The sequence below is a fragment of the Cornus florida genome, unplaced genomic scaffold, assembly GCF_030987335.1.
Source record: "Cornus florida cultivar Cherokee Brave unplaced genomic scaffold, ASM3098733v1 CherokeeBrave_3.0.0_Hap2_Chr09, whole genome shotgun sequence".
In the NCBI taxonomy this organism is placed as follows: domain Eukaryota; kingdom Viridiplantae; phylum Streptophyta; class Magnoliopsida; order Cornales; family Cornaceae; genus Cornus; species Cornus florida.
In genome coordinates, this window is record NW_026775579.1 from 86,287,247 (window position 1) to 86,431,425 (window position 144,179).

The following is a 144,179-nucleotide window of genomic DNA, read 5'->3' on the forward strand; positions in this document are numbered from 1 at the left end:
AGAGCCGCCTCCAAGTGACTTGGAGCCGCCTCCAAGTCCAAAGGAGCCAGCTCCCATAAAAAAAAAGAGCTGGCTCTCTCCAAAAAGAGCCGGCTCTCTCTCCCTCCTCTTCTCCGTGTTCTCTTTTCCGGCTTCGTCTGCACCTCCGGCGCTTCACTGTGTAAGTTCCTAGAAACTGTACATAGATCCTAGTATGTTTCAATCCTTGTTTAGGTCCCTATTACATTGCTAAGGTGGGTTTAAACAAAGAACTATACAGGCAAGTTTCAAGGTTATACAATTTAGCAGGAAAACACATATTGTCACAATTAAAATTCGAACCATGAACAGGTAATGTTTTTTATTTTATTTTATTAGAACATGTAATTCATCCTGGAACTATTAAGTATACAAAGAACACGAAGCCTAAGAGAGAGAGCAAGGATAGAACTTGCCTTTGAGACCTTTGTTTAAAAAATCTCTACGTCTTCTTCTAAGCTTTCCGGCGATTCCTACTGCAAAAGTTCCTCTGTTCCTCCTCTGCCTCCACAGACGTATACTTGGTTTTGTTATTTTTTCCTAAAACCCTAACCAAACATCTCACATATATTTATAGGATTTTACTAAACCCTAGCTTAATGCAAGACCCAACTGTAATCCTAACCGGCCCATCCAACTTACTTAGATTCCTATGACGGCTATAACATGACTTTTTTTAAAAAAAACACAACCCTAATTAAAACAACAATTAAATGAAAATAATTAACACTTAAATTCAAATAATTAACCATTATATTAAATTAGATTAAATCACCTAAATAGTTAAATTAAATCAATTAAAGCATTTAATCCTAATTAAAATAACTAATTTAACCCACTTAAAGGAAAACTACAATTAAATCTATTAAATAACTAAATGCAATTAAACCACAGCAATAAACAATTAAATTAAAATAAGACATACACATAAAACAAAATAAACTCACATTGAAATATAAACAAATTTTCAATTAAAACAAATCAATTCATAGTTAAATAAATAAAAATATAATGTAAACAATAAAATAAATTCCAAACCTATCCTTTTAAATTAGGGTATTACAAGTGGGGACCTTGAATATCCATCGCCGACGTGATCCTCTTACCATCCTTCAATGGTGCTCGGCGTGCCTCGTTACGCGCCACTCTCGTGAACCTCTTTGCTATCAATGACTCATTTTCCGGTGAGCCCTTTTCAGGTGGCCGGTGTGTGGGTTGTGGTGGTAAGTGGATGTAATAATAAGGGGTATAATGGTCATTTAAGTAATATGATATTTGAGAATAAATAAAATTAAAAAATTAGTGGCAAAATTGTCTTTTTATATATTTTTAATTTTTAATGAAAATTGTGACAGAAAAGTAATAATGGACTTGAGTGATAGTTATTTTTGAAAAATATTTTAGAGTGAAAAATGGCCAAATCAGATGATTAACCCTACATTTTAATATGAAGTCTAAATATGTGCACACATCATGGAGTCATGATTATATGAAAAACCAAAACAAATTAAGACCAGACCTTATGTAGCTCCCTTAAATCAAAGGTTCCATCCCATGTTATGTCATCACATTGGGCTCCATGCATGTGCACCAAAATATCCCCTAAACTACCTTTCAAAAAACACTTAATTAGAAGGGATTCACTTCTATTTCTCGGTCACCATGCTATCCTCATAATCTCTCTTTAAAATCAGGGACAAACACAGAAATTGATATTTGAGCAACAAAATTAGTGATATGAAAATAACCTATGTCATTGACTCATTACTACTATCAAACAAATTTTCTAATTATTTACTACGGTCAAATATAGTTTTGAGAATAACCTTACTTGAAAGTATCAATGTCAAAATACCAATATGGTCAAGTAACTTTAAACGAAAACAAAGGCAAAAAAAATGAAGACAAACTGCTAGTGCATTTTCACAACGTCATTACTGCAAAATATAGAAATAAATGTCTTATGAAACATAAACCTAACCCAAAACTTATCATTTCTTTGCAAAATCCTGAGATCTCTGTGTTGGAAATAGTGGCCTAGTTACACACACAACACTATACTATTTGGAAGAGAATAGAAATGGAGGAAAACACTTTTTATTTCACTTGATCGAAAATGAGTACAATGCATGGGTTTATATAGGCTTCAAAATATAAATGTAAATGAAAATTAACACCCCATTAACATATGATTTAGTAGGCAAAACTCCCACTAACCCACTAACATGACCATTTAGTAGGCAAAACTCCTACTAACCCACTAACATGACCATTTACTAGTTGTAACTCTCATGCCCCACACTAACTCCAGGGAAAAAACTCAAATAAATATAAAATACCAAATAAAAAAACACCCATGACCTTCAAAGACATTTTAAAAATAAAATCAAGTTTAATTTCTAACACCCCCCCTTAAACTTGATTTTTTTTCAACTCCAAGCAAACTCCTTAACTTATGAAAATCCTGAGGGGCTTGGTGAAAATATCCGCAACTTGATCATGTGACTTGATGAACTTGAGCTCCACCTCCTTCTTGGTTATGCATTCTTTAATGAAATGAAATCTTGTATCAATATGTTTGCTTCGTTCATGAAACACCGGATTCTTGGCCAAAGCAATTGCTGATTTTTTGTCCACAAAAATCTCCGTTGACTCTTCTTGTAATATGTGTAATTCCTTCAACAAATTCCTCAACCAAATTACTTGACAAACACATGAAGTGGCTGCAACATATTCTGTTTCACAAGTTGAGAGGGTGACAATGGGTTGCTTCTTTGAACACCATGTAAAAGCAACATTTCCCATAAAAAAAAAACAATAGCCAGAAGTATTTTTTCTATCATCCAAATCTCCAGCCCAATCACTATCAGAATAACCCACAAGCTTGAAATCATTAGCAAATGAATAGAATAACCCAAAATCAAGGGTACCTTTGATGTAACGAAGAATCCTCTTAGCCGCCTTGAAATGAGTTATGGTGGGTCTTTCCATAAACCGACTAATAAGCCCAACCGCAAATAATATGTCCGGCCTTGTGCATGTTAAGTATCTCAAGCTTTCAACAAGACTTTTGAAAAATGTTGGATCCACCGTCTCTCCATCTTCATCTTTTGACAATTTAATTCAAACTTACATAGGCGTGTTCACCAATTTACAATCTTCCATCTTGAATTTCTTGAGAATTTCCTTAGCATAGCCTTCTTGGTGAATGAAAATTCCATCTTTCATTTGCTTAACCTCAATGCCAAGATAATAAACCATGATGCCAATATCTGTCATCTCGAACTCTCGAGCCATAACCTTCTTGAAATCTTCAAATATTTTTGGATTGCTACCTGTGAAGATTAAATTATCCACATACAAGCAAACAAAAAATACATCTCCATTCTCACTTACTTTGGAGTAAAGAGCATGTTCATATGGGCACTTCGAAAAATTATTGTCTTGAAAATATTTGTCAATCCACTTATTCCACGCCCTTGGTGCTTGCTTCAAGCCATATAAAACCTTCTTCAATTTCAAGTCTTTGTTTTCTTGCCCCTTTATAACATAGCCCATGGGTTGTTGAACATACACCTCTTCTTCAAGAAACCCATTTAAGAAAGCCGATTTCACATCCATTTGGTGGATTCTCCAATTATTTTGGGTTGCCAAAGAAATTAACAATCTAATTGTTTCCAAATGAGCTACAGGTGCAAATACCTCATCATAGTCAATTCCGGGCTTTTGGTTGTACCCCTTAGCGACCAATCTTGCTTTATATTTTTTAACTTCACCATTTGCATTCTTCTTTGCTTTATACACCCACTTGACACCAATTGCCTTTTGCTCTTTTGGAAGTGTAGCAAGCTCCCATGTGTCATTCTTCTCTATGGATTTAATTTCTTCATCCATAGCATTTCTCCATTTTTTGTCTTATGCTGCCTCTTCAAATTCTACGGGTCCACAATCCGCAAAGAGATAAAAAAGGGTTAGATCACCTAACATTTCCGTTACCTCATCTGTTTCGTCATATATGTCACGAAGACTCCTCATGCGAAATGGTGGTGTGTCACTTGAACTTGATGATGATGGAGTTGACTGATCTTGAATTGATGGTGGTGGAGGTGATGTTGGTGGAGAAATGGGCTGCTCCATGCCTTCATTTTCTTGCTCCTCATCAGAAATTGGAAAAAAATTATAATCTTCATTTGGAGTGTTCCAATCCCATGTGGCTCCCTCTTCGAATTCAACATCTCTACTAATGACAATCTTCCCATTGCTTGGATTGTACAACTTGTAGCCTTTGGAATTTGCATCATAGCCAATGAACACCATTTTGTCACTTTTGTTGTCTAACTTGGTCCTCCTTTCATCCGGCACGTGCACATGGGCAATGCTCCCAAAAACCCGCAAATGAGAGACACTTGGCTTTCTTCCGCTCCATGTTTCTTGTGGTGTTTTGTTTTGCACACTTATAGTAGGACACCGATTGGACAAGTACACCGCACAATCAACCGCTTCAGCCCAAAATTCTTTGGGCATTTCCTTGCTTTTCAACATGCTTCGAGCCATATTGAGAATGGTTCTGTTCTTCCTTTCTGCAACTCCATTTTGTTGGGGCGATCTCGGAACCATTAAAGGATGGTGAATTCCATTTTCTTCACAAAATTTTTTGAAATTATTTGATGTGAATTCACCACCTCTATCAGATCGAAGAGCCTTTACATCATAGCCACTTTGTTTTTCAACAAGTGCTTTAAATTTCTTAAAATTTTCTTACACCTCTGATTTTTGTTTAAGAAAATACACCCATATTTTTCGGCTAAAATCATCAATGAATAATAAAAAATAATTATTCTTACCAAATAATGATGGAGAAATTAGACCACAAACATCCGAATGAATAAGTTGGAGTGGCACCGTAGCTCTTGTGGTAGCTTCTTTAGGAAAACTTTTCCTTGATTGCTTTCCAACGAGACATCCTTCACATAATTGATTTGGATTGCTAATGAAAGGCAATCCCTTCACCATCTTCTTTTTGGCCAACAACTCTAATCCTCCAAAATTCAAGTGCCCAAGTCTCAAGTGCCGAAGCCAAGTTAAATCATTAACACAAGCCTTCAAACATTTAGCCTCGTCGACTTGAATATTTAGCAAAAACATCCGGTTCTTTGTCATTGGAACCTTGGCAATCAAATTACCCAATGGGTCTCTTATCGAAAGACTACAATCCTTCATGGAAATATTGTAGCCTTTTTCTAAGAGTTGTCCCAAACTCAAAATATTGTTCTTCATATTAGGCACATAATGAACATTAGAGATAAATTGATGATGCCCATTCCTCAAACGAATTAATATTTTACCTTTCCCTCTTATCAGAATTTGTGATAAGTCTCCAAATGTCACCTTGCCATTTATTGATTCATCAATATCAACAAACTTCTCTTTGCTACCACACATATGGTTGCTAGCACCGATGTCAAGATACCACACATCTTCTTGATCACTCCTTTCACCTTTATATGCCAACAACAAAGTTGGCTCCACATTTTCATCAACAAAATTAGCCTTTTTTTCAACATCGTTAGCAACATTTCTACATTCTGAAGCATAATGACCATACTTTTGACAATTGCAACATTGAATTTGAGACTTATCATACCTCCTTCCATATAACCTTGAGTAATTTCCTCTACCATAACCTCTTATTTGTTGTGAGTCATGGACTTTTTCTTTATTATTGGTTGCGTGTTGATCACTTCTTTCTCCTCTTCCACGGCATCTTCCTCTTCCACGGCCTCTTCCTCTTCCTCAGCCACGTGCATTTTCACGTCCTCGGCCCCTTTGATTTCCTCAATGTTTTTCGTCTCTTTCGTTCAACGAAAACTTTATTTGTAGCACTTGCTCCAAAGCTTCTTGTTTCTTCACCACCTTTTCTTCATGAGCTTGCAACAAACCCATGAGTTGATCAACAGTCATGGAATCCAAATCCTTTGACTCTTCAATGGCTACAAGAATGTAGTTGAATTTGGAATCCAACGACCGAATGATCTTTTCAACGACCCTTGTATCAGTAATGGTGGTTTCGTCATATCTTCTTAGTTGATTTACAATAGCCAGGACCCTCGAAAAATAATTTGAAATTGATTCAGATTCCTTCATATGCAATGCTTCAAATTCGCCCTGTAACATTTGGAGGCAAACCTTCTTCACTTTATCAACTCCTTAGAAGGAATTTTGAAGAATCTCCCATAGTTGCTTTGCATTTTCTGCACTAGCAACTCTTTGTAGCATTCCATCATCCAAACATTGATGGATGGTCATCACCACCTTTTGGTCTTTTTTTCTCATGACTTGTAAAACATCTTTTTCGGCTTGAGACAAAATTGCCTCATCTTCTGGCTCATCATAACCTTTGGAAACAACTTCCCACACATCTTATGCTCCCAAAATTGCCTTCATATGGATACACCAATTTTCATAGTTATCTTTGGTGAATCGAGACATTTGAAATGGAACCGAATTGTTTGCCATTTCTTCTCTCTCTCACAAACTAACTCTGATACCACTTTGTTGGAAATAGTAGCCTAGTTACACACACAACACTATACTATTTGGTAGAGAATAAAAATGGAGGAAAACACTTTTTATTTCACTTGATTGAAAATGAGTACAATGCATGGGTTTATATAGGCTTCAAAATATAAATGTAAATGAAAATTAACACCCCACTAACATATCATTTAGTAGGCAAAACTCCCACTAACCCACTAACATGACAATTTACTAGTTGTAACTCTTATACCCCCCACTAACTCCAATAAAAAACTCAAATAAATATAAAATACCAAATAAAAAAACACGCATGATCTTCAAAGACATTTTAAAAATAAAATAAAGTTTAACTTCTAACACTCTGATATTCAAGCAAAGCATAAATGCCTTATGAAACATAAAAATAAACCTAAACTTATCGTTTCTTTGCATAGTATTTGTCATTCAAGCAAAGCTAGCCTATAAACCTTGTGTGTCCATACCAAGTATATTGAATTGTTTTCTCTGCCTGAAGATAAGAGAAAAATAAAAAATAAGCTTCACCAAGTATATATAGAGAGAAAAGGCAATAAAAACAATACATGAATTAATTTAGAAATTGAAGAGATGTTAGAAAAATAGAGATTATTGGATTTACCTCCTTATAATTCTTTTTTCCTTACTTGAGGTGTTCGAATGGGCAAAACGAAACTATCCACATATAAAACCACATCTGAATTCTGAAGCTCTGTTCGTCCAAGACTCCTGCAGCTGTTATCTTTAGGATTATAGATGACTATCCTCACTTTATCAAGTATCATCACAATTTCACCTTTCTTCGTAGCACACAATGGTGTCAAATGAACTATGTCTTGTTTCTAGCCAATGTGGGATGACAATGAACTTAGTCCAAGAATCTTGCTCACCATATTGCTTCATATTCCACACCTCAACATATTTCCTATCAATGGTACTAAAATATAAACTAAGGCATCCGCTCATAACCATCAAACCAAACTCATCTACTTCATGTATACAATTTGGTAATGGCATCTCCTTGAACTTCTCATCCACCATATCAAAGTAAACAATCACATACTCATAAAGAAAGAGGTCTCGTGGAGAACTATCAGGGGTAGAATTTTCGAAGGGCTTAAGAGTAACCAAGTGTAACACCCCATTCGTGATGACTGAATCACCAATAACTTTTGAATAAGGGAACTCCTTAGCCTCTGTCCAACATTGACCTCTGAAACTAAAAACCACAAACAGTTTATTATAGAAAAACAGCACTTTGTAATCATCTATGAAGGAATCATAGCAAAGTCCACGTGGTACGTAATTGGGATGTATATGAGATGGACATGAGAACTTCTTGTATTCTCTAGTGGATGGATTCCACAGTACACACATGTAGTCCTTTTCAAGAGACAACAGTACTAAACGATTGCAAAAACACTTCACCCTAGCCCTCCTATACTTCTTATATGGCAAGCATACTTTTTCCTCTAAACCATCACCACTTTCATAGTCTACGGAGTAAAATATCTGGAATTGGGTCTGGGGATGCTCCAGTAGTGGAAGATTCTTTGACGGTCCAACTTAATTGATTCATTGAGATTTGATCTTCGAAATTGGGGTTCAGAAATTGTATCACGCCATAATTTACAAACGCATCTGAATTGTAACAGAGACTTGACGGGGAGTTTTAAGAGAATTCTGTATATGATTTCACATGGAAGACTTGATGTGTCACCTTCAATTCCTGGATTTCTTCGTTTCTCATCCCTCCCATGGCAGAGGCAGAGGCAGAGGCAGAGGGTTTAGGCTATCAGCGGAAGAAGGATTTATGCAGAAAAGGGTTTTAGGCTACATGTACATATAAGTATGTACCCGACAATCCGGGGTACCCAATACTTCCTAAAAAAAAAAATGAATGCAAATCAAGGAAATGTGCTTAAATAAAAAATAAAACTTTACATATATATGTTAGGAAAACAGTCCTTCCCAGAGACGAGAGGCAATTACATTCCAATTCTATGTCTCAAAAAGATTCCCATAGTGTGTGTGTGATTGTAATTCATAAGCCCTCTCTCTCTTTCTTTTCTACAATTTTTCGTTTCTTTCAATATCACACTCCAAATTCTACACACTCTTATATATGGAATTATATGGAATTATAAAAGAGTATTATTTTGGATCCATGACCCACAAACAAAAACGGGTCTCTTATATATGAAATTACAAAAGAGTATTAATTTGGATTTATGACCCACAAACAAAAACGGGTCAAAAAATATTTTCGGAAACTTCAGGGTCACGACCCGGCACCTAATTGGGTCACAACATCACACTTTTTATAAAATATATTTGTACGAGAAATACATAATTTTTAATTATAAATTGGTTAATCCATACCCTTAAAAATTCCCATGTTACTCAAACTGCTCCGAGTTGTGTTTTGCACATTGTCCATTTGATAATCAGCATAATTGGGCAGTGCAAAATTTTAAAAGCAACTCTTGCTTTCGAAAAAGAATCCCCTACTGGATCACGTAGGGCTCAATCATGGGTCCAAATTGTTAGCAGTAGAGTTGAATAAAGAAGATGAGTGCATCTGTACGACAGAATTAAGCCTTATATTGTCACCCTACATAAGGGTGAGATAATCATTAAGGTGAATCATCAATCACCTTAAATAATTCTCATCCTTCAAAAAAACCTAGATAAATAAATTAGTTAATTCGTCCCAAGGGCATGGACATAACGACGTTAGCAGGAATTCAGGAGGTAAGTCATGTAGTCTCGTTTTCGAATCGCACTCCTAATTTGAATGGTGCGTGTGTTGTGAGGCCGATACACGTGCTCTAAAAAAAATAAATAAACTAGCTAATTCTAAACTAATAATCAAAAGTCTCTTCATTGTCCGACATTTAACACAACACTTAATACATACATGGTATTATAGTCCATAGCCTACACATAATACCAAAAGTCCCAAAATACAAGTCACAAAATGGGAGCTACAAAAGTCTCCAAGCCATGCTGCATCAATACTTGCATAACCCAAACTAAACACAGCAACCTGTATAAAAGTAGACTGTAGCTCCACCTGAACGCCAAGTCTCTCAAAAAGCTATAATCCTGATAGGACCTGAAAATGGTTTTAGAAAATAAATAAATAAATAGTGAGCTCAAAAGAGTGCAGTAGGTTTCCGGGTTTTATAAAAAAGTGAAGAGATTTTTATCAAACAAGTTTCAGGTAAATCTTCTTTAATAGTTGTAGTAAAAAGAGAACTATAACAATGTTTGAAATTTTAACTCGAAACTTTTGTAGGCCATCGACTATTACCAAACTAAAATTATGTAGTATTTGAATTCAACGGAAAATTCAACATTAGTTCCCAAAATTCAACTCATATCAAACTCTATGTCTCAACATAATTCAAGAAGTCAAATAGCTCATCAAAGATAGCAAATTCTGGAAGAAAATATTAACCAAGCTCAGTCCAACATTGTGTACCCTCAAGTGTCTTCTAGGACCTTCCCCCGGGACCGCCGCCTCCATCCTTCGGATTAAGGGATTCTCACCCGGGAATGTGAACACCCCTCGTTCAACCTAAAGGAAACTCTTACCCTACCTATTTGATTCCGAGGCATACACACACTTAGAAAACACAACCAAATACCACGTGTAGTAACCATATAACAAATCCGATATGCAAATCATTCTCCTTCCATAGTCAATAAGTCATTGGAAATTTATTAGATATCAAATACTCCAAAATATATAGACAAATACAACTCTAGAGATTCATCAAAAAAAAAATTTAACTACGAATGTACAAGAAAATCACCTGAAAATAAAACTACCACAAAAATTTCCAGCAAGTATAACCAAAAAAAAAAAAAAAAAATTTTACAGAAAATAGAAAACGAATGCAATTTGTATGAAACTAAAGCCAATTGAACCTAAATAACAGTACCTTTAAAGTAAATATATAGCTCCCATAAAAGCTTGATCAATTAGATTAGATGTAATACCCCCTAATTTCGGAACACGGGTTGATCAAGTCTGCGCACAAAACTAGAGGATATCAAAATAATTAAAGTATTTCAAACAAGTATAGAGTTCAAAAAGAAATAAAATAAATAAATAATTCACAGAAGGAAATTCTATTAAATAAAAATTCCTTTAATAATTCTTCAAAAGTTACAACTCGGGAATCTCGTAAATCAAGGACCCCCGATAACATAATCCAATAATCTCTAAATAAAAATTCCATTATCTAACAATAAGAAAATATCCTACAATGAAATAAGAAGAAATAATGGATAAGTCCTTCGGCTGCGGATCCTCAACCTTTAGACTTGAACTTCTAACAACCTGAAAAATAAATCGCGCGTTAAACCCTACGAGCAAGTTCTCTCTACCGGACCTCTGAAAACCAATAAATAGATCATCTCTGATTAAAACCAAACCTAATAAATTCTTTATCTTTAAGGTACATAATTATATATAATATAACTATCACAACTATTACTAAGTTCATTAATTCCATAACCATTATCAATGATTAATTAATAATTATACCTAGTCCAATCCACAATTTCTTTTAAAGAAACTCCTCTAACCTTAACTCCATCCCAGACAGCAATTTAATAATTTAAACCATAAAATATAATTAAAAGAACATTATATTTAATTCCAAAACCAATAATAATTTTAAGTATTTAAATCACACAGTCAATATCTAGACTTTGACAAATCATTCATGTCACTACCAGTATTATTTTATTAATTTGTATAAAATAATACACTAACTTGTAAATACTAGACTATTCGACTTTAAGAATATCTAATCTTAATCCAACTTACACAAACAGTAATCATAGATGATATATTTTAATCATCTAACACACAATAATATAATTATACTTTGGCAAATCAATCATGCCATTATAAATATATTTATTTATATATCGGCAACTTAACCATACCTCCTTAAGTATGTTTAGTTATACTTTGGCAAATCAATCATGCCATTATAAATATATTTATTTATATATCGGCAACTTAACCATACCTCCTTAAGTATGTTTAGTTATACATTGGCAATTCAACCATGCCTCCACAAGTATTCATGTATACTTTTAATTAGCAACTCATCCATACTTCTCATGTATGTATTTTATTTATACAAATTTTTAGGCAATATATTTACGCCCATGAAAACTCATCCATGCCTACAATTCCACCATGTATTAACTTTCAACTTGACAACAAGCTAATTCATACATAGCCATCTTATACATATTATACACATATCGTTAATTTAATAACGAGCCAATCAAAAGATAGCAAAATAAGAATGGTAATATAACCATCTTACCTAATATATACATATACACATATATTATTTAATATATATATGTAAAACACCTTCCTTAATAATATTTGATTATTTAAAATCATATATATTCATACACCTCCTTCCAAGGCAAAATATTCAATTAATTATATTTCCGCCAATCAAACGCTACTAAACATCTTAGTAACACTCTAAGGCTCTCCGAATACCAAGAACACACCCTCTAATGGTTAATTTCAACCCTAACAAGCTTAAAATTGATTCTGGGACATCACCGGACTGCACAGGAACTTTCCAGGACCCTGCACGCTTCTCCACGCACCTCCATAAGCACCCAATTTATTTGCACACGCTTCCACGCGCTTCCCTATACTGGCAGGTGGCTTCACGCGCTCACACGTGCTGTACTCGCGCTACCACGCGCCAACTTCTCCTTCTTGCTGATGTGGCACACTCTGGTTGGCTACCCTCCTCTCTGCTGTATGAGCTCACCTGCACCGGATCAGCCGCTCCCCATCAGCGCATCTCAGCCATTCAATTCTTGCGCGTACTATATCCCTGTGATCCGCGCCACAGTAGATCCCTTTCTTTGATCAAACCTCATCCAATGGTCTCTGACCTGAGGTGCACTAAAACTCCATGCGCCGCACTACATTGAATCAATCCATTTTGTTAACGGCTTTGATTGACAACCACACCAACCTATGCTATGCTGCGCTACACTAAATCAGAAGCCCCTTCTAATCCGCCGAAACACACCCTCCCAGTATATATAAATACAGAATACATATATATATATATATAATTTACCAAACAAATAATTGGAAAATAAATCCTAATAAATTCCTAAAAATGCCATAAAAATTCCAGAAAATTACAGGAACATTCCAAAAAAATAATGAAACCCTAATAAACCCTCCTGGATCACAGATCCACCTATAGATTAATTCTAAAATATATAAACAACACCTATATACACAATTAAAATCCGATAAATCAATAAATCAAATATAATAATTTATGTTTTTTTTTTTTAATTATTCCTATCTAATTATGATTTAATTAATAAATTTAATTTAAAATTCTGATACTCAAGGTGATAAACTTATGGGTCCTAAGAGGAGAGTTAGAAATGAACTTGCCTGAAGGTTTCGAAACGAAACCGACGGTTCAAGCTTTGATCGTCTCTTCCAATCTCAACGTCCTCCTTCGCAGATTCGGCCTCCTCTTTGTCGGCCTTTTCCTTATCTCTCTCTCTCTCTCTTATTTTTCTAACGTGTGTAAACCTTTAACCCTAAATCCTTATGTGTATATTTATACACATTAAAACCTAAATCATATTCCTAGTAGGACTACCAAAAATAATAAAATAATAAAAATTAATACTCTTTAAATAATATAATATATATAAACACATATTATATTACAAATACATATATATATCTCCCATAATTAACCATTGGTTAATTAAATCATATATCATATATATATATCCTTCCGTAAAACTTATTAATTAATTATATTTTTATATATAATTAAATATATATATTTATAATTATACCAAAACTGATCATTTAAATAATAAAATAACTATGGGCCTTTAATAATTAACCTAATAAGGTTTCATTCCAGCCCAAAACCATATCCTTTGTTCCAACTTCCCTTAAGCCCAAACCAATTAATCTAAATAAATAAAATAATTAAATAAACACTTATATTAAAATAACTAATTACATGAAACACATAAACAAACAAGAATTTACACCATACTAATAAAATTAACACGTCAATAATTAAATCAATAATTACGCACACAAACAATCAATCATCATACATAATCATGAAATATAAATTAATACAAACAAGACCATTAAATCATAACACTCAATTAACTGAAACAAATCATTTAAAAATAAAAATAAAAGCGATTAATTCTAAATAAATCAAACAAATTATTTTAAATAAAAAATAAAATCATTAATCCCAATAAATAATACCTTTAAAATATTGGGGTATTACATTCTTCCCCCCTAACAAAAGAAATTCCGTTCTTGGAATTCACGAATCCATGACATAAAACTCTGGTTATTTAATCCAAATATTCATTCTTCCTTTTATCCGTGTGGAAATTAACCTATCCCCACATACTCATAATTAGCAGACACATCTCGTAATTAGCTAATTCCATATTTATATAATTGATAAATATAAGTACACACTAGAGACTCTTACTGGTCTAAAGCAGTCTCAACCGGATAGTGGGTATCTCATGTAAAACGCACACAAAGGTGGTCACGAGTCCTCCTTCTACCAGGGCCCACACATCCTTAAATCCAGCTGCCCATCTCAATCGGCAATATACGCCTTCATCCTAACCATTGATCCTGAGACTCAAGCTCATATCGTGGCACATATATATATATAATTCATTATATCCGAACATAAAAGTAAACTATCCAACCATATTATTTCAATAGCATGCCATCTAACTATTCCGTTGACCTGACAGGAATAAGTAGGATACTCTATGGTTAATCCGTTCCCTTATAAATATATAGGTAGGACTTAACTTCTTTGGTTAATTCGTCCCTGAAATGCCACCGTCCCATACCAGTGCATTAAACCATACAATCTATAAATAAATAGGTAGGACTTAACTATTCCGTTAATCCGTCCCTAAAATACCTCCATATTATTTTAATGGTGCATAAATCCATAAAACCCATACTTCATGCAATATATATAATTATACATCAAATAATCCAAAAGTAATTATAATAAAAATTCGATAAATACACGATTATATTATATGACAATATATGATTAAAATCATATAAATAGACATTGAAATTTCTAGGATAATGTTAAGCAACTAAATCCTTCATTCACAACATGTAAGTTAATTAAAATTCCATATTGTTCAAGTCCTTAGCATATTAATATATATTATGCATTCTGAGATTTTAACCAGGCTATTTCAACCATTTAAATCACCTAATTTGATCTAAATAACCTTGGAACATCCCAACCCTCAAAACAGAACTTAAAAACCAATTCTGCAACAACATTCATCCGCCCTGAACAATACTGAGTGTAGAAGTACTAACATCCCACAATTTAGTTAGCTACTCTATCTCGCACATGTGTTTACTATATGAACATAAATTATCAACCTTCGTAGTCTATGCCATTCAATCAGTTTTCATAATAAATATTGTCTTCCTGTATACTGATTTAGCAAACAATCCTAGCACCTACGCTCTTGCCTTCTCCAATACCTTCCAAATCAGTGTCCTACCATTTGCTGACAAGACTAAACGATTTAACCTTAGGACACACTAACGGACTAAATGCAGAATACAATGAATCCTAAATTTAAGCTCTAAGTAAAAGAGTATAGAACGCGGAAGTCACACAACGAAAGACACTCTAAGGACACTTGAACCTGGAGTGCTCTGATACCAACTGTGATACCCCCTAATTTCGGAACACGGGTTGATCAAGTCCGCGCACAAAACTAGAGGATATCAAAACAATTAAAGTATTTCAAACAAGCACAGAGTACAAAAAAAAAAAAAAAAAAAAAAAAGAATAAATAATTCGCAGAAGGAAATTCTGTTAAATAAAAATTCCATTAATAATTCTCCAAAAGTTACAACTCGGGAATCCCGTAAATCAAGGACCCCTGATAACATAATCCAATAATCTCTAAATAAAAATTCCATTATCTAACAATAAGAAATTATCCTACATTGAAATAAGAAGAAAGAATGGATAAGTCCTCCAGCTGCGGATCCTCAACCTTTAGAATTGAACTTCTAACAACCTGAAAAATAAATCGCGGGTTAAACCCTACGAGCAAGTTCTCTCTACCGGACCTCTGAAAACCAATAAATAGATCATATCTGATCAAAACCAAACCTAATAAATTCTTTACCTTTAATGTATATAATTATATATAATATAACTATCACAACTATTACCAAGTTCATTAATTCCGGAACCATTACCAATGATTAATTAATAATCATACCTAGTCCAATTCACAATTTCTTTTAAAGAAACTCCTCTAACCTTAACTCCATCCCAGACAGCAATTTAATAATTTAAACCATAAAATATAATTAAAAGAACATTATATTTAATTCCAAAACCAATAATAATTTTAAGTATTTGAATCACACAGTCAATATCTAAACTTTGACAAATCATCCATGTCACTACCAGTATTATTTTATTAATTTGTATAAAATAATACACTAACCTGTAAGTACTAGACTATTCGACTTTAAGAATATCTAATCCTAATCCAACTTACACAAATAGTAATCATAGATGATATATTTTAATCATCTAACACACAACAATATAATTAAACTTTGACAAATCAGCCATGCCATTATAAATATATTTATTTATATATCGGCAACTTAACCATGCCTCCTTAAGTATGTTTAGTTATACATTAGCAATTCAACCATATCTCCACAAGTATTCATTTATACTTTTAATTAGCAACTCATCCATGCTTCCCATGTATGTATTTTATTTATACAAATACTTAGGCAATATATTTACGCCTATGACAACTTATCCATGCCTACAATTCCACCATGTATTAACTTTCAATTTGACAACAAGCTAATTCATACATAGCCATCTTATGCATATTATACGCATATCGTTAATTTAATAACGAGCCAATCAAAAAACAGCAAAACAAGAATGGTAATACTAACCATCTTACCTAATATATACATATACACATATTTATTTAATATATATATATATGTATAACACATTCCTTAATAATATTTGATTATTTAAAATCATATATATACGTATATATAAATATATATATATGTGTGTGTGTGTGTGTGTGTGTGTGTGCGCGTGTGTGTATATATACATACACCTCCTTCCAAGGCAAAATATTCAATTAATTATATTTCCGCCAATCAAACGCTACTAAACATCTTAGTAACACTCTAAGGCTCTCCGAATACCAAGAACACACCCTCTAATGGTTAATTTCAACCCTAACAAGCTTAAAATTGATTCTGGGACATCACCGGACTGCACAGGAACTTTTCAGGACCCTGCACGCTTCTCCACGCACCTCCATAAGCACCCAATTTATTTGCACACGCTTCCACGCGCTTCCCTATACTGATAGGTGGCTTCACGCACTCACACGCGCTGTACACGCGCTAGCTTCTCCTTCTTGCTGATGTGGCGCACTCTGGTTAGCTACCCTCCTCTCTGCTGTATGAGCTCACCTGCACCGGATCAGCCACTCCCCATCAGCGCATCTCAGCCATTCAATTCTTGCACGTACCATATCCCTGTGATCCGCACCACACTAGATCCCTTTCTTTGATCAAACCTCATCCAATGGTCTCTGACCTGAGGCGCACCAAAACTCCATGCGCCGCACTACATTGAATCAATCCATTTTGTTAATGGCTTTGATTGACACGCACACCAACCTATGCTACGCCACGCTACACTAAATCAGAAGCCCCTTCTAATCCGCCGAAACACACCCTCCCAGTATATATAAATATAGAATACATATATACATACATATATATATATATATATATATATATATATATATAATTTACCAAACAAATAATTGGAAAATAAATTCTAATAAATTCCTAAAAATGTCATAAAAATTCCAGGAACATTACAAAAAAATAATGAAACCCTAATAAACCCTCGTGGATCACAGATCCACCTATAGATCAACAAATCAAATATAATAATTTATGTTTTTTTTTAAATTATTCCTATCTAATTATGATTTAATTAATAAATTTAATTTAAAATTCTGATACTCAAGGTGATAAACTTATGGGTCCTAAGAGGAGAGTTAGAAATGAACTTGCCTGAAGGTTTCGAAACGAAACCGACGGTTCAAGCTTTGATTGTCTCTTCCAATCTCAACGTCCTCCTTCGCAGATTCGGCCTCCTCTTTGTCGGCCTTTTCCTTATCTCTCTCTCTCTCTCTTATTTTTCTAACGTATGTAAACCTTTAACCTTAAATCCTTATGTGTATATTTATACACATTAAAACCTAAATCATATTCCTAGTAGGACTACCAAAAATAATAAAATAATAAAAATTAATACTCTTTAAATAATATAATATATATAAACACATATTATATCACAAATACATATATATATCTCCCATAATTAACCATTGGTTAATTAAATCATATATCATATATATATATCCTTCCGTAAAACTTATTAATTAATTATATTTTTATATATAATTAAATATATATATTTATAATTATACCAAAACTGATCATTTAAATAATAAAATAACTATGGGCCTTTAATAATTAACCTAATAAGGTTTCATTCCAGCCCAAAACCATATCCTTTGTTCCAACTTCCCTTAAGCCCAAACCAATTAATCTAAATAAATAAAATAATTAAATAAACACTTATATTAAAATAACTAATTACATGAAACACATAAACAAACAAGAATTTACACCATACTAATAAAATTAACACGTCAATAATTAAATCAATAATTACGCACACAAACAATCAATCATCATACATAATCATGAAATATAAATTAATACAAACAAGACCATTAAATCATAACACTCAATTAACTGAAACAAATCATTTAAAAATAAAAATAAAAGCGATTAATTCTAAATAAATCAAACAAACTATTTTAAATAAAAAATAAAATCATTAATCCCAATAAATAATACCTTTAAAATATTGGGGTATTACATTCGATTCTTCTAAAAACAGTAGCAATGAACAGTAAATACATATCAACTATAAAAATTTGCCAAAAATAGGATTTTAACCCAATTCTCATGAATCAAAGCTAATCGGAAACTTGCTGAATATACTGTAGTACTAGCAATCAAAATTACAAGAAACACACATGAATCAAGTCAAAAAGTATCAAGAAGCAGTGGATAAATTCTGCCCTAACAGTTTACAAAACAGATAGTGTTCCTATCTTCAAAAATTTGTAGAAAATAGGATACTAACTCAAATGGGGTGAATCAAAATTCTATAGAATCCTCTATAGGTCTATTTTCATATAATCAAATAATATCCTAAAAAATCCAACAAGTAACAGGTCAGAAAATTTACTAAAGTGCAGCTGTCCAAACAAACTTTCAGCAAAACTAGTTTTCATTCAAAAATTCATATAAAATCCAATATTAACTCAAATTGAGCAAAACCAAAGCCAAAATATAACCAACACATAGAAAGTAATGTCAGCCATGAAATCTCCATAGAAGTGGCATAAACTCATTTATTACTGCCATACAAACGAAATGATTTCTACTGTGAAAATGGAAATTTCATAGCTCTGCTACACCAATATAAAAACTTATAACTCACTCAAAGCTTAACAAAATTCAATGGTTTTGATTTTCAGTGTAGTTTAATATCCCAAAATCTCATAACCAAATAAAAACAAGAAGTTACAGAAAACGTAATCCGAAAGCCATAGTGTTCGGCCCCTTTCCCCTCACAAAGCTATGTCCAATTTAAGAAAAAAAAAAATATTAAACAAAATTTTCAGGGTTTTGGCCACAAAATTTTATAACTACAACAATGTTTTTCTCAAACATAAACCCTCTAAAAAAAAATTCAATTCTTGAAAACATAAGATAATTCATTGAAGGACATGTAGGGTTTGGGATCCTACACCATGAATTTCCCTTTTTCCTTTTTCTTTTTCTTTCTCTCCTTTGTCTCCCTCTTCTCCTTCGGCTACTGCTGCTTCTTCTTCTTTCACTCTATTCTCGTTCTATCTCTCCGTTCGTTCTCTCTCTGTTCTCTGGCCAAGTCTTAGGTGATGCGGTGTGTTTATGAGATTTTTTTTTTTTTTTTTTTTTTCTCTTTTCCTTTTGGTCTCTTACCCACAGAACATTAGCTAGTCAAAGCTTCCTTTTGGTCTCTTACCCACCTGCTTTATCTTTATTTCAAAGGCAAAACCCAACGAACCACTAAACCCTTGCCTTAACTCATTTCATTTATCCTATTATCCTTTTTCATTACCACCTTAATTATCTATAATCAAACTCTCGTGTACGAAATAATCTAAATTAGACAATCATAAACTAATGGTGACAATTAACGGGAGAAATAAAATCTAGAAACTAGGATATCACAAATAATGCATTAAACCAGCAACTGAATGAATTTAACCAATTCAAGATAATGAATGGAAGAATCAGAAAATGAGTTTATAAAGATAATAAGAACTTGCTACAGCATAATTGAAAACCATATACTCTAAAAATTGTGTGAGAGAAATGCAAAAGGGGGGAGATGCAACAATAGCAATAAATCATTGCATCAAGGACACTCTTATACAATTATTGTTGTGTTCAACTTGAACTAACAACCAAGAATGATATAATGACTGTTTATGAAATACAGCATAAGTTAAAACCCCAAAATACTCTTCTTAATAATCAGTGTTTTATGAAATCAGATTTTTTTTTTTTTTTGTCTTAAGGATATTTTAGGTATTTTAATCTTCAAATTGACAAAATGCCCTTATTTGCTCAATTTGAAAAATGTAAGGTGGTCTTTGAACACCAGGGAGGTATTTGCACTTTACCCTAAAGATAATCAAAACTTGTTACAGCATAATTGAAAACCGTGTACAGTAAAGAATCATGTGAGAAATATGCAGATGGCGGGAGATGCAACGATGAGAATAAATCATTGCATCAAAGACACTCTTATACCATTCCCCTTTTGGTCAAATTGAACTAACAACCAGGAATGAAATAACAATAAGAGTATTGAGGAAACAACCAAGAAGGAAAAAAACCGAGAAGTCAGAGGAAATCCTTCGCTAAGGAGAAATAGCAGCGCGTGCCTAGATTGAATTCCGAAACATAATGTTTTTTCTTTGCTTAACATTAGACGATGAAATCATCAAAAATCACACCCAAGAAGAAATGGTCATCTATAACCTTAGAAATCTAAGTTTTATACCATTCCACTTGTATTGCTTCCTGCTCCAGTAGATGTAGTAGGTTTGAAACCAGATCAATACCCATTTATTCCGTCTTTCTGATCAAGAATCCCCACGATGGTCCCATACAACCATAGAACTCTCTTCCAATTAGCTTGGTTACTTTTTAGCCTAGCAATTGTTATATTACTTAATTCTTGAAGCTTTTACACCCAACATTTCTCATAGTTATAGGATGTAATGCATGAGATACTCGTATTTCAAAAGTTAAATGGCAACTTCATTTGAAGATAAACAGAAGTGTAAAGAATCACAATGATAAAAAAGAAATGCTAGTTGACACTGCAAGGTTCATCCACAGAAAGTAAAATTGAGGACTTCATCAAGATGCAATTAATTAGAGACAAAATGTGCCAACCCTGATTCCATTTGGACATGCAATTATCATAACCTTCCGAAATGTGGTGAAAATAATTTCTAACAAATCCACACATACAATTAGACACCAACTAGAAATGAGAAAAATTGAACAAAGAACAGAGTTTATGATTTCCTCTTCTACCCGTTCCTGCATACTCTATTTGCATTCACTTTCCTGTGTCACACCTTAGTAGTGTCATCGCCATTATTCAGTAAAACTAGACTCTCCACATACGGAACCGCTCCCAACCTATGAAAGTCCCAAAAGCACTTTGTAGACTTGAACATACATTCTTTTGGATCGTATGCTGCTATTTTCTTGTCTAGTTTCCTGTTGCCAATTTCCACCAAAACTTCACCTGTTTTCGTCAAACACAAAGGCTTCAAGGAGGGTAAAAAGAGGCCTCCTATCATAGCCGTGAAGGTAATCAATTTACTCCATGATTGCTTCTTCCCATATTCTCTCATTGCCCATACTTCAACTTGGGTTTGATCAGTCACTCCATATACCCCAAGCCATCCTTTCAAATCCACCAAACTGATTTTATTGCTCGCATAATCCGGACTCGGCACCTCCTTAAACTTTTCCTCCATCAAATCAAAATAAACAATCACAGGAGGATAACACTCTTCATAAGTCATAATCCAATGCAGAGCTCCATTCACAAGAACCCCATTCTCACAAGACGAAATTGAAAAAGAAAACTCCCTTATCTCTTTCCAGGAAAGGGTTTTCAAATCAAACACCCACACAAAAATTCCAAAACCTTTCGACAAGATAATCACTTTATAACCATTCGTGGATGAATCAAAACACAGCCCATAAAGGTTGTCATTAGAAACAGAATATATAGAATTATAAGGGCATGAAAACATCACATGCTTTCGAATACTTGGATTCCACAAAACAAAATCCTTGCTACAATCTTCATTGGCTGTGAAATGAAAACACAAAAGAAACAAACCATTGCAAGAACACAATACCTCGGCATAGGAGTACGAGGTCTTCCAAGGCGAATCGACCCTTTTCGATTCATAAAAAGATTTGCAGTCAAGGGAGATAAAGTGGTCATTGGAGGGATGTGTGACCATGAGTCTTTGGCTGTCGAGTGATTCGGTTGATCGGTGGAGATGGGTTTTGATGAAATGGGGATCGGAGATCTTACAATGCCATGGTTTGCATACGCATCTGCATTGCATAAGATTCTGAACGGGAAGTCTTGAGAGTATTTCGTCGAATAAGACATCGTCTGGAAGTCTCTGCGATTTAGCTGTTCGTGAGAGTTTGGTTTCACTTTCCATGGCCCACTTCCAGACGTTTTCTGGGCAAAAGGATTAGGGCTAAAAATAGGTGTCAGGACTTAGGAGTATAAATATGTATTTTTCTCTTTTGTTAGGTTAAATTATATGAACCAAATCTATGATTTGTCATAATTACGTTAACTTCTCTATTGTTTGATAAATTAATTCCACTACCTTTACCTCAGCAACAGTCAAATAAACTCTTGTGGTCGCTGTAATTATTTAGCAAAAGCTCAGCAAATCCAGCCACAATAGTTTTACTATAATTTTTTTTATCCAAGATTCGTGAAATTTTTCACAGACCCAATTTCTTTTTTTACTTTGAACTGTTGAACTATGGTCTCCGATTTTTTTTTTTTTTTTTTTTTTTTTCTTCTAATTAGTACTTACACACACATGCCTACGCAGAAACTTGAATCACTTACTACTATTTAAATAATAAGAGCTTGATATTGTGACCCGTTCATATCGACCCAGTTTCTTTTTTAACTTTGAACTATTAAACCATCAAACTTGGTTGCCAAGCTGTTATCAATCACAATTCATAACACATATATAATTATATATTATATATAATTACGTTCAATATTAAACTTGGGCTCTCGGTTTCTCTCTCTAATTTGTGTATTTATATATATGCGTGTGTGAGTGAGATGGGAATTTGAGGCAAGGTTCATGGGACTGCGATTTTCATACATACAATAATGAACTATATGAGGAAATACGATTTTGTTTCTGAAATTTCTCAACTTGAACTCATTTAACTTGATAACAACAAATTTGAAGGCTCTGTTCTTCCTTCGGTCGTCAGCGCTCGCAACCTAATGCAATTGTTGATCTTTGGCAACAGCTTCTCCGGAGAGTTTCTATCTAAAATTTGCAACTTGGTATTATGTATGAAAATTTCATCTATTCATCAATTTATTTTTAGGGAGGTTTGATTAATTTTTCAAACTATAATAGAGGTTTCTGTAATTATAGCAAACTATACGGGAGGTTCGTATAATTTACCCCTTTTGTTGTGATAAATTGTAATTTGAAGAAAAGGGTAAAATAAAAAGATATAACCTACAAAAACACAACTTGGGTAGGTTGAAAGAGAAATAATAACATGATGTCTTGGAAGTGCACGAATAAGAGAATTTAAAATTAGGGTAAATTGCATCGACTCTAATTGAGGTTTTGGTCAATGTTGCAAGTTGACATTTTTTTTTATTTTATGGTGACACTCATCTCAATTAAAATGTAATAATTGTCTCTGAATTATTAGCTTTGTATATGAGGATTTGAGTGTGGATGATGAAAATTTTAGGTTTCTTGCATTTTCTCATTAACAAAATAGAGCATTAGGTGCCCCGGGGGCTTGGAAGTGATGGTGGGGGTTCGGGGCTGGCATCCAATCGGCCAGTGTTCGACTCCTACCAAGCCTTCCAATTTCTCAGACTTACCTAATGTATCCTTGGGGCGAGGCTATGCACCCCCAGATTTGTAGCCTATGGTGGCTCCCGAAGGGGCCCTGCCTAAGTGAGTTCCTGGTGATTAAAAAAAATATATAATAGAGCATTAGGTTTAGGGAATAATTGAATCTAGCTACCCATAAAGCTGATTATTATGAAGTAGGATAAATTTGTTCTAATTATGCTAATTAATTAACACAATAAAAACAATAACATAACAATTATGCCAATTTTTCCTACCAAAAAAAAAAATTAAAAAAAATACAGTATATTTCTTTCAATAACTAATATCCAACATCTTTCAATAACTAATATCCAACATATTGATAAACAATTTGAAAAATCCATACTATGGGGGTTACCTCAACATATTTCTCTTGTAGTAAAAAAATAAAATTTAAAAAATTAAAAAATTAAAAAAAGCTTATCCATATCTATTTTTTAGTTTATGGAATTAGACCTAAGTTATAAATAATTTAAGTCCAAAACATTTTCAAGGCTGCAATTAAGGTGTGGATTCCACCCCACAAGTCTTATTTTTTTTATAAATAATTTAAAGATAAAGTGATCAAAAAGAAACTTTGTGAATTTGATGCTTTAGCCGAAATCAAAATTCAATTGTGAATGAAAAATATGTATCAAGATATTCAGCATAGCATTTCAAAAGGCAATCACAAGTGCAACAAACAATAAATCTATTTTTTTATGATTATTTATTTTTTCAACCAATGAAGCTATTGCCCATGAAAAAAATTAGCAGACAACAGTTCCCACAGAAAAATCATACTTGTTTGATAATGTGGCATATATGTTCAATTTCATCAAATTTCTAATTAAAACATCCTTAACTTCCTCCACCCACTTTTAATAGTTCCAAACAAACAAGTGCAGGTATTTTGTTAATATAATTCCTAAGAAGCGTGACAAATCCAGACATTTGAAACCTTGAAGAGTACTGCTTTACACTAGCCAGAAATTTTAGAACTGCATACGTTTTTTACTATGTAAAATCCACAAACCGAAACATCATATACCAGCAAACCATTCTATTTCTTCAATCTGAAACAATGAAAATATATATATATATTAGTGTATAAAAAAATTAATAAAAAAACAAGCATAACATTTTCTAAATGCCCGTGGTATGATTATCCACAAGCTTTTATTCAAAAGCAACCCTAATAATCTCCGAAGATTAATTGAAGGCCCATATCCTCCTTGAAAATGTATTACAGTATATAAGTTAAGAAAACATTTTGAACAGAAACAAGGTAATAGGAAAATGTTACAACCCTTCCTAAGAGCACCAAAATATTCAAAGAGATTAAAGGAGTAAAGATAAAAGTGTGAGATCTTTATGAACAAAGTCCATATATATATAATTGTGCATGACTTTCATATAGATGTGTCAATAGATCAGATTATGACTCTAGCTCAAATCCAATTAGACTTGGATCTCCTAACAGTATGTGACATTAAGGTTTTGTTTCGACGTAAAATATTTTTTTTTTTTAGATAAAATATTCTTTTATTTTTACTTTGTCGATATTTGACAAAAATCTATATCGAAGTTGAGGTCGAGTCTATCGGCGGGGTATGTAGAATAACTTTTCGAAAATTGATGAATGAGTTATTTTTGTTAAATTTTATTTTTTTTTTTTTTCTTCGTAAAGATTTTACGATAACCAAACACCAAAAAATAAAAATAAAATATTTTTTAAAAAATATTTTACGTCCAAATAAACATAACCTAAGTTTCTTTTAGGATTGTATGCAACCTCATCAGAGCAGGGTCTCACATCATGATGTGAGTGGAAAACAAGTTCCTTCATTAGACACATAATAGTCATTCACTCATTCAACCTCAACGCTAGCTAATCCAACATGTTTAACCATCATGTTTGGTAAAAAATATTTTACGTCCAAATAAATATAAGCTAAGTTTCTTTTACGATCGTATGTGACGTCATCAGAGCAGCGTTTCACATCATGATGTGAGTGGAAAACAAGTTCCTTCATTAGACACATAATAGTTATTCACTCATTCAACCTCAACACTAGCAAGTCCAACTTGTTCAACCATCATGTTTGGTAGCAAGTCCAATAGAATTGGAAATTAGCTAACAAAAAATATAAAAACAAAAATAAAAATATACTTCGGTTACCATAGAAAAGAGATTCAAATACTTTTGACCTTACATTCTATTATTAAAGAGCAAAAAAGAATAACTTACAACAAATCACTTGGTACCAAAAGTAATATGAGGCCATCATAAGTTGAACGTCTTATAAAAATACATAATATGGTCCCTGAATTGGTGCCAATTAATTGCTCTAATTTTACATATAATATAAAGAAAAAGGAGTAACCTTAAAGACCATAATAAGATTAATACTTCTCACTCAACACATACTGTAAATATTATTTATAATTGCAATTTTATATCAAGAATAATATATATGCACACACGCGGATGCCCGATTAAATAGTATGCTACTTTACTTGTACAGCATGTTGGTCATGGGAATATTAAATGGTGGTAAGTTGATTGTCCAATTTACGGATCATAAATTTTTTTCACGAGTATATTGAGAGAGATATTATTCTGAAAAAAAAAAAAAAAAAAATCTCTCATCTACTTATTATTAAGTATAAAAAATAATAGAATGTCAACTGATCAGCATGAGAAATAAACTACGTCAGGGTCTATGCATTCAGTTACTATATAAACATATATATATATACACACACACACACACATGTATATATGTCTATTAATTGCCATTGCATGCCTTCATTGTCTTCACTAATCCCTCTGAAAGAACATAAAAAATTGCATAATTTAAAACTACAATGCTTTAGTTCAATATCTATGTAATTGAAAATTTAGGCTTGAATGAAGATAATTGAATTATTTAGGCTTTGTTTGGATAAATAGGACAAAAATAAAAAGAAATGATAGTATCAATTATGAGAGAAAAGAAAAAATAACAATCTAACCTAGGTAGAATAAGATAAAAATCTGGCCTATGCTAATTAATTAATACAACAAAAACAATAACATAACAATTACGCCAATTTTTCCCACGAGAGGAAAATTTTAAATTTCTTTCAATAACTAATATCAAACATAACAATCAAAAGACATGAATTAGCTTACAATATAAGTAGAAGCTTAAAAAAGAATAGATATTACAATTGTTTTTTCTTCCTTCCTTAAGGAGTACGAATGGGCAAAACGAAACTATCCACATATGAAACCAAATCTGAATCTAGAAACTTTATTCGTCCAAGACCAGTGCACCTGTTAATTTTAGGATTATAGATGAATATCTTTACATGATCAAACGTCATCACAATCTCACCTTTCTTCGTTACACACAATGGCTTCAAAGAATGAATATGTTTTGTATGTAGCCAACGTGGGATGACAATGAACCTAGTCCAAGAATTATGGTCACCATATTGCTTCATAGTCCACACCTCAATATAGTTCCCATCAGTGGTACTATAATATAAACTTAGGCATCCTCTCATAACCGTCAAACCAAACTCGTATGCAAACTTATCTCGGCTTAAACAATTTGGTGTTGGCATCTCTTTGAACTTCTCATCCACCATATCAAAGTAAATAAGCACAGTCATATATATGAGACGTATTAGCTTGGGGGTGGCTAAGTTTGTAGGCATTAACCGCATCACCATACATACAAATTGGTGGATCATTGTTTTTATTACGACGAGAGTTTCCAACCATTCTCCATGTTAGTAGAACGTGAGGCAACACATTACGGCGCGACTCTACCTTAAAAGCAAATGAGTGTAACACTCCATTAACAATGGTCAAATCACCGTAAAAATTATAAGGGCATTCCTTAACCTCCGTCCAGCATTGACCTCTGAAACTGAAAATCACAAAAAAAATTCCCACGAAGAAACAACACCTTGTAATCATCCATGGAGGAATCATAGCAAAGTCCATGTGGTGTATAATCGCCATATATACTATATGAGAACCTCTTGTATGCTCTAGTGGATGGATTCCACAGTACACACATCTTTTTAAACCACAACAGTACTAAACCATTACAAGAACAGTTCACCGTAGCCCTCCTATACTTCTCACGTGGAAAGCATAGTTTTTTCATTGAATCATCACAGCAGTCATAGCATACATAGTTTAAATCTTCGGACTTGGCTTTGGTTCTGTCCCAGAAAAAGATACTTTGACGCTCCAACTTAATTGATTCATTGAGATGTGATCTCTCAAATTCGGGTTCGGAAATTGCTTCAAGCCATGATTTACAAACGCACCTGACACTACAACAAATTGGGCCTTTTGTGACGATGTTTTAGTGACAAAGCTTCTTTTGTCATTAATAATGGTATTTTTAGTGGCAAACTATTATTTCATCCCAAAAAGATTAGTTTTTATTGACGAAATGATTATTTTGTAGCTAAAAGCTCGGTGGGAAACTCGATTGGCATTCCCGCATTGTCAAAAAAGTTTTCCATGGGATTTTTCTTTAAGAACTCAATGACGAAAAATATTTCGTTGCTATTTTTAGCGCAATACTGTGTCGTTTCTAATAATGTGGTATATTTCAATTTTATAATATAGGAATAAGTAAAAATCAAACCAAACTGCGTTGTATTAGTCTTTTCCCTATTATATGCTTTTCATTCACAAGATTCCTGTAAACCCTAACCCTCACCATCTACCCCAACATAGTCTTCGCTACCACCCATTTCAATGGCTTCCCTTTCAACCACTTTTCACCCACTGAATAAAGTAACCCATATCTGTCACCTGTTCGACAACGTTCGTGATCGCCCAACCTCAAGCTCCCAATCCATGGATAGGCCTTCAATTTTGCTGGCTGAAAACGTGTTCAAGATGGCCGAATTTGAGCTCCATCAATTAGCATGGCCGAATCTGAGTTGCATGTGGACTCTGGAGGTACGTTTTAATTTGTTTTATAGTTGTAAAACCCTAGATTGTCAAAGAAAGCCCCCCTAATTATACATCTTGTCATATATTTAAATCTGCAATTTTGATGTTCTCTATCTCCCTATCTTCCCCCATTACCGAAGCCCTACTTCTCAATACATAGTCTACCTATGGCTGCCCCAAATCTTATGTTTTCAAGTCTTTCTCTTGCCTACGCATTTTAATTGATTCCACTTTTCTCCTCAATCAATCAGCGAACTAGAAAGCGAGGAAATCGTTCACACATAATCGCTTATATAGAAGTCAGAATTTCAACTAGTTACGAATCTCTAAGTTGCCTTTCCCCTCTGTCCATTCTCATTGATTCATTCCATTCAAGAAGAACGGGCAATCCATCAAAGCTAAAATAGCGCACTAGAGCATAGATTAGAGTAGATTTGACTATGAGTAATTTAATATGTATATATATTTTGAGTATAAATCCAATGTGTTCTTTTAAGTATTAAAAGGTTTTTTGCTCAACAAAATTATCCATTATCATTTTTGTTTTAGATTTAGCTAGTGATGAACTAGGCCATAAGTGGAAAATAAATAGTTATCCAATTGGTTAAAGTAGTATTATTAATTGAGCCATTTAGATTGTATGCTCAAGCCAATTTTGTTAGTGGGTATTAAGTCTTTTAATATACAAGAGTGGGAGTGGGAATACCCTCTACCCAAACTTAGTTAAATTATTATTATTATTATATTGAAACTTCTCTCATGTGACCTTACATATAGTTTGTGAAATGTCACATATGGTGTGTGATGATGACTGATACTCACTATGATAAGGTACATTGGTATTTCTTACGCTTCTTAATAGTTTAACTTATTTTTATTGCATTTACTCTCTTCTTCTTTTTTTTCTAGGATGGAGCAAGGGAACACTTTGATGCCTATTGAAGGTCTCAAAATACATTGTTCTAATCTACAGATGTGGTAGCATGGGTTTGGTTTCACAAGTTAGTTCATAATGGTGGTTAACTGTTATTGGGTGAGCTTCCTTGTCTTTTGCTTCTGGCATTGTGTCCTCAAACTAAACTCTCACATAAATTAGAAAACAATGTGATTACGAAACAAAATCTCTAAGTTGACTAAATTTTTTTGTTTTTGGTTTAAGTCTTACCATTCCGGCAAGCATCATAATTGTGGCATTGCATAAGTGCATATCACTTTAAGGAAAACAAAAAATAGGTTAGTGTGGTCAATATATATATATATATGTATATATATATATATATATTGCTTCTTTACTCTCTCTCTCTCTCTCTCTCTCTCATATGTATATATTGTGGGTTTAAATGAATGTGTGTGTAGGAGCGGGTTCTTAAAATTATGCTTTTTTTTTTTTTCTTTTTTTTTTTTTTGTCAGCTGATATTTACAGATGATGTATATTTTATTTTTTGGTTTCAAATCTTTCATCTGATAGTTTGCTTTTTTGTTTCATCTTTGTTGGATTAGTTTAGCCATTTGTATATCTCTCTTGTTTTATTTCCTTCTTATCTTTTTTCTAAGTTATATATTCTTTTTGTTATATATTCCTCTGGTGTTCTATCAATAACTGGCTTATTTAAAGAATTTGGATTAGGACTGCCTTTCATGTGAGCCTATTGTGTGATAAATATTCTTTCCTTTAGTGTTTGTTTTACAGAAGTAATAATTGAGATATTTGATGTTTATCAGGAAATTCAGTTGGTGCTAAGTGAAATTCAATGTGAACAATGGACAGCCCTAACAATGAGGTTACTTCCAAGAACTTGTTGAGATGATGACTTAGATAAATAATTCTTTGTATTTGTTATTTCATTTTTCATGTTGATAATATGCATCTCTTTTAAGGAATTCATTTTAATCAAGATTAATTGCTTAGAAAATACAAAGTATTATTTAATTTTTAAGTTTGACTTTCACAGTCCCCATTATTCCATTTACTAAAAAAAAATCAATTTTGTTGCAGCTTCTGGAGTGACTTGGTGTGGAATTATTGTATTCAAAGGCGAAATGCATAAAGTCATAAACAGTTTGAAGAATGACTACCTTTCATGTAAGCCTATTGTGTGATAAATATTCTTTCCTTTAGTGTTTGTTTTACAGAAGTAATAATTAAGATATTTGATGTTTCTCAGGAAATTCAGTTGGTGCCAAGTAAAATTCAATGCGAGCAATGGACAGCCCTAACAATGAGGTTACTTCCAAGAACTTGTTGAGATGATGACTTAGATAAATAATTCTTTGTATTTGTTATTTCATTTTTCATGTTGATAATATGCATCTCTTTTAAGGAATTCATTTTAATCAAGATTAATTGCTTAGAAAATACAAAGTATTATTTAATTTTTAAGTTTGACTTTCACAGTCCCCATTGTTCCATTTACTAAAAAAAAATCAATTTTGTTGCAGCTTCTGGAGTGACTTGGTGTGGAATTACTGTATTCAAAGGCGAAGTGCATAAAGTCATAAACAGTTTGAAGAATTTTAAGATTTTAGAGGACTAGTATGAAGGCATGAGAGTTCTTTTGTGCGTGTGTGTGTGTGTTTTTTTTTTTTTTTAGGAATGAGAGTTTATTTTTTACTTGTTAGTATGAATTTGTATTGTACAATTGGGTAGTTCTCTTTTGTAATCAAATCGAATATTGTAATACAATTTTGTAATGATATTTGATGTTTTATTCAACACTGTTTCAATTTTTGTGTTGAAATGAATATAATATAGTATAGAAATTTAATTGAACAGTAGATTTGAGTCTTATAAGGCCATCTAACGACTAAACCAAATGGTGCTAATAATATAGAAATTAATCACAAAAAGACTTTAGTGACAAAAGAAGGTCACAACCTAGTCTATATTGACAACAACTGATCGTCACTAATTCATATACGGCATCGTATTTGTCCTCAACCTTGTGACGAACAGTTTCATCACTATAAGTATACCTATCAGTGACAAAACAAGTGTCGTCACTAAAAGCCTAGATTTAGTAACGAAACTACAATTCGTCACTATAGATCAACCGAGACGATTATATAGCAACGACCTAGTGACGAAACTTATTTCGTCACTAAAGAGATATAGTGACGAAAATTTAAGCTTTAGTGACAAATTATTTCGTCATTAAAACCCTTATTTGTTGTAGTGTGAATCGCAAGAGAGACTTGACTGGTAATTTCAAGAATATATTGTATATGATTTTATATGGAAGATTTGACGTGTCACCTTCAATCCCTAACTTTTTTCGTTTTATCGTCCTTCCCATTCTCTTGGGGCTGTATCTGTCTCGGCCAGGTAGGGTTTATGCAGAAGGCAACGGTTTATGCATATGTATATGTATATGTACCAGGCCACTTTCTCCGCAACAGAGTAGGAATACGTCCATTTAGGATCGCTTCTCCACCCCTTAAAAATACTTTTATTTTTAAAAAATTACATTTAGATGTATTTCGTAATCATTAAAAACATTTATAGTGGTTACCAAATATAACTCAGTAAAATTTTTCAATGAAACTATTAGGATTTGGAACTTTTAAAACTCAATACAAGTTGAATATTTTAGATAACTCTTTATTATTTTTTTAATTTTTTATAATTATAAAACAATTATACTCCTTTTTAATAAAATAACTATTATAAAATATGTTAATATTTTATTAAAAGATATTATTATAAAATTAGCAATAGAAGTGTTTTGGAAAATATTGTTACCACTTTTTGTATTCCGAAAATAATTATTTAACACGTGATAAAAATGACCAATCACGTCTTCGGTGATTCCTTTTCGATTTCCCTATCATTACTCTTATAAAAATATATTTTGTACTAGGAATACGTTTTTTTGTTATTATTTATTAAAAGTTATAAATTGGCTAATGCATGCCCTTAAAAACCCTCCAATAATTGCTGAACATGGGCTCCTTAAACTAATGATAATATTAGAGCCCGTAGTTTTAAAAGCTCTTTTTTATTAATGGAGTTGTCAAAAAATTATAATAAGTAATAACATGTTAAATATTTGGTGACATAATATAATAAGTATTTTTCACAATTAAATTATATTTTAATTTATTTGGTAATAATTTTTTAAAAAACACTTTTATTACTAATTTTACAATAATATCATTTAATATGATGTTACCATATTTGATAATATCAACTTTATTAAGGAATGATGTAATTATCTTTATAAAAAATTAAAAGGACAATTATTTAAGGAAAGAAAGTTACCTTAAATATTCAACCTCTACTCATAAACTAGTTTTAAAAGCTGCAAATTTTAACTGAATTCAAACACTCTACTAAACTAAATTTGTTAACCTTTCAAAACACTTATAATTAAACTAAATTTGTTAACCATTCAAAACACTTAAAATGGTTTTTAAGTAGTAGAGAAGCAATTCCAAACTGGCTCTAAAATAAGCCAAAACTACAAACTGTACTTTGTTCCTGTATACTTTATATATATATATATCGGCCACATATATACACTTTTTCTTGCACTAATTCCAAAGCATTAGTTTTATTATATCAAATATATACGAAATTCATTAGAGTAAAGGAAATAGACTTCCTTATAACGTCTCTAGCGATCCATTCATAAATAAAATTATAAAATTAACCATTTAAATTGTGATTGGTCTTCCTACGTCTATTTTCTGAACGAAAAAATTACACAAATACTAAAATGAAATTCTGCTTTTTTCAAGTTTATAAATTGATCATGCTTCCGAATAGTGTTTAAAAAGTTTATCACGTACTCTTATCACCAGCAGTTCTTACCCAATCTTAACATCATCAACATAAAAAGTTTATAACTGATCTTATCACCAGCAGTTCCTTCCTATTCACATCTTTAAAGATGCCATTACAAGGTCTACAATGTCATAGTAATAAAAGGTTATATTGTTTGATGCACATACAATACATACATGTAAGTCAGTCATATTATTTTGAACTCTCATAAGTGCATTCAACATTATGTAATTCATATTCAACTAAAAAAAACATTATCAAACTTCCTGATCCACCACCAATTTCATATATCTGAATGTAAATAATTGGATCAATATATCATTTACTCCTAAGAAGCAAAGAAGTAGATTTTAACAAAAAAACGAAACATTGAACAAGCTAGGGAAGTGACAAATGAATATTATTGAATGGTTAGAACAAATTTATGATTAAAACACATCCTGAACTTCTTCCACCCACTTTTAACAGCAGCATTTTCAACCAAACAAACAAGTGCAGGTATTTTGCTAAATCCAGACATTTGTAACCTTGAAGACTTCTACACTAAGCAAAAATTTTAAAACCGCAAATGTTATTTACTATACAAAAACCACGAGTGAACAAACCGAAACTCCCATATACAAATTATCCAAGAAAAATCAAGAGAAGAACCAGCCAACCATTCTATTTCTTCAATCTGAAACAAGGAAAAAAGAATATATTAGTGTTTTACAAAATAAAAACAAGCATAACATTTTCAAAATGCACAAGCATTCATTCAAAAGCAACCATAATAATCTCCGAAGATTAATTAAAGGTTCATAGCCTCCTTGGAAGTAGTATATTTTTAGGAAGACAAAAACAAGAAGGGGGGAAAATCATTTTGAACAGAAAGAAGGTACTACGAAAATGTTACAATTCCCCCTAAGAGCACCAAAAAGCCAAAGAGATTAAATGAGTAAAGATAAAAGTGTTAGATCTTTATGAACAAAGGCCATATAGATATAGTCACTTTCATAGAGACTTGCAACAAATTAACTGCTCTAATTTGAGGTGTACTTCTTAAAATTATTGAAATCTATTATCTTTAAGCAAGCCTTAAGTTCTTCTATCCTTGAGCACTAGCAGGAAAAAAAGAAGGAAACTCATAAAACAGGGGAAAAAAATAAAAATGGTGTAGTAGCTTGTCGAGGTAGGAGGGGTATGCCCGCCCCCTGTGTATATGTTGGCTTTTAGCCCTTTCAATTAAACAGCTTACGTTGCAAAAAAGAAAAGGTTGCCAGCAGATCAAAGAACTAGAAGACAACTGAATGAACTTAACCAACTCGAAAAAATAAATGGAAGAATCAGAAACTAAGTTTTGTAAAGATAAGGCTAAAGGGCAAAAAACAACTCCAAGAAGTAGAACGCATTAGACCGATGACTAAATGAACTTAACCAACTTGAAAAAATAAATGACTGAATCATAAAATAAGTTTATAAAGGTAAGGGTAAAGTGCAAAACACACCTTGCAATTTAGTATTTGTGCATATAAATCACCAACATTTGAAAATATGTGCTACTTGCCCTTTTACGTCAATTTTGACAAAAAATTTTTTATTAAAACCCCAAAATACCCTTAATAATCAGTGTTTTATGAAATCGATACTTTTTATTTTTACTTTGACTTAAGGGCATTTTAGGTATTTCAATCTTCAAATTAACAAAATGTCTTAATTAGCTTGATGTGGAAAATGTAGGGGGATTTTTTGAACATGAGGGAGGTAATTTCACATTATGTATATAACGGGGGGGTTTTTTGCACTCTACCCTAAAGATGATCAAAACTTGTTACAAAAAAATTTGTACTCTAAAGAATTGTGTGAGAAATATGCAAATGGAGGGAGATGCAACAATGACAATAAATCATTGCATCAAAGACCCTCTCACACCATTCTTCTTGTGTTCAAATTGAACTAACAACCAAGAATGATATAACAATAAGAGTATTGTGGAAACAACCAAGACGTAAAAAACCAAGTGTGAGGAAATTCCTTCACTATGAGAAATCGCAGCGCATGCCTAGATTGAATTCCAGAACATAATGACGAAAAAAAACCAAGAAGTGTGAGGAAATTCCTTCACTATGAGAAATTGCAGCATGCCTAGATTGAATTCCATAACATAATGATGAAAAAAAAAACCAAGAAGTGTGAGGAAATTCCTCCACTAGGACCTCAAGAAGAAATGCTCGTCTATAACCTTAGAAATCTAAGTTAAGTTTCTTAAGGCCTGTAATAAATAAAGTAACAGCAAGCAAGCAGAGTAATCACACTATAACACCCAACAACTAGTATGATTATTGCCACAAAAATACCAAGATTAATTTGGTGAACAAAAAAAGAGGTAGTAAGAGAAAATTCTACAAACTAGAGAGTATCCACAATGCATAACCATGTCATAAAAAATAAATAATAAAAACCCACTAAAAAATGATCCAGGATCCTCTATTTGCTAATAGTACTTAAAGCTCAAAAGAAGACTAAACCAACAGAAATTCCTCAGTAGGGAATTCAATTTCTTGAGTAGGTGCAATAATTCAACTACTTGTTGGCAAAACTCAATATTTTCAGTTCAAAATATTTTAGTTTAGACACATAATCAATAACATTTAACATATAATATAATGAAAAAGGAGAAACCTTAAGACCTTAATAAGGTTACTACTTCTCATTCAACCGAAACTGGAAATATCAATTATAAAATATGCACACACATGGATGCCCAATCACCTACATGATTATATGGAAAACTGAAATAAACAAAGAACTGCAAATGGTATATCAGATCTCATGTGCTTCCATCAGATTAAGGGTCCCATCCTATGTTATGCTATATTGCTACGCGGACAAAAGAAATCCCTGTATGTCGTAATTACTATAGACAAAATACAAGTGCCCCATAGAGAATCCCCACGATGGTCCTATACAAACATAGAACCCTCTTCCAATTAGCTTGGTTCCTTTTCAGCCCAGCAATCGTCTATTACTTAATTCTTGAAGCTTTAGACCCATGATTTCTCATAGCTATAGGCTGTAACGTATGAGATACTCTACTTCAAAAGTTGAATAACAACTTCATTTTAAGATAAACAAAAGCGTAGATGAGGAGGCCCAGGACGACATGGGCCGGATCTGACTTGCAAGCACGACATCCGGTCCGTACAGCTGGGTCGGCCCATAAAAAGACACTGCCATATGGGCCGAACGCGAATAAGCCCATCAAAGGTGACCAGGACTTATGGAGGAACAGGCCCAGATCCAGCAATCCGTCAATATTTGTAAATATCTTGTAAATATCTATAAAGAGGGGAAGGAATGAAAAGAAGGGGGGGATCTTTTGGTTGAAGTGTAAGAATTCTAGAGAGAGAAAGAGGGAATGAATTTCTTGCATCTTCAATTGGTGCCGTCTGTGGGAAGCGCATGGAAGTTTGGTTGATCAATGAGGAATATCGAGTGGATTCAGACCAATTCGGTTGATCGAGACTCGATCTTTGGGATTTGGATCCAGATCTGAGCGATTGTGACCTACTCTGGAGGAATTACAATTCTTGAAGCTTTGGCAGAAGTGGCTTCAGATATACGCAACAACGAGTTGTTCGATTGTGGCGGGATCTGACGGATTTAGAGTTCAGACAATTCAGATCTCGTAAACGGTGAGCATAATTCGGAGAATTCGAAACCAGATCTGAAAAATTCCCACTCACGAAGCTCGGATCTACTCGCGAACTTGAGATTAATGCCTTTACTCCGTTCAGGAATAATGATAGGTGAAAGCTCCAATCCGATGGAGGCTGTCCAGCAAACAAAGCTTGAGGAGTTGATGAACTTGATTGAGGCTCTCAAAAAGGAGAATGCAGAATTGAAAGCTGGAATGCAACATCGGCAAATACCTGCGGTTTCGCATCCACTTCCGGTCGGTGAAGGAGGTGTTCAATCTAATATCGCGCGTCAAGGCGAACAGGACGAGAACAATCAGTCAGCTCACCACCGTGATGAAAGGATGATGGACAATTTGCCGCCAAATGTTCGTCGAGTTGAGGACCACGAAGAATCGACTCACGTTGATCCGCAACATGAGCAGATTAGACGGAATGAAGCCATAACCTTCGATCCGCATCGGGAAAGATTCGACCGAGAGGAAGTGATAGAGGTTGATCGCCGTCGAGTAGCGTCGCCTTGGCAAAGAGAGTTCATAGAGGAACGGTCGTTCGATCCGTCTTACCGGCCCTCCATGGCTACTATCACTCATCGCGGTTCGGAGGGCAGAACCGTAACTCACAGAGCTACCGCTGGACTCCAGAGAGAGAATGAAGCTCTCCGATCCGCAGCTCGGACGGTTGATTCACCATTCACCGACGAGATCTTGAATGCCCCGCATCCAAGGAAGTTTGCTATGCCAGTCTTTATTCTGTTTGACGGAACAACCGATCCGATCGATCATGTGTACCATATCCAGTTGAAAATGGCCCTGAATACGGAAAACGACTCTTTAATGTGCAAATGTTTCCCTACAAGCCTGGCCGGACCGGCGCTCAGCTGGTTCAAAAACTTGCCTAGGAGCTCCATTGGTAGCTTCAGAAACCTGTGCGATCGGTTCATAAGCCAGTACTATGGGAACAAGCGCCGGCCGAAGGACATCTCGAGCCTATTCACGATGAGGCAGCACAAAGATGAACGTCTCCAGGCTTTTCTTACCAGGTTTAATCTCACTAAGAGTATGGTGATCGAATGCCACCCTTCTACAGCAGTTCAAGCCTTCAAGTTAGCCATGACACATGGAACTCCGTTTCACACCAGTCTGGTAGTGAACACGCCGACTACTATGGATGAACTCAATGAAAGAGCCGATGGCTTTGTGCGCCTAGAAGAAGAGGAGGCAGCTAATGCTCGGACAGCGTCGCTCGTGTCGACCGAGGAAAAGTCCAAGGCAAAGATCAGGCAGAAGCAGGCTCAGCCGCAACGTCAGACCTCTTGGAAGGCAGAAAAAAGGTCCAGGGAGGAAGAGCTGATTACTCCGCTGAAGGTCACTCTGGCGAGGCTGTATCAGGAGAACAAAGATAAGTTTCATCCACCACTGCCAATTAGGCAACCCCTCGAACAGAGGGATCAAACTAAACATTGTGCTTTCCATTCCGATTTCGGTCATCAGACTAACGAATGCAGGAACCTGAGGAGGCAGGTGGAGATGTTGATAGCTAGAGGGGAGTTCGCGAGTTATGTTCAAGGCTCGGCGATAGAGCAGAATCGACCGGTGGAACAAATAAAAAGGAGTCATAAACAAAGCTCCCACAATTCACAACCAGTTCGTAAAATCAATGCTACCCATGATCGACCCGAGCCTAGTGAAGAGTCAGATGAGCTACTCCGGGCGCACCTGCGGCAGGCGCAGATGAAGAAAAGGGTCAGCAGTGTGAATACTCTACACCAGCAGAGCCCGTCGATGCAGATAAAGTTCGACTGGACAGACCTGCAGCGTGTTCAACTGCCCCATGAAGACCCGTTGGTAGTCAGTTTAACAGTGGCGGACTGCTTGGTGCGCAGAGTTCTGATCGATCCTGGGAGCAGTGCGAATGTCATGCCGAGGGACACATTTGATAGGCTCGAGATTAAACCAGAGAGGCTCAAGCCCACTGGAAATCCCTTGTTAGGGTTCGATGGGAAGAGGGTGGAGCCCGTTGGGATGGTGGAAGTGGAAGTTCAAGCTGCAGAACGAGCTCTTATGGAAACTTTTGTGGTTGTAGAAATTCACCCCTCGTATAATCTCCTGATGGGAAGAGGATGGATTCACAGAGTCCAAGGTGTACCCTCAACTCTGCATCAGGTCATGAGGTGCCTCGGACCCGATGGAGATAAAGTGATAGACATCCGGGGGGATCAGGTCGCAGCCAAAGAGTGTTATTCCGTCACACTAAAGCATGCTGGGAAAGGGAAGGCGCCCGTCCGTTCGGCAAGCCCCAGATAGCAATTACAGGAACCTCCGCCCGAGCAGAACAGGGTGGAGGAGTCAGTCGACTTGACCGGGGAGCCCCTTCTGGATGTGCAGATCGATCAGTCCAGGCCAGAACGAACTACCAGAGTAGGTATAAGACTGACCAGAGAAGAGCAGCAAGAGCTAGTGGATTTCTTGTCCCACAATGCCGACGTATTTGCATGGAGTCACCTAGACATGCCTGGAATTAGTCCCTCCGTATCCTGTCATTCCCTGAATGTCAATCCCAATTTCAAACCAGTGAAACAGAAGCAACGAAGATTTGCTCCAGAACGTAATCAAATCATAGCGGAAGAAGTCGATAGGCTGCTTGATGCGGGATTTATCAGAGAAGTGCACTACCCTGATTGGTTGTCCAACGTTGTTGTCGTGCAGAAGAAGAATGGGAAATGGCGAGTATGCATTGATTTCACCAATTTGAACAAAGCCTGTCCGAAGGACAGCTTCCCGCTGCCTAAGATTGATCAAATGGTGGATGCCACCACCGGGTATGAGCGTTTAACCTTTCTGGACGCTTATTCAGGTTATAATCAGATCCCTATGGACCCCGCAGATGAAGAAAAAACTTCTTTTGTCATCGAGCGAGGAACATACTGCTACAAAGTTATGCCTTTCGGACTAAAGAATGCGGGAGCAACTTATCAAAGACTTGTTAGCAAAATTTTTAAGAATCAAATGGGAAAGATTGTGGAAGCCTATATTGATGATATGGTGGTAAAGAGTAGGAAGAAGGATGATCATCTGAAGCATCTGCAAGATGTATTTGATGTACTGAAGCGATATGGGATGAGGCTCAATCCAACCAAGTGCTCGTTCGGTGTGAGTTCCGGACAGTTTCTGGGACACGTGGTCAACCGCAGAGGCATCGAAGTTAGCCCCGCTCAAGCAGAGGCTTTGATTAAGAATGCCGAGCCAAAGACGATCAGAGAGGTGCAAGCCCTCACAGGACGAATAGCTGCATTAAGTCGATTTATTTCAAAATTGTCAGATCACTGCAAACCGTTCTTTGACACGATTCGGAGCCATGGAAGGCAGGTCTGGGGGGATGAGCAACGACAAGCATTGACTCATTTGAAGGAATATATGCAGAATCCACCAGTCCTGTCAGCCCCAGATCCGGAAGAAAAGTTATTTCTATATCTTGGAGTATCTGGTGTCGCGACGAGTGCCGTTCTGATTCGTTGCAAGGAAGGGGTGCAATACCCGGTATTTTATGTAAGCAAAACAATGACAGAGGCAGAAAAAAGATACTCAAAGGCCGAAAGGGTGGTACTTGCACTTGTAAATGCAAAAAGAAAGTTGAGGCATTATTTCGAATCCCACCCCATAGCTGTTCTAACAACTTTCCCAATCAGAACGCTTATGCACAAGCCAGAGCTCTAGGGCAGAATGACAAAGTGGGCCATAGAGTTGAGTTCATTTGACATAACGTATGAGCCGAGAACAGCTGTTAAAGGGCAAGCGGTGGCCGATTTCCTGCTAGAATGTGATGCCGAGGATACGGAAGAAGACCTTAGATGCGGCTCTTGGAAACTTTTTGTGGATGGCTCCTCTAACCAGATGGGGGCTGGAATTGGGATCAAACTGCAAACCCCAGAGGGTACTTCCTTGAGCCAAGCACTCAGACTTGAGTTCCGAGCCACCAATAATGAAGCGGAATACGAGGCGTTGCTAAATGGATTAAAGTTGGCCAGAGAGCTACAGATCAAAAGTTTGACTGTGTATAGTGACTCGCAGCTGATTGTTCGGCAGGTAAATGGTGAGTACGCGACCAAGGATGACACGATGGGGGCATATCGTTCTGCCGTTCTGCATAAAGCCAAGGACTTTGCAAAGATTGAATTCATACAGTTGCCGAGGGAACAGAATGCAGATGCGGACCGGTTAGCATGTAATGCTTCGAGTTGCGGTGAAACATTGGCGAGGGTGATTCCAGTAGGAATACTGACCCAGCCATCTATTTTCGAAGAACCCTTGGACTCTGACCCTTGGCAAGTCAACGTCATACCGTATGAACCGAGTTGGATTGACCCCATCATTACCTATATTCGAGATGGCGTTTTGCCTATGCAGAGGGATGAAGCTAGGAGACTCAAAAAGAATGCTGCAAAGTACGCCATCGTGCGTAACCAGCTGTACAGAAGGTCCTACTCTGGCCCATACTTGAAATGTGTCACCCCCGCGGAGTCGCAGCAGGTATTGCGAGCTATTCATGAGGGTGTGTGTGGCAATCATTCTGGGGGGCGATCGTTAGCGCATAAAGCAATGACACAAGGGTATTTCTGGCCAAACATGTCAAGAGATGCGGAGGAGTTCTCTCGAAGGTGCGATAAATGCCAACGATATGGATCATTGATCCACCAACCACCTGAGGAATTGCACGTAATGGCCTCGCCATGGCCTTTCGCGCAATGGGGGATGGATGTAGTCGGTCCTCTGCCAACTGCAAGAGCTCAGAACAAGTATGTGTTACTGGCCACGGATTACTTCACTAAATGGGTGGAAGCAGAACCATATCCTAGCGTGACTCAGACTCATGTGAGACGATTTATTTGGAACAATATTATCTGCCGTTTCGGCGTTCCCAGATCAATAGTCATGGACAATGGCACAAACCTCGACAGCAGGCAAGTAAGAAAGCTGCTGGAGGAGTATGGAATCAACCAGAAGTTGGCTGCAGTAAGTCATCCTCAGGCCAACGGACAAGCAGAAATCACAAACAGAACCATTTTCACCTGCATTAAGAAGAAGCTGGAAGATCATAAAGGGAAGTGGTTGGATGAACTCCCGAACGTTCTATGGGCTTACAGAACCACCCCAAGGCGGCCGACTGGGGAGAGCCCGTTTGCAATGGCGTATGGTACCGAGGCAGTTATACCGGTTGAGCATTTGGTCCCCACTATCAGAAGCTTAGCATGGAGTCGAGATCAGAACGACAAGATGTTAAGATTGAACCTCGATATGATAAACGAAAGGAGGGACACAGCGGCTATAAGGTTAGCATCGTATCAGCAAGTATTGGCGAATAGTCACAACAAAAGGGTAAAACACAGGGATTTTGCCCCTGGCGATCTGGTTCTAAAAAGAAAGGTGGGGATGGTCAAAAAAATGATGCCACCCTGGGAAGGCCCATACAGAATTGCAGAAGTCATAGGCAAGGGGGCATATACGTTGGAAACCATGGCGGGAAGGTTGGTCAGCAAGCCCTGGAACGCCACGTCTCTGAAGAGGTACTACCAATAGAAGCTAAGTTTCGGCTTTAATTGGATGTTGTTTGTTGTCAATCAAATACGTATGAATGTGCAAGTTACTGAAATTTACAAAAAAAAATAACTTTCTTTTCCAACGGCCTACTAAAAAATGAAAAGCCAAGTGGCAAGTGGCATTCTAGCCGAGCGCCAGGCACTTAAGCAAGATAAGTGGCAGCTGGCACTATAAGCCGAACGTCAGACACTTGCTAAAAATTTAAAGCCAAGTGGCAAGTGGCATTCTAGCCGAGCGCCAGGCACTTAAGCAAGATAAGTGGCAGCTGGCACTATAAGCCGAACGCCAGACACTTGCTAAAAATTTAAAGCCAAGTGGCAAGTGGCATTCTAGCCGAGCGCCAGGCACTTAAGCAAGATAAGTGGCAGCTGGCACTATAAGCCGAACGCCAGACACTTGCTAAAAATTTAAAGCCAAGTGGCAAGTGGCATTCTAGCCGAGCGCCAGGCACTTAAGCAAGATAAGTGGCAGCTGGCACCATAAGCCGAACGCCAGACACTTGCTAAAAATTTAAAGCCAAGTGGCAAGTGGCATTCTAGCCGAGCGCCAGGCACTTAAGCAAGATAAGTGGCAGCTGGCACCATAAGCCGAACGCCAGACACTTGCTAAAAATTTTTTAAGCCAAGTGGCAAGTGGCATTCTAGCCGAGTGCCAGGCACTTAAGCAAGATAAGTGGCAGCTGGCACCATAAGCCGAACGCCAGACACTTGCTAAAAATTTAAAGCCAAGTGGCAAGTGGCATTCTAGCCGAGCGCCAGGCACTTGCCATAAGCAAACACACGGCAAAGCTAATATAAAAGAAAAGAGAGAAAAGATATATATGTATTGAAAATAGGTTGAACAGAGCACAACACAAAGGGAAAAAGAGTTCTGTCATTTCATTGATATTAAGCATTGAGTTTACAAAAAGTGAGATGTCCATCGTTACAAAAAGATATGGAATGGAAGAGTCCAAAGAAGCCCTAGCTAGACGCCTCAGTACCAACAGCATCCTGGTTGTGCCGACCCGCCTCTTCGGCCCCATCAGCCGTCTCACCTTCACGAGGTGGGGAATCAAGATGAATGACTGAATCGTTCGGCTGGGGCTCAGCGTCAGCAGTGGCTATGGAAGGTACCACAGTTGGCGATTGAGGAGCGGTCAGAGGCAGAGCGATAGGAGGGGCTGTGATGATCCTTGAGGAAGCAATGTCCTGGCACTCATCGAATATGCGCTCCGCTTCGGTGGGTTCTGGGTCGACGTAGACCCCCAGAGGTTCGATCCCTAGATCCTTGTCGACCTCATCTGGAGTGGAACTGGTCTGTCCCTCATCCGGAACTCGGTTGGCGAAACCTTCCCGGAATCCTTGAGCATATCTAAGAGCACCGACCCTTGAGAACCGAGCGTAAAGAGCCAGCATCCCACCGCTCACTCTGCTGATCGCATCGATCAGAGCGGTACGCTCGTCCAGAGCTCTTTTCTCAAAAGCCATCCGAGCAGACTGTTCGTCAGCCAGAAGGCGCTGGAGTTCTGCCTTTTCGTCTCTGATTGAGTCACGCTCAGTCTGCCAGACGCTCTTTTCAAGCTGGAGGGCATCCTTCTCATCCTGAAGAGAGTCATTCTCCTTCTTCAGGACATCTCTCTCTTGTTCAGTTTTTTCAAGCCGAGCCAGTACCTCGGTATTCTTCATGGCGAGAAGGTCGTTCTCTTTATTAGCCACCTCCAGGCTATCAGAAAACTTACGCGCACTGGCGTTCCCCATCTCCACCTGCTTCTGCATAGCCATCATTCCGAACAATGTCTGCATAGGTGTACATTAAGAACGGTTAAGCCAATAGTCAGGTTGGGCGAAGGCAAGACCAAATAATATGAGAGAATTCATGAGTTGGAAAATAAAAGTCACCTCCATAGCAGATTGGGGAAAGCGGCTGAACACATCCTTCTGGGATAGGCCCTTTGCCGCCTCAAGGTCTTTCGGAGTCCACATGCTCCTATAGTACGCCATGGCAGTCTGGCCATCCTTCAGCATGGTTTCGTTCGGTTCACGAACGTCCCATCCGTTCGGGTGTACCGAGGGGCCCATGGCGGTAAGGTGGGAATAGAAGGGTGGCCTGAAGCAGAAGCGGAGCCACCAGCTGCAGTAGGCCCAGAGGGAGCAGGAGCTCTGATCGCACGGTGCAAGAGAGCACCCGGCCCGGAGACCCGGGTCCTTCTTATGAGAGGCTCCTCCTCAGGATTGACCTCACTGTCAGGATGAGGCCTTTTGCCTCGTTCTTTGTCCCGAACGCCCCCAGCAGCAGCAGGAGCTGTGGTAGTTTGGGGAGACGCGCTCTGGTTGGTAGCAGGGGTGCTGACAACAGAGTTAATAGCCACTGTGCTCGAGATAGTGTCAGAGATGGTGGCTGAGGAAGAGGCTGATGCTGGAGAGGAGGTCGCCCCAGCAGCAGGAGTGGCTGGGGGAGTATTTTTCTTCCTGCCAAAAGAAGGAATCTGAAGCCTGCTCATGTTGTAGCCGAGTGATGAGAGCGCTAAGAGGTTGTCTGAAGTGAGGAGATCTGAGCAGGAAGGAATATCGTTCAGAACGTATTTCTTCAAGTAATTACTCCTATCCCTGCAAACACTGTAGCTCAAGTCATCACAAGGTATTCCTAAGGAACGGCATAAGAAAGTACAAAAACGGGGAACGCATGTTTCGCAGGGGCAATCATGTTTATGAGATTTGAATTTCTTATAGGAGGAGACAGAACAGACACCAAAGGCGCTCGGGATTGGGTAACCCTCTGCAGCCGGCGAAGACCAAGCCCCACTAACGCCCACGATGCTATCCCTCCAACCCTTTTCAGATTTTATTGTGTCCGTACATATGGACATCTTCTCGAACGGGTAGAGGTGGTAGAAGGGTTCGTTAGTACAGATCTTACTGACCTTATAGCACAGAAGAAGGTCTATGAGGTCAAGGTCCAGATTTCTGTCACGCATCAACAGGAGCATAACGGATATGATTCTAAAGAAGTTGGGGTTGACCTGCAGGGGGGATATCCCCAATCTATTGAAGACATAACTAAAGAAAGGGTGCAGAGGGAACCTAACAACATTCAATTGAAGGTTCGTGAATAAGACTTCGCCGGGCAGGAGGCCGGCACCGGTCATAATGTTAACGTCCTGAGGGCAAACCCTAACTTCGATGTTGTCAGGAAGTCTAAGTCTCATACGAAGAACATCCAGATCTACAACCATGGTGGAAGTGCTTGAAGGATCTAAAAGGGGGTAAATAGAAACCTGCCGAAAGTAAAAAGGAACAAAACTAACCTCAGAGGACTGCAAGATCGCTGGAAGAATGACTCTTGAAGGATTTCACCAGAAAAAGCTTAGCACTGTTCTAGAAAGAGAGAGATTTGACTGATGATGGAGACGGTAAAAGGACGTGAAGTGGTATTCTAGAGCTTTATAAAGGCGAGGGGGGCCCGAGGGCCGAAGCGTCGGGAAGGCGAGAAATTCCTCGAGCCCCGGAACATTGATTCTGGATCTGACCGTCCGTTCCCCCACGTGGCTTTCTCGAGCCGTCAACGTCATGATGAGACGCCATTAATAATTACCCCCTTATTAAATAAGGGGCAATTATGGGGGCAGTTGAGGAGGCCCAGGACGACATGGGCCGGATCTGACTTGCAAGCACGACATCCGGTCCGTACAGCTGGGTCGGCCCATAAAAAGACACTGCCATATGGGCCGAACGCGAATAAGCCCATCAAAGGTGACCAGGACTTATGGAGGAACAGGCCCAGATCCAGCAATCCGTCAATATTTGTAAATATCTTGTAAATATATTGTAAATATCTATAAAGAGGGGAAGGAATGAAAAGAAGGGGGGGATCTTTTGGTTGAAGTGTAAGAATTCTAGAGAGAGAAAGAGGGAATGAATTTCTTGCATCTTCAGTAGAGAATCACAATGATAAAAATAAAAAATAAAAAAAATAAAAAAAATAAAAATGGTCAGTTGATACTGCAAGGTTCATTCACAGAAATAAAAAATGAGGACTTCATCAAAATGCAATTATGCAATTAGTTAGAGACAAAAATGTGCCAACCATGTTTCTATTTGGACATGTAATAATGACGAAAAAAATTTCTAACAAATCAACATATTCGAATAGACACCAACTAGAAATGGGAAAAATATAATAAAGAACAAAGTTTGTGATTTCCTCTCCTACCTGTTCCTGTATCCTCTGTTCGGATTCACTTTCCTGTGTCGCACCTTAGTAGTGTCATCGTCATCATATAATAAAACTAGACTCTCCACATACGTGGCCACTGTCAAACTATGAACATTCCAAAAGGACAATGGAATCTTAAATGTACATTCTTTTGGATCGTACACTGCTAGTTCCCTGTTGCCAATTTCCACCAAAACTTCACCTGTGTTCCTCAAACACAAAGGCTTCAAGTAGCATAAAAAGGTGCTTCCTCTTTTAGCTGAAATGGTAATCCATTTAGTCCATGATTCCTTCTTCCCATATTCTTTCATTGCCCATACATCAACCTGTGTAGTATCCATCCATCCATACACACAAAGCCATCCTCTCAAACCAACCAAACCAAACTCAACATTTTTACCCCCAAAATCCGGTTTCGGCACCTCCTTAAACTTTTCCTCCACCAAGTCAAAATAAACAATCACAGAGGAATTACACTTTTTAGAAGTCATAATCCAATGCAGAGCTCCATTCACAAGAACCCCATTCTCACGGCACGAAATTGAAAAAGAAGACTCCCTTATCTCTTTCCAGCAAAGGGTTTTCAAATCAAAGACACATACATAAACTCCAAAACTTTCCGACAACATAATCACTTTATAACCATTCGTGGATGAATCAAAACAAAGTCCATAAAGCATGCTAGAACCAGAATTTATATAATTATAAGGGCACGAAAACATCACATGCTTTCTAATAGTCGGATTCCATAAAACAAATTCATTGTCCCTGTTTCTATTGGGCGACATAAAGGCTTTGTAATTGAAACACAATAGAATCAAACCATCGCAAGTACACAATACCTTGGCATAGGAGTACGAGGTCTTCCAAGGCGAATCGACCCTTTTCGATTCATGAAGAGATTTGCAGTCAAGGGAGATAAAGTGGTCATTGGAGGGATGTGTGACCATGAGTCTTTGGGTGTCGAGGGATTGGGTTGATCGGTGGAGGTGGGTTTTGATGAATTGGGGATCGGAGATCATAGATTGCCATGATTTGCATACGCATCTGTATTGCATAAGATTCTGAACGGGGAGTCTTGAGAGTATGTCGAATAAGATATCGTCCGGAAGTCTCTGCGATTCAGTTGTTTGTGAGGGTTTGGTTAAACTTTCCATGGCTGACTTCCTCACTTTTCTCCTCAAAAGGATTAGAGCTTTAACAAGGGGTTCTTAAATTCTTAAACTCCCTCTTCCGTTCTTAATTAGTAGTAGATAGTGTCTCAAATTAGTTGTAAACATCTTTTCATTATATTTTTAATATTATTCTTTAACTTTTAAAAACAATTTCAAACTTCATAATTATATATATATTTAAATTAATAATAATAATTTAATAATTTTAAAAAAAAACAATACATTAATTACATATCTTTTAAAAATTTTAATTTCTAAATTGAACTTCTATTTAGAAATAGAGGTAATACTTGAAATAGTCTAAGGAGCCCGGATAGTTCTACCATTGAGAAGTACTAGTATCATATACATACTATTCAAATACGTGTTTGATGGAGTACCTTTTAAACATATTTATATTTTTAAATTTTAATAATACTTCTAAATACCTTACAACCAAGTTTTAATAAATTTTTAACATTAAAATGTAAACGTATTTTTAATAAGTATTGAACGTTGAGATATAACTTTTACAACAAAAATAACATAATATAATTTGATCAGAAATAGTCTAACCCCTATATTATGCTAATGATTGTATTTAAATTTATAATATTTAAAAATTATTATTACAAATTTATTATATATATATAATTTATTATTTTTCTATTGTCGTATTTATCGTACTCATATCTTATTATCTTGTATATACATGTGAGCTTCAATCTAATTTTGCCTATTCTAACTCCAAACATGATCGGGATTCAAACTTAAAACATCTTTCAATTTATTTTATTAGCTTAAACATTCATTACCCTTCAGGAGTCTAAAAATTGGACTCTGGGTTCAACCAAACGTGAAAAAAAAAAAAAAAAAATTATGGTTCAGCCAAACGAAGAATAATATATATATTGGAATTAAAAAATAATAATAATATACTAGTATTTTGATTATCTAAAAATTGGACTCTTGGTTCAAATTTTGATTATCTAAAAATTTAACTCATAAAAATTAATATAAAAAATGAAAATGGTTCCTCAACTCCAACCTAAAAATCCGAATACAAGGGGAAAAAAATCATAATTCTTTTCAAGTTTTTAAACTCTATATGCTAGTTACATGAGGTTAAAGTTGAAAAAAAATAATAATAATAAAAATTTCCTTTGTTCGCATTCTAGTTCTAAAACGTGTGATATTTTTAGGTTGAATTGTAATTAGAAAATGCTTGGTCCAAAGTAAAATTTTGGAACAGTAAAGTTGTTCCATTATGAATTTAAAGTTGCTTTATTATTACTTTAAAGTTATGAATTTGAAGCCAAAAAAAAAAAAAACTGTGGTAAGGTAAGTTACATAATTCTGTGACATGGTAAGGTGGTATGACTATTTTTACGAAAGTTGTACTTTAATATTGTTTCAATTAAAGCTTAATACATGACCATTAGTATTTTCTCTTTTGATTTTTTTTTTTTTTCCTTTCCATTTTTAAGTCCATCAATTAAAATGTGAACCCTAAAACTTGAGGAACTTGTAGAATATGGATCATTTGCAGTGTAACATTTACAGTGAAGAAGAAGATGAGGTTAAAGTAACAAACAATTTTATTAACTTTTTTACTTAAAGTTATCCTTTGGCCACCCACAAACTGGTTTAGAGGATGCCAAAGTAATAAACGTTGAACGATTTATCTGTATACCTTAAGGGAAGTCAGTGTAATTTAATCATTAATGCTCATAGCTTCCTTGGAAATGTATTATGTAAGTAGACATAAACAAGAAGGAAAAAATAATAATAATAATAATATAATAAATAAATAAATAAATAAAATCAATCATTTTGAACAGAAAAGGAGGTAATAGAAAAATGTTACAGTTCGTCCTAGCCAACTAGTTAAGAAGTATTAAGAGGCCATCAGAGTATAGACCATCTAAGTTTGAAGATCTAATTAAACATTTTGTAAAAATAAATAAGGTCATCCCAGAATTGGTGCCAATTAACTGCTCTAATTTGAGGTGGTGCACTTTTAAAAATTATTGAAATCTATTCTCTTTAAGCAAGCCTCAACTTAAAAACCCTCAACTTAAAAAGAAGGTTGGCAGCAGATCAAAAGTACAATCATCTAAGAAGTAGAATGCATTTAACGGACAACTGAATGAACTTAACTGACTCGAGAAAATAAATGAAAGAATCAAAAACTAAGTTTATAAAGATATACCTACCAAACAAAAAATTCAATAAAGATAATCAAAACTTGTTACAGCATAACTGAAAACCTTATACTATAAATAATTGTGTGAGAAATATGTAAATGGGGGGAGATGCAACAACGACAATATATCATTGCATTAAAACACTCTTGTATCATTTCTCTTGTATTGTGAAAACCAAGAAGGAAAAAACCAAAAAAAAATCTTAGGAAATTTTCACTAAGGAGAAATCGCAATACTTGCCTAGATTGAATTCCTAAACATAACATTTTATCTTTGCTTAAAATTAGACAAATCATCAAAAATCACACTCCAAGAATTAGTGCTCTTGTCTATAACCGCAGAAATCTAAGTTATGTTTCTTAAGGACAGTAATCAATAAAGTAATAGCAAGCAGAGTAATCAGAGTAACACCCAATAATTAGAATGGTTATTGCCACAAAAATTACCAAGATTAATTTAGTGAACAAGAAAAAAGTAGTAAGAGAAATACCACAAACTAGAGAATATCCACAATGCATAACCACGTCATAAAAAAATAATAATAAATAAATAAAACACCTCACTCAAAAATGATATCCTCTACTTGCTAATAGTACTTAAAGCTCAAAAGAAAACTAAACCAGTAAAAATTGTTCAACAGGACTTCTATCTCTTGAGTAGGTTCAGTAATCCAACTACTTGTTGGCAAAATCCAATAATTTTTGTTCAAAATATTATTTATTGACATACAATCATTAAATTTTATTTATTTTTTTTATAAGCAAGATGATTTTTTATTGATCAAGCAACCGTTACAAGATCAAGGAGGAATAACACCACAATTCAAAGTAAAACCAGGGCATTCTCAGCAAACCTAAGCAAACATCTAAAAGAAGAGAGACAAGAGAATAATTTTTAATGTATAATGATTAAAATTTTACATAAAATATAAGGAAAAATTAGTAATATTTTAGACCATGATTAGAAAAATACTTCTCATTCAACATAAACTTTAAATATTATATTATTTGCATTTTGTTTTATCAAGTATAAATATGCACATACATGGATGCCAGATCACAGACATGATTATATGGAAAATTGAAATAAACAAAGAACTGCAAATAGTATCACAGATCTAATGTGCTTCCCTCAAATTAAGGGTTCCATCCTATGTTATTTTATGCTGACGAAGGAAATCCCTGTTATCTTAATTACTGTAAATAAAATAAAAGTGCCCTATGAAGAATCCCCACGATGGTCCTATATATGAACAGAGAACACTCTTCCAATTAGAGTGTTGTGACAAATAAACAGATTTATTAATTTTTCACACTCAAAGTCATCATCTAACCGCCCACAAACAGGGTTAGAGGAAGTATACGTTAAACGATTTATCTATATATACCTTAAGGGAATTCAGTGTAATTTAATCATTAATGCTCATAACCTCCTTGTAAATGTATTATATAAGTAGACATAAACAAGAAGGAGGTAAAAAAAAAAATCACTTTGAACAGAAAGAATGTAATAGGAAAATGTTACCGTTCTTCCTCCTGGGAGCACCAACAAGTTAAAGATGTTGGATCTTTATGAACGAAGGCCGCAACTCTTTCATATAGAATTGCAACAAATCACTTGGTACAAAAAGTACCAAGTGGCCATCAGAGTATAGACTATCTAAGTTTGAAGGTCTAATTAAACATTTTATAAAAATAAATAAGGTCATCCCAAAATTGGTGCCAATTAACTATTCTAATTTTTTTTAAAAAAAGGGTGCACTTTTAAAAATTATTGAAATCTATTCTCTTTAATTAGCCTCAACTAGAAAAGAAGGTTGATAGTAGATCAAATATACAGTGATCTAAGAAGTAAAATGCATTAAACGGATAACTGAATAAACTTAACCAACTCAAAGAAAATAAATGGAGGAATCAGAATCTAAGTTTATAAAGATATAACTTCCAAACAAAAATATTCGACAAAGATAATCAAAACTTGTTACAACCAGGGCGGAGCTAGAGGGGGGCCAACACGGGCCGTGGCCCCAAACTTTTTTGAAATTTTTTTTTACTACCCCCTAAATATTAATTAATTTGTAAATTTCGTCCCTAACATTATTAAAAATTTTAAGTGGCCCTCAATATGTTTTACACATATATTGACCAGTCAAGTTTTTTTGAAAATTCTATTAATAGCCCCTAAATATTAATTAATTTGTAAATTTGTCCCTAAAATTTATTAAAAATTTCAATTAGCCTCCAATTTTTTTTTCAAAACATATATATTGACCCAAAATAAAGAGTTTGAAAATAAAATTAGTTTGTGTCTCCTTGAAATTTAAATTTTTTTCAACTTGCACTATTTTAACTATACTTCTAAAATTTCAAATATTATGAAACAATTGATAAAAAAATATATATATTATAATTTTCTTCTTCCAAAAATTAGAATTTTGAAAAAATGAAACAATTGATAAAAAAAAATTGATTTTCTAATAATGCTTATTTCTTTAAGTTTCTTCTCCATAATTTTCTTTCTAACATCAATTTTTTTTTTCTACGTTGTATTTTGCTCAATTTTGAATTTTCTCAAGATATATATACTATGGCTAGTATTTAAAAATATATATATTACAATTGATTTATAATTTTTTTATTTATTTTTGTTACATAGTTCAAATCCGGCCCCCAACCTTAAATTTCTGCTGGCTCCGCCCCTACTTACAGCATAATTGAAAACCTTATACTATAGATAATTGTGTAAGAAATATGTAAATGGGGGGAGATGCAATAACGACAATATATCATTGCATCAAAACACTCTTATACCATTTCACTTGTATTGTGGAAACAACCAAGAAGTAAAAAACCAAAAAAAATCTCAAGAAATTCCTTCATTAAGGAGAAATCGCAATACATGCCTAGATTGAATTCTGAAACATAATGTTTTCTCTTTGCTTAACATTAGACAAATCATCAAAAATCACACCCCAAGAATTAGTGCTCGTCTATAGCCTTAGAAATCTAAGTAATGTTTCTCAAGGACTGTAATCAATAAAGTAAGAGCAAGCATAGTAATCACATGGTAACACTCAATAATTAGAATGGTTATTGCCACAAAAATCACCAAGATTAATTTAGTGAACACGAAAAGAGGTAGTAAGAGAAATACCACAAACTAGAGAATATCCACAACACGTCATAATAAATAAATAAATAAATAATAAAACACCCCACTCAAAAATGATCCAGGATCCTCTATTTGCTAATAGTACTTAAAGCTCAAAAGAAAAGTAAACCAGTAAAAATTGTTCAACAGGGACTTCTATTTCTTGAGTAGGTGCAATAATCCAACTACTTGTTGGCAAAATCCAAAAATTTTAGTTCAAAATATTATTTATTGACATACAATCATTAAAATTAATTTATTTTTTTATTTTTATTTTTTTATATAAGCAAGATGATTTTAATGGTTCCATCCTTCTCATAAAATATAAGGAAAAATGAATAATATTTAGACCATGATAAGAAAAATACTTCTCATTCAACACAAACATTAAATATTATATTATTTGCATTTTGTTTTATCAAGTATAAATATGCACATACATGGATGCCCGATCACAGACATGATTATATGGAAAATTGAAATAAGCAAAGAACTGCAAATAGTATCACAGATCTAATGTGCTTCCCTCAATATAAGGGTTCCATCCTATGTTATTTTATGCTGACGAAGGAAATCCCTGTGATCATAATTACTGTAGATAAAATGAAAGTTCCCCATAAAGAATCCCCACGATGGTCCTATACGAACACAAAACACTCTTCCAATTAGCTTGGTTACTTTTCAGCCTAGCAATCGTTCTATTACCTAATTCTTGAATCTTTTAGTCCCAAGATCTCTAATAGCTATAGGTTGAGATGTATAAGATGCTCATATTTCAAAAGTTAAATGATAACTTCATTGTAAGATAAACAAAAGCATAAAGAATCACAATGATAAAAAGAGAGGTGAGTTGATACTGCAAGGTTCATCCATGGAAATTAAAAATGAGGACTTCATCAAAATGCAATTAAGCAATTAGTTAGATACAAAAATGTGGCAACCCTGTTTCTATTTGTACATGCAATTACAATAACCTCCCTAGAAACAAAGTTTTATGATTTCCTATTCGACCTGATTCACACCTTAGTGGTGTAATCGCCATCATTTAGTAAAACTAGACTCTCCACATATGTAGCAGCTCTCAAACCATAATACCAAAAGCACTGTGGAGGCTTAATTGTACCTTCTTCTGGATTGTACACTGCTAGTTCCCTGCTGTTGCCTATTTCCACATAAACTTCCCTTGGTCTGTACCCTGCTAGTTCCCTGCTGTTGCCTGTTTCCACCAAAACTTCACCGTTCTTCATCAAACACAAAGGCTTCAAGGACCAAAAAAAGTTGCTTTCTATTTGAATTGGGATGGTAATCAATTTAATCCATGATTCCTTCTTCCCATATTCTTTCATTGCCCATACCTCCATCACTCTTTGATCCCTCCATCCATACACACAAAGCCATCCTCTCAAATCCACCAAATCCAATTTACCAAATTTACTCCCACAATCCGGTTTCGGCACCTCCTTAAACTTCTCCTCCATCAAATCAAAATAAACAATTACAGAGCTCCATTCACACTTTTTAGAAGTCATAATCCAATGCAGAGCTCCATTCACAAGAACCCCATTCCCACGAGACGAAATTGAAAAAGAGGGCATCCTTATCTCTTTCCAAGAAGTGGTTTTTAGATCAAAGACCCATACAGAACTTTGGGGCAAGAAAAAACTTGGCGACAAGAAAATCAGTTTATAACTATTCGTGGATGAATCGAAACAGAGTCCATAAACATTTATAAAATTACAAGGGCAACGAAACATCACATGCTTTCTGATACTTGGATTCCACAAAACAAGTTCCATGTTACTATTTCTATCGGGCGACATAAAGACTTGGTAGTGAAAACACAATAGAACCAACCCATCGCAAGAACACAATACCTCGGCATAGTAGTACGAGGCCTTCCAAGGCGAGTCGACCCTTTTCGATTCATGACAAGATTTGCAGTCAATTGAGAAAAAGTAGTCATTGGAGGGATGTGTGACCATGAGTCTTTGGGTGTCGAGGGATTGGGTTGATTGGTGGAGGTGGGTTTTGATGAATTGGGGATCGGAGATCATAGATTGCCATGATTTGCAGACACATCTGTATTGCAGTAAATTTAGAACGGGGAGTCTAGAGAGTATGTTGATTAAGATTTTGTCTGTAAGTTTATGCGATTCAGCAGTTTGTGAGGGTTTGGTTTCAGTTTCCATGACTGATTTCTTCAATTTTAAACTAATGTACTATATTTTTATTGGTTTATGTTGAAATGCAGTACCGAGTTACACAAAGTAATATTATTAGGGCTGGGACTGGGCATAACCCCTTGAGTTTGGCACGGGCTGAGATGTTAGATGTTAGAACCTTCAGTTTGGCATGAGCTAACCCCTTGAGTTTGGCATGCGCTAACCCCTTGAGTTTGGCATGCCTAGAAAATAGGAAAGAATGCACAAATTTTCTTCGTTCAGTAGAGATGATATAAAAAAAGAAAGGATAATAGGAAGATTATCCTTCCTATTATAGAAGTTTTAAATTATTCAATTACTCTTCATAAATATTTAATAAATCCTATAAATAAAGTAAGAAATAGGTTTAATGGGAAAAACAAGTTAAAAATTATCTTTCCTTTTATCCTACCAATTAAATTAAATTATTATCTTTTTTCATTCTCTTTTATCCAACCGAACAAAAGAGATAAACGCTTAATCTCTTCCCTATAAATGTCTCAGTTTTCCTTTCTTCTCTCCCTTCTATTCAATTTTTTCCTTCCCACCAAACGGAGCATTATAATAAGATAATGAACTAATATGTTACATGTGTAATGTGTTGAACCCTTCAACCTTCATACGACACTCAACCCTAATAATTAATAAAATAATTTAATTATGTCGACTCATTTATGATCCAAACCCATTTAAAATTAAACTCAAACTCGTTTATATCGTATCGAGTTTAAATTGTATTGGCAAATCGTGTTCAAATTTTGCCACCTCTAACTATAGTATAGTATATTTTGGTATTGGGAATAATAATAAGAGTAAAATGCAAGAAACTCCTTCGACTATCCAAAATTGGCGCACAAAGCCGAACTAACAATTAGACATAAAACCTCCCTTGACTACCTTAGCAAACAATTTAGCGCAACACCCCATTCAAAAGAGATTGGATTCATAATTCTTTTTAAGTTTTAAAACCCTATATGCTAGTTACATGAGGTTAAAATTGTATTTTTCTCGTTTGTTTGCATTATATTCTAGTTCTAAACATGTAATATTTGTAGTTTAAATTGTAATTAGAAAATGTCAAGTAGAACTTTGTGAAGTAATATTAAAATTATTCCCTTTTGACGTGGAAGTTGCGAATTATAAATAAGGAACAGACTCGTTTTTCTGTGACATGATAATATGGTATGACTATTTTTATTAGCAATATGATTTCAGTTAAAGTTTAATATGACCTTTAGTATTGTCTCACCATTTAAATATATATATATATATATATTGATTTCTTGGTTATTATCAGGTTATGTTTACCCAAGTAAGTCAATCACCTTTCTGAATTTTCTAAAATTTGAAGAACCGTAACTTATGTAGAGCCTGAGTTGAAGAAATTTATCTAACATTGAATATAATTTATTTTTAAATTATCTTTTTTACCTTTAAATTATATTCAGTGATTATCATATTTGGTGTGAAGAAGAATTTATATATTATGATTAACTAAAGCTTGGACCGCTTGGCGTGTACTTGCCATGTATATCAAAATTGTTATCTATGTTTGGACATGAGAGAAAAGTTAAAAAATAATTTTCACCAAAAATATAAAAAAAATAAAATTAGGAAAGGTGAGGGGAAAAAACACTAATAAGACCATACAAAGAATTAAATTAGACTGAAAGTATTTTTATGTAGGAAGAGAATGAGAAGTAATATCTAGTAAATAGTATACTATTATACTTAATATAGTTTGTTGGTTATGGGAATATTAAAAAAAGTGATAGTTTAGCTAAACCAGAGGGAGAGAGAGAGAGAGTTCTTCTAGAAAGGAAAAATAATTAAGCTCTCATTTACTTGAAAAGTACCAAAAAACAATAGAAGATAAACTGATCAGCATTAGAAATAACTGTTTTATACCCCTTTTTTTTCTTTCTTTTTTCTTTTAAATGGTAAGCAAATAACAGTATGTGAAAATAATATACTGTACTAGATAGTAAATAGCAGTATGTGCAAGGCCTAAAGAGAAGGCCCATGAACAGAAAATAAAATGCTTCAAGAGAAACCCAACATTACAATGGCCCAATCCAGACCCAGAATTGGACAACTTCATGTCAAATGGCCCAAAATAAAATGTTTCATGGTTTATCCCCTCTCTAGATTAACAACTTTCACAATTTGTGTATTAATTTTGGTCCAATTCCTATGTTGCAACTTCTCTCTTTTTTTTATTTTGTGCTTTGTCTCATGTCAATTTCAATATATATATATATAGAGTAGCGAAACTTTGGCATAAGAGTTGGACATAATTCTTGGATTAATTCCTTATATTTGTATACATTGACCAATTAAAAATATTTCGATCAAAAAAAATTTAATAACAAGGACACAACCTAGGAAAATCAATTTGACATTTCATCAAAACCAAGTATTGCTTCCATATATGCCTTGCAAATTGGAAGTCCTTTATTCTCTGTGTGGCAAATACTGCAACCAACATCTTATTGAGAAACGTGCTAGTTTTAAAAACTTTTTGAGGGATTTTAATTCATAGATCTTGATTCATCACAAAGAGACAAGTTTTATGCAAAAATAAAACATGATGTATCATTCAATTAAAAGATTGAATACTTATATCAAGGTTTGAGTAAACCTTAGATCTCTCCTCTAAAGTGAATGTTCTCACTTATTGTAGATCCCTTTTGCTAGACACCTTTTTCATAGATCTCTATCTTTTTGGTAATGGTCTTACCTTTAGGAATCACTCATAAGCCTCCATGAATGACCTTGGAAAACTAGGATTGTGGGAGCCTCCATTAGATGAGAACACTAACCATAATTTTCTAGAGAGAGAAGATTTATTCCTTTTTCCTTTTTCCAAAAATCACACCTAAAATATACATAGACCATGTATATTTATAGGCAACATAAAAATAAAGAAAAGGAAACAACAAATCATTCTCAATCTCTAATTCATATGTCTCAAATCTAATATGATTCCAATATCAAGTTGGGCTATGAGTGAGAATCCATTGGGCCTATTATTTTATTAGCTACAATGAATTAATAATTGGCCCGGTTCATGGACCCAATTCAATTAATTCATAAATTAATTTCTACTCCACTAAAAGAAATTAATTGAACTCCAATTAAATAATAAATAACCTCTAAGTCAATATTGCACTTTGACCCCTCTATGCATAATTAGTTATCGGATAAATAAAGCCATCAATCCGACTACTTAATTAACATATATATTTTGGTACCATTGATTATTTCTGGCTCGATCACAATAAAACATTTGTTTGACAAAAATAATAATTTAAATAAATAAATATATAATAAATCATTTTGTCTAAAAACACACGAAGGCCTTCGAATTTACTTTGTGATCAACCATAATCAATACAAAATAAATACAAGTAGTAATAATGCAAATATTGAAAATATAACCCTCTAACTATTAATCATATAACTACCCAAAGTGTCGGTCTAAGGATCCCGAAGAATCCGCCGAACAAATCAAAGTAATTATTAATTAATAATTAATAAATATCTCTTGTAATCAAATGGACACTATCAATTCTATAATGAATCGAAACATAATACATTGAATTCACCAATTGTATAAAGCATAAATATTTCAGAAACGTCAGGAACATATGTCACTATAATCCAGATAGGAATTTGTTATGCCAGGGCATATAAATCCCAACAGCTCCCACTTGCCCGCATAGCCAATTTCAAATTGCATCTAACTCCAATGTTATCCAGATGACGATCAAAATTATTGATCAATGACACCTTTGTTAATAGATCAACAAAGTTGTGTTCCAATGCAATGTTCTAGCCATAAGTACATTTTCTTGCTGGACAATATCATGTAAAACATGATACTTCCTCTCAGTGTATCTTGTTCCTCTATGGAACCTTGGGTCATTGGTTTGGACTACTTTTGCACTATTGTCGTAATTTTGCTCAATAGGCAGGCTAGTATGCTCCGCAACCTCTAAATCAGTGAGATCAAACCAAACAGGCTTCCATTGCCGCCTTTAAGGCTGCAATGTACTCCACCTGCAGGTTTAAGTCAGCGGTTGAAATCTGCTTAACAATCTACTAGCTGATTTCCCTTCCATTGAGTGAACATACACCAAGTCATGAACCTCATAGTATCTACTTCTGATTGAAAATTAGAACTAGCATACCTGACTAGGACCATATCATCACACCCATAAATGAGTATGATATCATTGGTTCTCCTTAGATACTTAATGATATTTTTCACAACAAACCAGTTATCAAGTCCAGGATTAGATTGATATCTTCTGACTATCCCTACTATGTAGCGAATGTCCTATTTGGTATAGACCATGGCATATATGAGACTCATATATGCCAAAGCATATAGTTCCAGTCTCATTTGCTCAATCTCTTCTGCTAGTCATGGAAAACTACTTATTAGAAAGAGCATTCTATATCAATAAATCAAGAACTCATTCTTTGAGTTATGCATACCAAACCTGGTCAAAACTTTATCAATGTAGGATTATTAAGATAAACCTATTTTCCTTTTAACCTGATCTTGCAAAAGCTTGATCCTAGGAATATAGCTTACATCTTGAAAATCCTTTATTTAAAAGTAATCGAACAACTACCTCTTTATTGATGACAAAACATCTGCATCATTCTAAATGAGTAGGATGTCATCAATATATATAGAATCAGAAAAATAATGGCATTCCCTTGTACACACATGATTTATTCACTAAGAAATCTTCTGGTATCTTTGGTGTCACCCTACTAGAAAGTTCTACAAGATCCCAGAATTTATTAGAATACATAGATTCCAACTCTGATTTCATAGTAACTCGCCAAAACGATCTGTATCCATATCGGTTCACGCTTCCGTGTAGCTTACTAGGTCCAACTCATGTTTAACAGGGATGTCCATAATGGTCTCACCTAAAAACATGATTCTGTCGGATTGGATGATAATCCTCCCACTACCTCAATATACCGATGCAGGAATCTGTGTACTAGATGATGCTGACGCATCAATAGGGAATTCATATATTATTCTCAATCTCTATAATAAGTGTGTTCACATGTGGTACATCTGGTACTCATACCATATTCTCTAACATTAAGCTACTAGGTATATGATTCATAATATGATTCTCCTATAGATAACAGTGAGTGTAAACAATCAACTTTTATCTTTGAGATCATAAAATAATCCATCCTAGTGACTTTAGAGTAGCTATCAAATCTAGCATGCCTATGATCTGCTTCCAACTTACTTGTCCATATTGTGATACCCCCCGGATTTCCGAATGCGGGTTGGCCAGGCCCATGCCCGAATACCCGAGGATATCAAAACAAATTGATAATAAACGAACACAAAGTACAAAAGAATAAAGAAGAATAAATAAAATGCTGACAAGAAACTAAAATGATAATCTAATAATAAACCTCATAATATATTTCCATTAATTAATAAACTCTTCTGATACAACTGATCCTCCAAAATACAACTCGGGAATCCATACTGTGTGGACCCCTAGAAAATCCAAACTAAACAAATGACAGTAATCTAAAACAGGAAACTGAATCATAAAGGAACTCCTATGTAGCATCGGAAGACTGAAGTAGACTGATCCCCGCTCAGCACGAACAACCTCTACTTGTGACGAACACCTGAAAAATAATGGTGGGTCAGGCTCACAAACAAGTTCTACTCTACTACAGTCCAAGCAGAGATCCGATACACGTATACATCCTAGTCAATCCAACAGTAACTAGTAGTCCGTATATATATATATACACACTAAAGGAACCTCATTAGACTATAGGGTTGTTTCAACCTGAATAGCAGGCAACATGCAAAACGCACATATAGTGGGCATGAGTACCTAGACCTACCAGGGTACACAACTACACTATATCTAGCTACACATCCCTGGCGATATACGCGCCCTAACCATTGATCCTGAGACTCAAGCTCATATCATGGCACCATACTTATATATAAATAATCTAGTAACCATCCTATCCAGTATAAATTAATCCTCCATAAGTCATTCAACTTGTTCAGCTAACCTGACTTGAATATAAGTAGGACTTAACATTTTAGTTAATCCATTCCCTTATATAATAAATTAAGCATCCATAAGTCATTCAACTTGTTCAGCTGACCTGACTTAAATATAAGTAGGACTTAACATTTTAGTTAATCCATTCCCTTATATAAAATAGGTAGGACTTAACTAATAAGTTAATCCATCCCTAGAATGCCACCGTCCCATACCGGTACATTAAACCACACAATCCAACAATTGATGTAACAATTAAGGAAATACATCAAACATTCCATAAACAACTATGATAAATATGATATCAAGTTATCACATAATAAGAATGACTTATTATTTCTTTAAACTTTCTATATCATATGCCCTACACAAACTGAATCTTATACATGATGATATTTTATTATACCATTAAATAAGGATTCTCCATATTCAATTTATCCTACACATTTAATCTCAATTGCTAAAATATTTTAAAAGGTTAAATCCATTCGTTTGTTTAAAACATTCAAATAGCAAGCATCATTATGATTGAGTCTATTTAAATTTATTAAAACTCAAACCTAATCCCTATTTAATGTTCAGGAATCTTAGGCATGTTTCTACGTTCCATCATTCCACAGATATGAAAAATACATAATTTAAACATGTAAAAATTCACATAAGAAATCAAATCAAAATCATGCATTTTATCAATTCATAACACAAGAACAGATATGAACCAATTTCATAAAACCTATGTTCTAACCCAATTAAACATGCGTAATTATTTAATTTTATGTGTTTAATAAATTCTGGAATTTCCTAGGTATGTACAGAAACACGAATCAAAGGGAAAGAGATAGAAGAAGAACTTGCCTTAAACTTTCGGATCGAAAGTTAAACTTCTTCTTCCTTGATCTTCTCTCTATAGGGTTTTTCTCCTCATTTCTTCCTTTTCCTCCTTCCCTCTCTAACACTATCTCTCCAGTATATATCACGTGAATATTACTAACCCCCTTTTACAACCTATAGCTATATATTTATAGGCTAAATAAAATAACCCTAACCCTTTTCACAATCCAAGTCAACTAGAAAAAATGAAAATAAAAATATTAAAAAGGTAAGCAAAATATGTTACGTATATAATTTATGTATAATAAATAAATAAATTATACACATTCCATTATTTATTAATGGATTATCCAATAATATTTAAGTTACCATAATATTATAAAGTAACTTAAAACATAACACGTATCAAATCTATGTATATTTGTATTATTTAAATAAACATATACATCAGATTAAATATTACTACCCAAATTACCATAAAAGTAATTAATAAATTGCTTTCTCTTTTATATATATATTAAAAAGGTAAGTAAAATATGTTACGTATATAATTTATGTATATGTTTATTAAATAAATAAATTATACACATTCCATTATTTATTAATGGATTATCCAATAATACTTAAGTTACCATAATATTATAAAGTAACTTAAAACATAACACGTATCAAATCTATGTATATTTTTATTATTTAAATATAAAACATATACATCAGATTAAATATTACTACCCAAGTTACCATAAAAATAATTAATAAATTATTTTCCTTTTTATATATGTATATAATATATATCTATATATATACATACATTATCCATGGGTAATAATCCATACACATCCAACCTCCTATCCAAGTAGTCCATGAGACCCAATTGGTTGGCCCATTACTACTAACCATAACCATAAAAGAAAAATAAAATAAAATAATAAAAGAAAAGAAAACATTTAATTTACAATTAAAACAAATAAATAAATACCGAGACTATCCTTTTAAAATTAGGGGTATTACACATATCAAGCGCACATGTGCAAGACTACCCTATATGTGCATGTGATTCAAACTAATATTTAGTCAAAAACATAACTCAAATGGTATCCTTGAGACAGACTAAGATGGAATGTAGTTCATAATGCGCATCGATATCATTAATGCTAAACTCTTAAATGAAAGAGATAATGTAGCATAACTGTTCATAGATCTAACCATGTTAAACGAAATTCTGTTATTCCTATTTGACACCTCAATCCATTGAGCGTCAATCGCGAAAAACTGGTACACTATACCCTCATTGACTATATCGTCTTTGCACTATCCCAAGAAATACTCATATCCACGATCAAATCGAAGTGTTTTGATAATTTACCTAATCTGTGCTCCACGTCAGTCTTGACACTTTCGGAATATAACAAAAATTTAAGACTTGTGTCGCATTAGATAGATTTATCCAAAACGTGAGTAATCTTGCTTGGATTTTCATAAAACCACACGTGTCAGTGTGTACCGACTCCAATTATTCTTTATGTCTATTTCATTTGGCTGATTAAGCCCTTAGAGTTATCTATCCTTCAAAACAGGATTCACAAGTTTGGTTTAGGCTCCTCTGCCTCACTAGGTAATAAACCTTCTTTGACTAATCTTTGAATCTCATTTTGATTGATAACAACCCAAAAATAGACATTAAAAATACAATGAGTCAGGAATAACAAATTTTCTCTTAACATTCAATCTAGAAGATGCAACATTAGTTTCTACATCCTGCAAATCTTAAGAGCTTGTGATTATAGTATATTAACCATCTTTCAATGCACCAGAAGCAATCGCATATCTATTCAATTTTATAAAACTAGTTTTACAAAATAATAATATAGTTTTATAAACCACAAGTGAAACATGAACTAGATTGCGTCTAACTTCTGTGCATAAAGATAATTATCTAATACTAATATCCTCATATTCTCTAATTTCAGATGTAATACTCCCACTGACTTAGCTACAACCTTGACATCAGGTCAAGTATAAATATATATCTATATTATCGAGGCTTCTGGATTCCTGAAATCCTTGCAACAATTGCAAACATATTTAGTGGCTCCAGAATCTATCCATCAGGAATTAATAGATACAACCACATAACATGGCTCAATGATTAAATATACATTTTCCTATGCCACGTCATTGCTTAGACAATTCGTCCTTTAGTGTCTTAGTTAGCGACAAAAGAAACAGTTTTCTTCACCCTCAACATACACTACCTTATTTCCTTTAACATTTTTGAATACCCATGTTTTGTGCTAGCCTAGTCCTATTATCATCCTTCTTCTTTACTTTGCCCTTCCACTTGGGCCTAGAAGAAAATGGTATAGACTAGGTTAGATTAATAGGATCGCCTATACTTTTGATTATTCCTATATCTGTTACCAATTCTATAAGAATATCAGCGAGTGTGAACTCAAACTGATTCCTTATTTAGTTCACTCTGGAAAAACCGAACCACTTTGGTAACAAGGCAATAATCATGTCAATTTGAAACTTACCATTCAAGTCAGCCCTATTAACCTCCAGTTCAATTTTTAAATACTAAACAACCATTTTTAAAATACAATTTCATACTGGAGTTCTTTAGGCTATCTTGATGGTGTTCAAGTCTGTCATAGTACGTAGGCATATGCTCTATCTAATCTCACTAAAACATCTCTTTCAGTATCTTAAAGTAAAGGAATTAGGTATAGGAGTATTCAATATATTTTGTACCCTTACGTTGTGAATAAAATATCTAAGTTTATTTTCCAGTCAATCTAAATGAGGTCCAATCACATTAAATATGTAAGCAAGCAGATAAACTGGATTAGACATAATTAATCTGAATATAAATACATTCACACAATATGCAAGGTGAATTATTAATACTATCATGCACATTTAAAATTAAAATGAGTTTGTTAACCACATAATATAATAAATCTCAATAAAATAAGAGATCATTATCATTATTAGTAAACAATCCCTTTTAATTTTTGCGAGTCCCTCAACCTTGTAGCATAATAAATCAACCAATCAATATGTCAATAACTTATCCTGATAGAGGAGTTCATTATTACTATTGTTAGGATTCATTTGCTATTTGATAAGCACTTCCATTAAAATAATAATATGTGGGTCCCTTAACCACTGTATGAAAAATCGAATAACCAATACGCCAATAACTTATTCGGTTGGCGAAGTTCATTATCGCTATTGGCGGGCAAATCCCATCATTTCCATATCTCTTAATACAATGCCTTGTTTATCATATGAAATGATTCCCGATTTTGTTTAGCCTTTCTAAAATCACCTAGTGTAGACCACTCCGTTTGGGGAGTTAACACTATTGATTTTAGATTGAGTGTATAACGTTATTAATGCTCTAAAGAAAAATAAAATATTAAATATGTTGTCATTATAATCTAGACTCTTTAAATCATGTGTATGGCCTTATTTTTAAAGATCTAATTACAATGAACATTTAATATTTTTATTTTCATGAGACAACCATTCTTGTAATATTAAGACTCTTCAAATCATGCATGTGGCCTTATTTTTGAAGATCTAATTACAATAGTTTTAATAACGAAGGCTATGGGGTAATGTATAAAAATCCCCGCTCCCACTCAATTTTTAATCATTAATAATTAGGGTTTTGAATTTATTTATTTACATGATATAATGCATGCAAAACGCCTTGATTTTAATCCAATTAAATTTAAAAAATATATGGACTTTAAATGATTCACTAATATTTAATTTGAAGCACAAAAAATAATTTACAAAAATAATTTTTCGTTTCCCAATAAGTGCCCTCAAATTAATTAGTAATCAAATCCAATTAATTTTCATAATTTAATTAATATAAATCAAATCATTTAATTAAACATGGATCCAATGCATGAACAATAATAATTATTAGCAATTAATTATTTCATGCATCACATACAACAATAAATGACAGATAAAGCAAATTAAATGGCCAATGGATTTAGCTTGTAACATTTAACTGCTCTAAGTATTACGCGAGAGCCAATCAATGACTTGTGAACACCTGCAGAGAGCTAGTACGCGCCTGCGGATGCAAAACAACACTTAGAACGCGCCCGAAGAGTGAGCAGCACCTTCCTATGCGCTGGAACGCGCTAGGAGAATGTCCATAGAGTCCCCACGCGCTTACACGATCTGGGGAGGTAGGCGCATGACACGCGCCTGCACGCGCTTACACGCGCGTCAGCAAGTGGCCAGCGCGTTCCACGCGCTGGCACGCGCCTGATGGCGCGTCAATTGAGTTCAGCGCGTGTTCTGCACCCGCCTGATGGCTAAGTTGTTTCAGCGCGTGATTCTCATGCGCTCTTTGGTTGGCTGTGCCTTGAGTCTTCATTAGCCGCGTCACATGGGATTATTTCTCATCAATCCCTCTTGATCTCTGGCTAATACCTTGCCGCCGACAACTCTCTGGTCGCCGGAAAATCGCCGAAAAAATTCCAAAAATTAAATTAAGCCTTAAAAAATTTCAGAAAAATTCCGGAAAATTTCTAAAAAATCCCAGAAAATTCCTGAAGCCTAATTTAACCCTCTTGGACCTTCTTGAAGCTTCATAACACCCTTTGATGAATATTACATGGCTTTAAATAAATTTACAATTTGAAATACAATGAGAAAAATTAAATTACATCATTGAACTTTCAAACGGCTAAATCAAAGCCTTAATTACATTCATCCAAAAATAAAATTACATTCATTCATCCTATAAATTTCATCCATGGCCCAAACACACATCATCATCCATTCACAATTATACATACATCATTATATATCAATATATTAATTCATACATCAACATACATTAATAAATAAATATATATGCATATCAAAATTGGATCCATGAATGATGAATTTTGATAAAAACATGATCTCTAGTAATGAATCAAACCATGCTCTGATACCTCTGTTGGGAAACGTGCTAGTTTTAAAAACTTTTCGAGGGATTTTAATTCATAGATCTTGATTCATCACATAGAGACAAGTTTTATACAAAAATAAAATATGATGTATCATTCAATTAAAAGATTGAATATTTACATCAAGGTTTGAGTAAACCTTAGATCTCTCCTCTAAAGTGAATGTTCTCACTTATTGTAGATCCCTTTTGTTAGACACCTTTTTCATAGATCTCCATCTTTTTGGTAATGGTCTTGCCTTTAGGAATCACTCATAAGCCTCCATGAATGACCTTGGAAAACTAGGCTTGTAGGAGCATCCATTAGATGAGAACACTAACCCTAATTTTCTAGAGAGAGAAGATTTATTCCTTTTTCCAAAAATCACACTTAAAATATACATAGACCATGTATATTTATAGGCAACATAAAAATAAAGAAAAGGAAACAACAAATCATTCTCAATCTCTAATTCATATGTCTCAAATCTAATATGATTCCAATATCAAGTTGGGCTATGGGTGAGAATCCATTGGGCCTATTATTTTATTAGCTACAATGAATTAATAATTGGCCCGGTTCATGGACCCAATTCAATTAATTCATAAATTAATTTCTACTCCACTAAAAGAAATTAATTGAACTCCAATTAAATAATAAATAACCTCTAAGTCAATATTGCACTTTGACCCTCTATGCATAATTAGTTATCAGATAAATAAAGCCATCAATCCGACTACTTAATTAATATATATATTTTGGTACCATTGATTATTTCTGGCTCGATCACAATAAAATATTTGTTTGACAAAAATAATAATTTAAATAAATAAATATATAATAAATCATTTTGTCTAAAAACACACGAAGGCCTTCGAATTTACTTTGTGATTAACCATAATCAATACAAAATAAATACAAGTAGTAATGATGCAAATATTGAAAATATAACCCTCTAACTATTAATTACATAACTACCCAAAGTGTCGGTCTAAGGATCCCGAAGAATCCGCCGAACAAATCAAAGTAATTATTAATTAATAAAAGAGTTTATATTTTTCTCATGCTTAAGGGTCAAATGCCATGACAGTGATAGGGAGTAATTGCATACGACGGCTCTCGCAATATATCTCAACCTAACGCGGATCCAGTTCAAGTCTTAATTAATTATGAGTCCATCCATAATTACCGACTATGAACAATTTATGATTACTATTTATATATCATGCATTGATTGCCATCACATACATAGATATAAATATCTCTTGTAATCAAATGGACACTATCAATTCTATAATGAATCGAAATATAATACATTGAATTCACCAATTGTATAAAACATAAATATTTCAAAAACGTTAGGAACATATGTCACTATAATCCAGATAGGAATTTGTTATACCAGGGCATATAAATCCCAACACATCTTGCTTTCACGGTGTATCATCTGTGAATGGAGAGAAACAATGGAGTGTGCAATCAATTAGTATGAAGCTGATAGCTTGCCCATTAAAGAACAATTTGTTGCTTCCAAAAGACATGCACATGAAAGAATCTAGAGAGAGAGAAGAGATTGGCGTGAAATGAGGGAGGGAGACATTTTTTTTTCTTTCGATATCTAATATCAACCATAACAATCAAAAGATGGGAGGAATTAACTTAGAAATTGAAGAGAAGCTATAACAATAGAGAGATGATTTGATTTACCTCCTTACAATTCCCATTTCCTCTTTCCTTTTACTTGGGGTGCACCATTACCAATGGGCAAAACTAAACTATCCACAACTAAAACTGGACCTGGATATTGGTCTATTTTTGTATGCCTAAGACTCCTGAACTTGTTTTTTATAGGATTATAGATGGCTATCCTTCGTTCGTCAATTATTATCACAACTTCACCTTTCTCCGTAGCACACAATGGCATCACATGACCTAAATGTGTTGCTCCCACCCAACGTGAGATGACAAATAACTTAGTCCAAGAATTATGCTCACCATATTGCTTCATGGTCCACACCTCAACATATTTCTGATCACCGATATTACAATATATACTCAGGCATCCTCTCATAACCGTCAAACGAAATATATTTCCTTTATTTATACAATTTGGTGGTGGCATTTCCTTGAACTCCTCATTCACCACATCATAGTAAACAATCATATATGTTCCATGAATACCCTCATATCGGGAGCTTTCATCAAATCTCTGCCTCCCACAATCTGATGAACTCAAATAGGAATCCCTAGAAAAGATGGAAGAGAGGTATGTTGGAGAGTGAGGCCTCACGTAGGCAACTCTTGCAAGTCTCCAATTTCCTTTGTCATCGCTATCGCAATCGGAATCACTAGGACAGTCGTATGGTGGGGTGTAGCGGGGGAGCAATCTCCTCCGGGTAAAAAAACATGCGAGTGTAACACTCCATTCACAATTACGGGCCCTCCGAGATCACCCAAAAAAGGGAACCCCTTAGCCGTAGCCTTAGGCTCTGTCCAACATCGAAACTTGAAACTAAAAACCACAAACGATTTTGGTTGACTAATAAATATCACCTTGTAATCATCCATGGAAGAATCATAGCAAATTCCATATGGTACATACCAGTTATGTGGACATGACAACCTTTTGTATGCTATGGTGGATGGATACCACAGTGCACATGTCTTGTTGTCAAAATCTAACAGTACTAAACCATTACAAGAACACACCACTCTAGCCTTCTGTCGCCAATGCGGCCAAACAGACTTCTTACGTGGAAAGCATAGTTTTTGCTCTAAATCATCACCACCTCCATAGCCTGTGGAATAGAAATAGTCGGACCTCGAGTCCGAGCGAAAGATTCTTTGACGATCCAACTTAATTGATTCATTTAGATGCGATCTCACGAATTGGGGTTCAGAGATTATAGCTAGCAATGATTTGCAAACGCACCTAAATCGTAGCAGAGACTTGACAGATGATTTTAACAGTATACTGAATATGATATCACATGGAAGATTTGATACGTCACCTTCTGGTTTTCTTTGTTTTCTCTTCCCACCCGCCATTCTCTTGCAGCGGCTCTTCTTAGCGGTAGAAGGGTTTATGCAGAAAGGGTTTTAGGGATATATATATATATATATAATAGCATCACAATGGGAATGGGCTGTGTACTCCGATACCCAATACTTCCACAAGAAAAAGGAATGCAAATTATGGAAAATTGCTTTAGTTTTCTCATGACTCATTATTGCATTATATATATATATAACTTTCCATGTTAGGAGGCAATTACATTCCAACTCTAACTTGCAATGAGATGCCCTTTTCGGGTAAAACTATGTCTCAAAAAGATACCATAGCTTGTGGGGTTGCAATTTTTAGAGACAACATGGGATGCATGTGATGAGAATTGTTTGTAAATTAAATAATCTTAATTTAATTATCATTCAAATTATTAACTTTTCATGTGTCATATGGGCGCTAATGTTATTTCAAGATGGCACCAAGAGTGATAATATAAAATGTATTTGATGTAAGCTATTTTGTTATATTAGACTTGGTTTGTCACTATTTAAAATTTAAATTTTTTTCTTCTTGAAAATCATTTTTGTTATATGTGTTCTTTCCGTTTACTAAATTATAAAAGGATCAATTTTGTTGGTTAGTTAGGAAAGAAAAAAAAATTGTTGGTTAGTTGTGCCTTTCTATAAAAATAAGAGAGTGAATATGAAACATTTTTATAATTTTGTTGCCTTTAATATATATGAAGTGAAAATGGAATGTGAATAGAAATAAAATAGAATAGAATGGTCATTTATTATATGAGTCTTACTATTTAGTTCGACAAATAAAAACCTATTACTTTATATAAGGCTATTTATGTGTCAAATATAATGGAACCCATATTAAAATATAAGGTAATTAGTTTTTTAAAAAGTTGTAATCTTTTTTTTAAGTTTCATTTTAATTTAGTATTTTTTTTAGGTTTCATCTTAATCTACACATCACATTGCATCTCTGTAAGAACTTTTGAGATACTTCAGGCATCTCCTATATATAATTAGATTGTGTATCCCTGATTTTATATAAAACATTGTGTCTTTGATCATTAATATACATCAATTATTTTGATAAGCATTTGTAAATTGTTATAATGATCAAAACTAATGATCTATCTGACTTCCAAAAACAAAATTAAGGAGAGGAATTTAAAAAAAAAAAAAAAATTGCAAAGTATTAAAAAATTGTAAAAACATTGTAATTTTTATAGTAGATTTTAACTAAAAAGATAAGGAAAGAGATTCTGAAAAACTAAAATATAAGGAAGGAAAAATAGACGTATTTTATGGAAACAAATAAGAGTAAGTAACTCTGTATTTACATCTGGTATTAAAGTAGTCAATTATATCATTTTTCTTATTATATTGTTTGATTGCAAATATAAAATAATATAAGAATAGAATAATAATAGCTATTTATTAGTTAGGGGTGGGACTTGGGCATGCCAAGGGAGTTTAACCTACGTCAAATTCAAGGTTCTAACACCACAACCCAAGTCCTGAGGAACCCATCAAACCTCAACTTATACCATACCGCACGGGTTCATCGGGTCAGCCCAAATTATAATATCCTACTAATAAATAAATATTAAAAAAATGTTAAAATATATAACTATGTAAACTTGACATGAAAAAAATGAACATAAATCAACCAAACAATGTTATTAAAATTTAAAAACTCGTGGGACTTAATAAAATTCATTCTTATTAGAATTTGGAAAAAACTCAAATCTTATATTCTTTAATATTTTGTTTCCTTAACTACAATATCTTGCTATAAATATTAAATCATCTATTCAACTTATAACATTAAAAATATAAAAATTATATATTTTTCTTGTATTTTGGGTTCCTCTGGTTGCTCAAGTTAGTAAAATCTAGTTCCAAATCCTGCCCAAAATAAATTCAGGCTCTAATGTTTAAACACAAACTCGTCCCATGGTTTTATGGTTTTAAGACCATTGCCCAGGGCCGTAAAATTAACAGACTGGAAACGGGTTGCTTGGGTTAGGCCCACCCAAGTCTCAGCCTAATATTAGTGTTTAGTTGGACCAAATTTAAACCTAAAATATAATGAATTTCAAATTGAATTCTTCAAAATACCCATCCCATTGACAAATAAATTAAGTTAACAAAATGGCATTCTTATATTTTTTGTTAAAATAAATGGCATCAGTGGTTGTGCTAGAAGACGGCAATGGCGATAATGGGGGGCCGTGGTACTGGCAGTGGAAGGCGACAAAGTAGGTGGTGGTACAAGTTGATGGCGGTGGTGGAAGGCAACACTGGTGTATTCTGTTGGTGGTAGAAGTTGGTGGTGATGGTGGAAGCAGTAATGGTGGTAATGGAAGGCAGTAGTAGTGCAACTGGTTGTGTTGGAAGGTGGCAGTGGGGTCAGTGGAGGAATGTGTTGCCACTGGAGGAAGGATATGGTGGTGGTAGTGATGGTGGTGGAAGGTGGTGGCGGTTGCAGTGGCAAAAGCAATGGTGGAAGGCGGCAGCGGTGTAGGTGGTGAAAATGGTGTAAGGCAGTGGAAGTGTCAATGGTGATGACGACTACATAGGTGGAAAACGGCGGCATCAGTGGTGGTGGCAATTACAATTGTGGAAAGTAGTGGAGGTGGTGTTGGTGGGTGGCAATGGCGGTGGAAGGCGGTGGCGGTGCCAATGGTGGAAGTAAATGGTGGTGGAAGGCGGTGGCGGTGCGAGTGGTGGAAATCAATAGTGATGGTAGTGGAGGTGGCGGTGGTGATGAGAACAATGATGATGTGGTGGCAGTGGAAGGCGCATATAATGGTGGTGATGGAAGGTAGTGGCGTGACAGTGATAGATTTTGGATGCGAACATTAGGAATTTTTTGGGAACTTGTTTTTTTTAAGACAAAAAAATTTTAAAAAATGAAATGGCCATTTCATAATTAGGTTTATAGTTGTAAAATGAATTTTATTTTAAAGAAATGATGATTCCTATTTTAAATTTCATGTCAAACAAATAACATTTCATTCGGCCATTTCATAATTAGGTTTATAGTTGTAAAATGAATTTTTATTTTAAAGAAATGATTGATTCTCATTTTAAATTTCATGTCAAACAAATAACATTTCATTCCTTTCCAGTATATATACCAAACACATGGCTTGTTAAATTGTCAAGTAATTCCCATCTTTACCATCACACAATTCTTCCCACAATTAAGACAATTACAATTGGGTGGGTATCATCACCTAATTCTCTGCACTACAATTTGTTTTTTTTTTCCTCTGCGAGCATGACATAATACGCGAAGTGTGTTTGGTGACCACTTTATACATGCAATAACAGTTATATTGAGTCGATTGACCGAAAGAAGAGTCCACGCAAAGTGTCTTAAGAAAAATGGTGAGCCAAAGACTTCTCAATATATTCAATTGGCTCCCAAAAATAATATAAGGGTTAAGTGCACTAAATCTGAAAGACATTTAAACCTCGTTTGTTGCAAAAACTCAAATACTCAAATTCTGTTAATTGGTCATCACATATTTAAGTCCAAGTATGAACACGTCACTCGTGCGCCTTGGGCAAAATTTGTAATCTCAAATATAACCTTCCCAAAATGACATCCTCGCTTGCCGAACAGTGCCGCCGCTGCAACTCTCAGGCGACCGCAAAGCACAAAGTGAAGACTACACAGCGCAGAACAACAAATTCAGTAGAAATAGAAGCCACCGACCACAAATTCAGTCACCACCAACGGCCACTACACAAAATACAAAATCCAAAATCCAAAATCCAAGCCGCAACACTGTCCACGACTTGAACTGGCGGGGTGCCTCGAAATTATGTTTGGATAGTACTCGCCGGTGCTTGACCTTACAAGAGACGAGATCCGATTACTACAAAGCAGCAGAAAATTGAACGGCGAGTGATCTGCCACGAGCAATGACTGAAACCCGAATGTGGGGGACGACTGAGGAGAGGTACAGGTCACGTGACATGGGTTCAACGAGAGAGAAGACTTGAACGCAGAGGAGGGTTACGGTGGAGCAAAAACCCACATGGATCGCGGTGAGAGAGATCGGATACGGCTAACCTTTGATCACTAGTCATTATAGTAGATCAATTTAATAGCAAGGGCACTTCATTAGTTTTCTCGGAAATTACATGTGCGTGATTTTTTTTTCAGTCAAAATTAAATTCTTTGGAACTACTAGGTATGAAGAAAAAAAAAATTACAAAAAATCTACTTTCGAACACCAAAAAATTAGGTTTCTACTTTCGAACATCCAGCACACACATACATGCAGAACCCTAGCCTAGACATGCACAGGAAAGAATCTAGAGAGAGAGAGAGAAATAGGGGACTGGCGCGAAAAGAGGGAGGGACAAACGAGGCTTTAAAACCAACTATAGAAGCAAAAAATAAGGACCGTTGAACTCAATCGCCTAAATTTAGCCATTTGTTTTTCCAACCAGCCATTGAACGTACACTGCCTTAATTGCCACCTCCCACTTAATTTTTTATTTTTTTTAATCATTCCGTCCACTTTCATGCAAACCCATAATCTCTTATGATCTTCAAACAAAATATACATATATAGATATAGGAAAAAACAGACCACATTCAATAATGTTCCCTATAACAATATGTTGAGAAACCATTGACAAGATCAAGATGTCTACTTCAGGTCCCAATAAACCCTCCTTGTCACAATCGCCTTCAGGTACCCGCCCACCTCAGGCGGTGAAGTTTGCCCGCCGGACGTCGAGTGGTCGTGTCGTGAGCCTGTCCCGGGACGACGACATCGATATGGCTGGAGAATTTGCCGCTCCAAATGACTACATTAACTACACCGTCCTCATGCCTCCGACCCCGGACAACCAGCCGGGGATGGGCGCCTCGGGGGACAAGCCGGACGGCCCGGGGGCCTACGGGGCGTCACGGTTCGGTATGGATAATCAACGGAGGGATGAGCAGGGAGGGTATGGTGGAGGAGGGGGTGGTGGAGGCGGCGGCAATTCGGGAAGCAAGCTGGACCGTAGGATGTCTGTGATGAAGTCAAATAATAAATCAATGTTGTTGAGGAGTCAGACAAGCGACTTTGATCACAACCGTTGGTTGTTTGAGACCAAAGGGAAGTATGGTATTGGGAATGCCTTCTGGCAAGATGATGATAAATACGATGAAGATGGAATGACCATGTCTGATTTTTTGGACAAGCCTTGGAAGCCACTCACTAGGAAGGTCAATGTTCCTGCTGCTATTCTCAGCCCTTACAGGTGCACAACTCATATATATATATATAACAAGACTAGAGTCTATTCATTCAAAAATATGACTACTAACATAGCATTCTATACAGCATTTGAATCTCTAACCTAACCTCTCTCTTTTTCTTCCTCATTGTATAGGCTACTTGTTGTGATCCGCCTTGTAGTACTGTGTTTTTTTCTTGCATGGCGGGTCCGAAACCCTAACCCTGAAGCAATGTGGCTATGGGGCATATCCATTGTATGTGAGATCTGGTTCGCCTTCTCATGGATTCTTGACATTCTCCCCAAGATCAACCCCATAAACCGAGCTACCGACTTGGAGGCCCTCAAGGACAAGTTCGAGGCACCTTCACAGCACAACCCCCATGGCCGGTCTGACCTCCCAGGAGTCGATGTGTTTATCTCCACCGCTGACCCCGAAAAAGAACCACCTTTGGTCACAGCCAACACCATCCTCTCCATTCTTGCTGTTGAATACCCTGTTGAGAAAGTCTCCGTCTACATCTCAGACGATGGCGGCGCTATCCTTACCTTCGAGGCCATGGCTGAGGCTGTCAACTTTGCTCAGGTTATATAACAATCCTGATCACTATGAAATGATTTTAATAATAGTGTTTTGGACAGTTGTTCACACTCATTATGAAATTAGAATGTCCACACTTGGATGGAATGGTTGGATAAATGTACCGAGAATTTCACTCTTTTTTAGTTTTACTCATGCAGCAGTGAGCATGAAAATGCTCATACAAGCTACAAAGCTAATCTTAATTTTTCGCAAGTGATCTTTGTCTATAATTTTTTTTTAACTGAATCAACCTATAAATATTTATAAATGTAAAAGATTTTTATCAACTAATTAAGTCACTAGAGTGTTTAACTACAATATGTAGTGTAATATCCTAAGTGGTTATCTGCTTTCTTTGAATGTGCGTCCATTGTTTATATAACAGGTTTGGGTGCCCTTCTGCCGGAAGCACAAAATTGAGCCTAGGAATCCAGACAGCTACTTCAACCTGAAAACTGACCCGACAAAGAACAAGAAAAAGCCTGATTTTGTCAAGGATCGTCGTTGGATCAAAAGAGAGTACGATGAATTTAAAGTCAAGATCAATGGGCTGCCTGAAGCAATACGCAAGCGGTGTGAGATGCATAACTCCAGGGAAACTATGAAGGAGAAAAAAATGGCCAAGGAGAAGAACGGTGGGACGCTGCCAGCAGAGCCGATCAACGTCACCAAGGCCACATGGATGGCTGATGGGACACACTGGCCGGGCACATGGCACTCGCCAATAGCTGATCACTCCAAGGGAGACCATGCTGGAATCCTGCAGGTTGCCTTATTGACTAAATTAATCCTGAATTTCTATTGAACTTTCTCAGTAACCAAACATACCCAAATATGTCCCTACTATGAATGAAAATGTCACGAGTATAGTTCATTGATTCCAAATTTTTCCTAGTTACTATAATGCGGAAATGACATTCTTTTCTTGCTAGTTGAATGATTCAAAACTTGAAGTTGTGTCCCCATGCAGGTGATGAGCAAGGTGCCAGAATGTGATCCAGTATTGGGTCACCCAGATGAGAAGAAGCTGGACTTCAGTGGCGTCGACGTTCGGGTTCCAATGTTTGCATACGTTTCACGTGAGAAACGGCCTGGTTATGACCACAACAAGAAGGCTGGAGCCATGAATGCCCTGGTGAGAGCTTCGGCAATACTGTCCAACGGGCCATTCATACTCAACTTGGATTGTGATCATTACATATTTAATTCTCTGGCCATTCGAGAAGGAATGTGCTTCATGTTGGACCGTGGTGGTGACAGGATTTGCTACATACAATTTCCCCAAAGATTTGAAGGGATCGATCCCTCTGATCGATATGCCAACCATAATACTGTCTTCTTTGATGGTGTGTACCTTCTCTCTTTTCGCACGAGATTATGCATTCAAAATCTGTGAGATGTTCATAAGAACGTATCAATTTTCACTAGAAAGTTTTGCCATAGCATTTTTGCTAAAAGCAAATTCCTTTCTTGGAGCTTCGCCATGGTGACCCAACAAAAGACTGAAATTTTCATGTTTCTCTGCTAAATTTCATATTGTTATGTAACCCAAGTTTGGTAATTTTGGTTGCAATACAGGTAACATGCGAGCCCTGGACGGACTCCAAGGCCCTGTGTATGTCGGAACTGGTACCATGTTCCGGCGATATGCACTCTACGGTTTCAACCCACCTCGAGCGAATGAGTACACGGGCTTGTTTGGGAGAACGAAGAGCAAGGTAAGTAAGCAACCGCATGGCGGTGATGCACAACCTGACCAGGAAGACTCAGTTACACAGCCCCTAGCAACTCACCCGGACTTGAACCTCCCCAAGAGGTTTGGGAATTCGACAATGTTCGCAGAATCTATACCTGTTACAGAATTTCAAGGACGCCCACTCTCCGATCACATTTCTGTAAAGAATGGCCGGCCTCCTGGTGCACTGCTCGTCCCACGCGCCCCACTTGATGCACCCACTGTTGCTGAGGCCATTAATGTCATCTCCTGCTGGTAACTTTGCTTATTCTATCTCCAATCTTTTCCTTATTCTTATGATTGGTGAGATTTTCCTGTTCAATATGAATTTTAGCTCAGGGAGAGATTGTTCTTCTATGAATTAAAGTAACTTCTAAAGACCCAGAATCATCAATATATAGAACTTTGTAGAGCAGTCATCAACTGATAAGAATTTTCTAAGCATCCTCCTTATCTGGTATTTAACTTAATGTTCCAAAATCAAGCACAGGTACGAGGATAAGACCGAATGGGGAGACAGGATTGGTTGGATCTATGGATCAGTGACAGAAGATGTGGTGACCGGTTATCGGATGCACAATCGTGGGTGGAGGTCCATCTATTGTATCACCAAGCGTGATGCCTTCCGTGGCACTGCACCTATCAACCTCACTGACCGCCTGCACCAGGTCCTCCGGTGGGCAACCGGTTCAGTAGAGATCTTCTTTTCCCGAAACAATGCCCTACTGGCGAGCACGCGCCTCAAGTTCCTGCAGCGCATAGCGTACCTCAATGTCGGCATCTACCCTTTCACCTCCTTCTTCCTAGCGACCTACTGCTTCCTCCCGGCTCTCTCTCTCTTCTCTGGACACTTCATTGTACAAAGCCTAAACATCGCTTTCCTCACCTACCTCCTCATCATCAGTGTCACACTCACTCTCATCTCACTTCTTGAAGTCAAGTGGTCCGGCATTGGCCTAGAGGAATGGTGGCGTAACGAGCAATTTTGGGTCATTGGTGGCACTAGTGCTCACCTTGCTGCTGTAATCCAGGGGCTACTCAAGGTCATAGCCGGTATTGAGATCTCATTCAAACTTACCACCAAGTCTGCTGGCGACGACGTAGATGACATCTACGCAGATCTATATATTGTCAAATGGACAAGTCTCTTCATAATGCCATTAACTATCATTGTGGTCAATATCATTGCACTTGTCATTGGTTTCTCAAGGACTGTCTACAGCGTGATTCCGCAGTGGAGTAAGCTCTTTGGTGGATGCTTCTTCAGCTTCTGGGTGTTGGCTCACATGTACCCATTCGCCAAGGGGTTGATGGGAAGGAGAGGAAGGGTGCCCACCATTATATATGTGTGGTCAGGGCTTGTGGCTATAACAGTCTCTTTGCTTTGGATATCTCTCAGTCCACCAAGTGATAACTCTAAATTTAAGGCTGGATAAGTAGAGATGTTTAATGACTGGGGAAGGAGACACTAATGCTGTAATTAACTCATATTTTCTTCCATATTTCCTCCACAATGTAAGCAATCTTGTACTACTAAGAGGTGTCTCCAGCTTCAAAAAAAAAAAAAAAAAATGTCTCAAACTCAAACTCAGATTTTTCTTGTGTTTGTATTGTAACTTGTAAGTGTAGGACATATAGTGATATACAGAAGTAATTTAAGTGTATCTTACATGGCTTTTACCACCCATGAATGTGTTCAAGTTCCCATGCACAGGCAATGGAGCAGTAGACAGTCTAGTGAATCCAATTCAAGAAATAATTTGATCAAATGGGAACTTTCTCTTTGATGCACCAGTATAATTCAGGAGGGCGAAAATTTTAGATAATGAAGTATACTCTACTGTTAGAGGTCTTTCGGTATGCAATTAAATGTCTTGTGATATTGAATTTTTTGGATTTTTCAAAGAGAAATTTAAAGCAAATTTTTCTTTAAGTCATTGCAAAACTGGGAAAGCAGTCTATCTGATTCTGTATATTACCAGTAACAATACTCCATAACATAGAACAGGTCAGCTTGGAAACTTACAAGCAGATAAAAGAATGGTAGCTCCAGACCAATGCCAATCCCAAATGCAACCTCTAGTCCACATAAAGAATGGAAACCCTTTCTTCTGCTTTTATTAAAAAATAAACTCGTCCAGAATAGTCAGTTTGCGCAACCTAACCAAACACTTTAGTTTTTGAATATTATTCATGGCAGGTTCTTTTTCCAAGTTCATGTCATGAATGCGGACACCCTATTCTGTCCAAAGTAATAAATACTCTGTTCCAGTTTAGATCAAAATCAGAGCATACGTGATACAATCTTGGGTCCCAGAAAGGATGCATATCCTGGAATTAGAAGGCTAGTTTTGCAAGGAAATCAAGGAAGAAAACTGGTGACGGACACTAGAAACTCTCTTTTAATTTTTTTTTCGAGCGAGTGTATGGATATATATATATATATAAAATGGTAGAAAGCCACTATAGAATCTTTAAGAAGCATAACCCAGGAACAAACTAAGCTCCAAAAAACCCCAGCGCCCCAACAAATAAATCAGGACTATACATGGGAGTCAAACAAAAGGAACATATGGGCTCTAGAGAGAGCAAAGGATTGACGCTCCATAAAAGAAAAGAAAAAAAAAAAAAAAAACATAAATATAGCCATAACAATACTTCCAGTAGCTAATACCACTGCAACTCAAAGATGGACCACCACAGCAAGAAGAGGCTGTTAAGTACCAAAAGAAGAACAGGAAGCTAACATCCAAAATATAATCCAAAGCCATGGAGGTACTGGTACACTCAAATAGATATATTGTGAGGTATACATGTTTCTAGAACAATTAGAACAACCACTTCTTTCAGTATTACATGCGTGAATTCACCATAGGACAACTCTACCAACTTTTTTTTTCATAAGCACAACTCTACCAACTTCATAAACATTACTTTTCATATATATATCTAGAATTATCCAATGACATGAACCAAACTAGAAGATATTAACCAAAAGTCAAGTCTAATCTCCAATACCTTGCACCACTAAACTTGATTTTGTTTCCAAGTCCTCAACTTGAGAAACGCATCATCCTTGAACAGCTTGATGTTAAGTTGATCTTCAGACTAGATAAATTTAAGTTCAAACTTCAACAGCAATAATCTTCATGGCCATCCTATGGATGTGTAGACCATCTTATGTCTTCATTTCAACACTTTCATTTTTCTTCTTCACTAATACGATCATTGATCTTCAACTTTTTTATTATTTGTGTAGACCATCTTCAACTATTTTCTACTTCAAATGCTTGCATTTTCAGACTAAAAAATCGCATCGATGTCTATTCTCCAAACTAAAATGCAAATTGTAATTGGTTAATTTTTCACCATGTTGATAATCATTTTCATACTTCATCCTAACATAATTTATGATAAGTTCAAGAAACTTCTTTTCTCAAGCGTATCAAGGACAAGTAATGCAACTAATACATTCAATACTACATGCATGAATTCACTGCAAGATAGCGTTTCAACTTCATACATAAACCTCCCTATGCATGTGTGATGTGTGTATAATGACATAAATCAAAGGAGCAATTCGTTATCAAAAAATCAAATTTGCTCTCAAACAGCATAAACTTGAGGCCCCATTGCCTCTCCTAGTCATTCCATGGTCAATGTAATTTGTCAATGGAACAACAATTTTTTCCTTTTCGGAGATGAAATTTGCCAGTTGAATAAAGTTTTTTTTTCCTAAAATATGGGGTAATCTAATTCAGGAGTTCTGTTTCCTCATTTTCTCCAGCATATTTGGTTCATCAAGTTGCCAACTACAACGAGGGATGGTTATTATTGGCATCAAATCAGACTATAGGATGACCAGGTTCATGGTTGGTTCAGATTCAGTTTAATAATGGGTGTGTAGAGAACAATGAGATCAAGCGCCACTTCCCTTTCACTACTTAAATCTTCCTCTAAAACTTCTCCACCCGTTCCGTTGTTCCACTAACTACATTGATTGGATACAAGCTGGGTTGATGGGGTCGTTTCTCAAGCACAAATAAAAAAATCTAAAAGAGGTATTCAACCTAGAGAAATGGTCATCTCTTTGATTAATGTGGTATGGATGATCAGTTCATCTGAAAAAGAGGTCAGTCTTTGGGGAGACCATGCGGGCAAGACAGAACGCGCACAGCAGGTTACTAGACAACCAGGTTGAAGGTGGTTTTAGATCCACTTCACACTTGGGCAAGCACACATAATTATCAGTCTGGTTTTATACATAGTATGACTTTTTCTCCAGTGAAATTGGGGCACATGGTTGTTGCATTAGCCAAAAGTTTCCCTGTTATTTAATGGGTGCTTTCATCAATTCAGTATGAAGAACATTATAATTTGTTAACTCCTAATCTGGGTATAGCAGCAGCTCGATCCTCTATATTCCTAAATTGGACAACAGACCATTTCTGGAGCAATAGTAAAAAAACATGAAGGATGTAGAAAAATTCAAATGCACTGAAATGGTTAAAAAGTGTGTCATGGTAGACAAGAAATTTTCTAAGATATCACATGTCAAAGGCACTGAAAATATTGCAAGTTTCAATTTGACATCTCAAGGTAAACTAATGAATATATATAAATAAGGATGTGACAACTGAATTCACCTTCTTGATGCAACAGAAACTGCAATACGTTATAGAAGAAATTCACGAATTCGAACAGGCCTTTTTACTGCATTTGTAAAACCCTGCACAAAACGAAGATATAAAATTTTAATATGAGCTTGGGCTTCACTTTCTTCAGTACTAGTAGGGAACTATTTATAAAGCCTGAAAAATTAGACTGGTACATCAGAAGTCATCAGCACAAGCAAAACCGTGTACTTGCTCCCTTTATACAAAGCCTAATTCCGTGTGTCTTATAATAGTACCTGTCAGCACTGCCTCACACTGTAAAGCCATTGAATAATATACCTATTTTCCATTTCAGGTCAGCAACAGGCTCTGCTACCTGGTTTTCATTCTGAACCTTTGCTACATAGAAACCCTTATTTCATCATGTAAGCATTCGGATGAGTGCTTATTAACCGTATCAAGGAACTTTAAGGCTTTCTATGACAATTTGTTATTCAACAAACATAAAAAGCGACAGTCTTTGGTGATTTACTACCAGTTGTCCAGTGCATGCAGATCTCATTTTGTACAAAATCTATAAGAGATAGCATGAATTGGCAGCAAACACATTTTCACAAGCCTGGTTATATGCAAGATTTACATAGGAATGCTGATAAAATCGGAAATATTGGTTGCTTATTACCTCGTTAAATTTAAATAGTAGAGGGCGTGAATCTCTCTCTAGCGTCACTGGCCTCTGAATAGCATTATCAGTATTTTGAGAACCTTTGCTGCTCAATTTTCTAAACCTGTCTCAAGAAACCAAAAATGAAAAATAATTAAATAAATAAAAAGGAAAAAGGATAGTTATGAACTAAAAGCAATGACTTGCTGTAAAGTTACACTAACACACAGCATGCTTATAAACCTGCCAAGAGGTGTACATGACTATGCCACCAGGGTTTAAGCTTGCCAATGGTCAGAACTTAGTGTGCAAGCTAAATAAAGCCTTGTATGGGTTAAAGCAGTCGCCACATGCTTGGTTTGAGAGGTTTAGCACTGCTGTTAAAAGAGTAGAGTACACAGAGATTCAGATCATACTCTCTTCATCAAGAAGCACCAGAGCTGCACCACTGCCCTTATTGTATATATTGATGATATTGTTATCACTGGAAATGATTCAAAAGAGATTCATCAAATGAAGTCATTCTTGGGGACAGAGTTCGAGGTTAAAGACCTCAGATTATTGAGATACTTTCTTGGCATCGAAGAAGGTAAGGATAGCGCCGCCATCGTCTGAGATGCAGATTTGTTGGCTGAAACAGGCAGGCTCAGAGCTAAACCTATTGATATTCCCATTGAGCAGAACCATAGGCTTAATGATGTAGATGGAGACCCATTAGATGATGTGGGAAGATTTATTGGTTGGGAAACTGATTTAACTATCTCTCACGCGCCCGGATATTGCCTAGGCCGTTAGTGTGATTAGTCAGTTTATGCATGCTCCACGTACACCTCACCTTGAGGCAGCTCATCGTGTTCTTCACTACCTCAAGGGTTCACCTGGTAAGGGGATATTATTTGACCGTCGTGGCCACTTGCGTGTTGAAGCCTATGCTGATGATGATTGGGCAGGGTGTGTGACAGATCGACGATCTACTTCAGGATAATGCACATTTGTTGGAGGTAATCTTGTTTCATGAAAAAGCAAGAAACAGTCTGTAGTAGCTAGATCTAGTGCAGAGGGTGAGTTCAAATCCATGGCACATGGAGTTTGTGAGTTGTTATGGCTACGAACGATTGGGTGATCCTGTTCACGAATCAATAAAGTTGTATAGTGACAATAAGGCTGCTATTAGAATTGCCCACAATCCATTTCAACATGACCGGACAAAGCACATTGAAGTCAATCGACATTTCATCGAGGAAAAGCTTCGTCTTGGGCTGATTTGTACTCCATACTTCAACACACATGATCAGATTGCTGATATTTTGACTAAAGATGTGAGCAAGACTTGCTTGCAAAATATGTTAGTCAAGTTGGGTATGATTGACATCTTTGCACCAGTTTGAGGGAGAGTGTTGTCAGGGGCTTATTTGTTATTACCTTTATAATATTGGGGCTTATGTGTAATTTCTGAAACTTATTAGTATAAATAGAATGTGATGGAAGGATGAAAGTATTCTTTCATTCTTTCACTCTTTTTCTCACATCCTCTTTTTCTTGTTTGTCTTATACTTTACTCTTGATTTGATTATATCTTAAAGTCAACAAAGTCAAGACCTGCTAAAAAGAATCAGGCAAACCCCAAGTTTTTTGGATATGCCTATTATTGGACATTAGGAACAGCTCTCATGCTTGCGAGCCTTAGCCTAACAGAATCCTCTACAATTTTGATCACAGAGTACGCTTCTTTATGGACATTAGAGAACCTGTAATTCCTTTCTACCCAGAGATGTAAACAGTAGCACAGAAATCCAGCTTGTGTGGCGTAGCTTTGAAGGATTTTCCATAGAATTTTGAAGCTTCCCAAGATATTCATGCAGGTTGCTCACTAGGCTAATTACCTTAATCAACGACAATGTCTGTTGATTACCTAAAAGCCTGCCCTCACCATAAACAATGAGAAAAACCTAGAGTTCTATACACTGCTACACTAAAACATCTAGAATATGACAAATATTTTTATTTTAAATATAAACTAAAATTGAAACCACAATAGAAATCCTAAATTAGCCTCAGCATTACTAAAATACACTGGACAGTGTAAAACTTACGGGATTAAGTAGATCAAATGAGCATGTACAATATTTATTTTTGACAATTTATGGAATGTCGTCAATAATGACAAAGAAATGGCAAAATAATACAAAGAGGAGAATTGGTCTTCAATAGAAAAATCGAGATCGATTCATTGAAAGACATGCCCGTGTGTATAATTTTGTATTTTTATGTATTTATTATGTGTTGCCAACACACATGCATGTTTGTCCATGATTTTGTATGTATATACAGATTATAGCTCATCTGTTTCAGTTTGAAGTGTTTGAGAAAGATGAGTAAATCTAACAGTTTCTATTATTCCATTTTGTGATTCAGGTCCTGACTGGTGCTAAGAAAACCATATGGTAGAAGACACGGCCTAAAAATTTAATTTAAGGTAAGGCGAAAATGAACAGAACTAAAATATATAACACTAAAACAAAAAACATTTCTACCTGTCAAAGAAAGCAGAGGAGTCCCTAGAATGTTTCTTCATATCTCCAGTGGATCTTATTTTCACACTGACTGTGGCACTTTCAGTGGACCCTAAAGCTAATGAAACAGGAGGCAAGAGTGTTTCACATCGACTAAGATTTGATGATTTCTTTGCATTTTCCGTGTTTTTGGCTGATGCAGGTGCATAATCAGATATGGAAGATTGTGCTCTGTCATTGTCCTCCCCTGCCCAAGCCTGGTTCTTTTTGTTGAATACTTCAGTAGGCTGGATGGATCTGTTGATGTTTCCTTGCAAAATCTTTTGCTTCTCTACCTAAGATAAATTGATCATGTACATGATATTAATTTGACGTTAAAATCCTACAATGCAGCAGCCTTCTAGCACAGGTTAACAAATAATGGACATACCAAATGCATATATAGTTTACTAAAAGGACATTACTTTCTGCGACAAAGAAATTTAATTTCCCAAGTAACAAGTGAGTTACACAAGTAACACAACAAAGCAACTGTTTTACAACAAAAACATCACACGTGACAATAAAAATAATAAACAAAAAAGTGAAAGTACATGTATCTATGCCAATATGGTTTCCAACTACAACTGTAGAGCTCAAAGAAGCAACAATAACTAAATAATAAACTGGGTTGATTTCATTTAGGACTATCATGCCTTCTTATGAGCTTCTATAAAAGGTGCAGTTTGCACCTTAAGGCACACCTTGAGAAGGGAAATACAAATAGCGCGCTTAGAACTAAATGTTCATATTCCTTGGGGTTCACTCAAACTATTAGAAAATAGGTTATCTTTATGCGATATGCATATATTAATTAAGAGGGAGGAGTGATTCTTATTACAAAAATTGAAATTTGACAGTCTTGGTTAATAACTTTCTAATTTTATGTGAAAACTGACACTGATAAGCTATCAGTGTGCATCACGAATACAAGAATTCAAAATGATCACCTCAAAACATAACAAACTGCAGGTAACAGACTCCTGAAACACATGTTAGAACCTCCAAAGCAAATATAATATATATATATATATATATATATATATATATATATATACAGACACCAAAATCGAGATGTCATTGCAAATATTAAAATGCCTTGGGAGTTTACAAACACTGCTTTAATTCTTAGACCACTGGAGTTTTTAGAGCACTACACAAGAAGCTTATGATCTATTTTTCCAGATATATTTAATCAGCAATAAAAAACCAATTTAGCTGGCCCTAAAGAACTGAATCACTTGCCTCATGCACCAAGACCTGCTTCACAGCTAAGGCGAGAACAAAATGGCCAGATCTATAGCCCTGTTTAACAACAAAATGTAAGGCGTTCACAAAAAATAATAGATCGTATAACATTTCTGATTATACAAAACCAACATTACTAACCTTGAAGTTTATTAAGTCACCAACGGGAGGATCAAATGAGAGCATTGAAGCATCTACAGCTGTTTCATGTCTAATGGTACTGAGTAGAGGATCAGATTTCACATTCTTATATGTTATAGAATAGGAAACCATCGCGTTTACTAACTGAGACAGATCATCCTTCTCTTTCTCAGATAGTAAGTGCATAGCCACCTGAGAACAGACATCAGAGAGTAATTGCATTGGCATTGCTCTAGAAAAGATGATATAATGAAATATAGAGAGTTTCAAAATGAGAGAGAGAGAGAGAGAGAGGCATCAGTTGTATACAAGGAAAATTTTAGGGAACTAGTTCTATTTTCATTTTATGGTGAAAAAGGCATGTCTACATAACACAGTGCATTCATCATGGTGCTTCACAGATTTTTATGCAATTGTGTAACAAATTATGGACAGAACCAAAAACTTCTGAATCAATTTTTAGGAGTCTCAATGTAGTGTTGGTGTCTGATACTTGTATTGTAGATCTAGTAGTGAGTGCAATATCACAAAATCAAAAAGTAAAACAAAGACAGCAGAAGGTGTCACATAAGCAAATTACCGGCCTTAGAGTTGGTGGCGATAGAATATGTAATAATGGAGAAACAGAATCTTCTACAAAAGACTTGACTGACAGATGCCTTGAGATATATGGTGATATTTTGTGATGCCAAGATCGCAAACTGTCCATCTTTTCCATTAAAATTGCCCGGCATCTGCAAACTCATAGTAAGATACAAATAGTAAGATATTGGATTTTTCCTGTGTGATAGTAAGATATAGGGATTGTTCACAATAGATATAAGTTTCTAGATGAAGAAATACCTGTGGAAAGACTTTGGCCATTCAATATTTGGTTTTTCAACTTGGGCTATCAGACTATGTACAGCAATAGCAATAGCAGGCTGATAAACTGCAGAAAATGAAACAGGAATTAAATATATTAACTGGAAATTATCCTGAGTGTTAGAAGTCAAAGTTCAAAGATATCAGGTATTATTACCTAGAAGAGACATCTGCTGCGTACGCATAATGTTTTGATGAATTAAATCAGAAACTCCGAGACTATGCAAGCACTTGACCTTCAGTTGCAAGGTAGTTAGACAAATGTCTAGTAATAGCAGATCTAGAAAATGACCAAGACTGAGTGTAGTCATAAGGTGTGCAAAAGGTGTTTATGGCAATACGACTTACAGTCTTTTGCATCACTGGATCATGATAATGTAGCTGCAAGATATTTTCATGGATCCCATCCAAAATTATGTCATAATCGCCACTGCGCATTCATCGGACAGTTAGATAGATGCCCATCATTTCGAGGTGATGAAGAGGGAAAGAGTGTCTTAACCGGAAATCTCAACCTACCGGTTAGATACAAGGGAGTGCAGAAATTCAAATTCATTGGACATGCTGCTACAGCCATTGCCGGATTTCCTTTCTCGCTTCGCTTTTCTCTTTTGAAAAATCTAAAAAGGAAAAATAGAAGGATTGTAACCATATAGTAAGGATGCTTCTAATGAAAATTGAACTATGTCAGAAACAATTAACAGAAATTTTTTGACAATCTTTACCTCTTTCCATATGTCAAAAGCACTTTTTGATGTGTCCTTTCGGCCAACCACTTGAGAACTTATCTCCAACTAGGAACCAATAATATACGTTACTCAAATTTAATTGGCAAGAGATCACTTAAAGGAAACATAGTTGTACGAGGAAAAAACCCCAGAACTGCTAATGATATGGCTCGAATCTTCCTTGAACCCTTAAAAACGGGTGTGGATAATTTTGCAGTCTCATTTAATTCTGAGTTTATACATTTAAACTTTCTCTTACCAAAGTAATAATATATGGTGGCGTAAATCAAAACCTTAATGTATGGAACTCCATTGACTACTTCAAAAATGTATAAACCATTACCCAATCATGTGAGGGCTTAGCCCTAATGATAAGACATTCAACCAAATAATTTTTAGCCAGTGGCACAATACCCTTGTCAAACTAGTTTACAAATTATTGGCAGTGAGTACACCATAACTCACTAATTGATATTATGTTGTCTACTTTTAGAGGCCATTATGTTACTCTCAACGTAGAAGAAACTATTCATAAGAACTTTAAAAAGGAAAGAAGTAGCATAAGAAATCAACAATTTTCTGTAGGATCCATATCTGGCAATTCTGGAGACAATATTTTTGTGTGGGCATATTGTTCCCAGCTGGCACAAATACTATAAAGATATTTGCATGCGATTCTACTGTTCTAGTTATTGAAATGCGGGGAGCAGCCAAACATCCTCTTTCACCTATGGTGTCTGAATGATAAATAGTGCACAAGAACAGGACTGACTTAATATCATACCACGTTGAGTGTTTCCTTCTTCTTGTTGAGAAATTGAAGAGTGTTTAAGCATGAACGTATATCACATTCTGAAGGAAGAAAAATAATACACTGTCAAGGATATAAAACTAGAAAAATAAAACTGCATGAAAAACTTAACCGACTACAATACTAGATAGCAGTAACCAATGTTTATATGTTTATCATTTTATGAAACATGGGTACTGAAATTTAAGCACCCTAATGAATATTTTATACTTTTGAAAAATTGATGAAGCCTATATCCAAAGTGATTTCAGCCAAATAAATAGCTTTTATCGATTAACATAGATATTGGTACCTCATGTGTAAATATAATTAAAATCTAAATCAGAAAGTATCTCTAAAATATAATTTCAAGGGAAGAAAGTTTAAGTATGAATGACATAAAATATGGAGGAAAGAATATTTTTAAACGAACCTTATCCTTTTGATATTCAAACCATTTGAAAGAAAAAATGTTTTAACATCATATTTTAATATTATCATTATGTGACAAACATCGATCACATCCCCTCCAACCTCCAGTCCATTGAGCTTCTATTATGTTCCTAGATTACTAGATTTCAAAAAGGAGAACCAAGAACTACTGGTTCTTTCTGTGGTAATTGCAACTGCATATAAATGCTCACATCCTGCTCTTCTTCTATATTTTTCCATTGGTATTTGGAACAGCCTATTTCAACATACAACTTTCATAGATGCAACTATCAATGATGAGCATACAAAATATCCAGTGAATGATAGAAGTAGCATAAAAGATATTTGTTATAAACATAACAACGTGTCTGTAATATAAGCAAACCTTGGGGTTTCAGTGTTTCATACTTCGAACAATTTGTACTCTCTCTGTGAAATGCTAAATATCCCAAGTCCATGCTAAACATAGTTACACAGACACGCCATTGTCTTAGAAAATAAAAGAACAAACGATTCGAATATTTAGCCAATATTGCTTTTTACTGGGATATGAAGATTTCATATATATATATATAGGCATATACCCACACCTGCTCACTTATCCAAATCCATGATAAAAATTGCAGTAAATCTTAACACAAAAGGAAATCTCTCAAATTCAGTTGTTCCTCTATTTTGTGCATTCCTTAACGGAGGCAATTTAACTCACCAGTATACTCCGCAAGTGCAGTAAGTGCAATAGAACTTGTCTTCAGCCCTTCCTTGTTACATATATATTTGAGCCTACAATAAACATTTTTCAACGAACCTAAGTTGCCAAAATGAGGAATAGATGACACTTTAAATATAGAATAGAGTATCAGACAACACCAAGCTGTGTTGATGAAGATGTATTAGTATCAACAAGGTCTGACATAAATTAAAATTTTAGAAAAAAAATATAAGGAAAAAATCAATGCCTACTTGCTCTTACACAACAAAGGTTGCCAATTCCAATATAAAAAAGCTCATGGCATCATGGATAACAGAAGCTAAATTATTCCAATCATTTACTAGTAAAACTACTACTCAAAAAAAAAAAGGTTCTAAAAATTTTAATACTATAAGTTTAGGGATAACAGTGCCCCATTTTGAAAGTGTCAGAAGTGTACGTAATTCAAATGAATAGACAATAAAATTTACAATGACAAAAAGGAAATAGAATGTGATATTCTCATATTGAGTTAAAACTTAATGAACTCTTCTAGAAACTACCTTTCAATATTCCAGTCTTGCAGAAGAATGATCAAGGGTGCAATAGCTCATGTAATGAACTCTTTTTTACTACATTATGAAGTGAAAGTAAATTTTGTATCCATTTCAATGCTACTTCATGTGTTTGTGTCAGCTGCTTGGTTGCTCGTATTAGGGCTTTGGTCGAAAGATTTTTGACTAGTGGAAATGCCAACTTCTATATACGAGATTCTGTGCGAAACTCTTCCAGGCTCATTTGCTGCTTCTATTCTTTTTATGTCTTAGTTTGGACTTTCATATATTATTCTCACCATCATGTATAATGGCACGTTGGTCGATATTGAATGGTGTTACTGACAATGAGCTGTGCCAGGGCCCACCAATACCATTTTGAAGACCCCTACTTATAAACCATTAGCTCAAACAAATATCAAGCCAACAAAACATTGATTAAACATGATGGCTTCAAATTAGGTAATTAAAAATGCTAGAATTACTAAAATTGAACATTGATAAATCAATTACCTGCTTACAACACGACTCACTGTTGGTTGAGTGAATATATGGACCCTGTAAACAAAGCAAATACTTGTCATCCAATTAAGAAACATAGCTATTTGCACTCCACGCATCAAACCTAGTATACGAAAGCATAGAAGACACAATTAGATTGTTATTCCATTGTTGTCGTACTTATGATTTTCAACTACTGTTATCTCAACCAACATTGAGTTGTGGCACAAGCTATTATTTAGTCCAACAAATTATAGAGTACAAAGTATCATGTAGTCTTCAAAACAAATATGGGCATCACAATAGCTCTACAAATATATCGCTCACTCTAACAAAGTTAGTTCTGCAAGGTAATTGCTCAGGCGTTACTAGCTTTGCCTGCTTGGTTGTAAAGCTACAATTAGATTGTTATTCTATAGAGTACAAAGTATCATGTAGTATTCAAAACAAATATGGGCATCACAATAGCTCTACTAATATATCGCTCGCTCTAACAAAGTTAGTTCTGCAAGGTAATTGCTCAGGCATTACTAGCTTTGCCTGCTTGGTTGTAAAGCTACTAAAGCAACACTAATTTTCTATTCCATACAAAAATGGTTCCTAAAGCTAACTTCTGGCAATAGCAATGCTCATTTTAGGATCCTACAATTATTGAATCTCCAAGCACTTTTTTTTTTTTTTTTTGTGTTTTTTTTTTTAGTGTTTTTTTCCTTTTTTGAAACATTGGGAAGTTCCCGGACCTTATTAGGAGTTCCCAACTTTGTTCTTATGGTTTAAGAAGGGATACTTTACCAACAGTCCAGTGGCCTAGCGGTATCAGGCCCCTACTTCACAAAGGAAGGTCAGGGGTTCAAGTCTCAGTGGAGGCATGTGTGTGTGAGTACCAACTAAGGAAAAAAAAAAAAAAAAAAGGATACTTTTTAACTCCAATTTTTTCAGTTTCTTGGGGAGATTTTGAGTCAAATTTAACATATAGTATCTCCTGCATCAGTAAGGTATGGCAAGCAAGGCCTTTCCCTCTTTTTTTCTTTTTTCACCAAAAGCTGCTCAAGGTCACCAACTTTTGTCGAATTATGTTACATTTCCTGCCTTGCCTTCATGACACAGATGTAAAGTTCTTTTCCTTTACATATGTACACTAGAGAATAGATTTCATTTCTTTCTACACCAAATCACTAACTCATTAGCCTATGGAACGTATTAAGCTGTTTCTTATACATAGCAATTTAGAAAATTGGAAGGTGTTCAATCAAAAACTTTTGATGGAAACAGATTAATTTATTTTCTGAAAACAACAATGCATCCATAAATACTAATATCAGCTTATTATATAATTGAGATCAATAACAACTACATCATTTGATTTATGTAATTCTTCAGATTTGAGTCAAAGATATTTCAAATTGATATCACATGTGATATTTTAGCTGATTGTAAGAGAAACTTACTTTGCCACCTGGCGCAAAGGCCTCAAGGCCGGTGCATATAGGTCATTGCATATGCAAATTACCTACATATCATATCCAACCCATTTTAAGTATCAAGAAAAATGGTCAATTAACATGTAAAACCAAATCAATCTTACAGGCCTTGATAATGATGCATTTTTACGCTTCCTCTTTGAGGACATCCTTCCTGATTGTTCCTCCTTAGCTACATTTTCTTTTCCAGTATCTGACTTCCTTTCAGCAGACACCTGCATCAACAACATACATACCATTGTAAAGAAGAACCTTTGTCCACCCACAATGCACAGCAAAAGATAATATGAGAAAGTAGAAAAGTTGTTTTCAACAGTTAGTAATCAAAAAATAAAATAATTTAAATGTTAATAAGATGGGTAAATTCAGATGTCCCAACCATCGACTACATGGATGCTTTCCACCATATATATATATATATATATATTTATTTATTATAATTATATATATATATATATATTTATTTATTTATTTATATAAAGGCACCTGCTAAGCTAATAGCCTAATACATGAAGACCACTTAAATTACCATCTTAAGAATAACCTCCACGGCACCCTTGCCCTCACCAAGAGCTCCATCTATTTCATCAATTACCTACAAAATAGTGCAGTCAATTTGCCAAACCTATGGTTAATGAATTAACAGTATACACCTAAATGTAAAACCAACCAAACACTTCGGCTTTGAGTCAGCCATGACAGAGTTCATCTGCACCACATCAAGGATCTTAGCTTCGACAGTTGACGAAGACCGATCATCGCTTGCATTAATCTGAGCAGAATAACACTCTTAATGAGTACATATTAAAAGTTTAAAATAGAAAATGTCAGACAAGTTCTAGCCAAAGGAAACCAAAGCACTAGAATAAACCAGACCAGCTCTAATAAAATATGTCAAAATCAGCATGAAAAAAAAAAAAAAAAATAGAGCATGAGGTTTACAAATATGATAGTTTAGTACTCAAACACCAATTGAAGAGTTAATCCCACTAGATACATATTAGTTATACAGTAAAGGAAGCATAAACAATAAGAACCTCAAACATAGCACATACATATAATACTCCCTTTGTCCCATATTAAATTGTCCCTCTTGGGGAGTAGAACTTTTTAAGGGGACATGTAATTATTGCAGTGTCCCCCTTAAAACTTACTAAGTTACCCCTTTAAGTTTGAATATATATATACAATCAAGTTTGAATTTTTTAAAACTTCAAGGGTATTTTAGGGAAAGATGTGAAATACGTTGCTTAAATTTTTTAAGTGGACAAGTATTTTGGGACAACCCGAAAAGGAAAGATGGACAACTAAATTGGGATGGAAGGAAGTATGTATTAATATGTTATTTCTTCCTGACAATGTATAATTATTCAGTAAAATTTGTGGTAAATAATTAATATTCTTGTAAAATAGTAGCTCGTGCAGGCAGAATACAGTTGAAGTTGTAACCAAAGAGCCGTAAGAAAGAGAGTAGAGCCTAAAGTAAAGTTTATGCAAGTAACAAGTAAACAACAAGACCTCCATCACATGGTATCCACAATGCCTGGCAGCTATGTGTGCAAGCGTTGTTTTCCCAAGCCCTGGGGAGCCACAGAGTAAAAGAATCTGCAAAGTTAAAAGGTTCAGTTACAATTAGCCTTAACCATAAGAAAAAAACAGAAAAGAAGAAAAAGGATGAGAATTATGGGAAGAAATAAATTGATGATAACGCATGAAACTGAAGCATTCTTCCAGTTTCTTGATTACAGACACAATTTTACCTACCCTTGGAGATTAGTAGATACAATTAACAACATGCAGTTTTAATTTTTCCTAAATCTTACTTGAGATAAATTAGAACCCCATGAAATGCCTCTTAAGATGCAGTTTTAATTTTTTTTAGATCTTACTTGAGTAAATTAGAATCCCATTATATGCCTCTTAAGATGAAATCGCCACTTTCTTATTACCAAAGTAATGAATCATGATACAGGACAAGGGTATGTATCAAGTAGAAGTCCAAATAGCCTTTTGGTCTAAAACCACATATCTACAATAAAGTACCCTTCAGAAGTCCCACCTTCAATTTGCACAGCCTAGATCAGCCCTTTGGTGGAGCCTGAGTTTGGAAAAGTTTCTTAGGTCGATTTTCCTCATTGAAATTTCGTAAACTTAATCAGAAGCCCTAAAATGTATTTTTCAAAATAGATACTTCCTCAAAAGGACTACAAGTAATTGTCAATGACCCGACCATAAACACAGTGTCTAGTGGGTGTCCCAAAAGAAAGAATAGGAGAGACTGAGTGCTTTTTATTAGAGAAGAATTAGAGAAGAGAATTAACTCTGCTCATTCATCTCTTTATTTATTTTATCTTCCTGTCTTTACCTTAGTACTCAATATCATTAATCGTAATATTAGTCATGGGAAAGATTGGTGAGATTTCTGAAGAGAGGAATGTCGATTCTCTCGTGACAAAATCAGGAGCCTTGTGACTGAAAACCTCTTTGTCTCCCGGAAATGCCCCACTAACTGGTTAAGCCTGGAACCATTCCATCCCTCCCAGTACTTTGAAGTGACATTGCAACACAAGGTAAAAATCTTTAATCAAAGGTGATAGTGGATTCATCCAAACTTACTTTAAATGAAGGCTATGAACACATATAGTTTGTATAAATTTTAGAAATAAAAAATGCATACTTATTAAAAAAATTAATAAAAATAAAAAAGAGAAGTATGTTGCAGCCACCACCAAGACAGATAAAAAAATAAAATGGCGTGAACATCAATGTCACTGGAATAACCATTTTCAAATGTAATAGATGGCCTACTTAAGTAGGAATAGGCACTAGTGGGATTTTTATGCATTTCCCTGCAAGAGAAGGCGAGACAGTATATCTATAAACTAAAAGGATATTTGAAATAAATTTCATGGCTGACCTTCTGTTCTGGTGGACCAGAGCCCTTCAATTTCTTGCTCCATGACTCCTGAATACCTTTTGAATCATTGTTTTCTTGATCCAAATAATTATGAACTTTGGAAGTTTCTTCATGTAATCTAGGTTCTCTATTTTCTCTGTTTTTCCCAAAAAAATTCCTACCAGAGAGTTTCTGATGTTGAGCCACTGAAGAATGCCGTCTCAAGGAATTCAAAACATCGTCTGTTGTAGTCCTAATTTCAGATCCAAAAACACAAGAATCCCACTGTTTCAGCCACAAGAGGACCTTCACGACAGCAACAATGTAAAGTTTAGTGAAACAGAAATTCAAGGTAAGTAGCTAATTAAAACATTAAACTTGAGGAAGCTTCAAAATAAAACTATTTGTGGTCTATGTACCTCACGATTTGTCTGCTCATCACTGAGAAGCTCCATAAATGAATTTGGAGCATATTTATCCACCCAAAGTTTTTCATTCCCCACTGGCGCTTCTGGAAGAATTACATCACTTTGACCTTCAACACTAGCTTGCAGAGTCTTCAGCATCATAAATATGAGCGTTAGGGTTCATGCATAATGAAATTTTAAAAAATTCTTCAGAACCAGTTTCCCAAAAAAATAAATAAATAAAAAATTCTTCAGAATCGTAATTAGGTAGAAGTTAATCTTTTCCATTTCATACCATTTTAAAATTTGTGTGACTACAGCAATATAATGAGATTTCTCTAAATATTAATTCCATTTGAGCCAAGTGCATTCTTTCTTTATAGCCGATCAGTATCTTTGTTTATTTTGTTTGACTTTTTTTTTTTTTTTAATAATTTGTTTTAGTAAACATTACACTGGAAATATATGAATAACCAAAAATAATGATACTTTACTTATACCAAAAAAATTGAATATAAAGGAGTAGTTAAAATAAACCTAAAGAAAGATACGCTTAAACCAAAGAGAACATTTTGACTTTAATCTTAACACAATCTGGGATATATCATCTGCTGATGACACTAAGGCTAGATCTTCAAACCTTTGGAAATTCTTTTGACATTCATATTGAGCATGAACTATCTAACATAAAATGTACCTTCATGAAAGCATCATGTTCCACTCTTTGCATTAGAACATTAATAGGCTCTGAAATAAGACCTGCAAAGTGGAAAGACTGGCTAAAATGAAACACACCTCTACTAAAAAGTTCAACAATGAACAGTAGTTTAAATGCGCATATGCAAACATTGCAAAATGGATGACGTATAATTTTATGAATGGCAAAAAGAAGCATCAATTGTTCATGCAAACTAGAAAGAAAGAAACCCATTTTTTAAAACAGGAAAGTGTAGATCCATTAAATCTGCGAGTGCTCTCTGAGAATAAGATTCTATAGATCATCCAAAGAATATAATCAATTGGTTGGGAAACAATGCAGTATAAAACATTGTAATTACCTATACTACAATAGAAACTGAAAGGACCCTCTTAGTTTCGCTAATTGTTACCATACCATTTCTCAGATATGCCTTTAATTTCACTTAGAAGAATAATCTGTAAAATAGTTTAATATATTTTCTCAATTAAGTCTTGTAAAAGAATAAGTGATTCGCGTCTAATGAACTGATAACAGCATGCAGAACCAACCTACGTCTTCTGATGGCTGGATTAGCGCAAGCATTGCAAATGCATGCTCCTCCACTGTACAAAATAAGTGAGGCTTGTTCACAAATTTCAGAGTTATTTATAGTGGAAAGAAAGGAACTACTAGTCAGGCTTCAATTACGAAAATATAATGTCCTTTAAATTGCTTGAGAAATTTACGAGCACGTAATAGCATTAGTACCATTCTATGTGATATTAATTTCAAACAGTGTGAAAGTTGGTATCCACATCCAAGGTAGCCAAATAATTAATTGCAACTGAAAAATCAACTGAGTATGCAAGAACTGAAATGTTTTAGGCTTATAGCAAGGGAAATGCTATAATGAAACAAAATTCGAAATAGACATTTCATAAGATACTAAAATTGAAGGCAAATTGTTCTTTGACCAACAAATGTATTATTTGTTTAATTGCATCTTTATCAGTTCAATTGTCAAAGCTATGGAGAAAAATAATTTTCAGCTCTGATTGTTTATTATTTTAGTTTCGCCTAATTGAACCAAACAGTAATTTTCAGATGAATAAAAAACTGTACACCAATTATTTAAATACTTAATTGTATTTTCTGTTCTAACATTTTCTTGACAAGCAAACAGAATGTGAGAAAATAATTTAATAAAAGTATACCTACACTAATTCTCAATATATATAGTCCTACCATTTGAGTAAGCTTTCATGTCCAATCTCTTCAGTTTATCTTCCTTGTCGACCCTACTAATCTTGGCATAAACTCTATGGCCGTCTGTTCCAGTCACCGGAACACAATCCCCGTCAATTTGTGAAGCGTATCTGGAAACAATCTTTTCCTCCTCAACAACCACTGGCTCCAAATTGGCTGCCTCACTTGGGGGAGGCACGTAACGAAGCCAATCTTCATTGTTTTCAATCTCCGATGGAGCAGATTCAACTCTGCTCCGTTTATCCTCCGATGGAACTGGAATGTTGTTGCGATCCGATGGACCGGGTTCATCGGATCGGAATCGTTTCTTGCCGTTGATCTGGGTTTTGGAATGGAGTGATGGGTCTGTGATTGATGTGGGTATGGATGGGATTGATAGAGTGGGTTTGGAGGGTTGTTGATTTGGTGGTTGTTGTTGGTGGTGGGGTTGGGGTTGGGCTTGGGATTGGGGTTGGTCTTCGTAGTCTTCTGGGTAGGGTTCTGATTCTGGTTCTGGTGGTGGTTCCAAGTCTTCGTAATCGTCGTGGAGGTGAGAGTTGGCTTCGAGCCATTCGAGCTCTTCTGGTAGAGGAATCTCCATGTCCATTTCCAATGGTGGTTGAGATGAGTTCTGTGTCACGCGACTCGCGCTGGAGGGAGAGAGAAGTGCTACTCTTCACTTTTGGCGGGAAAAGGATGAGGAAGAGGCGGCAAAGCGAACTCCTAATTCCCGAATTGCCTTGGTAGGGAAGTCTACGGTCGGGTCACTTTATTCCGAAACCCAACCCGCACAGATCGGTCCCAGCAAAACTCGAACCCCTCAATCCCTAGAAAGTCCAGCTCTGCCAAGAGAGCCCAACCCACCAAGTCAAACAGGCCATTATCCAAGTAGCGAGACCACTGTCGTATATTAAAACCCTAATCCCAAGTACAGCACACATATTCCGTCCGACCTACCCAATCCTCATCAAGCCGGCGATGAGCTCCTAATATATATATATATATATATAATTCTGTTTTCAAAAAGTCCTTTTTTCTTCTAGGTAGTTTGATCGTCAAATGTAGTGGTGGCAAAAGTTAACACGACTCTCTAACGCGACTCGAATACGATACGGGTTTAGATTGACTTAAAACAGATTCAGGTCATAAACGGATTGACACGATTAACCCGTTTAATTAATCTTATTATATTTAAATTTAATTTATCAGTGTTGGGTTTAAATTGAGAGGTTGAACCCGTTTATATACGTTTAACTATATATGTCGATTTAATAATTTGGTTGATTAAAACTTATATTTTTTTAGTATTTATTATTTTATTAAGTATTATTAATAAATTTTTTTTTTTTTTTTTAAATAAGTCATTAAACGGGTTATACGTGTAACCCGTTTAATAAACAGGTCAGACTTGTTAAAAATTCCTGACACAATTATTAAACGAGTCGTGTTCGAATTAAACTATTTAGTATAATACCCTTAAAGACAAGATTATAACTTGCGTGCAAGAATTGCCACCCCCAACCAAATATGATAATATTAATATTACCCCAATTGCCAAATGTGTTTCCGAAGTTCTGATTAGGTAGCTAATAGGTATTGTAAAGTACTCTTTATTTGAGTGTGCATGTAAAGAAGTATTGTTTGACCAGATATGATTGTTAATGAATAAAATTACATAAAGATATTGTCTTGTAAATTTCAGTAGTATTTTTTTTCCACACCATGATAAGCGATAACATTCACTATTCAAATAAGACCCATTTGGTCCACAATTATGTAACTCTTTCAAATGACAATAGAAACAATAAACGCTTTCCATAATTTCCTTTTAACAACGCAGTGACAATTGATAACATTCAAATAATTAAGTACAGCATGATAAATATTACGTGTACCAGATTAAATACTATGTGTACCAGATTACAACAAACTTAAATTGTGATGAACAAATTCAAATAATGAGACAATTTCTGAAAAAATAAAAATGTAAAAAACTGAAAATTTTAATAAATGGAATTTCTTCTAATGACACGAGATTAACAAAACAATGGTCTTACTTATATTTACAAAAATAGAAACAAAACACAAAAAAAAATGCTCATCTACACAAAACGCAAAATAGAAGCAAAACTTATATATTAAGAGTTAAGATTGTTACTACAGCCAAATTTATTATTTGTATAAGAAACTTGAACTACAATCAAATTAAGGGTTAAGAGTGTTAGTACAACTAAGGATCTTATATGTTATGTATGCCATTGATGATTCATAAAAGTATCTAAATTGGCCAGATAAACATATCTCATATATATATAATATAACGTAAATACAAAGTGTGTGTGTGTGTCTATATATATAGTTTTTTAATCATTTTTATTTTTTTTTATTTTACAGTTATACACATATTTTCACTCACTTGCATCGCAAGTATATTTTACTATTATATATATACACACACACACTCTTTGTATTTACGTTGTATAGAATTTATAAATTTTATCAATTTATTTATTATATAGATAACTTAAAAAAATAAATAAATGGGGAAGGTCAAGGCAGGAACGAGTACACTCATCTCTGGGTGAGTATGGATTGTAAACTTTAAATTCATGAGGAATATAAAACAGGTATGAATCTGTTCAGAATTAAACAGGATAATAAATTTAGACAAATTCGTTCCAAACCCACCCGAAGCCATCCCTAAATGGGAACATGTGTGCAGGCCCAAAAAAGAAGGGAGGCTTGGCATTCCTGACTTGGGTCTGTGGAGCAAAATATCAATCCTTAGGAATATAACGGTGTTGTATCATCCCCTTATGAAGAAGACTCGACCTGTCACTCCCCGAACTCAAAACTCAAGCCCAAGACATGACAGGTAAAATTAAATAGTGATAGGCCCATTATTACATAGTTATAGTATTTATTTATTTATTAATTATTATTATTTTATTTTACTATTATTTCTTATTTCTATTTTTTTTTTTTTTCTCTCTCTTAAATTCTTACCCAAGCAATGTAATGCCAAAGGGTTAATCATATATACATATACAGGTGTACATATGCGTAGCCAGTACCATTTAAATCCAATCAAACACACCATTAACTTCAATTATCTATCCAGGAACCAGTTGAAAACTAAACGGAACAAAAAGAATGTAACTCTTTCAAGCCACAATAGAGAGAATAAATGCTTTCCATAATTTCCTTTTAACAATGCAATGATAATTGATAACATTCAAAGAATTAACTACAGCATGATAAATACTAGGTGTAAAAAATTAAAAATTTTAATAAATAGAATTTCTTCTAATGACATGAGATTAACAAAACAATTATCTTCTTACATTTACAATAATCTAGCAAATCAAAACATGCTCCTGTACACAACATAGAAGCAAAACACAAAATAAAATGTTCAACTACACAAAATGCGAAACAGAAGCAAAACATTTATTGAGAGTTAAAGAGTGTTATAGTACAACTAAATTTATTGTCTGTATAAGAAACTCGAGCTACAATCAAATTAAGGGTTAAGAGTAAGCGCGGAGCCAGTGTGTGCCCAGGGGGGCACATGCTCCACCTGCCTCGCCCCCTATGGTTTCTATTTTTTATTTTTATTTTTTTTTCTCTACATATGTAGAAATTTGTATATTATGCCAACTAAAATTATTTAAATTTTTTTCTATTTTTTCACTTTTACTCTTTAAATTTCTGTAATTACCTTTTAAAAAAGGTTAAATTTTTCCTTATTTTATCATGTTCTAATTTATTTATTTCAAAATTCATTTTTCTTTCTCTTTTTCTTCTTCTTATTTTTTATTTATTTTTTTAAATAAAATTCCCAACATGCCCCCTAAATACAAATCTTGGCTTCGCCCCTGATTAAGAGTTTCAGTACAACTAAGGATCTGTTTTGTTATGCCAGTTGATAATTCATAAAAGTATCTAAACCAGTCATAATTAATCATATCTCATAATATATATATTAATAAGGGTAGCAAAATTCAAAAATAATTCATCTAACCCACCCGGTACAAGTAATCTCCAATTTGTGAAAAATAATAATAATAATAAATAAATAAATAAATCTCCAATATATTGTTTGTATAAGAAACTTGAACTACATTTTTTCTTAGTTTTACTGTACATATACCACTGGACAAAGCCCAATCACAACTAGGGATGGCAAATTCTCCATCCCCGCCAGCGCCCCGCCCTGCCCCGTTTATAGCGGGGATGGGGATCCTTTTAGCTAAATGGGGATGGGGATGGGGCCAATTTATGAATCCCCGCAAGGGCCAGAGCCGGGGGCGGGAATAGGGTAAACCCGCCCCGCCTCGCCCCGATTAAGTGTGAAGTTACTAATATACCCTTACATATAATAATTTATTACTAAATTAGATTTATTATGTATATATAAATAAGAAAAAATATGTTTTTTTTTTAATAAAAAAATTTTTGAGGCCGGGGCTGGGGGCGAGGTGGGGCGGGGATGGGGATAAGGTGGCGGGGGCGGGGGCGGGTATGGGGAATCTAGCAAAATTTTAAGCGGGGATGGGGGCGGGGATGGGGAATGAAAAATGCATCGGGGATGGGGATGGGGATGGGGAATGAAATCCTCGCCCCACCCCGCCCCCTTGCCATCCCTAATCACAACTACTTGGGATCAGCCTTCTTACAGACTCATATTTCATGAGCATTCAGCAAAATTATTGTTCCAAATATATTGTCTTAATTCATCTCATTCACAACTATACATTGTTGGGTCTTGAAGAATTCAATGAATAGCTTTCGGAACAACACAATATTCTATTTTGAACTGAGATTGGAACGCAGATTGGTCCCTGTAGTGGTGAACCGAGAAAACACTGGAATCTATTAGGAACATTATTGGAGCATTACTTGATATATGTATTTAAACCTAAAACAAAATCTAACAATTTTCCTCTTTCCATTATTATCGTCATCTTAAAACAACCTTATAATTTGGTCCGATCGTGGTCTTAAAACTCCTTAGCCACAATTTCAAGTTCAGTTAACCATTTTACTCAATTATTTTGACACTACCCAAAATATTATCCTAATAATATATAGATATATATATATACACACTTGTACATATAAAGTTAAAAGTTCATAAGTTCGTACCAAAAACTTCATAAGCTTTTCTGAATTTGATGTATTCAGAGTCCAAATGAGAAATTACTACAATTCCTTGGTTTTTGCCAGCGAGCATGTTTACCATTTTTGGATCTATGAACTCAACTCACATGGCACAGCCAGCTATCAATCCATCAGTCGACAAAGGCGGTGGAGGAGGTAAATCATTCATGTTCCACTGTCTACCCACCCTTATCTGGTAATGAATATGTTGTTCACAAATAACCACCTTAGCCTTTATAGCATCTCTTAGAATTGGACCATCACCAGCCCTTCATACGCTACCATTCTCAATGTTTCGAACACCATCAAAATTGTCCTCACCATCCATTTATTCACCTCATTGGGGACCTCAATGTGAAGAAACACTTTATTCTTAGACTAGGAGGGTGGAGGCAGGAACTGTGGGTACCCTACCCTACTGGCAGTCGAGAACTGGTGGTTGTACCCTACAGTGGTGCGGCTGAGCTAACATGCGCCGGTAGAGTTTGGGAGTACTTAAATATCACGTGGTAATAAGAGGAAACAATAAAATTGGCAGTGGCATAGTATAGAAGAACTCCTCCAAACAAAATCCCATAAACTCTCATTATCACACTTTTCAAAATGTTTACTGAGAAAGAGTTTTCACCCAGAAAGTTTGATCGTCATACGAAATTTATAAAACGAAATTTATAAAGATGGTTAAGTTTTAGCGTCTTGGATCAAGATAAGGAGAGGTTCCCCATCCGTGTTGGAGAAGTAAAGGGCATAACTCTCCTATTTTAATGCAACTTGATACCTCTATAAGATGTGGTTCGGGTCAACAAAAAAGGTATAACACAAATCTCTAAGAAAACCCTTTCACATTATTTCCATCCTTCTAATCTAGCACTGACTTGATAGTCGGAGGCTCTTAGGCTGGTACCATACTGATGCCTTCTCGATCATTTTTCTCTTTCTCTTTCAGGTATAACGTCGTTCTGGTTCGCCGCGAAATCTTACATCAACAGTTGGCGCCGTCTGTGGGAACTTTTACAATGGTTCTTGAGTTGCAATCTGGAACTCGAGCAGGAGGTCAACCTCAAACACACCACAACAGAGATCACCAGTCACATCATGATGGCAGTAACCAATCAAATGGTGGTCACTAGTCATATCATAATGGCGGTCACCAGTCACATCATGATGGCAGTAACCAATCAGATAGTGGTCACCGGTTACATCGTGATAGTAGTAACCAATTAGATGGTGGACACCAATCATACCATGGGAACCACCAGTTTGGTTGTACTCACCAATCACACCGTGATGACAATCACCAATCACACCATGACGGTAGTCACCACTCACACCATGGTCGAGGTCACCAGTCATGCCATGATAGTGGTCACCATAGCCAATCCCATCGTAGGAGGGACAGGCCACGCGATACCCAGTCATATGCCAAGGGAGATCGGTCAATGCATGTTTCCCGTCATGAGAACGCGTCTAAGCGTATTCCAAACGACGGGGAACGATAACTTTAGTCGAGGTATGAATCAACTGGTCTAACAAAATGCAAAAATTATGCAATACCTAGCAATCCCCGCTGCACATGTTGAAGGTAATGATAATACTGATAAAGTAGAGCATGGAGATCGATAGAAGGAGTTGCATACTCCTACCCCCTACACCAGGAGGATATGTAATATGCTGATAAGGGTACCGAGGCTACCTTCATGGACCAACAGATCCAAGATCTTAAATTGAAAGTGGAAGGGATGGCCAAGCCTTAAAAGGAAAAGGGCCCGTTATAGTCAATAACCTTGTTTAAAAAACTAGCCTGCTTTCACCCCTTAGATCATGGCTATGTCATTGCCCAATAAGTTTAAGATACCTCATCTCGAGAGTTTCGACGGAACTCAAGACCCCTTTGACCACTTAGAAACTTTTAAGTCGCTCATGAACTTGCAAGCTATTCCATATGAGATCATGTGCAGGCCTTTCCTACCACCCTTAAAGGGTCAGCCCGGGTTTTGTTTAATAAATTGAAACCAGGATCTATCCACGATTTTGATGAGCTCAGTAAGAAGTTTATTTGGAGTTTTATTACATGAAGGATACATAGGAAACCTATCTATTGAATGTTAAACAAGACAAAGGGGAGTCGTTGCGTGATTTCATTAGCAGGTTTAATACCGAGATGTTGCTGGTTGATGAAGTGGATGACAATGTGGCTCTTACAACCTTCATGGGAGGATTACAGCCTTCCAAATTCTTGTCCTCTCTATCAAAGGATCCACTAGGTACCATAGCAAAACTATTGATCAAGGTATAAAAACATATGAACGCTGAAGATGCCATGAATTCTCAAAAAAATAAGGAAGTCGACGATAAGAAATAAGACAAAAGGAGGCCGACTGCCAGCTCCAAAGATGAGAGAGACGCCAAGTTCAAGAAACCTACTAGGGATAAGCACATGGGGCATGATAGTTACACAAACTTTACTCCTTTGAGCACTCCAATCAGTCAAATCCTCCTACAAATCCAAGATGATCTCACCTTAAGGTGCCCCTCTAAGTTAAAATCGGATCCAACATGGAGGGCGAGGGATGAGTACTGCATGTTTAGAGACCATGGGCACACTACAGACGAGTGTTTCAACCTGAGGAACCAGATAGAATGCCTAATTCGCCTAGGACAGTTACGCAAATACATGATTGATCGTGAACATGGCGAGAAATAAGAGTGATTTTAGGAGGATTCGCTGGTGGCGAAAATCAAGCTTAGCACAAAGAACCCCATGAGGGAAGCTTTCTCCTAATTAAGAACCTACTGGTTTGAAACCCTAGGAAAGGGATAGCTGGATCACCCTTGGAGCGCAAAACACCTTATAAAGTACTACTAGTGAAATTGAAGTTCAACATTAGCATTACTTTACTTTTTTGTTGCATAGTATTAGTTTCGTATCGTTTTTTAGCTCCATTTTCATATTTAATTGGCTTTACAATTAGATAATAGTTTCAATCTTAATCAAGTACATTTTAGTTAAACAAACTTTTGATATAGTGTTTGCCTTTAATTTAAATTTATTTTAACATTAAAGTGACCTGTACTATAAGAGCCCGGGCTGAATAAATCTCGTAATTCTTATCTACGCATTAAATACTCTCGTACTATAAGGGCCTGGGTTTAATGAATCCTGTAATCCTTATCCCTGTATTATAAGGGATTAACATTAAGTGCCACGTACTATAAGTGCCCGGGTTGAATTAATCCCGTAATTTTCATCCCCGTATTATAAGGGATTTATATTAAGTGTCCCGTACTATAGGGGTCCGGATTAAATGAATCCTGTAATTCTAGTCCCCATATTATAAGGGATTAACATTAAGTACCTCGTACTATAAGGGTCCGGTTTAAATGAATTCCGTAATTATCGACCCGTATTATAAGGAATTAACATTGAAGTGCTTCACACTACAAGGGTCCGGGTTGAATGAATCCCATAATCCTCATCCCTATATTATAAGGGATTAGTGGTAATAGGCATACCACCGCCAATCTTATCTTTGAGAGAGAACACCTTGATAATGTGTCACCTTCCACGCGGCATGCCATTTGGGCTCACGTGGCATCTAAATGTTTTTTTCCTCATTTACTAAAAATTATAATTTTGGTGCTAGAGGGTGAGTTTGAACCTTAAACCCTTGGCATATTAGTAAGAGGCTCTGACAAGATGGGCCCATGTGCGTTTATTAAGCAAATAACATATATATTAACTACTCTACTGGTTGAACTAGTTTTAAAAGTATATCATCGTTTAATATTTCTTCATAGTATTTGTTGATTCAAGATGGAGAATAATTGAAGACATAAATATTTACATTCTCTAAGTTTGACGTGCAAACACAAGAATGGGGGGAGGGGGAACTGATAAGGATAAAGAGTCTTCACCCGGGAAGTTTGACCATCATACAAAGTTTATAAAGGAGGTTAAGTTCCAGGGTCTTGGATAAAAATGATGAGAGATTCCCCATCCGTGTTGGAGAAGTAAAGGATATAACTCTCCTATTTTAATACAACTTGATACCTTTATAAAGAGGTGGTTCGGGTCAAAAGAAAAAGGTACAACACAAATCTCTAAGAAAATCATTTCACCTTCTTTCCATCTTCCTGATCTAGCACTAACTTTATCGTCAAAGGCTCTTAGGCCGGTACCACACTAGTGACTTCCCAATCATCTTTCTCTTTCTCTTTCTCTTTCTCTTTCAGGTGCGATGTCGTTTCGAGTCGCCGCAAAATCTTGCATCTAACACTTACTAATTTTGATGGATGTATAATTTAAATATCCATAATTAAGGGAAGATTACTAAATTAACGCACTATTGAGATAGGCTCTGCAAATTACGATAAGGATTACAGATTGAGATAGGCTTTACAGATTACGATAAGGATTAAAGATTGTGATAAGGATTAAAGATTACGATGATAATTAAGTCTATAGATTACAATAAGGTAATTCTACGCGACATCTTAACCTAAGCCCTATAAAAAAGGCGGGGGAATCAACGTTTTGAGGTACGCAATAAACCCTAACTCAATTTCTCGATTTCTCCAGGGAGATTATCATTCACACTGACTTGTTCGTCGGAGCCTACTCTACCGGTAATACACCGGTGTTCGTAGGATCACTTTTTCTTCTCTTTATTCAGGAAGTCAGATCAGATCCAGGTTGCGCAGAATCCATCATCAATAGTTGGCGCCGTCTCTGGGAACGATTTTAGTTCTCTAAATAAAGTATGGTTCGATTGCGATCTGGTCTGGTTGCTGGCGAATACGAAGCGTTGCAAACTTCTGATCAAGGGGACTCGACGAGGCAACCCACCGCCGTCCCAAATAATCAGGAACGAGTCACAGCGTTGGAACAACAGGTTTAAACCCTAAATAAGGGAAAGAACCAATTAGTCCAGAAAAATTCAATGATTCTACAACGCTTAGCCGCCCTTAATAAGGTGGAGAATAATGAAGTACCCAAGAATGACTCCCATAGGATTGACAACGACGCTGAGCTTAGTCAAATAGGGGGTTAACAGAGAAGCCATCACCATCGGTCTTTTGAACGGAATAATACCAGGCTCCGTGCAGGTACCTCTGGTTGTGTCGGTGACAAGACTGAAGACGTCACTTATTTCAATCTGTAGATGCAAGATCTGAGAACTAGGGTCAAAGACGTCATGCAAGCAATGAAAGGGAAGGGCCAGGCCACAGTGAACGATCTGGTACAGAAGACCAACCTAACATTTAGCCTCGCTATTATGTTATGAGTTGTCCTCTACCTAGCAAATTTAATATGCCAACTCTTGAGAGCTTCGATGGGACGCGGGACCATCTCGATCATTTGGAGACTTACAAAGCTTTTATGTATTTGCAAGTCGTACCGGATGAGATTATGTGCAGGGCTTTCCCTACCATACTAAAGGGTTGGGCTCGTCCTTGGTTCAATAAATTAAAGCCAGGCTCCATTGAAATCTTTAATGAGTTGAGCAAACAATTCATTGGACACTTCATCGCTGGGCAAAGGCATAGGAGACAGCAACACACTTATTGAATGTGAAATAGCAGAAGGGAAAGCCTCTCCGTGGTTACATAAGTCGTTTTAACGCTGATATACTGCAGGTAGAAGAGGTGGACGACAAGGTTGCCCTCACAGCCTTTATGGGAGGACTACAGACTTCTAAGTTCCTATTTTCCTTATCAAAAGAAGCCCCTACAAGCATGACAGAGTTGATGGTTAGAGCATGGAAGCACATGAACGCTGAGGATGCTATGAATGCACGAAAAAACAAAGATGGTGAAGATAAGAGGTCGGAGAAGAAGAGGCCAGCACCTAACACTAGGGAGGAAAAGGAATCGAAGTACAAGAAATTCTCAAACAACCAGGCTGACAGATCGTCTCGCTGCCCAGTGAGCCCAGGCAGGTATAATAACTATACCCCCTAAATACATCTGTAGATCAAGTCTTTCTGCAGATTCAAGATGACGCATAATTGAAATGGCCGCCAAAGCTAAAAGCTGATCTAACAAAGAGGTCTCTAGGTAAATACTGTAGGTTTCACCGGGACCACGGACATAACACAGAAGATTGTTTCGACCTCAAAAACCAGATCGAGAACCTTGTTCGTAAAGGTCATTTACGCAAATTCACAACTGAAAATGGAAAAGGAGGCTCCAACCCAGCCCGGGAGGGCCGAGATGATCGCCCTCCTCAACACCAACCAATGGGTGAGATAAGTGAAGCTCATAGTAATCTACTTCCCTCGTAAAAAGATGAGGGGTTAACTACTTCCCTTGTTAAAGGGTGAGCTGAGTGAAGCTTATAGTAATCTACTTCTCTCGTAAAAAGATGAGGGGTTAACTATTTTCCTTGTTAAAAGATGAGCTGAATGAAGCTCATAGTAATCTACTTCCCCTGTTAAAGGGTGACCTGGGTGAAGCTCGTATTAATCTACTTCCCCTGTTAAAGGGTGACCTGGGTAAAACTCGTATTAATCTATTTCCCTTGTTAAAGGGTGAGATGAGTAAAGCTCATAGTAATCTACTTCCCTCGTTAAAAGGTAAGCTGGGTGAAGCTCATAGTAATCTACTTCCCCTGTTAAAGGGTAAGCTGAGTGAAACTCGTATTCATCTACTTACCTTATTACGAGTTACGTGAAACTCGTCTTAATCTACTTTCCTTATTAAAGGGATGAGCCGACTAAAGATGTCAATAAAATCAAGTATAAAATAACGGTAGCATGCCAGCAGGGCAGCTTGCCAAATAATTGGAGCATGCCAGCAGGGCAGCTTGTCAAATAAAGGCAGCATGCTAGTAGAGCAGCTTGCCAAATAACGGCAGCATGCCAGTAGGACAGCTTACCAAATAAAGGCAGTATGCCAGCAGGGCAGCTTGCCAAATAAAGGCAGCATGCCAGCAGAGCAGCTTGCCAAATAAAGGCAGCATGCCAGCAGAGCAGCTTACCAAATAACGGCAGCATGCCAGTAGGACAGCTTACCAAATAAAGACAGCATGCCAGCAGGGCAGCTTGCCAAATAACGGCAGCATGCTACCATAACAGCTTGCCAAATAAAGGCAGCATGCCAGCAGGGCAGCTTGCCAAATAAAAGCAGGATGCCTACCAGGGCAACTTGACAAATAACGGCAGTATACCAGCAGGACAGCTTGCCACGGCAGCATGGCATGGCAGCTTGCCACATAACGGTAGACTACCAGCATGGTAGCTTGCCACATATACGAGCTGCCAATGTGGCACTACGACAAATATACAAGCTTGCCAATATACGACAAATATATGAGCTTGCCACATATATGAGCTGCCAATGTGATACTATGACCCCCGACTGTATTCGCGAAATGACAATATAAGTCAGGCTAATGGACAAGGCTCTGCAATTCTAACTATATATTATTGTGTGATATTTTGGAATTAACGTTCCGGTGGTTTGACAAGCAATCCTCCGAAACAGGGGGCAACTGATGGATGTATAATTTAAATATCCATAATTAAGGGAAGATTACTAAATTAACGCACTATTGAGATAGGCTCTGCAGATTACGATAAGGATTACAGATTGAGATAGGCTTTACAGATTACGATAAGGATTAAAGATTGTGATAAGGATTAAAGATTACGATGAGGATTAAGTCTACAGATTAGAATAAGGTAATTCTACGTGACATCTTAACCTAAACCCTATAAAAAAGGCGGGGGAATCTACGTTTTGAGGTACGTAATAAACCCTAACTCAATTTCTCGATTTCTCCAAGGAGATTATCATTCACACTGACTTGTTCGTCGGAGCCTACTCCACCGGTAACACACCGGTGTTTGTAGGATCACTTTTTCTTCTCTTTATTCAGGAAGTCAGATCAGATCCAGGTTGCGCAGAATCCATCGTCAACAAATTTAATGACCAATAAGAATAGCTTATAACCCTTGTCAAAACTATCGTCATAATATTAGTCATAGAAAATCAACTTATTTTAAGAATATAATAATGTATTCTATCCTAATCAAGAAGGCTTAGCTGAATCGTTTACCAAAACAAAACAAAAAAAGAAAGAGAGAAAATAATAATAATAATAATAATAATAATAATAATAATAGTAACTGTTGCGTTTTTCACACAAAGCAATAAAACAACACGACTTATGTGTATGCATATATATATATATATATATATATATATATATATATATATATATATATATATAACTGTCGTCATAATATTAGTTATAGAAAATCAACTTATTTTGAGAAAATAATAATGCATTCTATCCTAATCAAGAAGTCTTAGCTGAATCGTTTACCAAAACAAAAAAAAAAAAAAAAAAAGAGAGAAATAATAATAATAATAATAATAATAATAATAGTAACTGAATCTTATTATTTTGAGTCCTAACATATAACCAATATTTTCTAAGGAATATGGTTTTTTTTTTTGGGTAAGTATATAATTGATTTATGTTTCAGCTTCATCATTGTTCAATTCAAGATCATATTAATTAATATTGGTGGTCTGAGTTTTATCCTCATATTGCCACTTTTAAAATCTTACATATGCAGTGAGACAGTGCGACTTCCACAATAATGCATGGTATTACCACGCAATGTCCACATTTTACTAGACAGTAATGTTAAATTGGTGTGTAAGTGTCCTTTTTGATGTAGACATAAGGTAAAGCTTTATTCATTGTTGCCAAATGATCATTTGGCCAAGTCTTCCGAACAGAGATCAATCCAGTAAGTGCTCTAACCTTTAGGTCTTATGGATGACTTTCAAGGCTGGGCTGAACTTCTCTATCGGCATTATAGAGAAAAAAAAAAAAAAAAAAAAAGGTAAATTACTAAATTATCATAGTCTCATTTGTAAGTTATCTAGTTAATTGTCCACTATTTTCATGCGTGATTTGCATGTTATGCATAATCTGGTAGTGCCTAAGGGCATATTAGTTGAAATGAATTCTTCTTTTTTAACAATCTCAACCCCTTACTAAACTGTAAGAACGAGTTTCTTTTTTTAAATACTAAAAGTATTTCATTCATAATTTATTATTATTATTATTATTGTTATTAGTATTATTATTATTGATGTCTCTCATTTATAAGTTTTTAGTTAAATTAGAACTTGTGTCGTTCAATTTTATTTGATATTGGTAGAATTATGTTTTTTCCCATACATATTGGTAGATCTTGTTAGTTAATTCTTCAGTTTTATGTGTCCTTGTTTTTTAGTTTATTATTTAAATATTATTTTCTTTAAAAAATTTACTTTATAATTTTTGAAAAAGTTCTCATTCTATTTTATTAATTTCGAGTATAATTAAATCCAATTAAAAAGTTTAAGTGTAAACTTACAAAAAAGGAAAAACAAAATAAGAAAATGAAAAAATTTATACACACACACACACACGTGTGTGTGTGTATATATCTTTGCTGGGACATTCTTTTGCAAAGTTAGATGGCATACGTAGTAAATTTTATAAAAATGAAGGCTTTTTCTAAATTAAGAAATATAAAGCATTAATTGCAAATAAAAGAATTTCTATTTGAATCACCCAATTCACGTGGAAAAAGAAGATGGATTCGGCCTCCAATTCGGATTTAAGAGTTGGGCAATTCTATCATTACTTTTTTTTTTTTTTTTTTTTTTTCATCCTGCCAAACAAGACAAAGCCTGTACATAACAGATAAACATAAATATCTTTCTCTCTTTATATAAATACATACTAGATACTATTCCATACCTTGTGATCGATTTTACCTCTTGACCCTGGATCTTGAATATATAATTGAAACAATTATTTTATTTTACATCTGCAGTAATAAACATCATTCCCAGAGGAGATTTTCTAAAAAGGATGTTATGTATATTTTTCTATAGTTTATATTGCGTATAATTACAAATAAAATTTTAAATGATTATATTTATTTATTACAACTATCCTTGTGCTTTGTGCAACTGCCGTGCAACTGCTCTATTGCAGAAGTTTTAATTTGTGTAAGGCCTAATGATTGTTGGATTACGACGTGATAGACTACTAAGAGTTTATAGTTTATTTAATTGACGTTTCAATTTTTTTTTTTGGTTAGTTTAATTCATGCTGCTTTCTCCAGCTGGCATATCCTTTGTATGCATCAGGCATCTGAGCGAAGGACATGAGTTGGTCGGGGTTTGAGTGTGGATAATAAGAATAATGCGGATTTGGCTGACGATAAGGATCCATGTAGAGGTTTTCACCTTCTCTAGTAAGTCAAGGTTGTTGGGGATAATTAACTCCCTCTAATTCACTCAACGGTCTGTTGTTAAGAGTTGAATCCCTCATTCATCACATAGCAGAAGCATCATTACATCATATCAACACAAACATATATAAAGATAATAATCACACACATCAACGCACAACACAATATTTTACATAGTTCACCTAACCCTAGAGTTACGTCAATAGGAGAAGGAGTTTCACTATTATTAATCAAGGAAGAAAATATACAATCATATGTCAAAACCACACTCACTCACTGATAAGCGCTGAATACTGTATATTCAAGCGCCCTAAATTACATTAACAAAGTCCATTAATTGATTATTTTATGTAGATTAACTCCATTTGCATGTTTTTATGCATTTTCGAGTTAAAGTGCAAAAAAGAAGCAAAAATGATGCCTTGTGGAATTTTGAACAAAAAGGGTGCCAATTCTGAATTTCTGGCAGCAGTAGAACCTGACTTTTATTGCCATTTTCGACCTAGCAAACTCAAGAACTGGACTTCCATCATAACATGAAAGATTTAGATCTCTGAATCAGCTTTCCAAATCTTCAAGCGGTTCATCATTCGGAGTTCGGAGCAGAGAGTTATGATCTTCTTAACAGAGGTGCGCAGAACTGCCTGGCAACACTGAAGTACTGCCTTTCTCCCCATTTTCGACCAACCAGACTTGAGAATTGGGTCTTCATCAAAACATAAAGTTTTTAAAGCACTAAATCAGCTCTCCAAATCTTCAAACAGATTATCATTCGGAGTTTGGGGCACAAAGTTATAGTAGTTTTACCAAAGTAGGTCAGTGCTGAGCAAGAAGAGCATGTTGCACATTACACTAATTTAGAGTGCTCGAGACCGCTTTTCGAGTGCTCGAAAATCAGGCAGATTGCACTCGAAAATGGCTCAATTTCAGCCACTTGCACATTGGTTTCCTCAATGCCATCTTCCTTCTTTATGAAGTGGTTGGAGGTGTTCCTTGGAGGAGAGAGAGGGTTTTGTTGGAGGATAAAAGGCTACCAAAGGCCACACATTTGCTATCCTTGAATTTTTGCAAGATAGAGGAGAGAGAGGAGAGTAAAGAGGAGGAGTTCTTGAAGCTTCAAGGAGAAAGCTTGAAAATGGAGGGGAAAGCCTTGCTTCTTCCTTCATCTAGGGCCACCATGGGTAACTAAACCTCCTCTAGGGAGGTGATGAAGCTCCATTTTGTAAGCTTTGCATTGTTTTGATTTATATTTGGGGGTTAATATATGTATGTAATCCTTCCATGAACTAGAGCTCTTCATTTGATGTAATGAATTTCAATACCTATACATAATCATCTTGAGTTAAATATCTTGTCTTAGATGGTTTTTCTCCTATGATTATATTGCTACATTTTCATAGTGACAATGGAATGGAGTTTATGGAAGTGTTGTTAATGGCATGATATTTAGGAGATTTGATAATCTATTGCTTAGGATCTTCCTTTGATAGATTATTCTTGGATTCTATGTCATGTGCTTCTACTATGTGATTAAGTGCTTGATAACTCTATGCTTAGTGAGTATGTCTAAGGTTACAACCTAGTTTAGGTAACCAAAACATGCAATGCTTTGATAGGTTATTCTTACCTATTGATTTCATAAATTTCTTGAAGGGAATGTAATAATTTGTGTTGTTGCATCCTATGGTTATACATATATGTTATTCCCCTAAGTAAATCATATCCTAGCATGCTTATTGATGGTTGTGGAGTCTCTTCCCTAGTCTCTTCTCTATTGTTCTATTTCATCATAAATTCCTTGCAAATTAGTGTTTTATGCACTTTGAATTCCTAATTTAAGTGACGACAAACAAAACCTTTATGAACACCCCCTCGTCATTCTAGAAAGATTCTAGACACTAAGGTTGCCGTAAGACTAGCGCAGTCCCAGTGGTTCGACTTACCCGACCAATAGCCCTATTTTACAATGATTCGTGCTATTGCGAAGGTTGATGTATAGTTGATCAACCGATCAATTTTTGGCGTCGTTGCCACAACGAACCACCACCGGGTGGCGTGTGTGCATTGACTATCGGAAACTCAATTCATCAACTAGGAAGGATCATTTCCCACTCCCATTTATTGATCAAATCCTAGAAAGGTTAGCCGGCCAAAGCTTCTATTGTTTTCTTGATGGTTATTCCGGCTATAACCAAGTGGCAATCGCCCCCCAAGATCAAGAGAAAATAACATTCACATGTCCCTTTGGTACTTTTGCCTATCGACGCATGCCTTTTAGTCTATGCAATGCACCGGCAACGTTCCAAAGGTGCATGATGTCCATATTCTCCGACATGGTTAAAAAATTCTTGGAAGTTTTCATGGACGATTTTTCCGTATTTGGCTCCTCCTTTGACTTGTGTCTCAAAAATTTATCTCTTGTGCTCCAAAGATGCAAAGAGACGAATCTCATTCTAAGTTGGGAGAAAAGCCACTTCATGGTCCAAGAAGGCATTGTTTTAGGACATGTCATTTCTAAGCGGGGAATCGAGGTAGATAAGGCAAAAGTTGAGTTAATCTCTAATCTTCCTCCTCTGAATTCCGTCCGTCAAATCCGTTATTTTCTTGGCCATGTCGGATTCTATCGTCGCTTCATCAGAGATTTTAGCAAAATCTCACGGCCCTTGTGTAATCTCTTAGCCAAGGATGTTCCGTTCAATTTTGATGACGCTTGCATGGAAGCTTTCATCAAACTTCGCACTCTCCTCTCATCCGCCCCAATCATGAAACCCCCTAATTGGTCTCTTCCCTTTGAGATCATGTGTGACGCATCCGACTATGCATTGGGGGCGGTTTTGGGCCAACGTGTGGATAAACTTCCGCTTGTCATTTATTATGCTAGCAAAACTCTCTGCGATGCCCAATTGAACTACACCACCACTGAAAAAGAATTGCTAGCCGTGGTGTACGCTTTGGATAAATTTTGCTCTTATCTTCTTGGCTCCAAGGTCATCGTCTTTTCAGATCATGCCACTTTTAGGCATTTGTTAGCTAAAAAAGAGACAAAACCCCGTTTAATTCGATGGATCCTCTTACTTCAAGAGTTTGACATTGACATCCGAGACAAAAAAGGGATCGACAATGTTGTCGCCGATCATCTCTCTCGCTTACTTATTGAGAAATCTTCAGAATTCGCAGCCATCCGTGATTCCTTTCCGGATGAGCAATTTCTTCAAGTTTCACATTCTACTCTTCCATGGTTTGCGGATATTGTCAATTATCTTGCGGTTGGCAAAATTCCAGCTCATTGGTCCAAACAAGAGAGGGACCGGTTTTTCTCCCAAGTCAAGCATTTCTTTTGGGAAGATCCGGAACTATTCAAGTATTGCCCGGACCAAATCATACGGCGATGCATTCCTGAAACCGAGGCCACAAGCATTCTAAATTTTTGCCATACTCTTGCTTGTGGAGGCCATTTTAGTGCCAAAAAGACCGGTAACAAAGTTCTTCAAAGCGGATTCTTTTGGCCTACCTTGTTTCGGGATGCATACAATTTTTACAAATCGTGTGAACGATGTCAAAAACTTAGATCCATGTCCCGAAGAGACATGATGCCCCTCACTAACATTTTAATTGTTGAAATTTTTGATGTATGGGGGATTTACTTCATGGGACCATTTCCATCTTCTTATGGCTATGAGTACATTCTTGTAGCGGTGGATTATGTGTCTAAATGGGTTGAAGCCGAGGCTACCAAAACCGATGATCATAAAGTCGTGATCCATTTCATTCAGTCTCATATCTTTAGTCGTTTTGGTACGCCCCGAGCAATCATTAGTGATGGCGGATCTCATTTTCGAAATCGTTATCTAAAATCCGTCCTTGCTAAGTATTCCGTCATTCATAAGGTTGCTACACCTTACCACCCTCAAACGAGTGGTCAAGTAGAGATTTCTAACCGGGAGATTAAGCACATTTTGGAAAAAACGGTTAGACCGGACTGTAAAGATTGGTCAGTAAGGCTAAACGATGCGCTTTGGGCTTATCGAACAGCTTATAAGACACCCATTGGCATGTCACCATATCGACTTATCTTTGGCAAAGCATGTCATCTCCCGGTAGAATTAGAGCACCGTGCTTATTGGGCCATAAAAAGGTTTAATTTTGATCTCAAACAAGCCGGCTCTAATCGTGCGTTGTAATTAAATGAACTTGAGGAATTGCGTAATGACGCGTATGAAAGCGCAAAAATTTACAAGGCAAAGACTAAAGCTTTTCATGAAAAACACATCGTCAAGAAGTCTTTTGCCCCGGGACAAAAGGTCTAGCTTTTCAATTCCCGCTTGAAACTCTTTCCCGGTAAACTCCGGTCAAGATGGGATGGTCCATACATTGTCACTACCGTCTTTCCTCATGGAGCAATCGAACTTTATGATCCTGCAAGTGGATCACTCTTCAAGGTAAATGGCCAACGGCTTAAGCCTTGCATTGACAGCACAATCCGAACCTAAAAAGTTGAGGAAGTCCTCTTGACGGATCCAATTTATGAGGATTAGTGCCTGCTCTAGCTTTATCTAGCTATCGACATTAAATTTAGCAACTTAAGGGAAGCAATTCTTTCAATTTCCAAGCTTCCTTCTCTTTGAAATTGCTCGTGCCTTGCAAATTTTCTGGGAAACGGTGTAGAAATGCCAAAATTTAACTTTCTCTGGAACTATCTTAAGTTGTGTTCCACATTTTTAGACTGGCTTCTTAGACCTTCTTAATTCTTGTTTTCATTCCCGGAAGTTTTTGGCTCTATCAGGCAATTTTCTCGGACTTTCGACATGGCTCTCACATGCATAGCCTCTTATCTTCAATGCATTGTTGGATCATGGTTTCTCAAAATCATCCATGCGTTGGAAAGGTGCTACATTTTGAAAATTTTTCCAATTGTCCATGCATTAAAAAGAAGTTGAAAAGTTTTCAAAATTTTCCATCCATGCATTACATTAGAATGAATTTGCAAAGTTTTAAAAAAATTTCTCCAGAAATTTCATTCACATATGCTATGTGTGATGTTGTACAAGTTGGAAATTTTTCCATGCAATTGAAATTCATGCATGCATCATTAAAGAAAAAAATTCCATGAAAAAAAGTTTCCATGAAAAATTTCAATTTTTTTCATCTATGCAACATTTCCACTTTCAAGCCAATGTATCCAGGCAAAATGCAAATCGCATCATGTATACACAGTTTATCCATGCATAGGACTTTTGCATGCATTCACAATGCATAAGAATAAAAAATTCATGCATGCATCCATGATGAAAAATTTTGCATTCATGCATGCATAAAAATGAAATTTTTTTGCATACATCCATGTTGGATGAAAGATTCAACTTCCATGATGCTCAAAATTCCAGCTTTCTGTGCTCATTTCGAGCAATCCAAAGTCCCTTTGGAGTGCTTGCAGCTTCCAACCCACTGCCTCATTTTCGAGCACTCTCACTTCCTGTTGGAGTGCTCGATTTTCATGCATTAACCATGTCGAGCCCTCTGCCAAGAATTCGAGCACTCGCCTAGCCCATTTCGAGTGCTCGACATTGCTCACACCAAGCACCCAGCTCACTGCTCTCAGTTCGAGCACTCGCCGAGCCTATTTCGAGTGCTCGAACTCTACCTTCTTTCTCTCTAAATAGCCAACCCCACACATCATGCATGCCATCTCTCGGCAACCCCTCACCTATTCACCATGCAAGCTCACACCAACCAGCCAACCATCCCTCTCAGCCTCTATCTCCACAGCACAACCATAAACCATGCATGTCCATGCATGCCTCCACAACCCTTCCCATGCAACCACCTGCCGAGTGCTCGACCACAACTCCAACAACCAACCTCCTCAACTTCTCCAAACCTCTCTCTATCTCGGCATCTAACCCTCATCCCTCCCCAACCATGCCAAACACCACCCTCACCACCTCCACGCATGCACACCATGCACACCATGCCTCCTGCAACAAACTCCCTCACCAACCCTCTCTCTCTCCACAACCCAACTATCAAACCAAACAACCCACACCTCCTTTTACACCCCAACCTTACCACATTTCTTCCTCCTCTCAACCAACACAACCCATCCCCAAGACATGCATGCATGCATGCAACTTCAGCTTCAAACCTATCCACGAAACCACCACCTTCACCTCACCACACTCTGCCAACCTAGCAACCAACCAGCCACCAACAAACCTCCACCAACTCCCCAAACATCTCACCATCCCAACCTTACCCTCTCATGCACACCATCATCTCTCTTATTTACCAACCAACCCTCACACAAGCCTTCTCTCTCGGCATCTCCACACACCAACACCATGCAGACCTGCATGCATGCATGCAAGCCCTATGCATGCATGCACAACCATCTTCTTCCTTCTCTCACCACACTACCAATCTTCCCTCTCCTCCACAAACCCACCCCTTCCCTCTTCCTCTCTCTCTCACCCCCAGCAACCAAGCATGCAAGCCATGCATGCTCCACCACCCTCACCTTGTACACCACCTCACTCACTGCCAAGACTTCGAGCACTCAAAGTCCCATTTCGAGTGCTCGAAGTGTAGAGCACAACACACCCAATAGCTAAGCCCACTGCCGGATTTTCGAGCACTCAAAAACACCCTTCGAGTGCTCGAACCAAGCCTCTCTCTCTCTCTCTTTTAAAACCAAACCCCCTCACTCTCACTCACCCCTCTCGGCACCATCCCCACAACCACCTTACTCCCCTTGCATGCAAGCCCCATGCATGCACCTCAATCTTCCCTCATCTCCCATCATCCACCCTCACCATATCTCGGTTTCTCACTTTCCAACACCCACAATGCATGAACCACCCCATGCATGCCCCTCTCGGTTTTCTCTCTTCAACATCACCAACCTCAACCATTTTTTCCACCCACATCATCAACACCTAAACCAACCCACCCCTTCTCTCTCTCTCATCCCCACCACCCCATCATCTCACCTCCCTCTTCCTGCCTTCTTTCTTGCTCTCGGATACACTGAAATTCAGGTCTGTGTCCTCTTCATTTGTTTTTCTTTTCCTTTGTTCATTCATGGTGTTTTACAAGGAGGATGGGCTTGTAATGTTGGAGTTTGGTTCTGTTGATGCTTTGTTGTTGATTTGTTGATGATAGAGCTTGATTTGTTTGTCAAAAATTTTGGGCTTCATCATCCACCCCACTCATTTTCACCTTCTCCTTTTTGTGGTGCACGCCAGGTGTTCGGTGAAATTCCTCAACCAAGTCCACCTCTCTAAATGTCTCGTGCCGGTTATTCTCGCCCTCCTAGACCCTCTTCGGGTGCCCGTGCTGTCAATCGTGAGCGACCACATGATCCTTGGGATCGCAAACACCTCAACTACGAACTCTCATTTCCGCTCATGGATGCCTTTGACATTCTACCCACTACTTCGTGGGCTGTCGCCGAATTGACTAACCAGCGTCTGTAGCACATTTGCGCGCCCCTTGCCAGGGTTGCCTACCCCCGTGTAGTGCGCCTCTTCTACCAGAATCTCCAATGCCCTGAAGAGCCACCCATTTCTCTCACTACATCCATTGATGGCACCACCTATGCTTTCACTATGACTGACATCATTCAGGTTTCTGGTTGCCCCATTGAGTGCCCCGATGACATTGTCAATCGTGAGAATCTCCCTTTATATAAGGAGCCGGATACATTAACCGTTGAGCAGATTGCCGCTGCCATTTGCACTGTTGACGATCCTACTAGGCCTCGGTCTTTTATCCGCAAAACCAATCTTCCGGAACGCCTGTGGTTCATTGACACTGTCTTTAAGCACAATGTCTACCCTTTGGTGCATAGCACCGAGCGTCGGGGCCTCCTTTTGCAAGCTTTATATGCCATGGACCAAGGCCAATGGTTCTCCATCCCAGAGCTCATTTGGACCACATTTATGAAGTTTTGGCATGATGCTCATAATGCACGGGTTCCGCGAGTTGAAAATCGGAAATTGCCTTTGCCGTTTTTCATTACTCGGCTCCTTCAGCACAAGGGTTTCGTTGTTCCTCCCCATGAACCAAAAGGCAAAAAGATTAAAATTTTTACCAAGCGCCTGTGGATCAATGTTCTTAGTCATTCTAGTACCCCTCAGCCTGCTGCCCCCCTGTTCATCCACGTTCCACCTCCTCCTCCTTCTGAGGATGCTTCCACCGCAGCAGCCGCTGCAAGGGTAGAGCCTCCGGTCGACTCTCACCAGGACCAGGCTTTCATCCGGGCTAGCATTGTCGGTATTCATGAGCGACTGGATCGTTTTGAGAATTCTTTGTCCGCGTACACTCGGACTCTGTGTGAGACTTCTTTACGTGCTGAAGAAGATCATCGTCTTGCTGCTGAAGACCGCCGTGTCGCCGCTGAGGAACATCATTTGGCTTCCGCTGAACAGCGTAAGACTCAATCTCTCCTCCATTCCATCCTCGCCCGTTTACCCTCTGGACCGTAGCTTGTTGCGAGTGTTGGACCTTATCTTTTTGTTTCATTTGTAACTATTTCTCTTGTATCTTTTGTTTTCCTTTTGAACTGTAAGAATTTGCTATGTATAGGTTGCTCTAGTAGACATGATCCCTGTACAGCTCTTTTTGTAATCATGTAAACTCTTTTTGCAATGCAAATTCTTTCGGTTCTGTTAACTTTCGGTACATTTTTTTCTGTATTTATGCTTGTGCTATTAATGCTGTTTGTGGTTGTTTCTTTTTGTTCTTCATGATGCTCTCCAGGTTGCGCAGTCCAATTTAAGTTTGGGGGTTTTTGTATCACCATGCCGTTTCCTCCCCCTGGGTATTGTTGTTCCTTTTTATACTCTTTGTCATTTTTGTCTCTAACTTACATCCATGTCCCACATTGAGGACACTGTGTAGTTTAAGTTTGGGGGTGCATCAAAGCATTCTTGGCATAGTTTTGGTATCATATTTTTGTAAAGCAATGATAGTGTAACTTGGAACTTGTCGGAGACAAAGCATATGTTTAATACCTTGTGTATAGAAGCAATTGAGAAATTTTTGAAAATAAAGAAATTTGAATTTGAAATGATCATGCAAATACAATGTAGTATGTATAAATGCCTCAATTAGATTCTTGCTGGATTTACACTCTTATAAGCTTCACAATGCACAGATGCACATTGGAAACTTAACTGTGAGGCATGCAACTTGATTGACTTTAACCTTGGCCTAGTTAATCTGATTTGATGAACCTGATAGATGGATACCTTTGGCAAGGTTATAAAAAATAAATAAATAAATAAATAAAATTAAATTGAAATAATGACCAGTTGACGTTCGTAACCTTTTCAACTCGAGCTATTAAGCCCTAGGAGTGTCTCTACACTTAGCACCCTAAAGCCGTCTGGTTTGGGAGTTGTTGCCCTAACGCTTGCTATAAGGGTTGGTTAGAAAGTTTAAATGACTTAAACATTGCACGGTTATTCAAAAAAAATTGTAATAAACATGGTTCGTTGGAGTTCGTAGCCTTTCCAACTTGAGCTATTAAGCCCTAGGAGTGTCTCTACACTTAACACCCTAAAGCCATCTGGTTTGGGAGCTGTTGGCCTAACGCTTGCTACATAGGTTGGTTAGAAAGCTTAAGGGACTTCAGCATTGCACAACCATTCTATGTTTCGCTTATGAGTTGCAATAAATTGTCAACAAGTAACAAAAGTTGTCTTGTAAATAAAATCATGCCTTAGGGACCTCATTTAAAGGGGAATTCAATGATTTGAAAACTTGTGCTTTGGAATTGGAAAATAAAGTAAAAGCCGCATGTTGAGAATCCAATTCACTTTCACTGGAGTTTGAGTTATTTCCATTTAAGAGATGACAATTGAATTATTTATATGGACTATGATGTTGATGCATGCATGTTGAAATGGTTTTTCCCAATTTTTGTATCAATGCTTCATATATGCAAGGTAGTCTTCCCAATGATCCCGTCTTCAGCTCTTTATCTGTTTCAAGTTGTATTTAAGCTATGTTTATGTTTATCTTTGCCATGGTGAATATTTTTGTAATAGCATTCCCATGTTTTCATTCCATTGAGCTTTGCATTTTGGTTTTGCTAAGGGACTAGCAAAATGTAAGTTTGGGGGTGTGATAAGCGTTGAATACTGTATATTCAAGCGCCCTAAATTACATTAACAAAGTCCATTAATTGATTATTTTATGTAAATTAACTCCATTTGCATGTTTTTATGCATTTTCAGGTTAAAGTGCAAAAAGGAAGCAAAAATGATGCCTTGTGGAATTTTGAACAAAAAGGGTGCCAATTCTGAATTTCTGGCAGCAGTAGAACCTGACTTTTGTTGCCATTTTTGACCTAGCAAACTCAAGAACTGGACTTCCATCATAACATGAAAGATTTAGATCTCTGAATCAGATTTCCAAATCTTCAAGCGGTTCATCATTCGGAGTTTGGAGCAGAGAGTTATGATCTTCTTAACAGAGGTGCGCAGAACTGCCTGGCAGCACTGAAGTACTGCCTTTCTCCCCATTTTCGACCAACCAGACTTGAGAATTGGGTCTTCATCAAAACATGAAGTTTTTAAAGCACTAAATCAGCTCTCCAAATCTTCAAACAGATTATCATTCGGAGTTCAGAGCACAAAGTTATAGCAGTTTTACCAAAGTAGGTCAGTGCTGAGCAAGAAGAGCATGTTGCACATTACACTAATTTAGAGTGCTCGAGACCACTTTTCGAGTGCTCGAAAATCAGGCAGATTGCACTCGGAAATGGCTCAATTTTAGCCACTTGCACATTGGTTTCTTCAATGCCATCTTCCTTCTTTATGAAGTGGTTGGAAGTGTTCCTTGGAGGAGAGAGAGGGTTTTGTTAGAGGATAAAAGGCTACCAAAGGCCACACATTAGCTATCCTTGAATTTTTGCAAGATAGAGGAGAGAGAAGAGAGCAAAGAGGAGGAGTTCTTGAAGCTTCAAGGAGGAAGCTCGAAAATGGAGGGGAAAGCCTTGCTTCTTCCTTCATCTAGGGCCACCATGGGTAACTAAACCTCCTTTAGGGAGGTGATGAAGCTCCATTTTGTAAGCTTTGCTTTGTTTTGATTTATATTTGGGGGTTAATATATGTATGTAATCCTTCCATGAACTAGAGCTCTTCATTTGATGTAATGAATTTCAATACCTATACATAATCATCTTGAGTTAAATATCTTGTCTTAGATGGTTTTTCTCCTATGATTATATTGCTACATTTTCATAGTGACAATGGAATGGAGTTTATGGAAGTGTTGTTAATGGCATGATATTTAGGAGATTTGATAATCTATTGCTTAGGATCTTCCTTTGATAGATTATTCTTGGATTCTATGTCATGTGCTTCTACTATGTGATTAAGGGCTTGATAACTCTATGCTTAGTGAGTATGTCTAAGGTTACAACCTAGTTTAGGTAACCAAAATATGCAATACTTTGATAGGTTATTCTTACCTATTGATTTCATAAATTTCTTGAAGGGAATGTAATAATTTGTGTTGTTGCATCCTATGGTTATACATATATGTTATTCCCCTAAGTAAATCATATCCTAGCATGCTTATTGATGGTTGTGGAGTCTCTTTCCTAGTCTCTTCTCTATTGTTCTATTTCATCCTAAATTCCTTGCAAATTAGTGTTTTATGCACTTTGAATTCCTAATTTAAGTGACAACAAACAAAACCTTTATGAACACCCCCTCATCATTCTAGAAAGATTCTAGACACTAAGGTTGCCGTAAGACTAGCGCAGTCCCAGTGGTTCGACTTACCCGACCAATAGCCCTATTTTACAATGATTCGTGCTATTGCGAAGGTTGATGTATAGTTGATTAACCGATCACTCACCCATCATCTCTTTTAAGACTACATGTATAAACTCGGGAATTACATATACTCTCCCCTCTCTTAACAACACTCACCCTTAAACCCCTTACATCTTTTCTCTCTTCTCACTCTCTCTCTGAACCTCTCATACCCATCTCTATTTATAGAGTTTTCAAACTCAATTCCTTATTGGACAAGTATTCCTTAACTTACATACAAAAAATTAACATAATAATCAAAACTCTAAAATAGAAAGATAATGGGATATAATTTCCTCTATAAATTTCAACCTTCCAAAATGAAAAAAGGAAACTAATTTTCTGCACACAAATTTTGAGACACAAACCGAACAAAGGTTTTCACCTTGTCTTCTTACATAATTGATTGATTTGCTGTAGGTTGTATACCGAGGTTGTAATAATCATCACTGTGAATGTGAATGTGAAGAGAATGAAAGGGTAAGGAACCTAAAGTGTGCAAGATTTTTCATTTATTTATTTTCACAAATGATGACACGTGGTAGAACTATGTAATGCGATACGTACATCTGTAGTGAGACAGTGTGACCTCCACAATAATGGTACTACCACGCAGTTCCACAATTTACTAGACAGTAATGTTAAATTGGTGTGTAAGTGTCCACATTTTACTAGACGGTAATGTTAAATTGGTGTGTAAGTATGTTTTGTAATTATATATCTGCAGCAATAAACATCAATCTCAGAGGAGATTTTCTATAAGGGAAGTTATGTATATATTTCTATAGCCTATGATAGGGAAAAATAAACCTGCCTTGACCAACCGCCAGACCTCTTCGACTTTCAAACGATAATATTTCCTTATTAAAGATAAAGATTTTCATCTGATAAGAATGATGACAGCTCTTATCTAGGATAATGAAAAACGACGTGGTTCAACAGGGTAAGGATAACATTGACACATTTTAAGAAAGTCAAAGGAATAAATCATATTCCCAACAAATCTGGCAACAAACGATCTCCTCTTATCTCGCACAAACGGATCTCCTGCGGGACCAATTTGATTTCAATCAACAGCCATAAATAGGGCACGAAACCATTAAAGAAGGTATGAGAAAAAACCCCTAAATAGAATATACATAATTATTATGTGATACGATTACAAGTATTAACTTGATCGTCGGATGGGTCCTTAGCTGGCACCCTACCAGTGCCATTCGAGGTGACGTCCCTTTGTTTTGCAGGTAAACGCCGTCGTTCTGAGTCGTGAGGATTTACGCATCAACAGCTGGCGCCGTCTGTGGGAACGATTAGTTCTCTGAAGAAATAATAATCCTGACGCGACTTAGCTCGAACGGCAAAATGAAAGTTTCCCATCATGGAAAACATCCCAAAGTCATCAATTGACAACGAGTTTCCATATTCGCATATAAGGACGGGTCTCTACATATGATGACCCCGTCCATCATACTGGGGGCAAAACGGTGGGTTGTGTGATGCCACCTAGTGCACGATGACAATAATCAAAAATTGGCATATCGACCCAGGCAATCCAATGTGGTATTTTCCATCTAGTGATGCTTGGTCCCCTCACTACTGAGGTTTGGTTGTCTAAGACCAAACTCTATCTCATACCTGGCAGCAGCCAATTATTAAGGCCTGATTGTTGAAACTAAGGCCTGGTCCTTCTGCACCTACATAAATGAGTAGGTCTCCACCCATTGAGAAGAGCACTACCAATAAGGGGGTCTCTACTTACTAGTAAAGCCTCTACTACTGAGGATGTCTCTAGCAACGGAGTCTCATTACTCCGTCCGTTTGTGCAATCAGGGTGGCCTTCTACACCCAAGAATGTATCGAGGCCTTCAGGTCCAAGGAGGTCCAATGTCCCTCAAGATCCCATGTCCAATGAGGTCTGTATTCCCCAGGAGATTCCTAAGTTAAGGGCGATCATTGGACCCAATGAGGTACTTGCCACCAGACCGTCATCTGTCAACCATTGGGTACCACGCCCCCATCTACCAGGCATCAAGCCAATCGCTAAACACCAAGCCTCCACCTATTAGACGATAGTCGTCACTCCTTTTCTCTTGCAGAAATTGCCTATCGACTTCAAATTATGCAGAACTTTGGATTGATAATCCATTGTAGGTTAATTTTCAATAATCATTTCTAACACAATCTAATATTTTTAGACAACTGTAAATTGTTGCAGCATCAGGCACCCCGTCCGCTGTATAAACGTCTATAGAATAGGTCAACATCCAAGATCCCACCATCGGGGGCAGAATAATGGATCACACGATATCAATCATCGATCTACATATGATGACAAGGTTTGGAAGATTGGCGTACCAACTTTGGTACATCGAGCTAGTCGGGTTTCTAGTTTCTCTCCTTTAGCGACTCCTCGGGGGCACTAGTCGTCCAAGACCGGTGCCCAATCCTCCGAAACCATAACCTGGTAAGTCTCTACACACTGGGAAGGACTCTAAGTCCCTTGAAGTTTCTGCAATCAATGAGTTCACCGTGTCCAAGGTGGTCCCATGAGGTTTTTAACCATCAAGCACCAATGATGGTCTTTCCTACCAGGAACCAAGCTTAGTCACATGCACTTCAAATTTGACGGGTTACTACCACCATAGCCACAAAGCAAGGCAAGCATAAAGGATAAGTCCACGAAAGTGAAGAACTTTGACTCCCTTATTAAAGAGCAAACATATAAAGCTTGGGCAAAGCATCCCCTTATTAAAGGGGCGAGCTGGGTGAAGCTCGTAAAAAATAACCCCTTATTAAAAGGGCGGGTTGAGTGAAGCTCAAAATTATTATTTCCTTTACCAATAGGACATGCTGAGTGAAGCTTGAACATATTACAAACCCCTTACCAAAGGAGAAACGACTACTTTCCTTATTAAAGGGTCGAGACATCAATGGTCAAACAGATCTAAATACGACTTTAGAAAGAAAATAGTTCTAACATCAAAAGTTAGATCATAAGGGTACAACCTTTGGTTATCATAAATCAAGGCTTGGTTATCCGAAACCAAGGCCTAGTCAACCAAGATTAAGAATTGATTGCCCAAAAGTCTACAAAGGCTTGGTCATCCAAGATCAGTGCCTGGTTGCCCCAAGTTTGGTCATCAGAGACCAAGACTAGGGCCTAACTGACAAAAGTATGATCATCAGGGATCAGGACTTTAACCTACAAAGGTCAGGTAAAAAAACGATCATCCTCGCAAGTTCCTGAGAGGTTCATCTTTAAAGGGACGTTGTTTATTGATCGATAAATTATTATTTTAAATGGAAGGCAGCTCTCTCACGTGTTATTTTATTTTCAATAAGCCTTGAGGCAATGACGGTCTTTAATAAAATTCCTTTCAGTTGCATTAACTTTTGGTCAGTTATCTTTATACTTGTAGTATCCCCGTATTACGAGGGATGATAAAGAATGTTCTGTATTATAAGGACTCGGGCTGAATGAATCCCGTAATCAATATCTCCGTACTATAAGGGATAGTAAATAAAACTCCCGTACTAAATGGACCGGGCTGAATGAATCCCGTAATCCATATCCCCGAACTATAAGAGATAATAAATAAGTGTCCTGTACTAAGAGGATCCGGACTGAATGAATCCCGTAATTAATATCCCCATACTATAAGAGATAGTAAAAAAAAGCCCTGTACTAAAAGGACAGGGCTGAATGAATCCTGTAATCCATATCCCCGGACTATAAGGGATAATTAATAAGTGTCCTGTACCAAAAGAATCCGGGCTGAATGAATCCCGAAATCAATATCCCCATACTATAAAGAATAGTAAATAAATGTCCTGTACTAAAAGGACCCGGGTTTAATGAATTCCATAATCAATATCCCCATACTATAAGGGATAGTAAATAAATATCTTGTACTAAAGGGACGATTACCTAAAGGAAGAGGACCCAATGGAAGATTACCCAAAGGAACATTACCCAAGGGAAGAATACCCACGGGTATATTACCCAAGGAAAGATTACCCACGGTAACATTATCCAAGGAAAGAGTACCCAAGGGAAGATTACCCACGGGAACATTACCTAAGGGAAGATTACCCATGGTAACATTACCTCAGGGAAGATTACCCAAGGAAACATTACCCACGGGAAGAGTTTCCACGAAAAAAATAAAAAAACTACTCTTCACAAGTGAACAGTACCCGCGGGGGAACAGTGCCGGGGGCAAAAAAAAAAAAATCACATTCCCAAAGCTATACGAGCAAACTTGGGAATGGGGGGCAACTGATAGAGAAAAATAAACCAACCTTGATCAGCCGCTAGACCTCTTCGACTTATCAAAGATAAACATTTCCATTGGATAAGAATGATGACAGCTCTTATCCAGGATAATGAAAGACAACGTGGTTCAACAGGGTAAGGATAACCTTGGCACAATTTAAGAAAGTCAAAAGAGTAAATCATATTCTCGACAAATCTGGCAACAAACAATCTCCTCTGATCTTGCACAAACGGATCTCCTACGGGACCAATTTATTTCAATCGACAGTCACAAATAGGGCACTAAGCCGTTAAAGAAGGTATGAGAAAAAACCCCTAAACAAGATATATATAATTATTATGTGATACGATTACAAGTACTAACTTGATCGTCGGAGAGTCCTTGGCTGGCACCCTACCGGTGCCATTCGAGATGACGTCACTTTGTTTTGCAAGTAAACGCCGTCGTTCCGAGTTGTGAAGATTTACTCATCAACAATCTATATTGTGTACAATTACAAATAAAATTAAAATGATTATATTCATTTATTACAACTCTTTCTGTGCTATGTGCAACTGTTGTGCAACTATTCTATTATAGAAGTTTTAAATTTTTGTAAGGCCTAATGATTACTGGATTGTGACGTAAAAAAGTACTAGTAAGAGTCTATTTAATTGAATTTTTTTTAAAAAAAAAAAAATTTATTAATTTAATTGACATTGTTTTTTCGAACTGGCATGTCCTCTGTATGAATCATACATCTGAGTGAAGTGTATGAGTTGGTCGGGGTGTAGGTGTGGAGGGTAAGAATAATATGAATTTGGCCGACGGTAAAGATCCATATGGATGCTCTCACCTTCTCTAACATTCGGGTTTTAAACCCCAGACACGCAAGTAACAAGATTTATGAAGCACATATGGTAAGCCAGTTCGACTAGCTACCTAACCCTATTATATCATAAGAAAAAATAATGAAGCACACGCCTTGCAGAAAGAAGGCAAAGATAAATGAATCTCCTCGAACAGATGATGAGGCTAGGCTGGGAGACATTCTCAACGTCCTAATACTATAATAGGAGATTCCTAATTGAACTGTGTGTGAGGCTATGCCGCATATGGATGAAGGTTGAATAATTGCTTGACCTTAGTCTGGCTCCATTCAATTATGGAGATGGGCTTTTAGTTCAAAGAAAGACTAGGATGTGGACATAAGGTGTCCTTTTTTATGTGGACATAAGGTAAAGCTTTATTCATTGTTACCAAATGATCATTTCGCTAAGTCTTCCGAACAGAAGAACCAATCCAATAAGTGCTCTAACCTTTATGCTACGTTTGGTGTGCAAGAATGGAATGGAATGGAATGCCCATTCCAACTATTCTTTTGTTTGGTATGCAACTTAAAGTGGGAATGGCCATTCCATTGGAATAAAAATCCAATCCTGGGAATGAAAATCCATTCCACAACTAAACCTATGGAATGGTCATTCCATTCCCAAGTAATTTATTTTAAAAAATCGACTTCCCAAAATATCCTCATATTCCAAGTCCAAAAACCACCATTACCTTCCACCACAATCATCTCCGCCTTTCACCACCGCCACCACTACCATTGCCTTCCACCACCACCGACTTTCACCATCACCAACCACTTTTCACCACCGCCACCGCTTTTCATCACCGTTACCGCCACTGCCACCGCCACCACCTTCCACCACCACCACCGCCATCGCCTTCCACTACCACCACCGCTACCGCCTTTCACCACTGCCACCATATTCCACTACCACCACCGCTACCGCCTTTCACTATCACCACCACCTTCCACCACCGTTACCACCACAGCCCTACACCACCACCCCCGCCTTCCACCACCGCCACTACCACCTTTCACTACCACTACCGCCGCCGCCTTCCACAACCACCAACGCCGCCATCGCTTTCCACCACCGCCATCTCCTTTTACCACCTTTTATCACCACCAGCACCTTTCACCACCACCGCCGCCTTCCTCCACCACCACCACTGCCTTCCACCGCCACCACCTTCCACCACCACCACTATCGTTAATTTAATTTAATTTATTTGTTACTAAAAGGGATATTTTGGAGAATTCAATTAAAAATTTATTCCATTCTAAATTTTTTATTGGTCCAACCAAACATTAGAATGGTTATTATCATTCAATTCCTACACATTTCATATTTATAACTAAACAATAGAATGAGAATAACCATTCCATTCTATTCCCATTCTCATTCCATTCCCACTTGCATTCCATTCCATTCCAGCACACCAAACGTAGCATTAGTTCTTATGGATGACTTTCAAGGCTGGGCTGAACTTCTCTATCAATATTATTGAAAAAAAAAAAAAAAGTAAATTATTAAATTATCATAGTCTCATTTGTAAGTTTTCTGGTTAATTATCCACCCTTTTAATGCATGTTATGTATAGTCTGGTAGTACCCAAGGACATATTGGTTGAAGTAAATTCTTCTTTTTTACCAATCTAAACCTTTTATTAAACTGTAAGAACGAGTTTCTTTCTCTAAATACTAAAAGTATTTCATTCAAAATTTATAATTATTACTATTATTATAATTGTTATTATTATTATTATTATTGTTATTGATGTCTCTCATTTATAAGTTTTTAGTTAAATTAGAACTTGTATTATTCAATTTCATTTGATTGTAGAATTATTTTTTTCCCTATACATATTGGTAGATCTTATTAGTTAATTCTTTAGTTTTATCTGTCCTTGTTTTTTAGTTTATTATTAAATATTATTTTCTTTAAAAAAATTTACTTTATTATTTTTGAAAAAGTTATCATTATATTTTATTAATTTCGAATGCAATTAAATCCAATTAAAAAGTTTAAGGTAAACTTACAAAAAAGGAAAAAAAAAATGAAAAAATATATATGTGTGTGTGTGTGTATATATATAGAGTGGTGCTCTCTTGCTCTCCAAGGAGCAAGAAAATTCTTCCGCACTTTTTAGAGTGACGATTAGATTAAATCTAATGGTTACATTTTAAACCCACCTATACGCTTTTTTTGTAATACAAAACCACTATCACTATTTCTAGTTTCCAAATTTAATATTTATCAATACAATTAATTATAACAATAAAAGATAAGTACTAAAAAAATAAAAATAGAAATCTCTTCACCTCTCCAAATCACACGTCTCACTAATAATAAAGTTGACATTGTCTCTTTGAGTATGAAAAATAAATTAAAAATTACATTATTGACATACAAAATAATGAAACATCGACTAAAAAATAATAAAAAATTAAAAATAAAATCTCTATTTTTTTATCCACTTTATCAACTTAATGTAATCTGTGATTTGCATAAACTTCACCCATAAAAAATTTAATAGATTATAATTTAAATTGTTGTATACCTCCCTAAATACATGATATTTAAAAACTAGAAATTCAATCTATTTTTCCCTGACCCGTCTCAAATTCTAGCTACTCGTAAACACATTCCAATTACTTATCATAATAAGTCGCACAATATATTTTTTCTAGTTCTACTATAATAACAAAAATTTATTGATGGAAGGACGAGATTTACGACAAAACATGCTATTATTTTATTAAAGTTCATATTTTCTTTCTAAAATAGTTGTTTTTCTTAGTATTTTCTTTAATACTGCTATTATTATACTATCATTATTTTTATTTTTTTAGTACTTACCTTTTATTGTTATAATTAATTGTATTGGTAAATATTAAATTTGAAAAGTAGAAATAATGATAGTGGTTTTATAATAAAAGGAAAACATATAAGTGGGTTTGGAATGTGACCATTAGATTAAATCTAACGGAAGATTTTTCTTACTCCGTGGGGAGCAAGAGATCACTACTCTTTATATATATATATATATATATATATATATATATATATATATATATATATATATCTTTGCTGGGACATTCTTTTGCAAAGTTAGATGGCATATATAGTAAATTTTAAAAAAGTGAAGGCTTTTTTCTAAATTAAGAAATATAAAACACTAATTGTAGAGAGAAGAATTTCTATTTGAATCACCCAATTCACGTGGAGAAAGAAGATAGATACGACCTCCAATTCGGGTTTAAGAGTTGGGCAATTCAATCATTACTTTTTTTTTCTTTTCTTTTTTAATAATGCTAAACAATACAAAGCCTCTACATAACAGATAGACATAAATATCTCTTTATTTATATAAATACATGCCAGATAACCATCATTTTCAAGTCTGTTACTGCTGTAAGGAAAGAGAGTAATGATGAGATGCACAGAAACAAAATCTCTGAGAGAGTAATGATGAGATGCACAGGAACAAAATCTCCAAATATCCATACCTTAGTGATCGATCCTCTTGACCCTGGATCTTGAATATAGAATTGAAACAATTATTTTATTCTACATCTGCAGCAATAAACATCACTCTCAGAGGAAATTTTCTAAAAGGGATGTTATGGATATTTTTCTATAGTCTATATTTTGTACAATTACAAATAAAACTTTAAATGATTATATTTATTTAGGGCAAATTTCACAAAACCCCCCAATATTATCACCTTTTGTATCAAATACCCCCAACCTACTTTAGAAAACCCCCAACACTATGATAATTGATCACATTTCACCATGTCTTTGCTAAAAGGACGAAACTACCCCCAAATCAATTAAAAAACCAAAATAAGTATTTTGCCAATTACTAAAATATCCTTGGTGACATTTGTATAAATGGTTGAGTGTAACCCAAGAAAATGGGTGGCATGTCTTGCTTGATGCTTGTGCATTAGGACCAAAGGACATGGACAGTTTCGGCTTTTCTCTCCTTCGCCCTGACTTCCTCATTTATTCCTTCTACAAGGTTTTTGGTGAAACCCCAACTGGATTTGCTTGCCTCTTTGTCAAAATATCAACTGTTCCGGTCTTGGAAGCGTAAACAAGCACAGGAATAGTAAGTCTTCTCCTTGCAAATAAGCTGTTTTAGTCACCTGAATATTCTTCGGGCACTGACACAGAACTTGAACAAACATCAAATTATGGGACACAAGAAGAATTAGCAAAAGCAAGCTCTTTCACTGGTCCTATATATGCTGCAAGGATGCGTTCTGGAAGATCTCATCAAGGAGAGAACTCCAAGATGAGCAAAACAGAAGTCACAACACAAAAAAAAAGGAATCCGAAACTTTAGAAACTGTGGAATCAGAAGAACACATTGATTCAGTTCACCATGAGAGCACCAAAATAAATGGGAATAGGAGTGACTCGAGTAAGGTGATTGAATGCAGGGGCTTAGATCATGTCGATTCATTGGGACTGACATAGATCAGTAGCAGAGCAAGATGCTTGATCAATTAGTTAGTGAACGTTTTGATGAAGCTCCAGCATCATAACACAGAGGACAAAGTTCCCCTGGTCACAATTTATGGACCAAAGATAAAATTTAACCGTGGATCAGTATTGGCGTTCAATGTGTATGATTGGAAAGGAGAAAAGCTTGAACCTGTTTTTGTACAGAAGCTTGCTGATCGAAGCAATATTTCTCTAAGTTATGGGCACTTACACCAAATTTGGTTCTCAGATAAATATGAAGAAAAGAAAGACAAAGTTATAGAGAAACGAAAAACTAAAGAAAGTAACATAGCGGGGAACAAGAGGAAAAGCAAAGCTGGTCAGGGTATAAGAGTGGTTACTGCTGCACTCAGCTTCCTTACTGATTTTGAGGACACCTTGAGATACCCCTCGGATCCGAGACACGGGTTGATCAGGCCCAGGCCCAAACCCGAGGGAATATCAAACAATTAATATTTTATAATGAATACGGAATAAAAAATAAATTAAGAAATGAAATTAAAGCTGGAAGGAACTAAAAATAAAATCCGCAAAATATTATAATTATTAAAATCCATCAAACCCAAACTCCAAAACTCCATCAGTTTACAACTTAGGAATCCATCTCTAGTGGACCCCTATTAAACATCCAAACGGAAGATAGAACAACTGTAATAAACGTCCAGAAATAAAACTATAGAGAGAGCCCTACATCGTCGGAAGAGTGAATAGAGACCACTGCTCAGCACGAACACGTCTAAGCCTGGAACTGTCGTGTACCTGAAAAATAGAAATGGGTCAGGCCCACACGCAAGTTCTATACTACTACAATCCAAACAGAGGCCCGATACGCATGTACATCCTAAACAATTCAACAATAGCTAATAGTCCGTAAATATATATATATAGTCACACTAAAGGACTCTCACTGGACTACAGGCCGGTCTCAACCTGAATAGAGGTAACATGCTAAAACGCACACGAAGTGGGCATATGTACCTATACCTAAACAGGGTACACCTCCAACCATCGTAGCCAGCTACATATCCCGATGCATGTACGCTCCCTAGCCATCGGTCCTGAGGCTCAAGCTCATACCGAGGCACCATAACAGTACATATATAAAATCCATCCAAAATCCCTGGTATTGCCGCTCAACAAGTAGTTGCCATGACAATACAAATCCACGGGACTTAACTTTTAGTTAATCCCATCCTTATTCCAAGTAGGTGGGTAATGGTATTGTTTTAAAAACCAAACCCATCCTTAGTATGCCACCGTCCCATACTGGTGCCTACTTTCCAATCCTCCAGTAGCCAATAATACCAATAAATCAATTATATATCAACAAAATTCTAACATCCAACATTCAATGTTAACAGTGATAAAATAAGCATTGATAAACAGGGTCACAACAACAACATATACATGCCCAATTTAAGTTGTTCCCTTTAGTCTGATATAAAGACAGAATTAATTAAAACTTCCATTTAACACCTTACAAAGGACATACAGATATGTAGGGTATATATCACAAAATCCTAACCTCCACAGTTGATACTAACTGTGATAATGTAAGCATCAAAACAATATTCACAGTATGTATGTAAACATGCCCAAATTATAGTGTTCCACAAAACCGATCTAGTGTTAAACTCAAATCCTCCTAGTATTTAAGTTCCAACAGTTGCTATTACAGAAGTTAAGATAGCTATCATCTAGACCCATCCTTCCAATAATTTATACTAGCAGTGGTAAGGAAAAACGTGAACCACGAAACCATAATGCATCCACAAACATGCTTAGTCTAGGTTGAACAAGCATACAACACTACTGTAACTACCAGTTTCATAGCAAAACAGATATCATTTTAGTTTGGTTTAATCTTCATTAATCCTGGAATCATTTAAGAGTGCAAAGAGTATGAAGCCTAAGGGAAAGAGTAAGGATAGAATCTTGCCTCAGAAACTTTTGTTCAAAGTTTCAACGTCGTCTTCTTAAAAAATCCCGTCGAGTTCCAAAACCCGGTTACTGTTCATGGGTACGAAACACTATTCCCGAACTCAAAATCTGATCTCCACCGTTCAGATTGTGCGACACTGAGTCATGAACCTATCCTCCAAATTTCAACTCGATCGGACCGCGGACGAAGCAGGATCGGATGTTTGATGAAATCTGGGCAGAATAGAAAAAAACCTGTGCGACTTCCAAAACCCAGTTACTGTTGACGAGTACGAATCACTGTTCCCGAGGTTAAACTCTGATCTCCACCGTTCAGATTGTGCATCACTGAGTCATGAACCTCTCTTCCAAAATTCAGCTCGATCGGACCATGGACGAAGCGGGATCGGATGTTTGATGAAATCTGGGCAGAATGGAAAAAAACCTGTGCGACCCAGTTACTGTTCACGAGTACGAATCACTATTCCCGAGGTCAAACTCTGATCACCACCGTTCAGATTGTGCGTCACTGAGTCGTGAACCTGTCCTCCAAAATTCAACTCGATCGGACCACGGACGAAGCAGGATCGGAGCTTTGATCAAACCTTGGCAGAATGTGAAAAACTGCGTTTTTCTTTCTCCACTTCCACAAAACGTGTGCTTTGTTTAAAAAAACCCTACACAGACGTCTACCTTATACTTATAAAGTTTTCTTAAACCCTAGGTTCATTTAAGTCCAACTCACAATCCTAACCGGCCCATCTAATTAACATAGAAACCTACGATGGCTATAATATAAAACCCTAATTTATACTGTAATTAAAACCCTAGTTAGATGTATTTACCTAAGTACCCTATTCACCATTAAATACTTAACAAATAATCTAATTGAATAAAATAATAATTAGTAAACCCAATTAAACCAAATAAGACACACATAAAATAATTAAAACAATTACACTTAAACCATTTATGCCAATTAAATAATTAAAACATTAACAAGTAATTCCAATCAAATAACTAAAAATAAATATCATTTAAATAAATTAAATCACCACAAAAGAAAACAATTAAGCACCTAATAAAAAAAAATAATGACACATAATCAAATAAAATGCATTTAAATAATAAATTAAATACCATTAAATACCAGGAATATCCTTTTTAAAATTAAGGGTATTACAGGAAATGACCGGGTCATTACAAATAAATATTGAGTCGAGAAGAAAGAAAATTATAAAGTTGTAATGAGAGAAGACTGAGAGAGGAGATGACTTGTAAATTATTGAGTTTGCTAAGAGAGGAGAAGAGAGAATGAACTTGAGGATTAGGAATAAGAAAAATTAAATAAATAAAATAAAATCTAAAAAAAAAAGAGAATCTGAAAAGTTTCTTCACTTCCCAATACAACGGCTAAATATTTACTGTAATGCAACTTACCCAAAAAATATATATATAGTGTTGGTGTAAAAAATTACGGTGCATAAAAAAAAAAAAAAAAAGTGTATAAAATAGATAAAGAAAAAATATATTATTTATGAATATAAATATTTGGGCCCATATTAAGTGTTAGGGTTTGGTCTACTCAACAACCGTGAATGAGAAGGAGAGAGAAATTGTGAAACAAAATGAGATATCTTGAGGGATAAATAAAATAAAATAAAATAAATTGAGATATTTGGGGAGATAAATAATTTCTCTCTCGAATGAAAAGGCCTGAATGGATAAGGAGATAGAAAACAAAAAAAGAAAAGTTATTTTAGGAAATAAATTCTTTAGAATTAGTGTTCAATTATGAAACAATTACAATATATTATATACAAGGCAACTATAATATTTTTGAGTCTTTTTATTAGTTGGGGCCTTAGGCGACACTAATACAATTAAATCCGTTCTTCATAGACAAACTTGGAATTTACGATCCCAGGTAAGATCGGTTCAGGATCATGGGATCCTTTTCTATCTGATAGGAAGGGCTGTTGCACAAAATGTATTTCTAAGTAATTGCCCCATAGATCCTATATCTATCTATATGAAGAAGAAATCATGTAACGAAGGGGATTCTTATTTGTACAAATGGTATTTCGAATTTGAAACTTTTTGGGGAATATGAGTCGAAGCAATAACAAGAATATTTCTAGTGGAACATCTTTCACAATCCTCGGAGAGATGGTTCACTAATAGACCACCAAACTCGCCTAAGGCACCCCTGGCCGTGGCCCATTCTACCCAATGTCTTAATCATTTAAAACAAAAGGGGGAAGAAAAATAGACAACTTACATTAATTTGCATCAATAATCTACAATTAGAATCATCTACAAACTATATATATATATAATCTATATATTGAGTTTTATATAATTATATTGCAGTAGTGTGGAGGGAAAATTCCTCCTCTAATAAAAATCAGCCACGTCATTAAAATAAGATACAATCCCAAATTCTTTTCCAAAAGCCCAAATACAATTGCCATCAACCCAAGATTATTAGCATTAACCTCTTGACTTGTTATAAATTCATTCGGCCCACTCACATCCTAGTCCAAGTCCAGTTCAAATTAAACAAAGTTCTGTTTACTTAATGATTCTTCATATAAGGAAGTTCTGCATGAGGAAAAGTCTTGCATGGAGATAATTACAGAAGGAAAGAACTTTGTTAGTAAATAATTGTATATGGAATAAATTAGAGGACAAACATGGTGAATCCTACCATAATTCTACCATCTTTTTGTATATAAATAGAGGCATCGACCTCCAATAAAGGCATCGAGTATTACAAGCTTTTCTCTGAGTTATTCTTATTAATTGTTCTTTTATTTTGAGTGAAGTTGTATTTATTCTTTTAACTTTTTGGTTAAATGAGTTTTTGCACTTACACTTTAACCTCGTCTATGAGAATCGAACCCTCTTCCTAGCTACAAAAGAAGGAAAAAACACCAAGAAATTCGTAAGTATGACGAAAAAGTAAAACTTAATATCCCAAAGTTGCGAGGAATAGGGAATTTGTTTGATTGAGACACGGACCAATTCCCCTTAACAATAATCATTCTCTCTTTCCATCTCTTCTCGGAAGTGGGAAGGTTTCTACATATCCTCTGTTGGAGAGAAGAAGTAAGATAATAATGGCCAAGTTCAATCTGTTGTCTGGAGATAGTACAGGTGATCGTAAGTCGGCGATAGTCAAATCAAGACTCTTCAACCTTCAACGAACAAGAAGAGCCGACACTACTCGAAAAAAGTTAAGGTTCACTTAAAGAGAGGCAATGCCTAACTTGTTGAAGACTAAATGATAAAAGGGGTAAAGAGGAAAACGAAGAGCATGAAGGTGCCCAATGAACAAAAGTAATTCGTTCTCGCCAACACCTTCACCTGTAATACCCCTAATTTTAAAAAGGATATAATGGAAATTTAATTAATTATTTATGTGCATTTTAAATTGATAAATTGATTATTTGTTTTGTGTGCATTTAAATATGATTTATCTGGCTAAGTGGTTAATTGTTTTACTTGTTTAAAATTGGTATTGTGTATTTGTTTTATGTTGTTTATTTATTTTAACTTAATTACGTGCAATTGGGATTTATTTTATTTATTTGATTAATTGGTATTTTTTTATTATTACGTGTTTTTAAATGGTTTGTGTGACTTATTTGATTTAAGTTATATAGTTGTAGTTATATTTACGTTTAGGGTTTTGGTGTTAAGTATTTTGGTTGGCCGACTTATACTTGGGCTGGAATTAGGATTAGGGTTTTTTTGCATGAGTCTATATATATAGAAAAATATTTGTCTGCAAGACACCCTTTTCACGTAATAATCTGGAGAGGTAAACAGAGGGAAACTAGAGAAGAGAGAAACAGAGAGGTTTGAGGGGAAAAACACAGAGGGACACAGAGAGAATCAATTAAGCGTTCATCTATGGACTAAAGGTGTACCATAAAGGAAGGAAGAGGTTGATGCTGAGATAGAACTGGAGCAGTAGGAGAGTTGCCGGTAGTCTACAGTTCGTCGGAGAAGTTAGCAACGGCGTTGAAAGGTTTCAAACCGAAACCTAAAGGCAAGTTTCAGACTATCTCTTTCCCCATAAACTTGTGTTCTGTGCATCTTATATAGACTCCAGGAACTTAATTAAACTATTAAAAACGGATTTTATGCATTGCTAGATGATTTCTGAAATCTGTTCTGTGTTTTTAAAGTTTAAACCCGTTGTTGCTTAAACTATTCTGTTGTGAGTTTAATTTCTGTCGTTTGATTACACTGGAGTATGAGAGGTTCTAGGACTATAAGAACTTAAATAGAATCCAAAGAATGCTACAAAAGTTTGGGATATGACACTGGACTTCGCCGGAAGCGAAGAAAAACTGAATTGGTTGTTTGCATAAACTGTTTTTGTCTTCAAATTAGATTTTTGCCAAACTATTCTTAGGGAAATCAAAGGAATTTATAGGAGTATTAGGGCTTAAATTGAACTTTTAAAATCCTTAAGAAACTTAGGACAGACAATTGGAACTTCTGCCGAAAGCAAAGACGAAGCAGTGAAGCAGAGAGGGGCTCTCAGGGGTGAGAGCCGGCTCCTAAATGGTGGGAGCCGGCTCCCATGAAGAGAGAGCCGGCTCTCCATGAGGGGGAGCCGGCTCTAGAAGCCTAGGAGCCGGCTCCAATAAAGGGGAGCCGGCTCCCATGGGAAAAAAACCCCTACGGGGTGTTTTCTGCAATTTTTTCGGAGTTCTGGGGTTAAACGCAAATACTGAAAATTAAAGGGGGTTTCAAATATGTTAAAATTAACCTATTAAGACACTTAAATAGTTGGTTTATGCTAGGGTGCTACTCTTAAGGGGCATCAGGAAACAGAAACGTGGAATAGACATGCTGTCAAGGAAGGATGAATGTTTAAGTTAATAAGTTTGTTTTAATAACTTAAACTGACTGGTATCGAATTACTTTTGGGATGTTATATAAATTATTTATATACTTTAATGGAGGCCAGAAAGTTCGGTGTAGGATATGGGCATAGACAGTATTAACTTAGATATTAAATGGTATGTTGTCAGGAGTGGTAGGAATTTTAGTTGCTAGTTTTGGTTTAGCGAACTAAATGGACTAGTATGGGAATACTGTTGGGGTTTCATATAATGAGCAGTTTGGAATTCAGAGTGTCATATTATATCAGGCACAGGTTTTGGAGTGGAGGATCAAAGGGACGTCATGTGGTGTAAATGCTAACTTTCATGCTGTTAAGGATTGTGGAGGATTTCATTACTTGTCTTTGTTTTTGCAATTTAAATAATATAATATGAGAGGATGGTTTGGGATATCTAGTATGATGTATTTAGTTCATATTTCTGGCTGATCATTATAACAGGTTATGGATGTTAATTGATGAACTGTTTAACTTCTGTTTTATCAATTGTATGGATGTGGATAATATAAATTGTTTATCAATACTTTAACAATTTATTTGGAGGATTAATGATTATAATCATATACTGGATGCATAAGAGGATCTTAATAATATCTGTTTTCTATTATGCTGGTTTCTGGATTTATTTGATGTTCTAATGAATGTGCATCGTTTATGGATCATTTGCATTATATGTACCGGTATGGGACGGTGACATATCAGGGATGGATTAGATCAAAAAGCTAAGTCCTACCCCTTCTTACATACAGAATGGATTAACTAAAATAGTTAACTCCTACATGGATACACGTCCTGTCAACTAAAACAGTTGAACGACATAATGGATGCTTGTTTTATCTTTCGGCATTAGGAAGGAATTTATATATATATTTTTGGTACTGTGATACGAGCTTGGGTCTCCTGATCACGGTTAGGGTGCGTATATCGCAAAGGTTGAGTAGCTAGATATAGCAAATGTTCCCTGGTAGGTCTAGGTACTTGGCCGCTGAAAAGCGTGTTTTATAGGTCACCTTCTACCCAGGCTGAACTATGTTATAGGCTAGTGAGCATCCTATAGTGTGTATTTATATATCTATGGACTATTGTAGCTATTGTTGAGCTATCTAGGATGTATCTGCGTATCGGGTTTATGTACGGATTGTAGTAGGATGGAACTTGCATGTGGGCCTGACCCACCTTTATTTTTCAGGTGTTCGTGAGTACTAGGCTTAGGGTTTGATCGTGGTGATGCAGATACAGTCACTCACTCTTCCGACTAAATAGGATTTTTCTTTCTGGTTTTAGTTTTGGATTTTATTCTGTAAAGTTTTATCAGTTGAGATTATTAGGGGTCCACTAGTTGGATTCTCGAGTTGTACGGATTGGAAAGTTAGTTTATATTAAAACTTTTATTTTTGGAGGAGGTTTTACAATTAGAATTCTTTTCAGCATATCATTATTTTATTCTTAATTCAGTTTTATTCCTGCTTGTTCATGTATTGATTGTCTGGTATCCTTCGGAT

The 144,179-nt window shown here is 36.0% G+C and overlaps 7 protein-coding genes and 1 long non-coding RNA gene across 9 annotated transcripts; 2 read left to right on the forward strand and 6 right to left on the reverse strand.

The window, feature by feature from the left end:
* Positions 1–21,501: 21,501 nt before the first annotated feature.
* On the reverse strand, positions 21,502–22,623 carry LOC132273074 (F-box protein CPR1-like). Its single transcript, XM_059774106.1, has one exon. The coding sequence runs from the start codon at positions 22,621–22,623 to the stop codon at positions 21,502–21,504; it is 1,122 nt and encodes a 373-aa protein (XP_059630089.1).
* Positions 22,624–28,741: 6,118 nt separating this feature from the next.
* LOC132274870 (uncharacterized) lies at positions 28,742–31,749 on the forward strand. 2 transcript variants are annotated; one of them, XR_009470534.1, is made up of 6 exons: positions 28,742–29,041; positions 29,945–30,068; positions 30,759–30,817; positions 31,033–31,119; positions 31,202–31,260; positions 31,476–31,749. It is a non-coding gene; the product is annotated as an uncharacterized LOC132274870 (long non-coding RNA). The 2 variants fall into 2 exon arrangements; XR_009470533.1 differs by having other exon boundaries at positions 28,742–30,068.
* Positions 31,750–34,198: 2,449 nt separating this feature from the next.
* LOC132274871 (F-box protein CPR1-like) lies at positions 34,199–48,503 on the reverse strand. The gene is made up of 2 exons (XM_059776217.1): positions 47,285–48,503; positions 34,199–34,495 (listed from the first exon to the last, which is right to left on the reverse strand). Exons 1-2 carry the CDS (start codon positions 48,442–48,444, stop codon positions 34,483–34,485), a joined length of 1,173 nt encoding a protein of 390 aa, XP_059632200.1. The 5' UTR covers positions 48,445–48,503; the 3' UTR covers positions 34,199–34,482.
* Positions 43,972–45,049, reverse strand: LOC132273428 (uncharacterized). Its single transcript, XM_059774383.1, has 2 exons — positions 44,974–45,049; positions 43,972–44,871 (listed from the first exon to the last, which is right to left on the reverse strand). The coding sequence occupies exons 1-2, from the start codon at positions 44,977–44,979 to the stop codon at positions 44,056–44,058; spliced, it is 822 nt and encodes a 273-aa protein (XP_059630366.1). The 5' UTR covers positions 44,980–45,049; the 3' UTR covers positions 43,972–44,055.
* A 6,311-nt stretch (positions 48,504–54,814) lies between the features above and the next one.
* On the reverse strand, positions 54,815–55,393 carry LOC132273075 (F-box protein At3g07870-like). Its single transcript, XM_059774107.1, has one exon. The coding sequence runs from the start codon at positions 55,391–55,393 to the stop codon at positions 54,815–54,817; it is 579 nt and encodes a 192-aa protein (XP_059630090.1).
* A 14,195-nt stretch (positions 55,394–69,588) lies between these two features.
* Positions 69,589–70,925, reverse strand: LOC132273076 (F-box/kelch-repeat protein At3g23880-like). The gene is made up of 2 exons (XM_059774109.1): positions 70,480–70,925; positions 69,589–70,267 (listed from the first exon to the last, which is right to left on the reverse strand). The coding sequence occupies exons 1-2, from the start codon at positions 70,923–70,925 to the stop codon at positions 69,589–69,591; spliced, it is 1,125 nt and encodes a 374-aa protein (XP_059630092.1).
* Positions 70,926–74,954: 4,029 nt separating this feature from the next.
* On the forward strand, positions 74,955–80,236 carry LOC132274872 (cellulose synthase-like protein D1). Its single transcript, XM_059776219.1, has 7 exons — positions 74,955–75,844; positions 75,893–76,175; positions 76,308–76,737; positions 77,120–77,500; positions 77,705–78,080; positions 78,313–78,724; positions 78,960–80,236. The coding sequence occupies exons 1-7, from the start codon at positions 75,571–75,573 to the stop codon at positions 79,903–79,905; spliced, it is 3,102 nt and encodes a 1,033-aa protein (XP_059632202.1). The 5' UTR covers positions 74,955–75,570; the 3' UTR covers positions 79,906–80,236.
* A 1,002-nt stretch (positions 80,237–81,238) lies between these two features.
* LOC132274873 (uncharacterized) lies at positions 81,239–99,778 on the reverse strand. Its single transcript, XM_059776220.1, has 24 exons — positions 98,959–99,778; positions 97,732–97,793; positions 97,047–97,184; positions 96,649–96,933; positions 95,250–95,336; positions 94,402–94,503; positions 94,261–94,326; positions 93,836–93,946; positions 93,699–93,760; positions 92,263–92,307; positions 91,214–91,287; positions 90,067–90,134; positions 89,280–89,348; positions 89,074–89,174; positions 88,903–88,984; positions 88,712–88,790; positions 88,534–88,621; positions 88,271–88,424; positions 87,691–87,882; positions 87,547–87,606; positions 86,284–86,597; positions 83,768–83,873; positions 83,116–83,198; positions 81,239–81,804 (listed from the first exon to the last, which is right to left on the reverse strand). Exons 1-23 carry the CDS (start codon positions 99,563–99,565, stop codon positions 83,145–83,147), a joined length of 3,006 nt encoding a protein of 1,001 aa, XP_059632203.1. The 5' UTR covers positions 99,566–99,778; the 3' UTR covers positions 81,239–81,804; positions 83,116–83,144.
* Between the last annotated feature and the right edge of the window lie 44,401 nt (positions 99,779–144,179).

Coding starts and splice junctions, on each gene's coding strand:
- LOC132274872 (XM_059776219.1), top strand. CDS start 75,571: ATGTCTACTTCAGGTCCCAATAAACCCTCCTTGTCACAATCGCCTTCA. Junction 75,845..75,892: donor CTACGGGGCGTCACGGTTCG/GTATGGATAATC, acceptor ATGGTGGAGGAG/GGGGTGGTGGAGGCGGCGGC. Junction 78,725..78,959: donor ATTAATGTCATCTCCTGCTG/GTAACTTTGCTT, acceptor AATCAAGCACAG/GTACGAGGATAAGACCGAAT.
- LOC132274871 (XM_059776217.1), bottom strand. CDS start 48,444: ATGGAAAGTTTAACCAAACCCTCACAAACAACTGAATCGCAGAGACTT.
- LOC132273075 (XM_059774107.1), bottom strand. CDS start 55,393: ATGCCCTCTTTTTCAATTTCGTCTCGTGGGAATGGGGTTCTTGTGAAT.
- LOC132273074 (XM_059774106.1), bottom strand. CDS start 22,623: ATGGAAAGTGAAACCAAACTCTCACGAACAGCTAAATCGCAGAGACTT.
- LOC132274873 (XM_059776220.1), bottom strand. CDS start 99,565: ATGGACATGGAGATTCCTCTACCAGAAGAGCTCGAATGGCTCGAAGCC. Junction 88,985..89,073: donor CACTCCCTTGTATCTAACCG/GTAGGTTGAGAT, acceptor ATGAATGCGCAG/TGGCGATTATGACATAATTT. Junction 88,622..88,711: donor GCAGCAGATGTCTCTTCTAG/GTAATAATACCT, acceptor CATTTTCTGCAG/TTTATCAGCCTGCTATTGCT.
- LOC132273076 (XM_059774109.1), bottom strand. CDS start 70,925: ATGGCGGGTGGGAAGAGAAAACAAAGAAAACCAGAAGGTGACGTATCA. Junction 70,268..70,479: donor TTGTCATGTCCACATAACTG/GTATGTACCATA, acceptor TTTTACCCGGAG/GAGATTGCTCCCCCGCTACA.